The sequence below is a fragment of the Podarcis erhardii genome, assembly GCF_964252035.2.
Source record: "Podarcis erhardii genome assembly, chromosome: 3".
Classification (NCBI taxonomy): Eukaryota; Metazoa; Chordata; class Lepidosauria; order Squamata; family Lacertidae; genus Podarcis; species Podarcis erhardii.
Genome location: NC_138507.1, coordinates 76,640,764 through 76,757,870, shown reverse-complemented (window position 1 = coordinate 76,757,870; position 117,107 = coordinate 76,640,764). Strand labels below are relative to the sequence as shown.

General features: G+C 41.0%; 1 protein-coding gene across 6 annotated transcripts; it reads left to right on the top strand.

The window, feature by feature from the left end:
- The first annotated feature begins 11,283 nt into the window (after positions 1–11,283).
- On the top strand, positions 11,284–87,055 carry SIPA1L2 (signal induced proliferation associated 1 like 2). 6 transcript variants are annotated; one of them, XM_081855796.1, is made up of 23 exons: positions 11,284–11,508; positions 27,204–28,895; positions 34,816–34,949; positions 38,558–38,746; positions 40,883–41,057; positions 41,884–41,987; positions 45,817–45,894; positions 49,929–50,086; positions 51,223–51,799; positions 53,657–53,931; positions 57,621–57,878; positions 58,895–58,978; positions 59,898–60,001; positions 61,242–61,345; positions 63,374–63,759; positions 65,799–66,023; positions 66,633–66,783; positions 68,264–68,483; positions 70,465–70,596; positions 74,804–74,857; positions 75,759–75,876; positions 83,596–83,677; positions 86,503–87,055. In XM_081855796.1, exons 2-23 carry the CDS (start codon positions 27,437–27,439, stop codon positions 86,647–86,649), a joined length of 5,214 nt encoding a protein of 1,737 aa, XP_081711922.1. In that variant the 5' UTR covers positions 11,284–11,508; positions 27,204–27,436; the 3' UTR covers positions 86,650–87,055. The 6 variants fall into 6 exon arrangements, with proteins under 6 accessions (XP_081711922.1, XP_081711921.1, XP_081711925.1 ...); XM_081855795.1 differs by having other exon boundaries at positions 11,284–11,521; XM_081855797.1 differs by lacking the exon at positions 11,284–11,508 and adding an exon at positions 11,589–11,678.
- Positions 87,056–117,107: the final 30,052 nt, after the last annotated feature.

Genomic DNA, 117,107 nt, shown 5'->3' with positions numbered 1-117,107 from the left:
GAGGGTGAAAAATTACATAAAGTCTGTGTCATTGTACTTGTTAGAACAGTGGGGAAACAGTATGAAACAAAAGATAAAGCCAGGTCTCCTTTCTGTTGTCTCATGTGATGGATGAGTCAGGAGCCTTGGTCAGCATGACATGCAAAAGGAGAAACAGTGGGATGGATCAAAACACAGAGGAGGTGGTGATAACATGACATGCACAAACGGTACTTGATGGGGAGGGGGCCTGGCAGAGGCAACATACAGCTCTCCTGTGAGCCACGCAATTAAGTGAAACCTTTTTTTAAAAAAGAAACATCTGAAAATTGAGTTGCCTGAGATATCACTTCTAAGGTTTACCTAACCTTTTCTTTAAAAAATTCCCCCCAGCTCAACATTTGTGTACACTCACCAAAATCAGCAGAACAAACTAAAGTTAAGGACGTCTGTTTTGTGTGCAGCATTTTCTGATTGTGTGTGTTTTTCCCTCTGGCTGAGCATGCTTTGGATTATGGTCTAATCCTATAACTGCCTGACTGCCTCAATTTTTCGGACCTTCAAATGAATAGCTGATTGCTTTCCTGGCATATGGTTCTGTCACATGCGGCCGAACGAAGGAGGCAAACAGGAACTTTGAATTCCATCACAGTCACACAGAGGCGTACCCAGACTCCCTCGTGCCCTTGGCAAGAAGATGTTGGCCAGAAGGAGCAGAAGAGCAGTGACCCAAGGAGCACGGAGACAGGCAGATGGCCTCCTAGCAAGTCAAAGCCAGAGTGGAGAGACACGGTTTTTACACACACACCCTGGGCCTGTGTCCTTGGTGGTGGTCAGTCTGGCCAACCGCTAGGTGCACCCCTGCATACACAGAAATGAGACCTTGTTCTGTTGCACCTTGTGTCACGGTCCAGTCTACAGTGGGTCAAAGTCCCGGCTGACGATGTAAGGACTGGGAGCAAGATGGCGGGGTGAGAGCAGGAACGAGAGTCCAGAAGCCGGGGGTCCGAGTGTCAGGAAGCAAGGAGTCATGAAGTCAACGGTCCGAGGATCAAGAAGCAGGGAGTCAGGAAGCAAGAAGCCAAACGCAGCAAGGCAGGAAATCTGTTGCTGTGGCAAAGAGCCGAAGGGAAATGCTGACCTTATATCCCTTCCCAGCTCTTGCCACCAGGTGCAGTGAGTTACCAAGCGGTCTCACCTGTGTGGCTGCGCCTTGCCTCTCCAGAACAAGTTTAGGAAGGCCCCAGTCCTGCAAAGCCCTACTGGTCACAGGGCCTGGCTCCTGCACGCACTCCTGACACCTTGCTTCCTAGGATTTCAAATGGCTAGAAATCAGTGTGGGTGGTTTGTCTCCAGTATCCAAGTATGTCTGTGCGAGACACTGTTTGTAACAGGCCTGCATGACGGATGACTCCCCAAGCCCAAGATGCCATGCCCAGTAGCTTCTGAAGTTCTTGACACCCTTTCTTTTTTGCACTTCTAGGCGGCGGGGGGGGGGGAGGATTGTTGTACCCTTTGTTTGCCACTGTCCAGGGGTGTGCGTTGCGCTTAACTTGGTGGGCTACAAATTCTACAGGCTTAGTGAGCCACAAGTTGTGCACTGCATGAACAGATTGTGATTCTTGCAGCTGAGATCTTCCAAGGATACCAGGACATTGCAAGCTACTTGTATATATATATACTTGTATATAGTGTGTGTGTGTGTGTGTGTGTGTGTGTGTGTGTGTACACATACACCCCCCAAAGAAGTTTAGGAGAAAATTAAGCCTCCTTAAAGAGTTAAGCTTCATTCTCAGCAAAGCAAACAGTGGATTAGCAGTATTATATTTCACATTTGCTGAAATGCAGCCAGTCTAGCATGCTTTAACACAATGTGAATCCTATTGAAAGTGCAGAGGAATTTTAGGCAGCTTTCTAATATGCTTTGCTTGTGTGAGAACTGGCCAGGAAACAAGCCTGAAAGTTTTCATTGTTATAGGAAGAGGCATGATGGATGCAAGGATTGTGAGTTTTAAATTACTACCTTAAAGCTACAATCCTGTACATACTTGAGAGTAAGTGCCATTGAACTCAATAGGGGTAACATCTGAGTGCACTTCAGTTTGCATTTAAAGGCAAATTTACCCAATGCACAATTTCCAAAATAAGATGAAACCGAAACACAGCCATCTTTTGAAATGCACACTTGTCCGAATTTTGGAATGCAATAATGTGTACAAAGATGCATATACTAGTGTAAAGTGTGTATATAAATGTATATATATATGAAGGAAGGAAATACAAAAGGAAAACTTCTTCGCAAAAATGTGTATTTTATGAGAAATTTGCAGGAACATACTGGTGTATTTGCATGACTTCTTTATATATACAGTATATAAAACTAATGTGGAAATGTGGAGAACTGAAGATAAGATTGGGAAAATGAGCAACTGAGAGAAACCAACACTGGCAGATTCACCCATCCAGGCTTCTGAGTAACTAAGGCCACACTACAAAGTCTGATTCTCTCTGGTGTGATGCAGCATTATCAATGACTATAGAAAATAGCCACTGCCATGTGGAGAATTTTGATTTGATAGGTCATGGGTGCTCCAAGGGCATTCACTTGCAAATAAAAACATGCCAGGAATGTTCCCCAACAAAGAGCTGAAAGGCAGAGGAGGACAGCTTTTGTGTGATTAAGTAATATTTCGGGAACTGTGTAAACCCAGCACTTGATGGTGGAGCATGGGAAGCTCCCCTGCCCTGCTGGGGTTTGGTGTTTGATGGAGAAGGGACAGCACTTATCAGAGCCTGGCTCACCATGGTCCCCGCTGTCTGAGCTTAGGAAGACGTTGTCTCAGCAACACACCAGCTTTGTCTGCTGACAAGGCCTTTCTTTCCAGTGGCTCCACCCTTCTGGGACAGGTATCTGCAAACTGTAAGGGGCCCATAACTGATTCTGCCGTCACATGTCCCTGAGTGGCTATGGAGGAGGGCACTTTAAGAAGGAGCCAAGGAGACTGGTGAAACTTCTCTAATAGGAGCAGTATATGGAGAATGGGGCACTATTGCCATCCTGTACCTCCTGGTTGTCGTGGTGACCAGGCCCCTTAGCCCATGGAATTTCCCCACTCCTTCATACTCTCAAACACACAGCTGCTTGATTTATCTTGTAGGCCACATTATTTCCTTTGACCTAACTAGGGCAGGCATCTTTACTTCATGGTGTTCTTCTTAAGTTGTCACGACTCCCTTGTGCTTTCTAAATAAACTTTCTCAAAGAGAAAGAGGCAGCCTCAGAGCCAGGGCACATGTGAAGAGTGAACAACCCCAAAGTCAGAAAATGATGGCAGAGCCACGTCCTCAGGCTGGGATGGTACTGAAGGGGGTGTTAAGGGCACTCGCCTGAGTGGGGGGAACACTGGGACTTGACAGGAACATACCCGCTCATCCTTCCTAGAATATACTTCCCATGTTTATAATGTAATTTCAGATTTGTTTTATTTTCCAAAGTCTCATTTCTGTGTGCTTAGTAAAGTGGTATGGAAAACGAGTCTTGCATTTCTGTTTCCATTAGGTGTGTGCAGGAGAGAATATGCAGTCCCGGCCCCCACAAAAGGTGGGGTGCAGCAGCTGCCTCAGGCAGCAGAGGTTCCCAAGGTGGAGCCCCTGTGAGTGCCCACCCCACCCCAGAGAAGCGGCACCTGCTCTGGCGCGCAAAGTCTTGTGAGATTTTGGTGAGAACTGTTGTGGTGAGCGGCACAGCGGTGGCAGAGCAGGGCAGCACTTCTCGTTTGGCCTCAAGTAGTGAAATGGGATGCATTCCCCCTGAATATATGAGTGGATTGTGTCCCTTAAGTCCTATCACTCTGTCACCCATTCTGCTGCCCCTAGTGGCATTCACAACAAGTCACAAGCCATCGCCAGCAAATCGACTGCCTCAGCTCTGCCAAGCTCTGATACTCCAACAGTGGCTTGCAGTGCCTCTGCTTGCTCACGCTCTTGTTGAAAAGGCCGTTTCTGCTGGGCCCCTTTCTCAAAGGTGGTGGGGAAATTACAATCGGGGTTCATCCAGCTCATTAGCTGCCGGCTGTATTATGGGTGGCGGTGCGCAATTATTTATGTTACAGTGTTCGGAGATCTCAGATACCACATCTGGATCAGGAGGGGGTGACAGCTGAACTTTAAAATGATTTCCTTCCCCAGCATAATTAAGTTAGTGTGGCTGCGCAGCTCATTTTAGCAAATCTGAAAGGCTGGGAAATGTCAGCATGGCAAGTGTACAGATTACCATTGTATGTTCTCTAATCTTATATTGATAAGTCCCCTCTAGTGGTTTCCTGCTGGTAAACCACAGACAAGGGAGGCAGGGGTTAGTCAACTGGGGAAAATTAGAGGAAACTTTGCTTCTGCAATTAATATAAAGGCACACTTATTTGAAGGATATTGCTAATTAAAACAAGCAGAGCTTTCCCCAATTCATGGGCTCTGGAAATGGATTTCACGGAATGCACAGTAAAGTCTACTTCATGGGAGTTAGTGGTGATTGAGGTATGCCACTGCAGCAGACTCCATCACAAGGCATCTGTTTTATGTGTTCAGGTGAAGACTTCTTCACCTTTATTACATACAGATAAAATTGAGGATTTTTTAAAATGCAATTTAATTTAATTTAAAATTTAATTTTAAATGCATGTGGTTTTCTGTGGATTTTTAAAGCAGCCGTCTTCCTTCCCTGTATACTATCTCACCACTATGTGTCTGCAGATTAAAGTTATCACACACACACACCCGCAATGCTCCCAAGGTACTCAGAATTGCTGTCCTGACCCCACCCCATTCATCCAGCAGTTCCTGGACTGTGGTTGCAGCAGGTCTGATGGTGGTGGTGGCAGAGATGAAGAATGAACCTTCTTTTCCTCACTTTCTCTCTGGCACCAGGAATAGGTGCTAAGGAGGGTGGGGGAAGGAAGAGGAGAAGGAAGGGGAGAAAAGAAGATGGACAGAGGATTCCCAGCTATTGTTGACACTGTAACAGATAGCACAAGCAACAGCTAGGTCAGCAGGTGGGAGCAGGGTGGAAGAACAGCCCTTCCCTCCTTCCTCTGCTCCTGCGTAGTTATGAACTGGGAAGAAAATGGCATTTGGTTTGGTTGAAGGATCACCCACGGAGATTAGCACACTCGCCAACATCAGAATCTAAATATTAACAGGAAAGGAACTAGGTGAAGGGCATGTTAGGAGGTAACAAAGGTCCACTGGAATTATATGAAAGCCTGGAAGTGCAAGTGTGTGCATATAGGATTATTGTCGAGGGCTGAAGCCCTGTGCTCACTTACCTGGGAGTAAGCCCCTTTTAATTTAAGGGGATTCACATCAAGTAGACAAATGTAGCATTGCACTGTTAGCTATACAAGTGAAAGCCAAGCCTACAGAGAAAGGAAATTTTAGGGGGATGTGCTAGCATGTCTATAAGGGATGCAATATGCACTATTTCAAATTAATATAGCTGGCATTTCCATGGTCTTAGGCAGTGTTTTTTTCTGGGGGGACCCCTAAACATTTTGTGAATCTTTGTACTTTTGTCCATTTACTGTACTTATTTTCCCTTGAGTCAAAATGAGAGTACCCCCAAACATACTTTTTTTTAAGGAAAAAATAGCACTGGTCTTAGGGAATAGTATTTCCAGGCAAGGTTGCTGAAGTATAAATCTGCAGCAAACAGACCCTGGATCTGAAACACTCCTGATCTCTTAATAATACAGGTTGGTTTCAGTCCAAGAATTGCTTGCAAAAGGTCAAGAATTCCACACAGCATTTAGCACAGCAGGGGGGTCCCATCCAAATGAGCTCACATGTAATAGTAGCCAATAATGCAATAAATATTTCAGCATTACTGAAATGTGATAGGTAAGAGAGAAAAATCAATGGTTAGGAAGGGCGACCTGTAAATGTTCATATTTTTTAAAAGGACCAGAGATTTCATGTACAGAAATAACCACAGCGGCAAGTATTAACAGAGGACACCTAGTGGTGGAGAACCATAACAGGTTATTTCTTAAGACAATGTACATTATGTAAACTGCACAATGAAATTGCCTGTAATGCAAATTCTTGTATAATGATTTTACAGAGATTGGGGCCTCGATAGTTCTGGAGAAAATATGCTAATGAAAGAATCAGAAAGTTTTAAATACATGTGAAGTAAAATCATTTGTGTCCTCAATTTTGTTTCAAACTACTGTAAGCAGAGGGATTATCCGGGGAATAGCATTTTTTGCTCGTTCCCTTAATACACTTGTCAGTTATTTCTAGGAACAACAGTGACAAGCAATGAAGAAAAGGCTTCAAACACAGCCAGAATGCTTTGTAGGCGTAATGCGGGACTCTGGGTACCGGAGATAGCACGACAAGAAGAAATATAGGTGTACCTTCAATTGTTCAGCATGAACAGTCTTTAAAAGGCGGAAGTAATATAAATTCCACCTACCTGCCTTTAAGGAGAATTTACATCCATCTACCAAGCAAAAGGTAGTTTATATAGTACACCGGTAACGATTTAATTCTTCAGTTGCTAATTCTTACATAGCCAAAAACCATCTATGCACAAGAGGTAGGTGCCAACGGATTTGGGGGAGCCTCAAGGTTTGCAGAAGCAGAAAAGTACATTAGAAAGGCCCTATGGAGGAAGAAGACCCCCTCCCAGTCTAATGAGAGTAGAGTGTGCTGAGTGGGCATTGAATACTGAGTGTCTATTGAAGGGATGCTGGTAAAAAATGGGTATTTGTTTGTTTGCATAATTTATATCATGCTCTTCCTCCCAAAGAAGCCCAGGATGGCAGGGTGAGTAACAGGATGTCTCGAAGAGGCCACGACTCACTGGCTGGCTGGAGCACTCAATGGGAGCATCCCACACTGCAACAAGTGCAGGTCCCACTTAGAAACATAGTATTGTAGAGTTTGAAGGGACCCTGAGGTCCAGCCCCTTGCAATGCAGGAATCTCAACTAAGGCATGCATGGCAGCTTAAAACCTTCAATGGAGAGTCCACTACCTTCCAAGGGAGTCCTGATGTTTAATTGTAATCTCCTTTCTTGTAACTTGAATCCATTGCTTCAGGTCCTGCCCTCTGGAGCAGGAGAAAACAAGCTTGTGATGGCCCTTGTGATGTTTGAAGATGACTATCAAATCTTGTTTCCTTTTGTTTTAAAAGCAGGTGTTTCACCTTTATACTGCAGTTGTGCTTTCAATGCAGCTCTCAAAATATTTACTAAAACAATTCAGATACACTAAAACTATGTGTGGCCCACACAATGCAAAAACGAGCGTGAGCTGATCAATGTTGATAATGTGCTAGTCAACACCACACTATTACTTGCCTGGTTTTTTGTGTTTTGTTTTTTAAAAAACTATTCATATACTGTTTAATACTGTAGTCTCTATGTGGCATTACTAAAACCAGCCATTCAGTGCCATAGCAAATTAACATTGTGCATATATGTGCAGTGTATATATTTTGACAATATATGCACCATGTACAAATTCTCCACAAACCTTTGTATCATAGATGGATATATGAGTCTACCCTGAGTTTATAAAAGAGTGCACTTTCAGATAGCACTCGCTGGGGAGTAGCTACCTAATGACTCAACAGAATGCCACCTTCATTTAATCAATTAAAATACTCATTTATAATTACATTTGTAAAAATCAATAAATAAACACAGGATTCTTTTTTATATATGGAGAGAGAGAGAGAGAGAGGCAACTATCTACACTGGGTAATGTTGTATACAATTTGAAACAAAGATTGCCTAGGAAAAAATTAATGGATTTGATTAAACAGTTGAGGAATGCAGTCAGGTTGTGTGTGATGTTTTACTTATTTAAAACATTTCTAGGCCACCCTTCATCAAAGCAGATGCCAGGATTGTCTTCAGTAATATAGGCAACAAATTAATTAAAACCTAATGCAACACAAAAACATGAACATTAGCAGCTGGGGTAAAAACAACAACAGCAACCCAACAGCAGATATATTAAGGTTAAAATGTAAACTTGATTGGTTGAGTATTTTAGAGCAACCTTGAGCATGTGGCATTTTCATTGTGTCTGCCTGCTCTGTTTCAATAAGGTTAGCAGTAAAACTGAAATTTACAAGACAAGGGAATTCTTGTAAATGTCAGTCTGTTGCTTGTTTCCAAGCCATGTGAAAACTAGGGTTACTGAATGGTTAATCTCCATACCTTCCTAGTGAGCAATTGAAACTTTGAGGGGCAGACTATGCACTACACGAAAATGTATGTAATGAAGGCCTGATGAGTTTTGTAATGAAAACAGCCTCAGGAGATTGTGTTTTTGAGCAGAGGAGCACTTTGCCTATGTGTAACCTTTTCCCTGCCAAGTATTTTTTCCCCTCCCAGCTTCTCTCCCTCTGCTTCCATATGTGTATTTGTGAAAAAGGGTATTTGTGTGTGTGATTTTAAACTAAAAATCATCATGGGGAGGGGTTAAGCACCCATTCTCTCTACCATTCTTTTGCTCAAAAAGACATCATAGATCACTCTACTATCTCAAAGATCTCAAAGTGGCTTACATATACAATAAGTACAAAAAACCCACTTCAGATGATTTCCACAACAAAATACATGAACAATATCCATAAACTTAAAATAAAATTAATAAAATCAGAGAACACTACAAGGCAGGATATCTTGGGGCTGCTTTTCTATTGCAAAAACTCTGGGCATTGTAGTACCTACTTTATCCCTGAGTTCATTACTGTCATGTCACAGTTATGATTAAAAGAGTTGGCGGCAGTAGCACTTTTATTAAATTGAATGATATCTTGCCTACTATACTGCCTGGACTCTTGCAACTGCCCATCTCTAGACATAATTTCACCTAGTGGATGAATTCTGAGTCAACTTTAGGAAGATCAAGACCATGTATTCCTGTGAGGCGGGCCTCTCACTGAGAGCCAGTGTGATGTGGTGGTTAAGAGCAGTAGACTCATAATCTGAGGAACCGGGTTCGCGTCTCCGCTCCTCCACATGCAGCTCTGGGTGAACTTGGGCTAGTCAGACTTCTCTGAAGTCTCTCAGCCTCACTCACCTCACTGTTTTTGGTGGGGGAGGAAAGGAAAGGAGAATGTTAGCCACTTTAAGACTCCTTAGGGTAGTGATAAAGTGGGATATCAAATCCAAACTCTTCTTCTCTTCTCAAATTCTTTTTATCCAAGGGGGCTGAAGAAATGAAGCCAAGAAAATAACACCTTCTAATGGGAAACACCCCAAAAGAATCAATTAAATATCTTTTCAGAGCATACTGAAGTCATAACGTCTTTCCCCTGGAGTACACCTGTTTGAATTTATGGGGCTAATATTTTTCATATATATAAAAAGATGAAAGTGCACTTCTTCTGGAAACTGCATTAAGTCTTAAAATTATTGTTTCCAAAACTTTAATGCACTATTCTAAATTTTAGAGGGAATAATAGGGCTATAGTACAACTGCACTTTACTGAAAACCCTGTGCCTGTCCTCAAGGCAAAGTGCAACAAGGGAACTGTGCTTTGGGCTGCAATCCTGCACACACTTACTTGGGAGTAAGCCCCATGAAACTCAGACTTATTTCTGAGTACCAACTGTACTGTCAGAATCAATGTTGACGACTTCTTTCTTCCCAGGATGACCTTCCTGTATCTGGGTACCTGGTACATAATTCCTTCAGAATGAGCTGCACAACTTTCCTTGTCTCTGCATTCCATGCATTCTTATCAAGTATCAGTACCCAGACCTGGTCAAATCAGATTTTTCTTATGGTGGATGTTTTAGGAGAAATAATGTAAGAAGTCAGCAAAATGCTTCTCATTAGAGAGATGGGCAGGTTGCTTTACATACCCAACAACAGCAAATTTGTAAGCATAAAGATTTCAGAACAGAAGTTACTGTAAGAGTAGCTTTTATCATCATATGTTTGAGAGATATGTAATTTATTTTTGTCTTCTCAAATAAAAACTCATGGTGCAGTTTTACTTCCTGCTTCTAAAGAGCTGTCCCTACATGCTGTCTGTCTCTCGTTTTTTCATTTCCACTGTTTTACAGTGGCTACCACAGATGTGTACATTACGTTTTTAAATAGACTTTGAGGAAGTTTGTGCGTTTTGGCACTCAGCTGGGATAGCTCAGTGAACTGAACACGAGACTCTTAATCTCAGGGTTGGGCAAAAGATTCCTGTACCATAGGAGCCAACTCCTGAAGGGGATTGCTGAAGGGGATTGCCCCCCCAATAAAATATTTGAGGAGGCTGCCCCTCCAAATTGAAGGGCATTGCCATATAAATGTGCACAGGGTCATGTGATCGATTATTCGGGGCGGGGCTTACCTCCCTTCCCCCTATTTTATTCAAGTTGGCACACCTGACCCTCACGGTCCCTTACAATTCTGTGATTCTGATTTCGCTGCGAAGACACCACCTGCCCCAGAAAGAGAGCACGAAATGGCAACGCCTTACAACGATGGAGTTGTCCAGGGTCTTGAAACCGAGATGCCATTGAATGCTTCGAGGATGCTCCTCCCCTCTCTGCAAAGGGCTGCCCTATGCGCCCTGTAGGGGCTACGGAGTCCCCACCGGAGTTTTAGAGGCAGGCACGTTTATTAAAGTTTACCGATGGCCGCTTTTCTTTTCACCCCCCCCCCCCCGCTTAAACAGCGACTCGGGTCAAGGTCCGATCGCCGTCCACGCAAGAGAGGAGTTTGCGGTGCAAATCGGCGTCATGGCCAACGTAGGTTTCATATTCGCATTTAAAAAACCCCTTTGGCCGCCCAGAGCCGCGCTATGAGGAATCCCACCGGGATCCGAGACGCAGCGCGCAAGGCTGGTTACAGTCTCTCTCTCTGGCGGTGAGCTGCTTCGCTCCGGGCTTCCCGCCGGCCTCCTCCCCCAGCTTAGAGACTTTCCCCAGCGGAGCTGTCCTAAGAGGCAGAACTTTAGGAACCCGCCCCGCGCGCCGCCTGGGAAACGGGGGGCGGGGGGAGAGAAAGAGCGGCGGCCGCGGATCTCAGCTGGCTCTATAAGGCAAGGAAGACAATTACCGAGAGAGAGAAGGAGAGGGGAACAGCAGAAGGTGGGATCGCCTGCTAATACGTAGGCGGGGCCTCCTCCCCCCCCCCACTAGAGGCACCTTCCCTGTCCAATGGGGCGTCAGGGCGCCCTCCGAGGGGCGGCCTCAGCCAATGAGGAGCCAGGGAGGCGTAGCCGCGCCTTGCAGCGAAGCTGAGCTCCTTTCCTCCCCAGCCTATCCGGCGGCTGAGACGGACCGAGCCGGAGCTTGCCTCGCGCGGGCAGCTGCGCCGGCTAAAGCGGACGGGCGTCGCGCGCGGCGCTCGCTCGGGTCGCCCCCCCCTCCTTCCCCTCCCCGCCGCCCTTTGAGGGAGAGACGCTCCCTCAGTCAGTCAGTCAGTCCGCCAGTTGGTTTCGAGGGGGGAGAGGAAGGTAACCGGACGGAGCTCCTTCGCCTGGGAGCAGCCTGGCTTCGCTGCTGGGGTGTGGAAAGGAGGTAAGGGAGCCGCCGCCGCCGGGTCTCTCTCGCGTCGGTTCTCCTGAGAAAGTGGAGTCTGGAAGAGGAGCCGAGCCGGGCTGGGTTCGAGACTGAGGGGCAGAAGCGGCTCCTCCAGTCCGGCTGAGGGGAAAGCGGGTCTTCCGAGGAGGGGCAGGTCGGTGCCACCCCCTCCCCTCCCCCCCCCCTTTGGTGGAAGAGAAAGAGAGAGGGAGGAATTAATGGAGGGCTTTGGGGGATTAATTCTCCACAGCACCAGGAACTCCCTCCCTCCCTCCCTCTCTCTCTCTCTCTCTCTCTCTCTCTCTCTGTGTGTGTGTAGTTTCTGGTGGGGGGGGGGGGTTGGGGAAGCGACACTTTCTTCATGCACTTGCTGTAGATGGTGCCAAGCTTGCTCACGTTACTTTCTTCCTCTCCCCTCCGAGAGACAGACAGGCAGTCAAGATGGAAAGTTGGAGGAGGTTATTCTGGCCTGGGAATAGGTGAGGAGGCGAAGGCAGGAGGGAGTTGCCTTTTCCTCCCTCCCTCAGGGATCTCTGCTTAGCCACCCCCACTCCCGTGGGTGGAAAAATAGCTAGGGGTCGGAATTCGCCTCTCCCCCCCCCCCCCGCCCAGCACAGAGTTCGCCTCTCTCGCGCACAGCTTTTGTGCCTGCTGCAGCATTGCCAGGCATCGCTTGATTTCATCTACTGTTGTTATTTATAAGTTTTGCAAAACAAATGATTCTGCTTGGACTAGGGCATAGGTTGGCACAACGGTGGTATCTGTTGGACTGCCGACGTCATTTCGCTGGACAGTTGTCTAAAACCGGCACCTCAAGTTTAGTCTAACTTTTTAAGGAATGCTGTGTGCTAATTGCTGGGATGTTTTTATAAGGTTCCCCCTTCCCCAAATGGGCTTATCGGAAGGGAGGAAATGGGGCAATCTTCTCTTCCCTTTGGTTTTGAAAAACAAATGTATGTACATCAATCGTAGGTGCTAGAATACGGTTATTTTCTGGTCCAGCTAAATGATTTTTCAGCAGTTTGATTTTTATGTATAGCAAATGGCAAACGATGTCCTGTGTGTTTTCTCCCCCCCTTCTCTGCTACCCCCTTGTTTTTCTTCGAGTCTGAAGCATGACCACCAATTCATTTTTTTAAATGAAAGCTTTCTCCTTGTTAATGTTTTGTCTTATGCTGCATTTAATGGAATGCAAGTGCCTTTGTAGTTTTGTGGAAAACTTTTACCATTATTTTATGGATTTTGGTTTAACAACATGTGCAGGGCTTTCCACTGTTATTGGGTAGCTAGCTCAGTGCTTTATTTTGACAATAGACTGTTCTGAAGCTGATAATTATCTAATGCACCTATTAACATATAAAGTGAGTTTGTAAGCTACATTTTTAATGTATGTTAGAGGACACCTTTGAATACTTGCAGCATGGTTATCCTATTTTTATCGGGTTGGTTGTTAGCAAAACATTGTTTGAAAACAGGTATCTATATTTTTGTAGTAAAGATTCTTGCTAACAAAAAGACTGCTGTGAATTCTTTTACCTTATTTTTGTGTTCAATTTTCATTCCTAAATGTTAACACTAGATGGCTTTCTTGCATCGTCCAGAAAGTACAGTACAGTTCAGAGCTGGCTTCTGACTTTGCTAGGTTATATCCTAGCATTTGCTGCTTATAAAATGCTAGTGCCCTGATCGTTTTGTGTTTTTGTTGTTAATTTTGGACAAAATGATGCTACTCCAAGTCATGTTTCATTAGCTTCTGTGTAGCTAATACACTTGTATTTTGTTTGTACAAAAAGTGGCCATCGAACAGTTCTTTATTAGTGCATGATATTTTTCTTCCTATGAACTAGGTGACTGTGCAAGTAGTGTAGATATGCTTCTCTCCATTCATAGGATCACAGTATGAAATAGAGACTGCGCTGTTGTTGTGGCCTGTCTTCTGCTTGGGTCAGGCTCTGAAGAGTAAAAATGTTTCCTCCCCCCCACCCGAATATCAGCACCCTTAGACTGCATATCAATACAGAGGATTGAAATGTAGAGGTGCTGCATTTGGATTTAGGAAGGATATTGGGCTCATTACGGTTATCATTTATCTGTGCTGTTTTCTGAGCTATTGTTGATGGAAAACATGAAATGTAGGACTCCAATGAAAAATCTGCTTGCTACCTAAGAAATAATTACAGATGAAATTATTCCATTAGTGCAACTTTAAGGACATTAAAAACACAGTTTGGCTTCAGAATTGTTGGCTTACTCTGAATGTTCATATAAATTACTGCTTTGAACTTGAAAAGGAAGAATGAGATAATATTTCTGCACTTTTGAAAAAAATTGTATAGATGGTCTAAGCAGCAGTGTAGCTAGCCAATTGGGTGCCTGGTGCGGCGCACGCGCCCGGCAGCTGGGGGCGAAGCGAACTGCCCATGGGGGGGGGGGGGCAAGCCAAGGCAGGGTACGCTGCGTGGAACCTCTCCGCAACCTCCCCCTCAGCTATAAGTTGGCTGAGGTGGTGGGCAGACGCAAGCCCTGCGCTGCTCAAAAAAGCAGTGCTGAGCTTGCAGGCAGTCCACCCGCCGCTTCACCCTCAGGAGAGACGCATGGCTCAGGTACACTGCAGGCCCCGCGGTGTGGCGCCCAGTGTCCCCTGCCTCACCTAGCTGGCAGAAAACGAGCCCAGCAGGATCCCACAGTTTCATTAGCTAGTGGAGAGAGAGAAACACACAGAGCTGCATTGGTGACCGCCACACCTGAACTTACCTGTCCTAACTGGGTGGAGCTGCTCCACTGTGTCCACTGGGCTTGTGGTCCATCGAGGATGCTCCGGGAGGTTTTGGGTGGCCTCAGCAGCCACTGCCCAGCCACACCCGGTGCTGAGACCATCCCAGCCTGCCCCTTCGTCGGTGGTGAAGGAAAAGCGCTGCCTGTCGCCAGACGGTTTTCCACTCGCTAGGCGCCACATGGGTGCATTGGCTGCCCACAGTGGTGTAGGAAGGGGGTGTGGTGGGTGAGGGAGTTATTTTTTCAAAAAATGTGTCATGAGCCCAACTTTTATTTATTTAAAAAACACATTTTTGCCATTTTGTCACCCCCCTCAGTGATGACACCCAGGGCAGCCCGCACCCACCACATGCCGCTTCCTACGCTACTGGGTCTAAGCCAAGATGACATTTTTCTTGGGCCAATGTCAAACACTTCATCATTCATTACTTCCAATATTAAGATTCTGAATATTCACTTGGAAGATAGTCTTGTCAATTTCAATAGAATTTCCTAATAAGCATTCTTGGGATTTCCTCTGTAGGCCTAGTGAAGAATCTCAAATCCCATTATTTGATACTGGAAGGGGTTAGAAAAAGCTTTGCCACTGTGGAGGCCCCCATGGTACGCTCTGACCAAGCGCGATGTTCCTGCCCCTAGCAGCCATAATAAAGCCCCCAAATGAGGTATTAAAGTTGTGCAGTGTCCAATTCAGTATATTCAAAACTGCCCCATTTCCTGACAAGGGGCCTAATATGGGCTCCTCTGCTGTGTCAGCTCAGAGTTGCCACAGCTAAAAACAGAGGATTATTGCCTCATGTCCTCTACTATGGCTGTCAGGGAGCTATAGGGCTGCAGTTGTAGTGGTCAATTGACTGGTCAGTGCCATCCCAGCTCCAGTTTTAATTGCTCTTCCCTAACCCTAGGCATGCTTCCTGGGGAGAAAGCCCAACTGCCCTTAGTGGGAGTTACTTCTGGGTAATCATCCACAGGTTTGAGTTGCATAAGTTTCAAGACTGGAGTAAATATTTATTTATTTGGTTTGTTTATGCAGGCTGTGACTAATGTTGTCTGTTACCCAGCAGTAGGCTTTTCTTGTAGGTTGATGCTACAAGGAGTAGATTGAGATAGTTGGCCACTTCTGCTTCTGCTTGTTGTTTCTCACATTGGTAAATTCCATCATTGAATGTTACAACTGAAATTGTCTTGATGGATGTTACTTTATATGTATGACCTCATTTTATGGCCTCATTTTAAAATCTACTTCAGTGTCACGTCTATCCCTAGACCTGACAGAGGGTTAGAGCATAATCTACTCACTTGGTATGCTTTATAACATGACCACAATAAGTCAAATTGTTTACATTCTGTTTGTAAAAGCTACTTACATTTTCTGTGCTCTTATCCATGCACTTTAGTTAGGTTTGTGAATCCATTTCCATGTTTCTGGATTTGTCAAGGTTGATTGGCAGGTGTCTTGTAAGTAATCAGCTCATTTGGCTTTTATAGAAGACACTTGGAATATTTGACATCATCTGTTAATTTGCAACGGAATAAATTTCTGGAATAAAAGTTGACTACCTGTACTTTTGTAATTCATTAACATAATTTCAATCTTGCAAACTCCTATCTTTTCAGTTTTCTTTGAATAGTTAGAATATTTTGTCAAGCTATTTTGATGTGTGAGAAACACTTGTTTAATCAGAGTTTTGAAATGTCTGCCTCATGTACATTGATGGCACTAAATTAAATAAATGCAGCATTTACAAAAAGTTGTGGAAGAATTGATTTTAAAACTGATGAAGTAAAAAGTTCCCCCAACTAATTGAGTAGATGTTTATTTGCTCCTGTGTAAATACTTCTAATAACAGTAGAGGAAGAAGTGTTTCCAAGGTTGTGCTGGCCAGGGTTGGAGGGGGACAGGTTTTTCTGTCTGTCCTTGGTGGATCTCCTTTTAATAAAATGCCCCCCTCCAAAAAATAAAAAATAACCAATGCAGGATAATTAATTATGCCAGTTCCAAACTGGCATTGTTGATGATTATGATCCTGAAGCTTCTTCAAGGAATGAAGGGTTTCAGATTGAAGACTGCCTCTACCCCACGCCTGGAATGAACGGGGCCTAACATTGTCTACTACCAGCAGTAGAACTATGCTCATAGAAGTATCTGCCAGTGTGCAGCAGGGGCCTGTGCAGCAGATGTGCCTATCTACCAGTGCAGCTCTTCACCAGCGCCTCCTCCAGCCAGTGAATTGGGGGGGGGGGCTAGGATTGTTCTTCCAAACTCATGTAGTTATTTGACTTTCTTTAATTGGGTGAGAATTATAATCATAGAGGTGGAAGGGACCCAAGGGTCATCTTGTCCAACCCCCTGCAAAGCAGGAATCTCAGCTAAAGCATCCATGACAGATGGCCATCCAACCTCAGCTTAAAAACTTCCAATGAAGGAGAGTCCACCACCTCTTGTGGGGTTCCACTGTTGAAAAGCTGTTACTGTCAGAAAGTTTTTCCAAATGTTTAGTCAGAATCTTCTTTCATATAACTTCAAGCCATTGGTTCGAGTCCTACCGTCCAGAACAGGAGAAAACAAGCATGTTCCCTCTTACATGTGACAGCCCTTAAGATATTTGAAGATGGCTATCATATCTCCTCTTAGTCTCCTCTTTTCCAGGCTAAACATATCCAGTTCCTTCAAGCACTCCTTGTAAGGCTTCATTTCCAGACCCTTGATCATCTTGGTTGCCCTCCTCTACACACGTTCCAGCTTCTCAACATCCTTCTTAAATTGTGGTGCCCAGAATTGGACACAGTATTCCAAGTGTGGCCTGACCAAGGCATAATAGAGTGGTACTATTGCTTCCTTTGATCTGGACACTGTACTTCTGTTGATGCAGTCTAGCAAAGTGTTAGTTTTTTTGCTGCTGCATCACACTGTTGACTCAAGTTAAGCTTGTGCATCTGGTTCTTCCTGCCTAAGTGTAGGACCTTACATTTGTCCCTATTGAAATTTATTTTGTTAGCTTGCGTCCAGTTCTCCAATCTGTTATGGTCATTTTGAATTCTGATTCTGTCTTCTGCAGCATTAGCTACCCCTCGCAGTTTGGTGTCATCTGCAAATTTGATGAGCATCCCCTCAATTCCTTCATCCAAGTCATTTATAAAGACGTTAAACAATAATGGGCCCAGGACAGAACAGTGTGGCACCCCACTTGTCACTTTTTTCCCAGTTGACAAGGGACCATTAATGAGTACTCTTTGGGTTGAGCCAGCCAACCAGCTATAAATCCACCTTGTTCAATGCACATTTTACCAGTTTCCTCGCAAGAATATTATAACATGTACTTCACTGTCTACACAGTGTGAACCACTCTGGATAGTCACACACTCCTGTGTAAATATTCTGTAGTAAGAACTGTAGTAAGAAGAAAAAGAACCCCTACAACTGACAGCTGTTCAACATGAATAAAACATGTATAATAAATAAATAGTCATGTTAGGTGACTTTGAATATTTATTAACATGAGAAGTGTTCTATAGTATCTCCAGCTGGTCATTGTAGCAGCAAAGTTGGGAGCAGTTTACAGAGAGAAATGTTGGTCTGGCAATGTGGGCATACCTTCTGCATAGGATCATAGTATTTAGTGTTTCTTTTGTGCCTTTTTAGCTTTTCAAATCCCAGTGTGGCAAAGCATCCAGAAAATGGAGAGCTGGAGAATGAAATTATGGTATAGGGAACAAAAATACAGATACAATAAGAATGTTCTGATTAGAATTGAATACCCACATACTTAATTGTATTTAAATATCAGTGACCCATAAGCAGTATGTCTTCCTTTATTTATTAGAGATACAGAATAGAGTACTGGGCTCAATTTGTGTTGAAATTAGAACAAACTTCATGGAAATAGCTTGTATGTTTAGGATTTATCCCTTTATATTTGTTGCAAAACAGCATGGCATGTGGAAAGTCCTAGCAAGATGACTGAATAGAGCAGATATCTGTGGAGTATTACAGAAGGTTCTAGGAACATTTTAAGATGTAGAGACCAAATGAACAAAGCATAGGGAGGTCAATCTATTCCATTTAGAGAGGCTGAAGCAGGGTTGCAGTCAAGCAGTGAGCTGCCTGGAAGGTAGGTGGGCAAGAAATTTGGAAGACTCAGAGGGGAAAAAGCAGGGAAGTGAGAATGTATTTGCAGCTGACAAGCAGAGGCAGCTAGAGGAAGACTACAGCCAAATGGAAATAAGACCAAGATCTGGCTGTTGATCAGGCCTGATCTGGAAGTATTTAAGACAAGTCAGAGAAACAATGGATTGTCTGGGTAGTGAAGCATTCAAAGAGAATGCTCTTGTCAGCCTTAGCACAAGGGGCACAAGTGATCTAATCAGAAAGCTTCCAGCTTGAGACTTGCAGTACTGAAAATACGGCACCTCTCCAGATATATGTGGCTTGATAAAGAGCACTGGGTTTAGGTTGTTGTAATAGTGTCAGCATCTACATGGTTGGAATGTGTAAAGGACAGGGGTCTACCATTTTTGGTTGGCGTTCCTCACCAAGCCAAAAAGTCTAGCTAGTAGACACCCACCTCCCAATCAAGCCTCCAGCCCTCTTCTCTCTGGGCAATAATCTAACAGGCATTTCTCAAAGAAAAGACCAGTAGGAAGTGTACCAGGTTTGGTACTGCTGGTTTGAAAACACTCTGAGTGCCTTCAGAAAATAGCATTCCATTCCTGTTCCAAAGTAGGAAGATCCAGTATGGGGGTTGTTGGTTTGGCCCTGTGTGGCCAAGGCTCATCAGACATTTTGGCAATGCAGCTGCTAATTTCCATCATTCCTTACAATTTTGGAGGTGGCAGACATAACCACATACTTGTCTGGATGGCCTCCACTCACCTCTAAAGCTTCAAAGTTGGGAAGAAAGCTTTGTTGGGAAGTTGAGGAGTGAAAATAAAAGGATAGGAGAGAAACCTAGAGGTAGAATTTAATTTCATTGATAAGTAAGATGAAAATTAAACCAAGTTCCTAGACAGAGTTAAAATAAGCTGTTGAGTCATCACTTGCTCCTTCAACTTCCTAATGAGGCTGATTTTATCACCAGATGATGGACCCTGCCATTGATGTATTGCATCTTGGTTTAGACAATTTATTCAAACATCTTTCACTAACATGGAAATAAACTCTGTCCTACTGAAATCTCAATTGTGGCTTACATGCAAATACAGTACATAGTTTCATTTTTCTACTGTAACCTCCAAGCAACATTCCAGCAAGATTATTCTTGCTGAGCCATTTGAGGTAAGCTAACACATTTGCTGTTTGACCAGCAGTACAATTGTCCTCCATGGGCTTCGTATACCAGCTGTACCACTACAAATGATTGTGTTGAGTGGTACTTTGTTTAAAAGAGGGAAAACAAATGTGATGTTAATGTACAATTTCCAGAGTTGACCACATATGGGGGTTGGAGAGGTGGGTGGGAATAAACTGGAATCAGGGGTTTTCATAGATGGAATAGCATGCAAAACAAAGTATTTACAGATTTTGTTTAAAATATTTTTCAGAATATGTATTGTAAAAACTCAACGTAGATAGGAGTGAAGTTGTGAAAACCCTAAAGAATAGTATTTGTTAAAAGTGTAATAAATAATCCCCTTTAAAAGGTCTTATAACACATAGTAACCTATAGTAAGGTCTACCATTTGTTAACACATTATTTCTTATTGCTACTGAGGACACCGTTCAGTGGAAATGTCTCTGGCACAAATGCCATTGAAACTATATGAATGGTTGCATGCTACATCCAGGGTTGCTTGCATAAATGTTCCCAGTGAATTGCTCATATATATATAAGCCCAGTGTGGTCAGAATTGTAACCTGTATTGTGGAACCTTGAAATTAGTTTATTAATGTATAAGAAATTTATAAGCTTCGTTAAAATGATCATGATAGATATTTGCCTTAAATAGATTTATTTTGTATGGCCTTCCAAAAAACTTGAGTGAGAAGATGATGTGTTCTATATATGTTTCACATGGTGTGATTTAATCACTTGCTTCCATTTTAAAAGCAACAATTATAGTTGTAAATAGCCTTTTCTAAAGCATAGCATAAATACTATAGGAGTTAATGACATTTCAAAATAACAGCTGCTTTTAAAAATAACATTAAGTACTGGTGTGTGTGCATTTTTAGCATTCACTTGATTTTGGTAGGTAGTGTAGCTGAACAGCTGCAGATTGTGTATTTTCATCACAAGCTGTGGCAGTTGGAAAGTTACTCTACTTCTGCCTATCCAACAAAGGTAGTTTGATGCTTGAGGAGCTAGATCAAGGTCACTTAGTTTCAACTACACACAGTACAGATTCCCCCCCCCCCTTGCAGTGTATAACAGTATAGTAAGTCACTGAAAGGAAAGGCACCTACAGGATTATTTTGTATGTTCTCACAAACTTTCAATTTATTTTTTATGTAATTGTGCTTAGTAATAATTCTCTACATAGACACTCACATATTCAGACTATGATTAATACAAATGAGCCGTCAATGGTGCAATGCTTGTTTGTAATATACAAGAGATCTGAAGCAAAATGTTGTAGCTTTGCGAGTTCTGTTCACTGTTACTATCACTCATCCATGCTCTAATGCATGATAACACAACTCAGTTCATTTCTTCTCTGGTTTTCTACCCTTCCCTCCAAATATCAGTCAGTATTTGTTGGCCATTGAGTAAGCATAGCTCTCATTGGGTTATTTTGTGTTCCCCTCTTGGTTTTTATCTCCTAAGCATTTTTGTACTTCTGAGCAACTTGGGCTCTCCCAAGCTCACTAATATATTAGTGCTCACAGCCTGGACTTCAAAAACATAGGGAATGGTAGAATGATTATTTACTGAGATGTGCTTACTGTGTTGAATCTTAGTAGCCTGCTTGAGATCTTGACCAGCTTCTTTCTAGAAGCTTTACCATAAATCCTTAACTAATGGCTTTCACAATGCTACTTGATTCAATAATGACCATCTATGTTCTAGAAGATTTCGAGGCAAGATTTTGGCCCAAATCTTGCAGTTACCACCACTAAATATTCAACTGTTGTAACTCTTTTTCAGGTCAATTTCAAGAATCAGTGTACTTGATTCATATATTTACCATTCCTTATATTTCTGATTAAAGTTGTCTTGTGATTGTGGCACTGCCCAAGCATGTTGGGGGACGGGGGGGGGGGGCTCAGCTGATGAAGCATTTCAGCCTCAGTGATGACAAGTCAAGACAAGTGAGATAGGCAACTATGTAAGGACAGATGACACCCACCCAAGAGTTCTTAAAGAACTCAAATATGAACTTGTTTATGATCCATACTTTTGTTAGAAGATATCCAACTGTGTTGCTCAGCTGATAGCAAAACATCTATCAGAAGAATGGGGAGAAAAACAATTTTCAGTGAACCCCACTACTCCCTGCAGCTCCCAAGTTCCTCCAAAATTGCTCTGGAGGGGTCAGCTTGAGCAAATTTAAGGGGAATGTGGAGGGGAATTGTGAAAAAAACAATTCTCTCCATTCTTCTGAGAGAAGCCTTGCTGTCAGCTGATCAACACTATCGGATATAACCCAGTGTAATTTGTCTGTAAGATCAGCCTCTATACTTGAGGACTGGAAAGAGGCCAATGCCACTTGAAAAGAGGAAGGCAGGATCCAGGAGTGATCTGAGAAATGACAATCTGGTTAGCTTAACATCTATTCCTGGAAATTACTGAGCAAGTCTTGAGGAACAAGTTTTGCTGATGAAGAATCAGTGTGATTTGTATAAGAATTAGTCTTGTGGTTAAAATAAAAAGGGATTTTGAGGAATCCAAAATGAAATCTCCAAACTGAGTAAATGGCCATTAGATGTGATTAAATGTAAGAAAATGTAAAGTGATGCACACTGGAACAAAAAGCCTAACTTCACAGATATGTGACTTTGCAGTGGTTTGAGCAGTAAAGTGATCTTGGAGTTGTAGTGGATAACTCAATGAAGATGTCAACTTAACTATAGAAATGTGAATTTCATGTTAGTGATAATTAGGAAAAGGATTGAAAAGAAAACAATTAGTATCATAATGCCATTATACAAATCTGTCATGAAATCATACTTGGAATACTGTGTTCAGTTCTGGTCTTCATACCTCAAAAAAAGACGTAGAGTTGGAGAATGTTCAGATTAAGGCAGCCAAAATTATCAAGGGATTGAAACAATTCTCCTATGAGGAAAGATTACAACATTTGGACATGACGGAGTTGTAGGAAAAAGTGGATGGACAGAAGTCCCCATTCCCTCACAATGCTAGAGTGGGCCCATCCAATGAAGCTGCATGTTGGAAGATTTATGACAGATGAAAAGAAGTATGGTACTTAATTCAGTTAAACTGGAAACTGTTCCCACAAGATGTAGTGATTTCCACTAAACTACTCACCTTTAAAAGAAAAGTTCATGGAGAATAAGGCTATTAGTTGCCTCCTCCAGTATTGGAGGCAATATGGCCCTGAATGTCAGTTGCTGGAAAGCACAAGTGGGGGGAGTGTGATGCTGTGTTCATGTCCTACCTAGGGGAGAATAGTGAATCAAGCCATCACAATCAGAGAACAGATGGGCCACAAGCAGAAGAAAGAAGTTCATGTAGAACAAATAAGAGCGGTACACTACAGGTCAGGTTATACATATTGTGAAATTAAGGAACTGAAATACATTGTAGAAAGAACTAGATAAGAGAGGTGAGAGAGGACAAGCCAAGTATTTGAGTGAATCCATGTTAAAGAATTCTTAAACATGAGCCACTATGGCAGAACTCCTCGTGTGTACGCTTTACAGTGTTCCCATCACTGTTAAATGCATCTTGCCACACTGTCCATGGTTCTCAAGTGTGCAGCAGACCTTTCTGCATACCCAGTTCCTGCTCTGAACTCAGCCTTGGTACACATCTATTGACTTTTTTCAGTTCCTGAGCTGTTGGCTTGCTGATCATTTAAAGATGCTTTGGATTATAAGGGACATGACAAAGTTAAGAATCCTTGTAAATCCTTACAGTTGTTTCTCCTCACTATGATAAGAATAGTTTGAGGGCTAGTGGGAAGCAAGGAAATGCTCATTTTAGATGTGTTATCAGCACTAGATGTGATTTGGGCTGCCACATTAAATTGGAGTGAGAGCATGAAAGGCTGATTTTTATATTAAAAATGAGTGCAACTAGAGAAGGGTACCTTGTCTTTCCTCCCACCCTCCCCCACCATACTTTGTTTCTTCAGGCATTTGTCGGCCTGGCCTAGAAGGTCTTGTTGAAGCAATGGAAGTGGAGAGGTAAAATGAGGGAGGCTTAGGCTCCCTCATCTGCATAATCCTGCAGTATATTTTGTATTATTTTGTCCCTCATGTGAATGAAATAAGTGAAGTTTTTGATCAATGGGTTAAATACCCCCCCGCCCCAGTGCAGCATTGCCATTAATCAGCATGCTTCTTCTGAAAAAGACATCAAACGTAGCAGTACCTGCTACTGTAATACCTGCTTCATGTACACATCAGTATGATAGGAAATGAACCACTTTCTGCTCTTGCTGCCAGTTGTGTTTCCTGTATGTAAACAAAAGCAATCAGTTAGCAGAATGGGAAATTGTTTATTTGCAGGATGCTTGCTGTATGAACGGAAGGAAATGTTCTTTTACAGAGATCAGCTCATTGTGTTGAGGCTACATTGCTGGCAAAATTGATTTTAGAATAGTTTGGGGAAATTAGCTGCAAAATAGGTGCATCTATTTTGAGTCCTAAGAACTTATTAACTCTTTACATTAGTGGTTGAAATTTAAGCTCATAGATCTCATAACCATCCCTATTCATAGTTTATGAACAGGGGGTTTACACAGTTAAATGAATGTAATTTTAAACAGGAAGTTTGCTGTTTGTGCACTGCCTTTTTTAAATTTTGAAGCAAAGATGTACAGCAATTTTGAATGCAATCTGAACAAATTAGCTAGGAAATATGTAGCCTGATAGTCTATGGTTTAAAATTTTGTAGGATGCGTGATAACAGGACTCCAGTAAATCTCTGCACATCACCCTGCCTTGAAGTGAAATAAAGGTTGTTTCCCGACTAGAACACTTTACTGCAACTGAGACCTTGCTTTTCATTGGCTGGAGGCTTCACACAGGACTTAATAGCCCACCATTACCTTTCCATGTAGCTGTTTGCTTAGAATTAAGTCTATTCAAAGCAGTGTACTACAATATAACATAAAATTGCAATAATGTAACATGATGTTTCAAACATTAAATTGCAGAAACAAACAAGCAGGAATACATTAAAATATAATTCAGGCAGTACAGAATAGTTTCCAAAGCCACAGCAATAAAAAGTACATACAATAAAATAACGTGTTAAAAACCACATGAAACAGGTGTTTGTCTTTTTGAACACAGCACATCCCTTGAGAGGGAGATCCATAAAGTGGAGACCACTGTACTTTGAAGTCTCTGTCTGTGAATCCCACCAATTTGACAGATCTTAAAAGTGAACCAGTGAGCAGTCCCTATATTCAGCAAAGGTCTCTCAACACTAAGGATCCTTCCTTTCAAGTTTTGCCCCTTTATTGTTTTGTCATGAGCATGATAGTTCTTTTTAGAAAGCTGCTTCTTAACAGATATATGGCCCCACCTGCACTATACATTTAAAACAGTATCGTGCCACTTTAAACAGTTATGGCATCCCCCAAAGAATCCTGGGAAAAGTCATTTGTTAAGGGTGCTGATATTTGGTAGGAGACCTCTGTTTCCATAAGCAACTGCAATTCTTTGAATCACTCTTCCCAAGGAACTCTAGGAATTGCTAGGTGTTATAATGGCTCATAATTTTATATGTTTACAGATCTAGATTTGTCTTGTCAGGTTGGCAGGAAAGGATTTCTCTTATTTTGTGCATTCTTAGAAATGGCTTCTCATTCATGGATTTAATTTTAAAATGTATTCTCCCTTGCTGTTCCTTTATGAGCAGACATTTATTTATTTAGAATTTCTGAAGTTCTAGTGGGCTAGTTTAGATGTGTTTCCAAACATTTGATTCTGTGAAGCAGATAAGTTGATGTCATGGTCTACTACTCTACCCCTTCATCTTTTGTGTTCTAATTATTAGATTGTACTCCAGTAGTCTTGTCTGGGGAGGATGTTGTAGTACAGATTATTCAGCACCTGTGTGCTTCCCAGTTAAGTCTTAGGTGCAATCATTTTACTTTACTTTATATTTAGCTGGATATTCTTGGGTCTGTAGTATGTACTGATATAATTTTATATGTAGTGAATGTATGTTACACAGTATCAATTCATTATGGAATATTCATTGTACTTTTATTCTCTGTCTGTAAAATAATTTTAATCACTAAGATAATTTAATGTAATAGTGTTTCCAAAAGAAGAAGAAACCTTTTTGTTACATAGTATAAATGGAAACCCATTAAGTTGAAGACTATAATTTTAATTTGCTTCTACCTGTATACTCCCAAATCTTTCTATTCCAGATAGCCATTAAAAGAGCTATGTAACTAAAAAAAATAGTGAGCATGCCACACATAATGCTAAGCCAAAACATGATTTAGTGCAAACAACTAAATGTGCATATTTCCAGGCTAAAGGTTGCAGCTGTATTGCTCCTTCCTTAGTTCTGCTGCCACCATGTCACCCAGATCTAAGCCATGGTTTGCCTTAGCATTGTGTCTGAAGGTCATTTGGTATTCCTTCAAGCTGAGCAATATAGTAGCTTCCTCTGCTAATGATGCAAGAAGACTATGTACATTACAAAACTTCTTAGCTGCAGGTAGTTTTATATGTATACTTTTGTAGTACATAATGCTTCTGAAATGTTGGAGAAGACTAGCAAAAAGTCTTTTTTAGACATTTTCATAAGAAATGGACTGGGATTTAAAAATCAAAAGTTTGTATTCTCCTTCCCTGAATCATATATGGTGCAACTGTCCCATTTTAAGCGAGACATCCTGGATTGACAGAAGCCGCCCTGGCTTCTGATCCCAATCCTGGATGTCCCATTCTGGCTTCCGTGCTCTGGCCCTGCCAGAACATGGGACCAAAAGATGGATGTTTTTTCATCTTCCTGTGGTGCGAGTCAGTTGGCTCACACCAGAGCGTAGGACCAAAAAACAGAAGCAAAGTCTTCCTTGCCCCTGTGCGTCACCACTCTTTTTCTCCTTCCGTTGTGGGACTTCTGGAAACTGGCTTTGGGAAGCACATCTGCGGAGGAGCTGGAGGCCACAGTGACTTCTCCCAAGGCATACTTTCATTCATAAATAACATTAGCTACAGAATGAGAAGCAAAGGATGTAGCTACAAATAACTGTAGTTAACTGAAGTCTCTGCAGTGTCAGCCTTCTTTACAGGATTTGGAAAATCATGGTTAAGCTCTCTTTGTCACTAGCCACATACTGCAGCTTGAGCAGTCGTGTTAAGCCAAGGTTTGGTTTATTGTGATGTGCAAACCTGGTTTGTCTGAAATATAAGTGATTGGATATTTCTTTAAAGTTTGTTCTGTTGTATCCCACCCTTATGCTACTACTAAAAGATTATTGTAGTGCTCTCTAAAATGTGCATTTTGAACTACAAATAGCTGAATATACAAAGTTGCCTCAGGGCTACTAAACTCATGATATGGCAGCTTGTCACAGCTAGAAGGGCCAATATTGCGGTACCCTCATATGGAAGATAATTGTCTATACCTTTTTATAATTTTGAATGTGTCATATTGGGACATAAATCAGTCCAAATGGATTTCTTCTTTGTTAAATTGATTTCTTATGTATAGGAGATGGTTCTGATGCTGGTGGTGTTTTAGAGTAAGGCTCTATATTTTGAATAGACTATGTGTTAATTGATTTCTTCTTCCCTTTTGGTTGACAGGTATGTGGAGTAAAAGTGAACTGCTATCAACTTGATCTTGATCCGAAGTTATAAAATGCAGACCCAGAAATGAGTCCTACTGAACTACCTTCTGGAATGGCAACCTGAAAGATCTTTTGATACGCACAGACACTGTAACTCTTTCTTACCTCACTTCATAAATAATGGAAATGTCAGGCCAACAGCACTGCTCATGAAGATAAGGCTTTGCATTCCCTTCCCATTGCTTGGATATGAGTGATCACACACCACAGGAAGAAAAACACAAATCCAGCAGAACTTCCTTAAAGTTTAAGGAATCAGCAAGAATTATGCAGTCTGATGACTATTTTGCAAGAAAATTTAAGGCTCTAAATGGTAATATGGGCCCCCCTTCTTCTTTAAGCGCAACCAACAAAGGTGAAAGCAGCAACCCAGCCAATGGTACCCCAGCTGTGCCTAAGATGGGTGTCCGAGCCAGAGTATCTGAATGGCCTCCTAAGAAAGATTGTACCAAGGAATTAAGCAAAGCTACATGGGAAAGTAGACCTCAAGTTAGTTATGACGGTGCTGGGTCAGCAAATGGTGACCAGAATGAGGGGCAGCAAAAAGAACCCCTTGATATAGAATTTGCAGAGGCAAAGTATGCATTAGGAGACATTTTTCTCCATTCACCACACAGAGGGCTTCACCCTATAAGACAAAGAAGCAACAGTGATGTTACAATCAGTGACATTGACACAGAGGATGTACTAGACCAGAATGCTGTTAATCCAAATACAGGAGCATCTCTCCATAGGGAATATGGAAGCACTTCATCAATTGACAGACAAGGTTTATCTGGTGAGAATTTTTTTGCAATGCTTCGAGGCTACAGGGTGGAAAACTTTGAGCATAAAACACACATGCCATTTGGATTTCCTGAATTTTTTCACTGCGATCCGACAATTTCTCCAAGTCTCCATGCTGCAGCACAGATTTCCAGAGGAGAATTTGTAAGAATTTCTGGACTTGACTACATGGATAGTGCCCTGCTAATTGGCAGAGACCGGGACAAATCTTTCAAATGGAGATTGAAGTCAGAATCTGTAGAAACGTCACTCTTTAGAAAATTGCGGACTGCTAAAAGTGAACATGAAACTCTTAAATTCTCATCTGAACTAGAAGAAAGTAGACTTGATAAAAATGTTCATCCTTGGAATTGTCAGAAGTGTTTTGCACATTATGATGTCCAGAGCATTCTGTTTAACATTAATGAAGCAATGGTTACCAGAATTAACGTGGGGAAAAGAAAAAATATAACCACTGGGGCATCTGCTGCATCACAAACTTCAACAGTAGCCGGACAGCTTGGAAGCTGTGAATCTCCTATGGGGAGTAAAGAGGATCTCAATTCAAAAGAGAACTTAGATGCTGATGAAGGTGATGGGAAAAGTAATGACCTAGTACTGAACTGTCCGTATTTCAGGAATGAAACTGGTGGGGAAGGTGATAGGCGGATTGCACTCTCTAGGGCAAGCTCAGCCTCTTTTTGTGCAGGAGATAGTTGTTCTTTTGAGTCTTCGCTAAGTTCACATTGCACGAATGCCGGTGTTTCGGTGCTGGAAGTACCCAGGGAGAATCAACCAATCCACAGGGAGAAAGTGAAACGTTATATCATCGAGCACATTGATCTTGGTGCATATTATTATAGAAAGTTTTTCTATGGAAAAGGTAAGCAATTTTTTCTGGAATCTCTTGCTCCCAAAGGTTTCATAACATTTGCTGAACTTGTGGGTAGTGTTGTGAGATGTGAAAATATCTAAATGTAGCTCTGCTTTTTTAATGTGTGTCTTGGAGGGCATCATTATGGCCATCCTTAAAGTATTGAAAGCCCCAACCTACTTATTTAATATTAATGATTGGGGTTGTGTTTCTTTGAATTTGGTGTCATATTCTTACATATGCTTTGACATCTTTAATGAAAACCATAATCTGGTCTCCTATTCTAAACTACAAGATTAAAGGAGGACTGTGAGAAATATTCTCTAGGAGAGTATCGCACTGTCAGAGGTTGCAGCATCATTGTTTACAAGTACAAAAAACTGTCTTCCACCAAAATGCCATAAGTGATATGCTCTTATTCTCTAACTAGTATTTTATACAAATAAACTAGCTAATTTCATAAGCGCCTAATACATGTGAGGGTGATGTGATGAGTTTTAAATTCTATACTTAGTGCAAACAAGGGTTTAATATTGCTACAGATACATTTAAAAATATTCAAAATGCTGCATTTTAACTTTATAAAGTGCATAAAGTGTGATTAACCCATGGTCTGGATCTGGCCCACCAAGGCACAGGAAAGTAGTGCCAGCACCTCCAACTTTATCTCTCAATCTGATCAGGAGATAGAGCTCTATCTACTCTTTAAAGAACGAACTCTTCTCTAAAGATCTTTTCTAAAGGGGAGGGAGAGAGATTTTATCTTCAGTCTTGGTGCTAAGCAGCAGAACACTCAAGATCAGAGAAAGAGTCTGGTACCTGCTCTTTAAGAATAAATGGCAGCATTTCCACCTACCCCAGCATTTGAGTGGAGAGGGTTAAAATGTGTACACGTGCATATCTGTCCCTGTGTATTTTGTGAGAGCATGTTTGTGGGCTGTGTGCCCACATATCTAAGGAATGTGTTATGGGGGCAGGGAGGATCTGAGTGTGCTGTATGTACAGTGTTTTTCTGGGAACGTGTGTTCACATTGACATGCATTGGCCATGTCAGCCACTGGCATGTGGCCCTTCGAGGAATTGCTTTGGGTAAAAAAAAAAGCATTAAACCATATTTGATATAAAGCGTTCAATGCATTTGACCATCTTCCACCTAGTTTTGGTACAATGAGTGTACCGTATTCCCCTGAGTGTATTCTTGTTGTTAAGAGTCATTCAGTAGTATGTTGTGCATGTGCATACACATGCTGTTTCTTTGTTTCTGAGCATATTTATAAAAATATTCAAACTATTTTCTCAAAGTTTAGGTGCCATTCTTACTAGTTTCATATTTACAAAAGCTACAATGCAGAATTGTAATTGTCTAAAATATGTATTAGGGGGCTGCTGCTTTGAGGATTGGACAAAATCTGGGTTTTAAAACAAAGTGTGGTAAAATTTAGCTATATAATAAATACCTGCCTCTACCTAGCTTTAAGTGGAAGCAGATATTTTTATTTATTATTAAATGTTTGTATGCTATGTAAAAAGGTAAAGGGACCCCTGACCATTAGGTCCAGTCATGGCTGACTCTGGGGTTGCGGCGCTCATCTCGCTTTATTGACTGAGGGAGCCGGCGTATAGCTTCTGGGTCATGTAGCCAGCATGACTAAGTCGCTTCTGGCGAACCAGAGCAGCGCACGGAAATGCCGTTTACCTTCCCGCTGGAGCGGTACCTATTTATCTACTTGCACTTTGACGTGCTTTCGAAATGCTAGGTTGGCAGGAGCTGGGACTGAGCAATGGGAGCTCACCCCATCACGGGGATTTGAACCGCCGACCTTCTGATCGGCAAGTCCTAGGCTCTGTGGTTTAACCCACAGCGCCACCCGCGTTCCTGTCTGTATGGTATATATGGACTATGAAGTAACTTTTAATGTTGATTCTTATTCATGGTATGTGGTGTTAGGTGAAATACATTAAGAACATGATCCTTCTTCCTCTGTGATGGACAACAGAATGTAGACAGAAACCCCATGGGAGATTGAAAGCTTCTAGGGTCCCTCTGGACCAGACAAGATACAATGCTATAAGCCTCTCACAGGAAACTGAAGCTATTTTGAACCTTGAAGGCGCGAGCCTGCCCACTGGAGACAGCCTCAGCATGGATGTTGAAGTCTTCCAACATTGCTGTAAAAGGGCTCTCCAACACCACAGCCAAGATTACCTCCATCAGCTCAGAAAGGGAGGTAGTAGTTCAGCCAGGTAGACAGTACACTAAAAGCACAGGAAGGTTTGGAAATAGCTGAAGGAATAACAGCAGGATTATTTAATGTTTTCTAGAAGTAAGTCCTATTGAGTTCAATGACATTTACTCACAGCCTAAGAGAATTTGAGCTGTGTGAACTCTGAAGGACAAAAGGAATGCACCAGAAAATGATGTATCAGTTAGGACTCATCAAAGGAGGACAGGTTTGAGAAAGGTACTCAAGCAAGACTGTAAAGTAACTAGTAAATACTTTTTATTAGTTTTAGCCATATTTGCCCCGTGCTTCAAGTAGGTTTCCATGACAGCTACCAAAATTTCAAAATAAAATCTTTAATTAAAATGTGCAATCATAGGCTAAAAGCAACAATTCAAAATGGAAAATATAAAACAGTAAGTAGAGGAAAAACATTTAAAATTCAAAAAATGGAAAAGTAAGGTTCTGTGAGTACTCTTGAGGTATCGGTAAGTTCAAAGAAGAAATGGGGATGAAATTTCCCAGTCCTACTGCCAGTGAAGGCAAAGCTAGAAGGACAATATATTCAGATTATTTGTTATTAAACAAATAATTGCTTGATTTGGTGACTTGCGTGTGTATAAATAGATTTGGCAAAAAGAAAATTCTGTCTGTCCACCTTCCAAAAATGTGGGAATTCTTTATTTTAGACCCATTGCGACTATTTATTTATTTTTTTAAAATTGTTTTGGAATATAATTTGTGTAAACTAAAACCTACTATCTTAATAGAAACTATGTATACAGACTTGTCAGTTATGAAATGTCAGTTAAAGCACATTTGACTAGTCTATGAAAATAGTCACAATGACATTTACTGCACTATCAGTTTAACTATCCTCTTAAGAACTGTGCTCATCCATGTATGTCATCTCTTACTTCCATATAAGTGAATAGCAGCTATTCACTTTGTGTAAGAAAAAAATAAAGTGGGCAAAACCTGCAGACAGTGGGTATCCCAACTTCTACCATGAGGAATCTAATAGGTGAAGCAATATTCAACCCCCTTCCTCTGAACAGCTTCTTCTCCCCTTCTCTTTAGTCCTATCCCAGGAATATATTTTAGGAGGCTCTAGGCAATGTAGAGCTCCCATTCTGTCTGCACGTCTCCTTAACATGTAGGGTTTGAGGGAGTGGGAGGATTTGCATCCCTTGTTCTGTCTCACCCAAAAGTCTCAGTGTCCTCCCTCAGTCATTCAATCAGAGTAGGAAAAATAGGTTGCAGGAAGGATTAGAACTTAACATCTCCTACCCTTCTCATCAAACTTAAAAGGTTGTTAGCTAGTTTTGAATACACATAGGTTTTGACCATATTTTGAGGGGGCTTGGAAGATGCAAATAAGAATTCTGTTTAGCCAGAAGGCTAGATGCTAATCAGGCTCACCTTATTAATGGCATTACTATGATGATAAATATGAGTTGTAAGGAGCCCTCTGTGTAGAGAACTAAGCCTTGGTTTCAAAGAGCTATGAAGGTTGATGCAAGGGGCTTGCCATAGTCCAGTGGAATGTTTCACTTCTTTATCCTTTGAATGCCATATCAGTACAGTGGTACCTCAGATTACATACGCTTCAGATTACATAGGCTTCAGGTTACAGACTCCGCTAATCCAGAAATAGTACCTCGGGTTAAGAACTTTGCTTCAGGATGAGAACAGAAATCGTGCTCCGGCAGCAGCGGGAGGCCCCATTAGCTAAAGTGGTGCTTCAGGTTAAGAACAGTTTCAGGTTAAGAACGGACCTCCGGAACGAATTAAGTACTTAACCTGAGGTACCACTGTACAGTTCTTGGCACTGTCTCTGTTTTAAAGGCAAGGTGCATGTATGACTTATTTGACTACTATTCAAGAAAAACAGACAGTCCTCTTCATCAAATTTGTGATGTGTTTTGCTGAGTTGTATATATACCTGCAGCTCAGGGAAACACTTCATGCATCTGATGAAGAAGACTATAGTCCACAAAAGCTTATGCCATAATACATTTTTTTAGTCTTTCTAGTGCCGTAGGGTGCTGAATAAGAACTTAGTTACTAAAACACTTGCGTCTAAAAATATCAATATCAAAGGAACATTGGATAGCAATAAAATGTCTTTTGACACAGAATATTTTTAAGAATCTGGTAGAGCAATCAAACCCCCACTTTGCATCAGATGGGGGTGGGTGAATAGGACTGGGCAGAAGTGTTCCTTCACCAGCTTTGTCATCTTCCCAATGGCCAGTGCCTGGAGAGAGACACCAGAATCATTCTACTGTTGTGGTGCTCCCCCTTTTTGTCCTCTAAATGTCGGAGTGGGGCATTGGCTCTACACTCTTCCCCAGCTCCAGGTTGCCCCACTGCACCAAACGTCTGCTGCTGGGGAGGAAGGGAAGTTTGGATTCCTTTCTAAATAAATATTGCAAGCACAATCCAGCCAGAGTTAAGGACATTGAAATACCACTGACTTCAATGAGGATATTAATGATGTGCTTGATTTTCTTCCTTACTCTGCGTCCACGGCCATAGGCAGTATGCTTCTGAATACCAGTTGCTGGAAACCACAGTGGGCAGGGCAGAGTTCTCTTGTACTCAGCTCTTGTTTTCGGGCTATCAATGGGTACCTCGTTGGCCACTGTGAGAACAAGCTGCTGAACTAGATGGGCCACGGGCATGATCCATCAGGGCAACTCACCTGCCAGTCACATGTCAGTATTATGACATCAGAAGACTGATGGGTGGATTGTCCCACCTACCTGTCCGAATCCCTTGCTTGGTGTTCCCAAGCTTGGGAACTACAGTGCAAGCAGTGTTGCCAGCTCTCTGCTTTGCAAGCCTCTCTTTGCTGCATCTTTCCACCCCTGATGTGTGAGGTGGAAAGGAACAACATGGGGCAGCTTCAAAGAGCAGTGCTGGTAGCGAGAGTTGGCTTTCATTGGATGGAAACTGCTTTTTCCTCTTTGAGCAAGGCACACTCCTGCTTACCATCACATGCTACATGATTGGGAGCATGCCTTGCTCCAGCAAAGAAACTGTCAGGAGCTAGTGGGCCAGATGGGGAAATTTTATTTATTAATCTTAATTATAATTAATTATTAATCTTAATTATAGTTTGGCACACAGTTTGGAAGCTCCCTACCCCCCACCTTAAATCAATAGGGTTTAAATATGCTTAACTTAGGTTGGATAGTACTTTGTGTGTGCATTTAGAAATGTGAATTTTCCTGCAAAAGAGAGTTAATTTACTTCTAATATAGTTGAAATTACAGTTGCCTCATTTGGAAGGTGGGGAAATCTTGTTTTAAGAGAACCTGATCTGTGGATTGCCATAATTTCATGTGTGCCAAAATATATAAGACAAATTTCTAACAAAGTATTGCTCTGGCATCCCATATGCTGCAGAGTGGGTCATAAACTAGTGTGTATGAAAAAATATTTTAGTTATTTGCATTTTTTAAAATGGCTAACAGTTTTCAGCTACAATACAGATCTATGCTGAACAGATGTCCTAACTTGCAATACACTTATTATGCTTTTAGGTTCGTTGTCCTGCCTGCACATAAGACATAATAAAAGTGTAAACAAATAGGTCTAAGGGACTTTCCAATCTCAACCAGTAACATTTATCTGACAAACGAACAGGAATTTGTCAGTCTAATATTTCATTATTGTCTTCTCCTCTTTATGTACAACAGAGCATCAAAACTACTTTGGAACAGATGAAAATTTAGGACCAGTAGCAGTCAGCATCAGAAGGGAGAAGTTTGAAGATGCAAAAGAGAAAGAAGGTTCACAGTTCAACTACCGTGTAGTGTTCAGAACAAGTGAGGTAGGGTTTCTGCCAGGTGTGTTGATAGGTAGTTAAAGGACTTGGGACACAGTCCTATGGCACAAATTTGAATAAAATTAACATATGCCTATTTATATGCATAGAAGCAAATTTAAATAGACTTTCAGAGGGGGGGGAATAAATGCTGGGGTTGCTGACAGGGCTTATTCTGAGTTATGGGGGTGCCATGAGGATTTTCTGGGCAATGTATACTGTATTATGCCCTCTGGCCTATCTGTAATCTATTGGTAAGAGCAGGTGTTTGCTTATATTTTTTCTCCTGTTCTGCCTTCCTTCAGTAATAGAGCCCAAGGTACATAAATGTGGTTTCCAAGCAATTTTCCACTGAGGCACTAACTAGCTTAGTTTCAGCAAATTAATGACCAGACCATACCTTGGGACTTAAATGCGCAAACAACAACTTATCTCTGTTTCACACATACACATATGCTTACATGTTGTTTTAAAAACTCAGTGCCATCCACACATAATACCTGGCAACCCCAGATTAAAAGAATACCAGATGTGCAGGAAAATACTGGATGTACAAAGCAGATAACCTAGGAAAATTAGTCTATTTTAAAGATGGGAATATGATGCTAAAGCCTGGGACATAGCAGGTGTCCAGGAGTTTTTACTAGTGCTGCAGCCTGCCCTGCTGCCCTGTGAACAAAGTTTGCTTTAAAAATAATAATTAAAATAAGGGGAAAGGGTCAGAAGTCTGGGAACTAGTGCAAAGTCTGGGAACTAGTGCACAGAGCTTTCATACCATATATAAGAATAGATATCATGTGAGCTGACTTCTGCTCTGCTCACACAACTGAATTTCCCCTTCTCCCCCTCATACCTCACGAAATCTGCTCCAGAGGGTCCCCTATCCTCCAGAGCAGATTTGAGGGGTGCATGAGAGAAGAAGAGAAAGTGAAGTTCTGTTGAGAAGGCAGAATCCCATTTCTGCATGTGGACATGTAGGCACTTGCAAGGAGAAACAGGCAATTACTGGCAGCAATTCCCATAAGCTGCAGTGGCTGGAGAAAGTGCCACTGCGGTTAAAACAAAACCACAGAATCATAAATAATTATCTGTTTCCTTCCTGTTTAACAGTTTGGTGTAAATTAGATGTATACTACATCTTGGTTCAGCACACTAGATGGATGGGAGCTATGGGTGATTCCCCCTGTTTATTACTAAGAGTGAGTGATACATGCTTTTTGCTGCCTGACAGTCTGGTGATGTTACTCTGTTCTGATAGAGAGTAAACTTATTTTGCCCAGTCTAGATTGTAAGAAATATAATATCCCATGTAAGAAATATAGTCTTTAATTACTGTTATTAATTGATATACTGCTTAAGGTCCTGATGACTTCTAAGTTGTTTGTAAGTTGTTTATAAAACTTAAAACCAATTGTACAACATTGATAAAGTACAGAATAATTAAAGATATGTCATAATTAAAATATGCAATAAAACAATCACATTAAAACAGCACAGCAATTAAAACAAGAGAATCAGGTCAAGAAATCAAGATAATGCTTGTGTAATCAGGTGTATCTTCAAAAGCTGGTGACATGCCAATATAGATTTCAGCAGGAAGTGCATTCCAGAATTCTGGTGCCACCAATGAAAAAGCTTGTCCATGCATCACAAGCTGATCAACATTAGGCCATGTTCTTCTGTGCCCAGGTTTCAGAGTGATCTATGGAATTGGCAGGAGAAAGGGGACTGCTGTGTCCCTGCTCCAGGGTTTGAGAGTAATTACATCTGAATATAGCCAGCAAAGAGTGAGATTAATTTGGGCAAATATACCCTAGTCTTTTATACAGCACCTGTCTCTTACAGAATTCTGGAGAAAGTTAACGTTCAGAATGACACAGATGAAACACAAACATTTTTCTAGGGAAAGAAGTAACATAACACACATACATATGTGTGTGTGAGAGATATCTTGCCAGTATAATCCAACAACTCTGCCCACCCACAATCTCTGTTTTTTCTCCGTATTTTATGTACTGTAACCCTGATTTCCATTATTATCTTGGTTCTGTTCATGGGGCTAACAGTGGGAAGTCCTTTGTGAAGTGCCACCTGTGAGGAAAGTCTATTCATGTTTCCAAATCTGTGTTCCACTGGGTTTGACCTCAGATTATTGTGCCTTTCTGTACTCTTACCATTTGTGTTCAAATGCCTTTTCAATTTTGTAATTGCTATTGGTTTTATGTCATTCTGTATTTCATTTTCAAGTTGTCTGATACCTCTAAAAACATCGGTAAATGCCGTTATAAAGTCCCACTAAATCAAAGGGATTTAGTCCCGTGTGTGTGTGTGTGTGTGTGTATAGGATTGCAGTAGTTTTACATTATTTTGTGGATGTGCTTATAGATAGATAGAATATGATGGCTCTTGTAGAATCAAAACATATTGGAGCCTAGCAGTTCTTATGCCAGAAATTCATTTTCCCTATTGAGGAATGAAGGAAATGGGTACACTTTTCAAAAATAAACAGATGGTGAGCCTGAGAGTGTAGAAGATAAGTATGGCTGCAGATGCTTGACAGAAGAGGATTATAAAAGTATAAGCAGGCTTGGGAAGAGAGTGGAAAGGAATAATGTTTTGAGAGGGGGAAGGGAGAAAGGGGATGTGACATAGAATTCCTCTTTAACAAAATACTTTAAATGTCTATTTTATTTTGTGTTGTTGGATGTTCTAGCTATTTCTTTTTTCAGTGTAAAGCACAGTAGGGTAATTTGTTGTAAAATAATGGCATGTTCAAGATTTAAAAAACAATAGCATCTGAAGTCGTAGGAGGGATGCTAATTAAGCCTCAGGCACTTTCTTAGGCAGCTTTAACAAAACACATACCAAAATCTGGTTGTCCACCGTTAATTTCAGTTATAGGTAGTTTTTCGGTTCAGTTTTCCTTCTCTTGTTAATTAATCATGGGAATGGCTGTGTATGACATTTGTGATAAAAGTTTCTCAGATCTTACATTGGCTAGCATACACAGAATTAAAGGATGTATTTTGCCATATAGTTTGCTGGTGCAGTTTATGAAGTTTATATAAAACCTTCTTGGGGGCTGGAAACTGAGCCCAAAGTGATGGTTTCATGCTAACCTCCAAGTGCTATTGCTGAAAATATACTGCTTGTGAACATGTTTCAATAGACACCTGATTCTGACTGTTAACCCTTCTGCTTATTTTATTCTTTTCAATGTGTGTCTTTAGTTGAATTTTGAAGTTTTGCTAATTGCTGTTGGCCAGCACCACAGTCAATGAAGCATAAGTGTAGCCTATTCAAGCATTATTGCTCAAGCTAGTGTAGGTTCCCCAACCTAACCTAGCACCATGTGCCGGATGAATGCATTTAGAATACTCTCCACAATCCTTGATAGTGCAGTTCTATATAAGTTCAGTCAAATGCACTTAATCCCCTGTCAAACCTTCCCATTCAGCGTAGCAAGGTTGGGGGTAAGGCTAGCATGCATGTTCCTACTTCTCCCTACGCAGGTTCAGGCAGTAACAGCTTAATAGAGTTTGTATTTTCCTTTTCCTTGTTGAAGATTGTGTTACAATGATAAACATTTATTAAGACCTATACTCTTGCTGTAGCTTACCACGTTGAGGGGAGCCATTTTAGAAGATGCTATTCCATCTACTGCTAGACATGGCACAGCACGCGGTTTACCTCTTAAAGAAGTATTGGAATATGTAATACCAGAACTGAGCATTCAGTGCCTACGGCAAGCTTCCAACTCACCCAAAGTTTCTGAACAGCTGCTTAAACTTGACGAACAAGGGGTAGGTATTGCATGCCTTGCCTGAACTTGCGTGCCTGTGAGTTGTCTTATTGCAGTGTTTTGTTGTCATAAATACAACTGAATTTGATCTGACCTGTCTGTGGAAATGCAGTTAACTTACGATAAGTGAAGGAGATTTTTAAGGAACTTTAACAAAAGGGGACTTTCTGTGTATTTATATTACAGTAAGATAGTTTTGTAGGGTTTTTGGTTGTTTACATGTTAGCTTATTTATATACTGCTTCAAATAAAAGTGGTTCACATAAAACAATAAATATACAAAATGCACATTTACACATACTAATCTCAAGCACAAATGGCTGTGCTTTCCTTGGAGGTAAAATACAGTTTAGTAAGCCATTTTTGGTAAACACCCAATATTAGAAAGCTGCACATTGTATTAAAGAGAAAATCATTGGTTTGCCAATCTTTCACCTTTTCAGATTTTCCTTTACTAATTATAATTAGCACACCTTATTCACAGTGGCAGTCTTCTTACTTGATGTGGAATATATGATGGATCAAACAGCTGAAATTCTAATTGGGACTATTTAACAAGTTAACACTGCATGAGCAATGAAATGAACATATACTTTAAATTCAGAGTGAATAATGGTGAGATTAATTGGTTTGATAAGGCAGACACTGTTCTGCAAGATTATAAAAGGCATAATTGATCATTTTATATAGAAATGCATATATAGAGCATCATTTTAGTCAGCCTTATACAAATATGATGAATAAGGTAAATATCCGGCTTCTTCCAAGGAGCTCAGGACACCATATATGAGGATGTCTCATGTGATTCTCACGTCTTGACTCCAAGGTGACCTTGGACCAGTCAACCACCATTTTTAAAAAACAAATTAATAAATAATAAACCACTCTGGGTTTTTTGAGCTGGGATTTGCCCCCTGGATTCCTCATTCCATAGAGCAATATTCTTTATACAGCACACCTCATTGATTCAATGACATACATTTTTTATTCTGTAGCCAGAGGATGTATTTTGACCAAATAAGTATTTTTCAGTGTATGTGATTATGAGCCTTGAGCATGGCTGGATATCTGAAAGCAGTACAGGAAGACTGCTGCTTTCTATCACTTGGTTAATTTTTAACAGGAAGGGGAAATGCGAATAGAATGGATGTAGGAACACTGGATTCATCCTATTTTGATACTACTAGAAGTTTTTGATAAAGTTGAATATAGAAGAGATCAAATCAATTGCTATGGTGAAAATAATCACTATTTGTTACAATCAATTGGCAATACATACTTACATTATAGATGCTTTAGTTCACCTGCAATTATTGTCAGAAATAAGCAGGCTGATTGTGTCAACAGTAGTTACAATCTAAAAGGGAACTTGTATAAACTTCACCCCCACCTCCACCAAAATCCTTCACATAATTGGGAAAATAGAGAAAATGGCTGGTATTGCAGAGGAGGGAGAATCCATTGAACTTCAGGTATCTGAAATTTAAGTTAGAAAAAAACAGTATTTTTTTTTCCTGATGCAAGAGTAACTAATTTATGTGGTCTTTTTTGGTTGAATATGCCAGAGCTTTTAGTACTCACATCTTCCATATCTGGTGCTTTCTGCTTACACTTCATATTCTTTACAGACAACCACTTACAAAAGACAAATGGGGAATTCATTCACCCAGAGCAGCAGAAGCTGATGTTCCTGCTTATGCAGGCAATATCTTAAATTAGCCCAAATGCATTTGCACTGGGATCAACATAAGGTGTCCCATTTTGCTAGATGATGTAGACAGTACAAAGCAATCCTAAAATCACATTTCACTTCAGAGATTATCTCAATAGGTATAACATGTATTTTGGCCTCTGAAAAGAAAAGAAAACCTTAGAGAGAATGAGGATACTCAGCTGCAAATGATCCAATGATTAATACTGCACAGGGGCTTTGGGAAGGCTTGATTTATCCATCACAAGTAGAAGTAAAGAAGTAAAGTTCAGCTAGTGTGCCAGAATTGGCATTAGCTGCTGTTCTGGGGAAGTTCAAATATGTCGATCCTAAACTGAAAAATGCTTACTAGGGTTACAAAATATATCTGTCAGACCCTGTTTTAGATACTTTTTCTGCTCTGACTAGTTTTTTTCCTAATTACAGCTGAGTTTTCAGCACAAGATTGGGATCCTGTATTGCAAAGCAGGCCAAAGCACTGAGGAGGAGATGTATAACAATGAGACCGCAGGACCGGCTTTTGACGAATTCCTTGATCTCCTAGGTCAGAGAGTATGGCTGAAAGGTTTCAATAAATACCGAGCTCAGCTAGACAATAAAAGTAAGTTTTAATAATAAATTGTAATAAACACTAAAAGTATAAAAATAAGAGAATCTGTTATGCCAAAGTGCTTTCCTTCTGTAAATGCAGATTACACAGAGATCACAGAGACAGCATCTACACTGCATTTCTTTCTTCCCTTCCAGTCTGAGCACAGTCACCCTACAGTGGGGCCAGATGGTGTTCCAGGCCTGCATGCTGATGCTTAGGGCCAGAGTCATAGCAACAGATGAGTTTTATCTTTGTGCAGTTGACTACATTCCAACCATGCAGAGCTGTCCAGACACACCCACACTGACACCCATCTCCATCCTCCATCCAGGCAAGCAGAAGGCATCATTACAATTGAAGGACATACTACAGACAGGCAAAGATGAGGGCATGGAGTAGGAGCAGTGAGGGATGTAGCCTGAAGTGGTAGAGAGGTATTCCGAAGAGGCATGAGGACTGGACGGAGGGGCCTGGAGGGGCCAAATTTGGGCCTGAGGTTCCTCATCCTTGCTCTAGGGAGACCAGACCCAGCAGCTGGTTTCCTTGGTGAGGAAAACAAGGGGTTACGTAAGTGGCTGTGTTTTGCATACTCTGTCTTAGTGGTTGTGCTGCACCCATTGAATGGCATGCAACTTTCACTTGCCACAGGAAATAGTTGACTGCCAAATTACAATAGGGACATATGGCTTCTGAAACTATTTGGAATTTATATGGAACTGTCATATTTGCTGGATGGTGTTTTTTTTGCGGCCCAGTGGTGGGGAGGAGAGATGTTTATATTATACTTGAATTTCTGCATTGTCTTCATTGACCCACTTGTGGACTTTAATTTCAGCCGATTCAACTGGAACACATTCCCTTTATACTACCTACAAAGATTACGAAATAATGTTTCATGTGTCAACTATGCTTCCATATATGCCCAGTAACAGGCAACAGGTATGTCTCAAGTCAGCTTTAGGGAATCATGCATGATTTCTTGTCTGAGAAGTTGTTTGTAGAATGTATTTTTTTTGTTGAAATGTTTGGTATGAATACTCAGTAAAAATTATTGTTGTTATTATTTTAACTTGAGGATTGCATATTGCTTACGGATTAAAATGCTTAGGTTTATTACTTCTGCTTTGACCCAAAAGTTTATTCTGTTAACTATTATTTTTTCTATCTGGTCTTTCCATTTTTAAAAAACAGAGAATAAATTATTTCACTGAATTGCCAGTATTCAGTGATACAGATACTTCTGGGAACTTAAATACTTCCTCTCCTACTAAAACAAACTGAATCCAGCCTAATTTTTAATAATGTGCATTTAAAAGATGCAAGTACAGTGGTGCCTCGCAAGACGAAAAGAATCCGTTCTGCGATTCTCTTCGTCTAGCGGTTTTTTCGTCTTGCGAAGCAAGCCCATTGACAGCTTAGCGGATTAGCGCTATTAGCGGTCTAGCGGCTTTTAGCGATCAGCTGAGAAGCGGCTTATCAGCGGATCAGCTGTTAAGCGACTTAGCGCTTAGGAAAAGGGCGAAAAAAGCGAAAAAAACCCCGCGGGAACTCGCAAGATTTTTCGTCTTGCGAAGCAACCTCATAGAGAAATTCGTTTAGCGAAGCACCTCCAAAACGGAAAACCCTTTCGTCTAGCGGGTTTTCCGTCTTGCGAGGCGTTCATCTTGCAGGGCACCACTGTATATGTAATTTGATTTTTCATGGTGTAAGTTTTGGTATTCTAATAACTTAACATACTGCTTGTCTGTTATGCACATAGATAATAGAGCATTATATAGCAAATACAGTTAATGTTTGAACATGTACCATTCTGTTCTAGTTTAGAATATCTTGCAGCATTAAGGATGGCTAAAAATGACATTGCATCAGAGGTTTTGTAGAATCCTAATGGTTGCAGTCTTGAATGATTTGAAGTTAATGGGCTTTTGCCATTGGCTTGAATTGAATTATGATTTTCTTTTCTTTTTTGTTTTTGTAAGGTTAACCCTGTCTTTGCCTGTACTAATTGATATAAATAATACCTTTGGTATAAGTTCGCTTTATAAATGGGGTTTAAAAGTAATAGATATTTTAAAATGTATAATATATTCCCACTTCTATGAATTTAATGTGTGAATAAAGTAGCCATTCACAAATGAGATTACTGCTCAGAGTGTAACATTCCACAAGCCAGTGTGTGTAGATAAAAGAAGCAACAACAGTTCCTTGTGTATCTGCACAAAGAATAAGGATGTCTGCAAACATATTTTCAGACTTATTGGCAGATATATAAAAGTTATTTCCTTATCTGTGGTGAATTTGTTTTGGGAGAGTAGCTAAAATTGTAGTAGTTAGGTTGTATGATATTAGATTTATGCTTAAAGTGGGCAAGTTGAGAATGTGGCAGAACTTGCAATTCTGGAGTTCTAAAAGAATAGCTTCGTAGATGTATAAAAATAGTTTTATAATAATTGGCAAATCACTTTCCTAGAAGTGGGTAGGGGTAACCGGCTGTCTTGTTTACCAAATTCACCAAACTAGGATCTCTTTGTTATTTCAACCACTATCAGAACTTTATAGCTTGTTTTGTACTATTTTAACTCAGGTGTACTTTCTATTGTTTTCAGTGGGAAACTATTCCCAAAGCAAGTGCCTCTTAGTTGGATAAAGAGAAAGTCTTAATAGTAGACCTGCACAGTTCTAGCTAATGAGAAAATATTGCAGCAACACCTTTTAAAAGCTAGAAATTATACGTGAAAGGCATATAGGAAACGGCTTTAGAATACATCTACCTCAGTACTGTCGACACTAACTAGCAACAGAAACTAGGGTTTCTGATAAGGGGACATTTCCAGCCCTACAACTAGAAATGCCAGGAACTGAACTTGGGACCTTTTGCACACAAAGCAAATGCTCTACCAGTGAGCTATGTCCCTTCCGCTATACAACTTCCATATTTGGTCTACCTATGGTTTTTGGAACCATTTTGACCATTTATGATGATACAGAAAAAATTCCATCTATCATATGAAGTTAATTAAATTTCCATGTAATTTAGAAACACTTAAATTTCTTTGTGATCCAGTGCACATTCCCAAGGTGATAGGTTAACATATCAAAGTTGTGAACAAGGAGCTTACTGCATCTATTTGCAAATATTTTATTCCCTCCAATATGACACAAAAGACAGTATACACTGGAATAACAAAATGTTTGAGAAACTGTAATCTATCTGTGGATGGGTTTAAATTGCAAAGTTTAACTATTGTAGAAAATACTTCTACAAAAGATATACTCAATGTTGATTTCAAATATTTTTGTTCCTAATTGCAGGCAATGACAATACATTAAACCCTTACTTGATGTTGAATGTTAGTCTTTGTCTCGGTTTTACCTAAACTGTGAGCATAGGAAATAACCTTTTACCTTGATCCACTTCTTCCAGAATTGTATGGCGTTTGTCACCCTCACTATTGTGTTTGCTTGAGCCACTCATTTCACTCTTCAGTTTTCTTACCTTTGCTTATATCTTTACCTAAATATTCCCTAATGTGTCTTCCTCTCTAGACAAACTAAAGCCTCTTCTTGGTTTATCCTCAAAATTTTCCAGCCTAATTCCATTATTTCCCCAGTAACAATCACACCCTTCCACAATGTTTTAGTAAACACTCATCAGTCTTTGTACCTTGGACAGTCTTGGTATATTTAGCAGTAATATCATAGTATGTTCTATGGATTTCTTTGGATAAAATAATGTGGAAGTTTTCCATATTTAGGTAATATTGGCCTCATTTGCATGTATCACTAAGCCGAACTATGGCTTAATTTGAACAAAACAGTGTGCTGGTGCACATAGTGAAAATTGTGGCTGCTTAGCTCCTTCCCTGCTGTTTCACTACCAAGAGATAAACCATGGTTTGACTTAGCAAACTTGGGCTTACGGTTTGTCTCCCCCAAATCAAGCCGAGAACAGTAAGCCGAGAACAAACTTTGGCTACACATTGTGGTTTGTTTGGAGTGAGATGAACCATGAGCTCTAGTTCATAAGGCTAAGCAAAGACATGGCTTAGCTATTGATAGTGTTGCTGCAGGAGCAAAGTACACTTCTTTGTTCACACTAAACCATAATTTGATTTAGCGTTATGCGCAAACCAGGCAACTGAGATCTGAAGGCCCCCCACATTATTTTTTATGATACTGGATGCCAGTGGTATTTGCACAGCATGGACACTTTTCAATAAAATGTGATAAGCACACTCTAGTAATCAACATTTAGCCAGCCTTAATGTGTAGAAGAAATAGCTAATGAATGTTTATTTTCTCTTTCTGTTGGTACCTCATTGCCAAACTATATAATGTAGAATGTACCCATGGAAGTATTCTCGACAAGCTAGGAACAATTCACATAAAATAACAAACCTTTCCCTCTGAGACACACAGGAAGCTAAGATTCAGCATCACAGATAAAGTTGCTGCTGTCCTCAAGGAACAGTCTTACCAGCCCTGTGGTATAGAAATTTTACTTTGTGTACAGGGCTTATCTTGTTTCACCCACTTATCCGAGTCATTTGGGAACTTCCCATCTTAGATTTGAATGGGATCTAGAGGTTTAGCCTCCCACTGAAATTATGGTGTGAATAGGTTTATACATCCATTATACCTCGTATGGTCACTGGCCAAGGTATGTAGCCAGCTACTGTGAGCACTATCTCCAATGAACATTTCATAAAATCCAATTACCTGTGAGCCAGAAATAGGCCACACCAGAACTGTCTGTTGCTTTTTCTAGGAAATAACTACGCCCTGCTTGGTCACTGATCAGGACATCCCTCTAGTTTTAGAGCGAGCAGGAGATCCAAACACACAGGTAATTTTTCACTTTGGCTGCAATATAGGGTGGGGAGTCTTCACTCTGTGTTCTGATCAGAACAGAGGGAGCTACCCACTCTGGTGTGGCCAGTACCACCTCCTTGTATTGGCTTTCCTTACACATCACAGTTAAAGGCTTCTCCTGTTGAACTTTTACCCTTGTAGACACCCTTTCCAGATCATTTCCTTGCAATATTTCCTCACACTTCTGCCATTTGCTTTTGTTATCTTTGGTCAGATCTGATTAATCCAAATCTGTTGTCAAGTTATCTCCTTGTCTGATATAATAATAATAATAAAAAATTGAAAACGAGTTACTGTCTTGGTATGTAAGATTAAATGCTTCTTCAGTGTTTGGAATTTTCCTAGTTTTAATCAGGTCTGATTGAAATATGTGATCTTTGTATATGTAAATATTAACATATTATAATTCAAACTTATTATGAAACCACTTATTTTATTACTAAATTAAAATAAGCTTGAAGGTTTCTTGTGATGTCTTTTCATTCCCCCCCATTAAATTGAATGAAGAAAGATGCTTTATGTAATATGACAGGATAGCTTTGTTGCTTTAGCTTGAGCAAGCAATTAAGGCTTACAGAAATAGATTGCTGTGGCTTTAGCTGTCCGATAATGGTCAATTTAGCTTGGGAAGCTTAGATTTGAATAAAAATATGCTAAAGGGACAGATTAGGTGGTGCATCGCATTTCAGATTATCTGGAAAACTTAAAATCACATTTGATTAGCACGTTAGGAAAAACAGAGTCGGTAAAGTAAATTGAAGGTCTATAATTAAGGTCAGATCAGAACTAATACATTATTTTTAAAAGTGGTAGATATTTCTTTTCTAACATTCTCTTAATTTGATACTATTTCATATTAAAATTAAGTTCATTAATGCTGATATTTTACTGGATTCATATTTAGATTTACCACACCAATTAAGGTTGTGATTACATTTCTTTAAAAAAAAATACTATTATCAGTGGACCTTACTTCCAAGGTAATATTGTTTTAGAACTAAGGTGAAAACTGTTATTAGGGTCTTATTGTCAATATTGTATTACTTCCTGAAAATAATCCCACTTGACCTATGTACTATATTTAAAATCCCAATTGAATTGTATCATTGTTAAGAGTGTGTTGGAAGGGCAGTTGAACAAATAAGGAGAGATAGGGGGAAAGAACTTAGAGATATGAAAACAAGCTCTGTATAATAGTTACATACCATTTTCTTCAGTTTTCAGAACAGTGTCTCTCTTTTTTTCATACCTTTTTCTCCATTCAATTTGCATTCCATTTATACAGTCCTACCGAGATCAATGTATTACATATAAATATCATCTATTTAACTCTCCTTGCCTGTTCCTTGCATTTCAATTCCCCATTTATAATTATATGGTTCTATTACTGTTTTTTTTATGATGTTGTACAGGCCTTTATGGTACTGATTATAATGGTTGTCTGCTATGTTAACTGAAATATTAGTTGTACCTCAGAAATCTCACCCTATTTGCTAACATTTTAAAGAATGAACGAGTTCCAATTAGTTTTATATGGTTAGGTTAATCCAATTACGTTTAATAAATATGTTTATGCATGTTGGTGACAAGACTCAAATTCCTTTCAGGAACTATTGACGCCCTTTAAAATAGTTTAGAAAGGTTTATATTGCAAATGTCTGTTATTTATTATTCAACCCAATTAGCACCTAATATCTAAGCCAAGCCATGACTTGAGGCAAATATGTGGGATCCCAAAAAGGAAATTGTCCATTTTGCTCCTCCCTAGTTTGTTTTGCTGCTACACTGTGCCGAGCTAAGTTATGTTTTGGCTTAGCATGTCATCCAAACTCAGGAACCTTTGCAGCCCATAAGTGGGCCTTCTAGAGATCCTCTGGAAAAAATCTGTCCTCCACTCAACTAGCTTTTACATGCCTTTCCTCACACAGACTGGAGTAGGCAAAATGTTCATTCTGTTTGTACACTTTCCTGCAGGCATAGCCAATGTGGTGCAACTTCTTTCAGTCTTAGCCAGCATGGCTAATGATCAAGGCTGATGGGAGTTGTAATCCAAATCATCTGGAGGTCACCATGTTGGCTACCCCTGAAATATTTACTTCTTACTTCTGTTTCCTGATTTTTAATCTGTTACTGTTAACGGATGAATCTGAAATCAAAGGTATTATTGTCACTTTCTGCAACTTTAGAATAATTTGAATATATGGGAAACAACCTCTGATCAGTACATGAACTTTTATTTTGGTGATGTGCTAGCAGTGATAAAACTCACTTCCATAGAGCCTTTGGGGGGAATTCAGCATTGTCCCAAGGAGATCATTCCATCGGCACAGTTACTTTTGCTTGCCAGGCAAAATGAACTCCTCCCTCTGCACCCTGTTATGGGCGCTCTCCTGACCCTCCCAACCAGATATGGGGAGGGCAGTGGTGTGAAGGTGAGGGGGGCAAGTCCTGTTAATCTCTTAGGACTTGCTGCACTGGCTTCTGCTAGTGCAACAGATTAGTTTAATCCAGTCCAATTACTTTAGTCCACCTGTAGACCCAAGTAAAGCCCCAATAAAAACACGCCGAAATTGGTGTCTGTAGCTGTAAAATGGACTGCAGCTACTGGCTTATAATGGTATGGCAAAACTTTCATTGATTTTAATAGAGTTGGGTTGTACCCTATACCATACCTTAGTGTGCACCAGATGCATACCCACAGTTGTGATTTTCATTCACATATGTCTGTCATCTACATCATTTCAAAAGCCAGTAATAGGTAATGTTTTAAATAAAATTCAATTTAAACAGCTCAGAATACAGCAGAGGTCATATCTTCAATTTTCTACCAGCTTAATCCTGGACATCCCAAATTAATACAGTATACAAAAAGGTATTGCAGCATTTCCAAAAGCTCTGAGATCGAAACTTTCTGGTAGATGGACTTAACAGACACTTTGTGTTGCTTCAGTATTTCCTTTCACTGACAGCTCTGCTTTTAAGCTAACAAAGAGAAGCTGAAGTAGCTTCTGGTACTGAAGTAAAAATTCACCAGAAAACTACATGTGAACATCGGTATATGTCTGTGGAGCTCCTGGATTGTAACATTTCCAACACCTTTTCAGCTTTCCAAATAATTACAGAAAAGGTTGATGTTTTAATTACATACTTGTTACATGGTTACAAGTTATTTAAATTGATACTAGGTCATGTTACTTAAGATATGTTACTTCAAAATATAATCTTTAGCTGTAATATGAATGTCTGCATGTACATGTTTGGGGCAATATCCAAAGGACCACATGAGAGATTCTAAATGTGTGCCAGGATATCTGAGGTCCCCTTTCTTTCACAGACTCTGCTGCAGACACACTACCCAAAAAGCTGTTTCCAAAAGTTTGGGAGGTTACTGTAATAGTGTGGAAATAGCTGGAAATAAAAGGCAAAAGCTGTGTTGAACCGCTTCAACGTACATTTAGGAATCCTTGGATCTTGGCCTGCCTTTGTCCACTGATGCATTTCCAAACTTAATTGAAATAAAATTGTCCTGTGAAGATATTTGATGACTGTTGTGCTTTTTATGGTGGGGAAAGATTGGTTTAAAATGTTGAGAATTTCTAGCAGATATAGAAACCACTACAGTGAGGAAAAACATCTTAAGGAAACAAGAAATGTTTATTTCATGTATGAAAAGTTATTTTGCATCTTGTAAATGATTAAAGGGCTATTTAGTGTGGGTCTGCGCTTCATATACTTGAACAAGACTGGTTTAAGATTTTACCTATTCTCAACCCACCACTTTCCCCTTTTTATATAGCTGTGTATTTCAAACGGTATAGACAAGACCTGTAAAACATACCGTACTTAGGTTGCTGCCTGTGCCAAGACAAGAACATTGTGACTAATCAAAGTGTAGGGTTTTTTTAAATACATAATTGCCATTTTTAATAGTTATCTTTTTTTCTAGTGGATGTGAAGGAAATTGTAGTCACGAATTTTAATGTTTTTGTTTGTTTGTTTTGCATCTAGCTTTTAAGGAAAAGGCACATAGGAAATGACATTGTTACTATTGTCTTCCAAGAGCCTGGAGCGCTTCCTTTTACTCCAAAAAATATCCGTTCTCATTTTCAACATGTGTTTGTCATTGTTAAAGTCCACAACCCTTGCACTGAAAATGTGTGCTATAGGTGAGTACAGGTTTGTCAATTGCCTTAGTTTCTTAAGTTTTCATTGGAAATTGCTGGGGCCATTGTTTATTTGCTTTATCAGCCTTTTCTTCATTTTCCATGTACCAGTGCTCCCAGCTCACCCAGCCAACCATCATGGTACTCAATGAATGAGCTTAGTGGGAAGACCCACTGGCCATATCCTTGCCTGTGGGGGCTGGCAACAAGCCCCCAAAAGGGGTGCCTCAGGGAGGGGCTAAACCACACTGGGATCCACTGGAATCACTGCCATCGGATGATGGAATTTGTTCCAGTTGTCCTGTACCTCCTCATCTATTCACAGTGAGCAACCAGAGTGCAGATGGGTGGTGGATGTACTGCTCCAAAAAGTCCAAATTATGGCTCGAGAGGGTTTGGATTGCACCCTTAAACAAAAAATGACAATACTTTGAAGAAATATTAGTAAAGTTCAGGAGACTTGCTAGCTTCAATAAAAATAAGTTGTATGGTACCAATAGAATGTAGTCTATATTTAAATCTCTGAATTAGTCAAGGAAAAGAAACAATCTTATGAAAGCTGAGCCCTATTGTTTCTATATGCGTGGGGACTCTAGACTGGAGAAGTGGGATAACTGACTCAGTTCTAAGGTAGCCCATAATGGATCATGGCATGCTTATATGTTCATACCATTAATCAATACTGTATTCTAGGCATATGGCATAAAAATTGTGCATTTGTTTATACACTAGTACCCTGATCTATATTTTTAGTGTTCATGTACATGCATTTGTAACACACCATTTTATGATGGGTTGGTACAACAACATTTGTGTTCTGTGAATATTTAATTTTTTGATGCAGCACATTTTCAATTTGATAAAAAATATATTCAGTTAGGAAGAGTTCTGTAGAGGGTTGGACTGGATGATCCTAGTGGTCCCATCCAACTCTACAATTCTATTATTTTATTTTTCTCATTTTGCTGCAAATGTAATTCCTGAGAATTTCTGGTTTTGAAGAGTTTTGAGGTAGTTTATTATATAAATTTTTATTGTCCTTGGTAGGTGCATGAATATCTTATGTATAAACAAATAATGTTTTAGTTAAAATAACTTACAAAACATTGATCCTATAATAAGTTTTCTTCACTTTCTAGTGTTGGAGTTTCAAGGTCAAAAGATGTACCACCTTTCGGGCCACCAATACCTAAAGGAGTGACTTTCCCTAAATCAGCAGTTTTCCGGGACTTCCTTTTGGCCAAAGTTATTAATGCAGAAAATGCAGCACACAAGTCAGAAAAATTTCGAGCCATGGCCACTAGAACACGGCAAGAGTACTTGAAAGATCTTGCAGAAAACTTTGTTACTACCGCTACAGTAGAGACGTCAGTCAAGTTTAGTTTTATTACACTGGGAGCAAAGAAAAAGGAGAGAGTGAAACCAAGGAAGGATGCCCACTTATTCAGCATTGGAGCAGTGATATGGAATGTGATAGCACGAGACTTTGGTCAGTCCCTTGACATTGAATGTCTTCTTGGTATCTCAAATGAGTTCATCGTGCTGATTGAAAAGGAATCAAAGAATGTTGTTTTCAACTGTTCCTGCAGAGATGTTATTGGGTGGACATCTGGATTAATGAGTGTTAAAGTTTTTTATGAAAGAGGAGAATGTGTTCTTCTCTCAGCACTTGATAACTGTGCTGATGACATCAGAGAAATGGTTCAAAGACTGGAAGTAAGTATGCTTTCTTTTAAGTGCTTGGCAATTTCAAATGCTATCGTCAGTAATTTTTCAAGATAATGGAGATGGATAAATATGATACCTGACTATAGAATTTTAAAAATGAAAAGTTTACTGGACCACTTCAGGGATATTTCTGTATTTCAGGCTTAAACTGGAAATGTGGCAGCTGTAGTCTGAAACAGAATTCTCCCTTTTTAGTACAGTTAGGGTTGCCTTATTTCAAGAAGTAAAAATCCAGACAATTCTACTAAGCATAATAGAGAATTTTCACTTAATTCAGATTCTCTTTAAGTGTGTTATATTGTTCAGATATATAATCTGACCCAGTCAAATGAGTCAGGTTACAATAATTTAGCATTGTTCTAATAAAAAAAAGTGATCTGTACCTGTAAAGACTTCAGTAAATTACTGTTTTGCTTCCTTGTTTAATATAAGGCTGCTGCTAAGTCTTCTACAAACAAAACAATCCCTGAATTGTTATAATAATCAGTAAGAGAAATGTACTGTCTTAGAAACTGGACACAGCACAGATGGTTGCTCCAGGGGCATCAAATGTTAGAGCTTGGAGAACAACATCTTTATTCAGAAATCTCTAGTCAGCCATGAATGACAAAAACAATATTAGCTACCCGAGGGGTATAATATATTAGTACATGTGACTTTGCATTGTTTGAAAGCAGTTCCTTACATGTTTCAGAAGGCATGTGTCCATTGATGGAGATGTGAAGACTTGGTAAAAAAAAAAAAAAAGGAAAGTGGTGGAAAAGAAATGGGTGTATATGAAAAGTGGATGTGGGTGTGCATGCAAGACTAGAAACAGATTACTGAACAATTGGTAGTTGGGAGGGGGGGATCTCTTAGGAAATGCACATTTCAGAATGTGTAATACTAATGTGGATAAAAGAATCCGACAGTTAATTTACCCTGCTGAAAAAGTTTAGTCTTAAGATTCCAAAGCAGTAATAAGACTGATGACAGAACTGATACTGTGTCTGACAGGATTACTGAAGAAGTAATTATTTTCTATCTTGATGTTGGAAACTTACTTCAGAAGTTGCAGAGTACATCTTTGAGTGTTTGGTCCAGAAGTACATTATGAGAGTATTCCAGTCATTTTGATTCTGAAACCTGGTGGACTTTGTACAGGCTGGCTTTTGACTCCTCTTTTAAGAATTTGTTTAAAATATTTATGCATGGCCCTTAATAAAAAAAAAAATTACAGGGTGTCTCACAATAACACAACTACTATACACTGTAATACAGCAAACAATTTTTATTTTCATCTTGTTTTTAGGTAACTTAGGTTAGGATTCACCTAACCAGCCCTGTCAGTGGAAGCCTTGTGCAAGGACTTTCACTTGTGCTATAAGGCTTCCCCCATCTCTCTCCCCCCCCCACCCCCCATGCCTTCCAGAATTGGCTTAGAGGGTTGGGAGAACCTCCAGAACAATGTGCAGGGGGAAGCGTATTGTTCCATTTAGCAAGCTGGAATGCTAGCACAAATAGAATAATTGGAAGACCTTAAGTCTGCAATCCTAAACACTTAGCTGGGAGTAAGTCCCAGTTAACAGTGTGGCTCCTTATGTATTGGTTCCATCATGACACTGATTTATAATTGTTCTAATAAAACAAAGTTGTTATTACTTTTGGATTTCAGAAACATATCAAACAATAAATTTTTATCTTATAGGTTTAATAAATATTACACTTCATGTTCTTAATGGCAGGGGGATAAAATCACATTTTAAAAACCATTTCAATATCACCCTACCCACAGCTCACCATTTCTGGAATTTTTACATCACTATTCTTTTATACTGTGGTCTCACTAATTTCTTATTCCTTTAGATAGTAACTAGAGGATGTGAAACAACAGAAATGACCTTAAGGAGAAATGGCTTGGGACAGCTTGGATTCCATGTTAACTTTGAAGGGATTGTAGCAGATGTGGAACCATTTGGTTTTGCCTGGAAAGCTGGCCTACGTCAAGGCAGTCGCCTTGTGGAGATCTGTAAAGTAGCTGTAGCAACCCTGACTCATGAACAAATGATTGACCTGCTGCGCACTTCTGTGACTGTAAAGGTGGTGATTATCCAGCCACATGAAGATGGATCACCTAGACGGTAAGAAGTCACAGTAGCTAGTAGGTTATTTGTGTCTTCACTGCTGACATTCTTTTGCCCTTTTCACAGATGGCTTTCTTGTTAAATGGGTAGTGCTCATTTGGTTCTAATGAGACTTGCAGCTAACACAGTCTGTGAGAGAAGTGCTATTTTGTAATAGATGGAATGGATCTTATAAGTTATTTTAATAAAGGATGGATTGTATACTGGGGGGACTGGTTGCTTTTAGTTAAGTGAGCAGTGCTTTCTGAATAAAGTGAACTGTTTACTATAGAATGGGGAAAGCATCAATATGGGAATAAGGGGGGAAGTGGTGGCAATTAATCAATGTTTTTGAAAAGAGTGAAAATTAATAAGGGATTTGAAATAGGGAAATAGAGTAGAAATGTGGCTTATGGAATGGAAATTAATGAAGAATAAGGGGGGAAAGGATAGAAAGTAATAAGGAATATTGAGGAAAGGGGTGGGGATACTCAGTATATTTAATGAGGCAAATAGTTAAGAAGGTTTGGCTTTGACTACACTCACATTGACATGCAGCCCCTGAGGGATTGGCCATGGGTCGATGCAGTCCTCAGCACCAAAAATGTTAGCTACTACTTGTCCGCATGCTCTGTCCTCATAGGTAAGGTATTCCAAACCCAAATCATTTTGCTTGCACTTTTCTGCACCCTTTTCAGGTCTAAATATTCTTTTTGAGATTGGGCAACCAATGTTTTCTTCCATTTCTCACTTTCAACTAAAAGTATCCAGAACAGATGAAGCAAGGAAGAAACTGAGAAAGTAGAAAGGGAAGCTTAGGTTAAAAGAGGCAGCCGTGTGCTAGATGTGCCTTTGTAGCTAGGCAGATGGATATTATGAGGACAGAATACATGTCCGTTATACCCACTTTAATAAATGATTTTTTTATCTCAGCTAATTCAAGCGTTCAGTTAGCTTTCTTTAATAGGGAGAGTGCTTGCTGTGTATGACTGCCACATTAACATATTTAACTATAGCATTGTAGAATTGGTGATATATATGTTGCATTTTATTTATGGATGTTCTCCAAAAATTAATTTCCTAGAGTGAAATGGGGGAAATTATCCCTTTATTACTGCCACTCATATTGCCACACATGTGCTGCCTTTGGAAGACATAGAAATATGTCTGTATATCATTGTTTTTTTCAAGTTGCATATACTTGGCAGCTGAAAGATTTTCTCAGCTTCATTTGGAGATTTTTGCCATCTGCTTCCAAGTATGAAATAACACTTTTTGGTACTTATTCTCCTGATCATCACTGGTGCCATTCCAAAACAGTTGGATCCATAGCTTAGGATAGGCTGCAGACTGCAAAAAGTCTAGAAAAGTCAGAGCCCTTCTACAGGCTCCTAAGTCATCATCTACCCCAACAGAAGGAGAAGGGATTTTCTGCAGTATAAACTTCCTGTGATATGAGAATCTTCAACTGCCTCTTTAAAAGAAGGTCTGCTCTTCCTGGATTATCCGACTCTTTGAAGCCTTCTTAGCAGGCTGGACTGCGTATAGTTTTCCCCAGAGTCCACTGTTTTTTACTACTTCCAACCAAGGTGAATAAAAATGGATAAAAGTGTAATCTTACATTTTTAAAAAGTTCAGTCTGTAATCTGTTTCTCTTCTAAAAATAATGTGGTTGAAACCATGAAGGTTATTGCAAAACATCAAAGGCTCAAGGTGCCGTAAGACTCTTTTTTGCAAGAACAGGCTAACTCAACTATTCATTTGGGAATTGGTTTAAAACTAAAACTGACCTTAATATAAACATATAATCTCTTAAATATGAACATAGAACCCTCTTGTAGAAGACTCCTTTCCTTTCCTTTGTAAAGACAGGTCTGTGCTGCGAAATATTTGTTCATGGGGGAATATACAACATACTAGATCACATCTTAAACCCTGATTCAAGGGACCAGAGACAAGGAAGTCACCACAGGTTCTAAAATTCATATGATGTCATGACTTGCCTTATAATTGATCCCATATATATCATGTTGTCCTGTTTGATGCCCAGCTATCTGAATTGTACAATGTTTATGACTCTACCACCCAAACAACAAGGAATTCACTTTATATCTCATGGCGAAAACACTGTTTTGCTCTTCAACTACCTTTCCTTCAGAGACCAGAAAATATGACAGCAGGGGACTTGGAGACAATACTAGTGGACATCGCTTATGATGGAAATCCTAAGATGAAGACATGATCATGAAACTTACGAGGTTTTCCAAGTTATCTGCCCCTGGAAAAAGAGTACTCTCCACATCCAAAAATTTCCTCACATGATTTTCTTTCCAATACTTTTCTATAAAGGTTAAAACTCCAGTCCACAATCAGCAACTGGGACAAATTATAATAGATTATGTGTGTCTGGTTTCCCACCTTCTGTGCTTGACAAAATGTTAAAGACACCACTGCCCTAAGTTTTGTTACCCCATATCCAGTTCAAGCTTCTGTCAGTGCATTTCACAACCACAGGCATATGTCCAGTGAGCAGGAGGGATAGCTAATTTGCTAGCTTAATCTATTCCCAGGCTTTATCCCTGTTCTACTGACATGTTCAGTATATTTTCCTTCCCAATGTGGACAGATGCGCTAGACCCTGTGCTTCCCATGGCTAAAGATTTTCAGCCTCATGAGTCTACAGACCATTGAAATCAAACTCTGGAAAATCCATTGAAATCAAAGGTCCATGTTATATTATCTCAAAACTCAGGTTTGATCAGATCATTGATTTTTAAAAAAATCTAGCCATACTTAATGTAGGTGATGCTGTCCTAGCATAGATTATTATCGGCTTCAGTTTTTGCTGTGTTAGTGACCACTATAGGTAGAAAACTCCACTTATTCAAGTTTTGGGCTTTGTAGGGCTCAGCTGGTAAATTTGCCCTTTTCCTGCCGAGAAGCCATTCAAATAACCTCTAGATGAGTTTTAAGGCTCCGTATATTTGCCCTTAAGTGCCAGGTATTGTGGTGCTGTTATTATTATTATTTAAAAAAGATTGCCCATCCCTCTACTGGCAATCTAGATTGGGACCTTAGAATGGTGGGGCATGAAGGTTTTAACCCTTTGCAGTCAACTTGGCCCCTCAAGCTTGCAATTAGCACAGTGTGTTTTTTAAAGCTTGCTTTCCCCATGCAAGAAGCCAGCATGGCAAGCCTGGTCTGAATTGGTACCATAAGGAGGCTAAAGGGTTAAAGCCCCCTTACTCCATAATAGGGTCTTAATACTGCTTGGCCACCTGGGCAGGAAGTATGTGTTTTTAAAAAATAGTCCTCTGCACTTAAACAACACAGATATGGAGCTAATGTATCCTCTAGTTGGGCCATCAGTGAACTTGTGGGTAATATAATAACCCCTCAACCCCACTGAAGTCTTCCTTGTTTACTCTTAGATATCTTGGACACCAGGGATACTAGCGGCATGTTCAGCAGGCAGGTTTTCCTTGGAATGGAAAAGCTGCTTTGCATTCAGTTTTATCTCTGACAACTTAAATTTTACATAATCTAGTATAAGAGTACTGATGATGGATCATATTTCATAATATGATATAATTGATATAATATAATCATATCATTTTATGACATGCACATGCTATGCTTCTTTTTTAAAAAATGATGGGCTGTATCTCTACAGGACTCAAAGATTATTATGTTTATGTATACCGCAGGGGTTGCTCAGAACTGTGTCGAATTCCCATGGTGGAGTACAAACTTGACAGTGAAGGCACCCCATGTGAGTATAAAACCCCTTTCAGGAGGAATACTACTTGGCATCGGGTGCCAGCTCCTGCAGGGCAGCCTCTTTCTCGTGCCTCTCCAATCCTAGGAACAGCTGATAGATTGCAGTGCCAGCAGCTTCTCCAGCAGGCGCAAACAGCCATTCCTCGCAGTACTTCATTTGACAGAAAGCTGCCAGATGGTGCAAGGTAATATGTTCTCTCTGTTATTAATTCCTGTATTTTCTTAGTGCTTTATTAGTAAACCTTTCTGGTCTTTGGTATGAAGTGATTTTTTAAAAGCTGTTTTCTTTTTAAACCTCATTCACATACTACTGTACAAGGTTTTAACAGATTTGAGCTGCAGTGAGCTTAGTGTTTGCCTCCACTAATCCTTGTTGAAACAATGGTCAGTGCTAATGATACTTTAAAAGGTAGACGACATTAAAACTCACACCCTCCTCTCTATTTATAATGGAATATAAAAGCTAGGTACCAGGCAATTTTGGCCACTGTGCTAGTCGACCAATAAAATAAGAACTTCTGAATAAGAGCAACAAGCATTTAAAAAAATGAAATTAATTGCTTGCAGGCTAATACTTTCATCTCATTCCAAAAGAGTTTTATTATATTTGTAATGTCAGTAGAACATGGCTATTAAGGTCCAAGAGCAAATTGATATTTGTGGAATGATGTCTTTGTTTAAAAACTGAAATAACTTAAAAGTTAAATGAAAACCCAATTGACGTTTGTTCCAATTCAGTAGTAGGCAGCGGGTTTTTCCAGGGAAAGTGGCTGGACAAAAAAAAATCCCCTCTCAGGCCTGTACCTAGAAATCACAGGACAAATGGAAGTGCGGATGAGCCCAAAGACACTATTGCTTGCAAGGATCTATCTATATGTACTTTAAAAAGTGCTGAATTGTGGTCATTATGCGAAAATGTGCAGACTGTAGGAAACGTCCAGTATCACACGAGCAGACTTCACTATTCTCTTGCTCCCTCATTGCAGGCCCCTCCAGAGCAGATTGTAGGGGATGAAGGGAGGCTGCATATCATTAGATGTCCCTGCATCTAAAAATGGTTTCAATTTCACAAAAACTATTCCAATGTCTTCATATTGTTGTCTGTATTTCTAATTTCATTAGGAATTTATATCAAAAAATGATTGTTGTTGAAGCACCACAGATCTGTGTACATGGTTAATTACTTGAGTCACTATTTCAGAAGTTCACCGAGCAACCAATCATCCTCCAGTGACCCAGGACCAAGTGGGAGCAGTCAGTGGAGACACCAAGTGGGATATGATGGGTATTTGTTTCTTTACATCTGAATCCCTTTTTATGAACAGTAACTGTAGAAGCTAATTTACGTGTGGACTATCCAACTGGCTGTTGTAGAATGTTTCATAGGTGGCTTTGTAAAGATAATAATTTAATTACCGTATTTACTTGATTCTATTGCTCACCTTTTTTGGCCAAATTACATTGTGAAAATTAAGGTGCGCATTAGATTTGATGGCACATTTACATTCACCAGCAAATACTTTTTTTGGTTTCAAGGTTCCGAAAATTGAGGTGTGCATTAGATTCGATGGCACATTAGATTCAAGGAAATATGGTATGTGCTGCTGTAGTCAATCTGAAGGCTTGGTGGCAATCCATACATAGCTGTATGGTGGTGGTATCTAGTGGTGTCTATTTGCTAGTGGAAGTGCATCAACTAGCACAAGAAGAGGGAGCTCTTTTTCACCAGTCCCCTGTAGCAATTGCAGCCCCCTGTGTCATATCTCATACTGTTCAAGAGGGTTTCCCAACCCTCAGGGGAAGCTTTTGGAGCAGCATTTGGCTGTGGGTGGGTGGAACGGGCTAGGCTGGGTAGACCTGATTAGTGAAAAACTGGTACCCTGCTTTGCTCAAGTGAAAGTGGTTCAGCTTGTAACAAAACCACCCATTTAAAAAAGAAATCAACATAAGATCTAATGTGTTGAGCAGGGGTATCAGCAGCTATATTTGGGCAACTTTGTGTATAAATCTTAGATAAATAATAACTTAAGCAGAATATATTTAAATTGCTCTAACTACTGTGGAATGTTTTACTCTTCTTTGCTTACCAGTTGTCAATACTGAAAATATATAGTTGTGCCATTTTACAGCAGGGATTTTATAAACTGGATGAGAAGCTTTCCTAGTGAGCAGGGGAAAGCAACAATTTCTTTCTTTGTTAACAGGTGCCAGTCCCCTTTACTTCACGATCACCAGGGTTCAGGGCCACTGGAGAGTGAAGGAGGCAGAGAACATGAAGAATCATTGGAAGCGACCAGGCATCCCAATGGTAATTATTACTCTGTTTCAGTTTAATTACAGCTTTGCTGGTTTGTTTTCCACTTGTATAATGTTTTGCATTATTAAACTATCACTGGCATACTGATGGCAACAAATGCAAAACCTTTGGAAATCTTTCCTAGCCATTTTATGTAAATGTTAAACAACATGGTTGAGAATATCAGCCCTATGACACAATTATATCCCAAAGATTATTCCCATTGGCACATTCTGAAATCTGGCCAAGAAGGACATTTTCTCCAAGTCTCATCCCAGCTCAGTGATCTAGAAGGATGCCATGGTTGATAGTGAGAGGTCAAGAACAAGTACTCTCCTTGCCCAGCTTCTGGTATAAATCCTCCACCAGGCCAATCAAGGCTATCTCTGTTTCAAAACCTGATTCCACCCATATGAGATTTGCATATTTGTGTGTAAAACTACAGAGGATTTTTCTTCACGTGAGAGTGTGATTGCTGAAAATACAGATTCACTCATGCTAAATCTCAAGATTTATAGTTATCAGGTACCATTTTTGTCCTTGTGTGGAACTTACAAGAATTAGTGCTGTGGCATGATCGGGAGCTTTTGCTGCAGCTAAATGTGTATATGGTCCCACAAGGCTGTTTTTTTCTAATACAGTTCTGCTACTTCCTTTCTCTCTTTTTATATTCCTATTTCCCTGTTTCTGTCTTCCTCGTATAATTGCAAACATCCTTGCACACACCATTTTCTACCATATTTTCACAGTCTTGTGCACCTGCGCATAGTACTCTCTTGAATAAAGACTAGAATCAGCTGCATATGTATCTCATCACATTTGTTGTTTGCAGAGAGTTTTAAGATATTTTTTAATCCACATACAAGCTAAATTACTTTTCCTCAAAGCTACTGGGATGACTCCTTTTAAAATGATACTGTTTATCTCCCTCTGTTTTTTGATCATCAGAACATTAAGAGGATGTGTGTGTTGATTTTGCATTGTGCTTGCATTTCCATGTTTGTAGAAATGACACAGCAAAAGGACATGTACAAACAGGCCCTTCTTATTCAGAACTCTCATTTAGTAAGCTGTATAGACATAAGTTTAATTATCTTTTAAGATGATGGGCAAGAGTAAACTCTGCTCTAGGAAATTTCAAAGAACATCACTGTTTCAACCTGATGCATATAGCATTAAGTTGTGAGCTTCTTTTCATTGTACAATATGTTTTGTGCGTTTAGAAATTAAAACACATAATTATTTATGGCAGAAACCAAGTGGCATGCACCATCAACCAAAGTCTTGAGTTCCTATAAAGACCGCGCTTTACAGAAAGAGAACAGTGGCAAGGATTCACCAAACAAATTTTCTCATGTAAGTCTTTTTTCTTAGGGTTTCCCAAATTTAGGAATCTTTCCAAATATGTGGGCACAGTCTCTGTTGCAAAAGTTGGGAGAGCTGTGCAAATAGCTGGTTGCGTTTGAGCCAGCAACTTGATTTAAAGTGTATGTTTTGTCCCTGCTTTCCCGTATAGAAATGGGAAGTACGAATTATAGATGGTAAACTATCCTGCAAGATGAATGAGCTATTGGGGTTAATAAATTTATTTCTGTATCTTGCTATGTCCTACAGTTCTGTTTGGCATTGTTTTGCGACCTATCATTTTAATAGAATAACTGAAAAACTGTAAAATTGAGTGGAAAAGAGGCCATCCAGTTGTATCTGCCAGTGTTATAATCTCAGATGTGGAATAAATTGCAAGAGTCTTGAATTTTTTTCTAAAGTGTGTGCACAACTAATAAGCATCACTGATGCAGAAGTAGTTTCAAGTATTCTTTCTGGCAGTGACCTCAAACAATCTCATTATAAAGGGCATGTGCAGGTTTCTAGGGCACTGCATGGATTAAAGCTTCATGTAAGCATCACTCTGGTGTCTGATTAGAACGTAATTTACATTGACTTGCATAGTCCTGAATACATTTCCTATTGTATTCAAGTGACATTCATACATTGCCATTTCTTGTCATATTGTGAGGGATAAGCATCTGTTTTAATTACCAGCAATTGCACTTCTTTTATTTAGGCAAAATTTCACATTTAAAGAATGCATCTAATAAGAATATATTGTTATGCTTGTTCCTGTTAATTTGTGTGGTGGTGGTGATGACCTGATGTTAAGAAACAATTATTTCCAGCTGAATTAAATAATGTGAGAACTGAAGTGTGAGATTTGGAAAATAGAGCCTGTTTGTGCACAAATATCACTTTTGTGGTAAATTAAATGACAAGGGAACTATGCCAAGCCAAATTCTTCGCTTTCCTCTAGTTCATATGCATAAGCAGTCCCTCCCCCGTGTTGCAGCTAGCAAATGTTCATCGCCTTTTTGTCAGTGAAACAAAAGAGCAATCATCAAAGCTACTATTTCAGCATATTTGATTCCCACACTCTGTCCGGACAAAACCAGTGCTGGTCACAGCACATCTTCATGACTGAAGGATGATTGTAGGATCGAAACAGCACTGGTTATATAAGCCACCTGAGGGAGCAACATTGGCACAAGGTTATCCTGTGTCTTATCCTATGTTTCTGCAAACATACACATTTAGGTGGATATGTGCTGGCTATTTTTTAATATGACACAGGCATTTTAAATCCCTTTTCCTTTCCTCACTTACACCCTTTTAAACATTGACTTTCCTCAATACAAGAGGAACTGATACTGTTGACTTTATCTGTATTTCTTGATTTTGAATCCTGCATATTTTGCTTGTTATGGCAAAGTGGGGAAGAGAAGGTGAGAACAGTTTGGGTTTCGCTGTCCCTTGCTTGCCCAGCTTCAGGAGGGGCAAATGCAGAGGCTGATGCCAGTCTTTTTCTTAAAATAGTTCATCTTGTGTTCAATTACTTGCAAACATGTTGAGGTTCTCTTATAACAAAATGGACATTATTATAACATTTATTCTGTACTGAACACAATTCACTCTGCACAGTGAAATCTATACAATGGGCAAATTATTTCTCATCCTGTTTTTACTTTACTTTATTAAATTTGTTCTTTGCTTCCCATAGCCAGAGTCCTGAAGCAGCTTACAAATTATAAAAAAAATTAAAATACAAATGATAATGCCATATCCATTAAATCATGCAATAAGCAAAACATGTTAATTCAAAAAGTCACTCAAAAAAATCCACCACCACCAAGATGCATTTGAGCATGTGTTAATCAAAATACTAATTATTTTATCCATATTACAAGTTTATGCTGTTAGCATTATTCATTATATCTGCTTCATTTTTATTTGGCACTTCCAACAAGTAGTGAGGCAGCTGCTTGCTTCTTTGATTGATGAAACTGTGAATAAGAGGAAGTAAAACTGTATTGTAAAATGTTTCTCTTTAAGATTGGAGACAAAAACTGTTCCAGCCATTCCAGCAGTAATACCCTGTCAAGTAACACATCCAGCAACAGTGATGATAAGCACTTTGGCTCCGAAGACCTAATGGACACTGACTTGCTTGGATTAACATACATTAAAGGGGCTTCTACTGACAGTGGGATTGATACAGCTCCTTGTATGCCTGCTCCAATTTTGGCTCCTTTGCACCTGGCTGGAAGCCGGTCAGGGATACATAGCCGGACTGATCAGTGGGCTGAATCATCTGAAACTCCGGGACCAGATGATGAGACTAAAATGTATGCTGTTCACAGCTATGCTTCCGCCATTTCTAGCAGTCATACAGGTGATGGTAGCATGGGAGACCTCAGTGAAATATCTTCACATTCCAGGTAAGCAATCCCCCCCCCCCCAAGATTCCAGCTCCACAGTTCTGTGATGGATAGTTCTAAGTAAAGCGTGGATTTACATATATATTTTTTGCTATTAACATTACATTTTACATGAGTGATTTTATAAAACCTCATTTTAGCAATGTTACATTTCAGAACAGAGGAGGAAAGACTAAAATGCCACTTTCCTTACGAACTGCCTTCATGTGCTTGAGAGTAAAACTATAAAAGGAGAAGAATATGCAATATTGTGTAGAGCTGTATATTCCATACAATTGCATAATTGCATGTGACCTGTTTTCTTTGCTGTATGCCAAGTCTCTGCTTGTTCAACAACATAATTTAGATAACATGATTTTATATGTGGACACTGTTGAGTGGATAGTCTTCCCATGTGGCAGAAGATTGAACTAGATATCTCCCTACCTCTATGTTTCAATTATGAAATCTGTAAATTACATTACACTTTTTAAATCTACAAAACCCTTTGGATTATCCCAGCATATATAGACTATTGCAATCTTGGGGGGGGGGATGCACATGAGCCCCTCTATGCATTGAAAGAGAGCTTGGGTGAGTGCATGGCTGTGTGGTCTAGCTCCACCCACTGCCGCCACAGATGTACGTAAGTAGACCTTCTGACATCATTTGAATGTGCTGGCATCAGGGGAGTGTGACAGTGTTGGACAAGGCTAGCCTGCATGAAAGTGATAGTAAGTTGGACCAAGCCCTGTAGCCCTACCACTCTTTCAGTACATGGAGTGCTTCATGACTTTTGTGTAAAATGTTGACACTGAAAAGAATGTGACACGCAAATGTGTGTACATATTTTACCTTTGTTTTGTGAACAAGTGGGGCTGGTTTAGGATGGTAGTGATTTGCAGGGCAATCCCTAGCAATACTGAGTAAAAGCATATGTCCTTTGAGTGGAACAGAACAAGACTTTCTAAAAAGTGTGTTGGGATTTCCACATTTAGAGTTTTTAAGGCTTTAAGAACTTAACCAGTGGAAATTGTTCCTATTTTTTACTTCTCTGAAATACAAAATATTTGCAAACCAACCAACTCGGCACTTGAAATCCTGTCACTTCAAGTTCTGTACTAAGTTTCAGTTTCAACTTAACTAAGCTGTAGAAGATGGCAGTGAAGTAAGAACATAAAAACTTTCAGCTAAATAGATTAAAACCCACAGAAATTTAGGAATTCCATGTGTGTGTTCGTCTCTCTTGCTGAAATGTCAGTTTAAACTATGATGTTTGAAAGGCCTCTTACAGCAGTGTTTGGGTATATTTTTGAATAGTTTATCTGATACTGGTGTGTTTTAAGCATTGAGTTAAATTGAAGAAAGGTGGGACATATGTAGTAATGCTTTATAATCTATAACAAAAGGTACTTTTAAATTGATTGGGCACAATCTAGCCAAAGAATAACACTGTCAAACACTGTGGTCATTATCTGAGGCCATTCTCTGGATTCCCCACCTCATGAAAGAAATCATATAGCTGATCCAGGAAGTGTGGTGGGGGCTTCTGGTTGTAGCAACCTATGTTATATCCTCCCCAGGGAAGGTCATCTGGTGCCATCCTTGATATCCTTTTGGTAGTAGGAGAATTATTTTTTATTTGCCTAGGTATTCCAGCATGTACTGGTCTTAATAGTGGCTTCATCCATTTTGCTGGATTTTATTGTTGCTGTGTTTTTCTCTACATTTTTCTTGTTTTAAGTTATATTTCTAATTCATTTATTTTTAATGGATACTGCCTTGAGAATTGTACAGCATACATTTTCAAAATAAATTTCCTATCAGCTGTAATGGGAAAATTATGAATTTCTATAAATACATCCAGTGAAGCCTGGATGACTTTAAAGTATTTAATTGATATTGGACAAAGAAAGCAAATAACATTAAATATGACTGACTTCTGTCCTTTTGAGAAGACTTTATTTAAAAAAAAATATGTATGTGATATTTTTTCTTGTCACATATATACTCATGTAGTTCACTGTGTATTTTGTTTTGTGTGTTTTCCTCTCTTCTAGTGGGTCACATCATTCAGGAAGTCCTTCAACACATGGCCCTAAAAGCAGTGGATCATTAGATACATCCAAAGTGTACATAGTGTCACAAAATTGCAGTCAACAGATCTCTGGCTCCATAGCAAAATGCTACCCTCGACAAGGAGCTATAAGCAAATATGTCATTGGCTGGAAAAAGTCAGAAGGTAGCCCTACACCTGAGGAGTCTGAAGCTTCGGAATGCCAAGAGTAAGGGAGAGTTTGTTTTCTTGGGGAAGAAAAGTCTGTGTGGAGAGGAGGAGGAGAGCCTAAATCATGAAAGGAAATGCAGGGTAGATGGTGTATAATCACGGACTATGAAGAAGCAGGGAAAGGCCAGACAGAGTTAGCTGCTTTCTATCAATATGGCATGAAATCAAAATTCTAAATCACTATGTAGAAGGAAAGTGTACAGTTGAATATTTCAGTTTGTTTTATACATTTTTATGTGCTGTTGATTTCTTATCCAAAACAGCTTTGCAAAATTTCTGGTAATAAGAAAACATGCTCAAATAATATAACTACATAAATGTATAAGGAATGTCATGCTTTATTACTAGTAACCTAATCTGTACTCAACATGAATGTGTGCTTTGTTATTTTTTATTTAATAATAATCCAGGAACAAAAAGGAATTGGGTTGTGTGTTTTCTCCTCCATGTTGGAACCCAACTTTAAAAAACAAAAAGCAAAAAACTTTCTTGGAACTTTTAATGAATGATGTTACTGTGGTTTTACTGTCAGTTTTGATCATCATTTTAGAGAGTTAACAACTTTGCTACATTCCCTCTAAGTGTAAAGAACAAATTGTTTCTACAGAATGTATAGTGATGTTGAGGGCCTATCGTCAAGTCAGCTTCAGGCCTCTATAAGGAATACAGTTTCTGAAAGTCAGCGAGTCTTATCAAAAGAAGAGTTTCTGAAGTTGATGATGCCAGACAACATCTCTGTGGAGGAAGGCAGAAGAAAGGTTAGCTGCTGTTACTTTTTTGTTTGTCTCTGTGTAACCGTTAGAGGCAGTTATGGTGGTGGGAACACTGCTTGATATAGAGATAAGTTCTAAAAAGAGCTGTAAATGAGAGAGAGTGTAGAGCTTGTAATACTACTAATAATCATGAAACCTAGTATGGTTATAGTCAGGAGGTTTGGTATATTTAACCTGAAAGCTCTTCACTTTAAGGCAGGGGTGGCTTCCCTGAGACTCCAAATTTTGTTGGTCTCCAACTCCCATCAGCTCCAGCAACATTTCAAGGTCCATAGGTTATCCACCCCTGCTTTTTAAGTTGCTACGTATAGATTCTCATTTGGGATGGAATTTTCTGAAAATACTAGTGTTGAATTTCCACATTTGGACTATGGTTAAATCTGATGGATAAGCTAGGTTGCTGTAACTTGAACATTTTTAACACATTCTTTGAAATGTATTTTAAGTATAGAGGATTGGACTGGCATTTCTGGAGAGGTTTGAGAGTTATCCAGAAAATAAGCTTAGAGGCTATCATGAAATAACTGTCTGTTTGGTTGGTTGTAAGCTGCTTTGGGTTGCCCTGGGAAAGGTTAAGTAATACCTGAAATGGGTTTAAGAGAACTTGGTTGATGTCCTAAAGCAGAGGTGTGGAACTTCCAGCCTGTGAAGCCATTTTACCCAAAACATACCTTTCCACCTATTAGCTTTCGTCACTCGTGACATCGTCTGCTGAACAGGAGGGTGGGGTTGAATCTTGCTCAGTTTGGCTGTATGCTTCCATTTCCAGAATTTCCAGAAATTCCCAGGGATTTCACCTGCCATGATTCTGCTCTCAGGTGTTTGGTTCCACTCACCTGTCAAACAAAGGCAGCAAGGGGTGGACAGAACATAACAATCTGGCCCTCGGGGCTAGAAAGCTTCCCCAATCCTGGCATAAAGGAAAGGGGAATCGGTGAAAATTGCCACCTCCTTCCATCAGAGGGACCCTGGAGTGGATCAAGGGACTTTCTGCAAATGAGAAGTAGAAGATAATTAGTTTAATCCAAGTTATATTTTGGAGTCTATATATAGCTAATGACATGGATTAGATATTAGAACAGTCTTCAAATCAAGACTACGCATTAACAGTTTTAGAAGGATTTCAAAGAATTCTTGCAAGTATTACCTTCAGAGAGCTAGAGGTTTCATTTATTACTCTGGAGTTAATACAACATTTCAGTAAGTAATAATTCATTATGATGAATGCTTGTATGTCAGAAGAAAATCTAATAATCCAGTAACTTTGCTAAAATGCCAGATAACCCAAAATGATTGATGTTAGTGTACTATAGTGGGTAAGACTTATCTACAGAATGAACTATTAGAGCAATCATTAGACGCCACCTCACCAATTAAACAGTATATAAATGAATAAATTAATAATAGTGATGATGATAATGATGATGGAACATATTTTCTAATTTATATTTTTGAAAAAACATAGTTTTCATTTTACGGGAACCTATCTCCAAGGAAGACGCTATACCGCACTCTTTCTGATGAGAGCATATGTAGCAATCGGAGAGGATCTTCATATGCTAGCTCGCGGAGCTCAATGCTAGACCAAGCTTTGCCAAATGATATTTTGTTCAGTACTACACCACCATATCACAGCACCTTACCTCCTAGAACAAGCTTAACCACTGGTACTGGACACCTACGACGTAAGTGTGTGTTAAACACTGTCTCATTTGATACTGTGCAATTGAAGGTAGATCTTCTAAACAGAATGTAGGAACCAAATTGAACCATTAGTTCCTCTAGTTCAGTACTGACCAGGAGCAGTTCAGAGTTGTTCACCTGGGATCAGCTCTCCGGTTTTCTTTCCCAGCCCTACCTGAAGATGGTAGAGCTTGAACTTGGGGCATTGTGTATGAACACCAGTCCAATGCCAGTTGACAAAATCCCTCTGGGAAGGGGCCTCAGTTACAAAAGATGGCAAGAGTGGTCAGGTGGTTTCACTCAGGCTGTTTTCACATTTTTGCTTGGATACTTCTTTCTGCTCCTCTATTCAGTCTGTCATCTTTATTCTTAATTCTGTTATCTGCGAGGTACAGTGGCGTAGCGTGGGGGGTGTAGGGGGGCCCGGCCGCACCGGCCGCAACATCTGGGGGTTAGGGTTAGGGGGCGCAAATCCACGGGTTAGGGGGCACAAATTACTTGCCTTGCTGTAATTTGGGTGCTGACAACCCACGCTATGCCACTGGCGAGGTAATTACAATGTATTGTGCTTTTTGCTAATCAAATAATCTAATAGGGGAGCGTGGAATACGGCTTGAAAAAGATACTATGAATCTTAATCATGTCTAATAGTAACTGAGATTCCTATCATAAACAGGATTAAAATCCCAGGTTTGAATCTAGTTTGCAACCAAAGTTTAAGACGCTAATTAGCCTTAAGAAATAAATTATTCTGGTTCAGACATAACCCATAACCGTGGTTAGTTCAATCAAGGGTAGGGGAAGGAGCACACGGGATGAGATCACTGCCATCAGCACCAGGGAAGTTTATCTCCACAGGGAGGACAGCAGTAAAACAATAATCTACATCTCCCAACACCAGAAGGGCAAGTCTTCCATTCAGAAGACCTTGCAGCACCCAGAGTGGGGCAACAAACTTTGGCTCTCTCACATCTCCTGGAAGTGGTGCAGGTTCTCACACAAAAACCAAGGAACTTGAGCAGCAAGTAATGCCCACCCAAATAATGCCCACCCAATCTTTTACCATTGTTAGAGACCAGGACCAGTAAGCAGACGAGTTTGTGAAAAAATACAGCTTGGGTCAGAGGTGCCAACTTAAATAAAATATTGAGGGGGGGAGCAAGTAGGCCCTGCCCCACATAATTGATCACAAGACATACATGCTGTTTTAATGGCAATGTCCATCAACTTTGGGGGCCCTTGGCCCCCTCAAATACTTTATTGGAGCTGAGGAGACCTCGGCCCCTAGGAGTTGGCTCCTATGGTTAGGGTCGGTTCTTCAAAGCTGGGATTGCTATTTGGAGGGATGGAAGCTAGAAGTAAGGTTTTCCAAACAAGATTTCGAAACTATCAGCATAAACTAAAATATTGTCTCATTCATATCCAATTGATCACTAGGAAGCTTGTTCAGTCTTAGGTAAGGATCAGGCTGCTGCCACTTAGCTGTTCAAACTCCTTCCCATTACATCTCAAACAAGTTCCATCTATGTTGTAGTTTTGGTGCCTATTGAAAGCCTTCGTTTTTTCAAGAAGCAATTTTTGTCCCAGTCGGTATCTGTGTTGGATTTGAAATTGTTTTTGTATGTTTTAATTGATCACTTTAAAATATACAATGAGAAGTGATTCATAAATGAAAAACATTTATTTTAGAGTGGTAACCATTAGCTAAATACACTTTGTAGCATATCGATGGCCTGATACTGTGTGTACATATTTTCTGGTTTTGGACCAGTCATAGCCCTGCTTTCAGGTCAGACACTCCCAAAGTAGTTCACATTGTATTAAAAGCATAACATTTATGATCACCTAATTAAAAACTATAAAATACTATGGCATATACACAGTCCATAAAAAATAAAACATTTTAAATATTGTAATTATTCATTTTCTGACCTGTTGAAACATTGTCCTGAAGATAGCTTCTGCTTCTGCTTCTTAATTTAGATGAGTTTTGGTTCTCAGACGGGTCTTTATCTGACAAATCAAGATTCAATGATCCTGGGTTGATGCCCCTTCCAGATACAGCAACAGGATTAGACTGGTCTCACCTTGTAGATGCTGCACAAGCATTTGAAGGTACCGTAAGAATTTCTGCAACCGCTGCACGTGTAGTTAGTAGAAATTAAAGTCCAATGCTTGTTGTAACATGATTCATTACCCCTAGTTATTGGCAGTCCTGCACATGCACCCTTGACTTACCTGTTTTTTGCCATTCAGTGATCAGTCACTTCCAGTTGATAGGTGAGCCCCAAGAACTTAGTTGGTGGACCATCAGGTCATTTTGCACAATAAGTTAAGACCAAAGGTGGCATAAGGAGAGCCAGAAAGAGAATAGCATAGGCTGACATTCTGAATTACTAAGTTTTCTTAGGGCAGTTTTTTTCTACACATAGCCACTAGTTCATATTATAAATATCTTAAGAATCAGACAAAGTCCTGGCTAAAGAGGAAGATTTTCGCCTGGCGCCTAAGTGTGTAAAATGAAGGCACATGCCAAACCTCCCTGGGGAGAGCATTCCACAAGCAGGGAGCCACTGCAAAAAGGCTAATAATAATAATAATAATATAATTTATTATTTACACACCGCCCATCTAGCTGGGTTTCCCCAGCCACTCTGGGCGGCCTCCAACCGAATTTTAAAAACAATACGGCGTCAGACATTAAAAACTTCCCTAAACAGGGCCGCCTTCAGTTGTCTTTTAAAAGTAAAATAGTTGTTTATCTCATCTCATGTTGCTACCCTCCAAACCTCTTGTGGAGAAAGCACACAAGAAGGGCCTCAGAGGATGGTTTCAGGGTGTGAGTAGGTTCATATGGAGAGAGGTGGGCCTTGAGATATTTTGGTCCTGAGCCATTTAAGACTTTATAAGTCAAAACCAGCACTTTGAATTGGGCCCAGCAACTAATTGGTATCAAGTGCAGTCAGAGCAGGATTGGTGTAATATACTCAAACAGTCTTGCCCCAGTGAGCAACCTGGCCCCTGAATTCTGCTCTAGCTGAATTTATCAACCTGCCTACAGAGGCAGGCCTACATAATGCAATAATCTAACCTAGAGGTTACCAAAGCTGAGATGACATAAGTTATGCTGTCCCTATCAGTGCTTTTTTCCTAGAAAAATAGGTGCCAGTACTCAACATGAAGCTGTTACAGTAAGTGCCACACTTTATAACAACAACAAAAGAGGTTCCTGTGCTGTTCCCTTGAGTACCCCTGAAAAAAGCACTGCTCCCTGTCCAAATAAGGGTGCAGCTGGGCCACCACCCAAAGGTGATGGAAGGCACTCTTTGGCACTGAGGCCACCTGAATTTGACGTTACAGCAAGGGATCCAGGAGCTATGTATCCACTCATTCAGAGGGAGTGTAGGCCCATCAAGGTTATTTACACAAATACTTTTTTGCCCCAGTGTTGCTTCCTTCAACCCCTGCCACCTCCCGAATCTTCTCAGAAGTTTGGTAGACCCTCCCAAATGTTGTAGACTGTAGTATGGGAAGCTGCAATTGGGTGTTGGGGAATTGCCAAACTTGGTGGAGGTTATTTGAACAAGTGGAGCTCAGCTCATGCAAGAGGACTTCCTTTTCTCTCCCCCCCCCCGCCCCAATCTTCCATTTTATCCTCATAACAACTATGCTAAATAGATTAGAGTGAAAGACAGTGATTGGCCCAAAGGTACTCCCTCACCCTGAGTGAGGTTCAAAGCTGAGTAGAGATTTGAGTCTGGATTTCTCCAGCCTTATTTTATTCATATTCAAAATGTTGGCTATAAAAGGCTTTTCTGATTCCTTCAGACAACTGTAGTAGTTATTGCCGCTGCTGTTTTTCATGGATGCAATACCATAAATAAACCTGTGCAATTTAGCCCATAATGGAAATTTAAAAAAACTCTACTGTGTTTCATAGTGTGTGTGTTTGGAAATCCGCTTGAGCTTCAACGTAGCTAAGACTGCAATCTTATGCATAGTTACAAGTGAGTAAATACCACTGAACAGTCAGTAAACATGCAAAGGATTGCTCTGATAGTATGTTTAGAATTGTAGTGTAAACATTGGAAACAATTATGAATGAATAGCTTTAGTAAAAAGAACCTGAGGAGAGAAAATAGATGTATCTTTTTTAAAGAATAAGAATAATAAGGTTGATTGTTAAAGGATGTATACTATTGAAAGCCAGCTTCTAAGTCATCATGCATATGGAACAGATGCTTTTTCTTTGTTTGAACTTTTTAACACTTCCTTCTTCAAAGGACCTCAGGGCAGTATACAAAGGTTTTCTCCCAATTTTCTCTCTATAAGGAACCCGGGGCGGGGGGGGGGGGGAGAGTTAGGCTTTCAGAGACTGTGGCTAGCCCAATGTTCCTCAATAAGTGTTGTGACTGATCAGGGATTGGAACCCATATTTTCAAAGGTTCACACTATTCACTACATCACAATAGCTCTGGTTTATGGTTGCCACCTCAACATCAGAAGACCTGTTATCCTGGCAAAGCATTAAAACTGTGCCAGAATACATGTTTAATGTAACAATGTTACATTGTTAGAGCACTGCATTAATAAAAACATAAAATCAAAGTTAGGACTAAACTTTACAGAGCATGTTAACTGAAACAGTTTGACAAAGACATTGGATCTACTATAGGTGTACTTCAGTTAACTTGAAGCTAACCTCTGTTATAATGATTGACATAAATGTGATCTGACAGCTGGTTTCTGAACTTTTATTTTGTAGACCTTCAAATGTCTTCGCATAAATTTTCATTCTTTGCTTCTTCCAGTTTGTAACAGTGATCAGCACATCTCTGCTTGAATAGCTGACTACTGTTTTCAGCAGTTATATTTCTTTGCAGAATCAGTATTCCTGTTCTAGGTATAACAAAGGTATCTGTTAATACTATACTTTTTTAAAAAAATGGTTGGCATAATTCAGATCTGTATTTATATGCTGAAGGACAGAATAGAGGCCTCTGCGCACAAACAGGATCCAAGGGCCTGGTGTACATGTTGTTAATCAGAAGGATCATTGTTCATGTCTAATGTTGTTCATTCAGTTCCCTTCTGGATTTCAGATTCCTGATATGTTATGCGTTCCCATGATATCATTCTCTTTCAGAGAGACAGAATGAACATCTTAGATGTGTATTGCCTTTGTCAGAGATGGAATCCATCTGCAATAGCTCTTTCTTCTTGGATAAGCTATTACATTTAAAAAGCCATAACATCAGTAATTGTATTCTGTCTTCAACAGCAGCCAGTATTCAGTTCTTCAGAGGAAATTTGCAAGATTGCAAGTCAAAAATTATTATGTTCCTTGTTCTTCTCTGTGCCTGACATTTTTAGGCCTTGAGACACTCTGAGAAAGATGTTTGTATTTTGGCCATATTAACAACATAAGAAGAGCCCCGTTGACTGCCCTGTCTAACATTTTTTAATCAATCTTTCCAAAATTTAATATCTCCAGAATTTAATATCACCCTTTGCTCATTTCTTCTCTAATATTTACTTTTGCTACTTCTGGTTGTGCCAGTGACAGTCTGCAGATGTATCATCTATTTGTATTTTTATACTTTTCCCCTTTGTAGATCAAACAAAAGTGTTAAAGGTTGGCTGCTAGCACTTTCAACAGTCCTAGACACTGGACATCTACTATTCAAAAGTCTCTAGAGGAAAAAGAAAGCATATACTAGGAATATACAGTATTTTACATGCAGCCTGGTAAAATTACATTTACAGTCAGGCATATCTGAAGGTTGCCATGCATCATGCTATCTTGCCAAGAAAGCGAAAGAAAAAGACTGTGTAGCATTCAAATTTTACATATGTTTATGAACTGCTGTGTCTCCTCTATCATTTCCCATCATCTGCTAGGGAACATTTTTAGGAAAAGATTCAAATATTTACTTTTATTTCATAATTAAAAGATTGACATGAAAAGGGAAAGTAATAACTAGGCCTCAAGCTGCAATTTTATTTTTGTCCCATAATGCTTACAGGGCATAATAACGAATATGGATAGTTTGTCTTTTGGAAAGAGGAAATCCTGATAGCTATTATGCTGCCATTATTACTGAAAAGTAAAATCGCTTTTTTTTACTTAGCACATGTAGCAGTGGGGTGAGTTGATGAGGGAAACTACTGTTTTGAGAAAATCAGCAAAGATCCCACAGTAAGAGTTGATGTTAAGTAATATTCCATAACTGTTGTGTCTCATAAGGATTGCAACTATATTATTCCAAAGTTAGCTCGGTGGACTTTGTTGTTCATAGGAGCATTCTAAATCTTATTTCAGATTTTGACTCTGACGAAGAACTTGGGCCAGTCTGTCATCACACTCCGTTTCTAGGTGATGGTCTGGGGTTGGCTGCTGAATCTTATAAAAAAAACAAAAACCTATCTTTATGCTTTTATATGTTTGCACGGTTGCATGATTATATGCAAGCATTGGGCCCTTGTGAGATGTGAGGGGAAGGCATGTTATGGTCAGGGCCAGCAGAAGTCTGTGGACCAGAGAAATCTGAGTACAGTATATATATAAATGAATGATCTCTGTTGTTGCAGCATAAACAGTTTGCATGGGGGGAAAACCTCAAAGCGTGATTTACTCACGTTCTATACCAGTTTGTGTGTGGCATACTCATTTTCTTTTAGAACTGGGTATATTTTTGTATGCCACACTGCATGTCCTTCAGTAAAGAAACTCGATTCCCAAAAGAAGGCAAGCATGTATTCTGCAAGTCCTAGGGTAAAGATTTTATTCCAGAATCCTAAAAGGAAGCAGCTAACATTATATGTGGAAGATTGGTAAATGTATGGCGATGGTCATAATGGTAGCATTTGGATATTATTCTGTTCAGGTAGAATAACTGTGCCTTGCTATACTGCATTCCATAACTTTTTATGGAATTATGTATCTTCCTCTGTCCTATTAAGTGCCTGCATTTGCTATTAGTTTGCTTGAAATTGGTCTTGGTCTCAGATTTTTTGTACATTTCTGTCAAAATAATTTAGTGAAAACAAATCTGTCTTGTTTTGTTGATAAATGCAAAGCTGAGGCTATAGTGGTCTTGCTATCAGATGCTTTATGTTGGAAATTCAGGGGGTATGCGGGCGGGAATTCCCTGTAATATATATACTTGTTTCTTGGCTGTAGCTGAATTGGATAAAAGAACACCGGTTGTTTAATCTGAGAGTATTTTTATACAATCATTTCATTTTAGATGTTTATTTATTTATTTCCCTTCCAGATCAAAGGGTTGCATCTTTTTGCACCTTGAATGACATGCAGCATGTGCAAAGCTTGGAGAGTAATCAAGCCTTGGGCGCAAGTCCAACAAATGGAAAGGACTTCATTGACACTACTGGGTATGTAAACCTTGCCTCTTTTCTTTGAGGGGAAACATGATTGAACAAATTCCTGAAAACATTCCTCCTGGAATGAATAGAGAGGCAGAGTGATAGATAGGGTTATAAACAGGGGGTGGGGGTATTTGGCTTGGAACATCTTCAAGGACTTGGATAGGGGATTGTCTTACCTCAGTACTTGAGATAGATATTGTGCTTCAGCTCAGAGGTTGAGTCTCACCTCACTTCAGATTCTGAAGTCATAGGCTCCCCATCGGCTAAAATGGAAAAACCAAAAGAAGTGGGGAAAACACGGTACTTGAGGAAGGCTGAGGAGGAGTTGCTAGCCTAGAAAGCAGAAAGGAGAGAGAAAGAAACATGTAGCTAAAAGGCCTGTTCTCTGCCTGGCAGGCAAAAGTGAGAAGTCTTTAACCTCAGCGCACATCTCACAGGGAAAGGGGAGGGGGGAGAATCCATTTTGCAGGTTGAGCCTTCCCTAAGATGTTCTTTCCCCACTCCTCCTGGGAGGTGCGACTTCACGTAGCAATGCAATAAAAAAAAAACAGGTCTTCTTGCTTTTGTGGCACACAACTTTTCATAAGGAACAGGCACCTGCAAGCAGACCTGTTTTCCCTCCCCTGCTGCTTTCTTTAGCTGTGTGTGCCTATTCCCAAGAGAGAAACTGAGCAGGCTTTAACTTCTGCCTGTCAGCTGTTAAGCAGAGGTAGAATTCTGCTGCTTTGGCTGCAGTCACCTGTTTCCTGCTGGGGACAAGCACCTGCAACATTGCAGAATTGAGTCCTAGCCATCAGTTGATGTCATAAATGACATCAACTGCTTAAATGGCACCAGCTGCTTGACAGGTCGGCATGGTTTGGGAGAAATTGCTTTGTGGGCTGGAGGTTCCCCATCCTTGCACTAACATCTCCTGGTAAGGAGCACAGGACTGAGAGAACAGACATGTGTGTGTGTGTGTGTGTGTGTGTGTGTGTGTGTGTGTAGATATATTGTATGACTTCCCCAGCCCTTGTGTTTCTTGAGTCCTTACCAGTTGGACTGGGAGCTGTGGTTGTTGGCAGGATAGTTGGGAAGTGGTTGGCTGGATAGTTGTTTTCTGCTACTGTGTTTATTGCTACTAAGAGTTGTGTGGGAGGGCCTGGCTAGTCTAAGGATTTTATAAAATAGCTGTTGCTGTCACTTTGGGGTTGGTGAAAAGGAGCCACCCTATTTGATTTTTGGTGCGTGTGTTTCAGTCTCTGCAAAAATTAATGGTATGGTGGTGCTGAGTTATTATTATTTGTATTGCCTTTTTGCCTATACTTGTATGTTAGTGATCCCAGGACTGGCCAGGGTGTGAGACTCACCCAGTCCTGTGTGTTTGGTACCCATGAGTGAGAGGCGGGGGGAATTTGATTGTTTCCCAGGTAAGAACAGTGTGGTTGCTTAAGCAAATTAATTAGCATCTGTCTAATTATTATTGCTGGTGTTAAGATTCTTGTGATAGCCTAGGGTGGTTGTGTATTGTGGCAGGAGGTGCTTGAAGATGTGTGTGGGAAGGAAATAGGATGAAGAGGGTTGGGGGAGATTGGGAGGAGTAGAAGGCATGGCTCGAGAGGAGTCGGTTCAAGGGGGTTCACATATGATTGCTTAATGTCTTCCACTTGGCTCCACTCCAATAGCCTAGTGTTGTTGTTATTAAACTCCATGTATATATAAATTTAATTTAATAATAATAATAATAATAATACAACTTTTGCTGTCTCTATAAAAAAAACCCAGTTGTGTAGTTTGGAGGTGCTCCTGGATCTAACTTTGTCACTTGAGGTTCAGGTACCTTTAGTGGATAGGAGTTCCTTTTACCACATTTGGCTAGTGCACCAGCTGCAGCCATTTTGGACAGAGATAGCCTGGATACAAAGATTCATTCACTGGTAACCTCAAGTGTTTCAATGGTTGCAATGCACCCTGCACCAGGCTGCCCTTGTGTCTGGTTCAGAAGCTCCAGCTAATTCAAATTTCTGTGGCTAAACTGTTGGTAGGTACAGACTACTACCAGCACATAACTTCAGTTCTGAAAAGTTTGCACTGGCTGCCCACATATTACCAGTCCAGGTTCAAGTTTCTTATATTAATTTACAAGGCCCTTAACAACCTGGGTCTAGAATATATTAAGGACCGTCTGATCTCCTATATCCCAGTCCAATTGGTGATCTTTGGGGGAGTCCCTGTTGGCAGTCACCCATGGCTCAGATGCATGGCTCATAACTACTAGAAGCCATGTGTTCAGTGTAGTGGGCCCAAACCTCTGGAAATCTCTTCCACCTAAGATTAGACAGGGACCTTCATTTGCTGAACTTCAGGTGCATGCCTAAGACTTCCTTGTTCCAGCATGCATTTTGAGGTAGTGCTCAGTTTTATGATACATTTTTATTATCCCATTTTTTGTAGATTGCTTTTATGTACACCTCATAAGAAATGCTTTAATAAATAAAATTAAAACAGGCATTAAAAACCCCTCATAAAAATATAGACACAACCCTCCAATTCCAGTGCACTTGAGGAGGAGACGATTGTAATTTTTGGCCTGTTACCTGCTTCTATAATACTGTAGAATGTATTTTGTATGAATAATTTGTACAGATCCATGTAGGGACAGAGGCAAGATGTATCTTGTGGGTTGTAATGGGAGAGTCTAAAACTGGCAGGGATCATCGGGTAGGGCAGGGATGGAGAACATGACTTTAGATTCTGTCAGTGCCAGTGAGCATGGCTAATGGTTAGGGATGATGGGAGTTCCAACCCAAAAGTTTTGAAGGACCACACATTACCCCATCTCTGGGGCAGGGCTCATGGATTTTATTAAGCCCCCCTCTAATTATCTTCCCCCATCATTTGAGCACTGCCTTAAATTACATTTCAGCTTTGTAGTTCAATTGTACAACATTTCACTACTAAAAGCTCTAAGCATTTAGTGGAATAGAGCATAAAATAATCACTTGACACAAAGATTAAGGTTTGTGAGGGACTTCTTTACATTTCTGAAGTTTCAGATTTCTGGTAGGGGGAAGAAGGAAGCTAATGGGAGCAATGGTGGAGAGGTTCACTGCCCAGTTGTATTCAACCTTAGTGCAGCTTAGGCATTTTAATAGTAAACGACAAGACAAACAATGTAACCCCACAATCCAGTCGCCCTAGAGGGATAAAAATCCAAAGGGAGTTTGCATGCAATGGTAATTTGGCTCATTATATCACTGTTCAGTGATCCTCCCTGCCTCATGAATTGCCACAACAACTGTATTTTTCTGACTGCTGCAGTGAGATTATAAGAAAGATTGCCAAAGAATTGCTGCAATAGAATTCATAGAATCCATATTTTAAATTTATCATATTGTTCATTTGAAGTCTGTTAAAATTTTAATCAGCTCTCATACCTTTCCCAATATCTGTCAGCTTTTTTAAAAGACCAGGAGCTGCTTCCGATATTGCTGGAGTGTTCTGGCTGCCACCAAAAAAACAACACTCACACCCCACTGCAGGAGAAGCTATTTATATGAAGCAGCTATTTTATTTTAATAGTTGTTTAGCTGTCATTTAAAATACAATACTGTATCCCCATGGTGGCGTCATAATTTTTTTGAAAAGATTCAAATCTTATCAGATATAAACAGCACAGCCCTAGTTCTAATAATAGCACTAAAAACATTTCAGATCAATATATCTCAGCATCCATAGCAATATAAAACTCTCTCCAGAATGCAGCAGTGACTTGGCCAGAGGGAGGTCAGGTAAGAGGTGCAGCCCTACTTTGCTATCCACTCCTAAGATAAGAATTGTATTTACTAAAGTTTTGAAGTGTCTATTTAGATTTTCAGCTTCAAAATGTGGAAAGAGGCACTGAAACAAAGTCTTTATCTTAAATAAGATGTCACTTTTCTTGATATCTTTTCTTTATTTTATTTTTTTAGTTAGCAGTGTTGTAATACAACTTGACATATTTGCATAATAATTCAATGAAAACCAGTGTGCTAGAATCTCATTTTCCTTCCTTTAGAAGCAAGAAAATTCATGATGACAGTTGTTTTCTGAACCGTTTTAAGAGATTTTTTTCAACCTGTAGCATTACCTGCTTTAGTTGATTTTGTCAAGAACAATGAACAGTTTCGTTTTGCCTCCTATTTTACTCGCAGATATAGTCTTGTATTTCATCTGACTGCGCTTTTTCTGTTAATGTGTCGGGCTTCCGTGGGCAGGGATACAAAAACAGCCACAGTCACTGGGTTGTTCACATCATGACTTTCATTAGGGATTAAGTATTACAGTACACTCTAATAGTTAACTCTAATAGTGTTAGAGATGCAGCTCCCTGGTCATTTAGTCAGCCTCCCTGGAATAGGGTTTTAGACATTCCCCCAATATTTGTGGATCCACTCAAAAGCACTTTGGTATTTACCTTGGTGTTTACCTCTACGGATGTTGGTGATTTGACATTAACTAAAAGCGAAACAAAAGAAGTGCCATGGTCAGATCACTTCCTGGTGCAACTGGACTTCTCCACGACCCTTCCCCTCTGCAGGGAGGTGGGACCGATTCGGATGGTCCGCCCCGCCACTTAATGGATCCAATTGGCTTCCAGAGAGTGGTAGGGGATGTTTTATCCCAAGTTGATGGCCTTTCAGCTGATTCCCTGGTGGCCCGCTGGAATGCGGAGTTAAACAGGGCTATTGACTATCTGGCTCCGAAGCGCCCTCTCCGATTGCATGGAGCCCGGACAGCCCCGTGGTTTTCCCCGAAGCTGAGGGTTATGAAACAATCGTTGAGACGGCTAGAGCACCGGTGGCGGAAAACTCATTCTGAATCAGACCGGACACGGGCTAGTGCTCAACGTCGAGCCTACCAAGTGGCAAAGGCGACGGTGAAGAGGGCCTTCTTCACCGCCTCCATTGCATCTGCAGAAAACAGCAGCAGGAGACTTTTTCAGGTGGTTCGCAATCTATCAGAACCACCTGCACCACCGGGGCCTGGTAGGGACCCCAAGATATCCTGCAATGCTTTTGCAAAGTTTTTTGCAGATAAAGTCGCTCAGATTCAGAAGGAGGTAGACTCCACCGTGGGAGCAGGGCCAGGGTGGGAGAGTGCTAGAGTTCTGTCTAGTCCTGTTACATGGGATCAATTCCAATCTGTTACCTCCGAGGATGTGGACAGGCTGCTTGGGCAAGTGAAACCGACCACCTGTCTCCTTGATCCTTGCCCATCCTGGCTGATAAAAGCGAGCCGGGAAGGGCTGGGTGATGGTCTCTGCGGGGTGGTGAATGCTTCCCTCTGTGAGGGAGCCTTCCCAGACCCACTGAAAGAGGCGGTCATTAAACCGCTTCTTAAAAAAACATCTTTAGACCCAGCCAATTTGGCCAACTATCGCCCAGCCTCAAATTTACCATTCTTGGGCAAGGTGATTGAGCGGGTGGTTGCCAAACAACTCCAAGCACGCCTGGAGGATGCGGACCATTTGGATCCCTTCCAGTTCAGGCCTCACCATGGGACTGAAACTGCCTTGGTCGCGCTGGTTGATGATCTCCGGCGGGCTAGGGACAAGGGTGAGAGCTGTTTCCTAGTTCTTTCTGGACCATCTAGAGGGGCTGGGAGCTGGGGGCATTGTTATACGGTGGTTCCGCTCCTTTCTCCTGGGCCGTGTCCAGAAAGTGTGTGGGGGGGATGAGTGTTCAGACCCCTGGGCTCTCACTTGTGGGGTGCCTCAGGGTTCCGTCCTCTCCCCCATGCTTTTTAATATCTATATGAAGCCGCTGGGAGAGATCATCAGGGGGGGTTGGGCTGGGAGTTCATCAGTATGCAGATGACACCCAGCTCTACCTCTCCTTTAAATCAGAACCAGTGAAGGCGGTGAAGGTCCTGTGTGAGTGCCTGGAGGCTGTTGGAGGATGGATGGCGGCTAACAGATTGAGGTTGAATCCTGACAAGACAGAAGTACTGTTTTTGGGGGACAGGGGGCGGGCGGGTGTGGGGGATTCCCTGGTCCTGAATGGGGTAACTGTTCCCCTGAAGGACCAGGTGCGCAGCCTGAGAGTCATTTTGGACTCACAGCTGTCCATGGAGGCACAGGTTAATTCTGTGTCCAGGGCAGCTATCTACCAGCTCCACCTGGTACGCAGGCTAAGACCCTACGTCTTGCCAGAGTGGTGCATGCTCTAGTTATCTCCCGCTTGGACTACTGCAATGCGCTCTATGTGGGGCTACCTTTGAAGGTGACCTGGAAACTGCAATTAATCCAGAATGCGGCAGCTAGACTGGTGACTGGGAGTGGCTGCCGGGACCACATAACACCGGTTCTGAGAGATCTGCATTGGCTCCCAGTACGTTTCCAAGCACAATTCAAAGTGTTGGTGCTGACCTTTAAAGCCCTAAACGGCCTCGGTCCTGTATACCCGAAGGAGCGTCTCCACCCCCATCGTTCAGCCCAGACACTGAGATCCAGCACCGAGGGCCTTCTGGCGGTTCCCTCATTCCGAGAAGTAAGGTTACAGGGAACCAGGCAGAGGGCCTTCTTGGTAGTAGCGCCTGCCCTGTGGAACGCCCTCCCAGCAGATGTCAAAGCAATAAACAACTATTTTACTTTTAAAAGACAACTGAAGGCAGCCCTCTTTAGGGAAGTTTTTAATGTTTGATGCTGTACTGTTTTTAATATTCAGTTGGAAGCCGCCCAGAGTGGTTGGGGAAACCCAGCCAGATGGGCGGGGTATAAATAATAAATTATTATTATATTATTATTGGTATTGGTATCTAGTGAATACCACACAGTTCCTTGTGTGGCAGCTTAACCTCTCTCTTTCCTGCATGCAAAAAAAGGGGGGCCCTATTAATCTTTTCTTCCAGGACTGACCCACCTCCCTGGGGGCTGAGGCAAAGGAGTCCATTGAGTGAGGGTCTGTGTCAGTGCTCAAGCATTTCAGGGACTCGGCAGGGCAGTTCACTAGGCCCCCAAGTTCCTCCACCCTCCTTCCACTCACCTAACCAGCCATGGGTATAGTAAAGCATAGCCTGCATCCTTATGCCTCTCCCCATTTGTCAGCTAATCACTCCAGCCTCCAAGCATTTTTCTCCTGGCTTGCCTGTTGCTCAGCCAAGACTCCTCCTACCAGCCTCCTCCCTTTCACCTGAGCTATAAGGAGTTCTGAAGCCCCAAGGCCAACAGATATGTCTTCTCCCAACAGGAGGAGAAGCTTGTCTGTCTTGCCTGCTGGCAAGCCTTGTTGACTGGGGCCCTAATTCTGCCTCTGAGCAGGTGGGAAACACAGGGTGCAGTTGGGTGGTACCTCATGATCCTTCACATAATGCATACAGATTGAATATTACTTAATTATTATGGTAGTGGATTCATGAGGACTTAATGACTATGCTTTTCTAATGGTAGATCATAATTACGACCAGGTTAGAGCAATAGCCTGTATTGTTGTTAGTGTTCCTTGTGACAAGCACTTTGCACTCATCACAATGCCTAGCAGTAAGATTTACTTTCTCCTTGAGAATGATACCATAATCATATCTGTTGGTGTTTGATCTCAGTTTGTGTCAATCTTGAGTGGGCTTGAACCTGAACAAGCTTTTGTATGTGCTTTATGCACTGATTGCAACCGTTATTCATTGTCATCTGCACGGGGAACTATTTTACTTGGGAGTGGGTAGGACATCTTGAAATAATTCAAAACTAAGTGCAATTTAATTTTGTAGGGAGAATAGCCCTACTACATTGACTGGAAAAGTAAACCAGCTGGAAGTGATCCTCCGACAGTTGCAAACTGATCTTCGTAAGGTAAAAACGTTTAACAGAATAAAATGTCATTGGGTTTATCTAACACTGTGTAATCAGCTCACACAGTTGGACTTCTCCTTTCTTTCCTTCCCCTGTGCACCCCCAAAATCTGCTCTGTGTGTCCCCTAACCCTCTGGACAAATTTTGAGAAAAGGCCTTAAAAAATGTTTTTGAGCAATCTAGCCCCAAACCCAAATCAAGAATCCCAGCAGCTGCATTTAATAATAAGAATAAGAATAAGAATTTTATTATTTATACCCTGCCCATCTGACTGGGTTTCCCCAGCTACTCTAGGCTGCTTACAGCATATCTTAAAACATAATGAAAACACCAAGCATTAAAAACCTCCCTATATTTAGCTTTTAAAAATGTAGAAAGTCCAATTAGTCTCCTGGCTAATCTAGTTGCTTCCTCAGGGCTAGATTTAGTATTTCTGGCATAATAAGCTTGGGTAGCACTTCCTGTTCTCTAGTTCAGATTCCTTATAACCTGGATGATAAATTATACTAAGTGATAGATAAGCTAATATCTGGCCTATGTTTAACACGGTATAGTAAGTAATACAGGCTGCATTTTCAGATCTACAAATTTGTGGGCCCTCCCCCCCCTTTTTTTTAGTTCACAGCTATGTTCTGTAATAAAAATAGTTGTGTCAAGTTTGTTTAAATCATAGGTTTTAATAATGAATATAATTCTACTTTTTTCCAACTGTATACTCAGAAATAGGAATTTTCCTTTGCGTATCCTTTGATTATATCACCATTTTTCTTCATGAATACTTCTATTATGATAGCAGAATTAAGGGGGAAATGCTCCAACATGCGTAAGGTCTGAAGGCACTGATGTACTTGTTTACCACACAAATGACAAATTAGATTGCTTTCAAATATTACAGGAGGTCCAATGCTACTTTGACTTCTTTGCAGTTGCCTTCTTACGTAAGACTTGCTTTCTAAAATATTTTTTTGCAAACATCTGCAAGGAATTATTTCATAACCTCTAAAGAAATAGCATATGGCTGCTTTTGCAGAAGTTCTCTGAAAGGAAGCACTTATTGTTATGTTTAGAGAACTTTTTAAATTGAGCAGCCTATCCTCAAATCTAAGGTTCACATTACATGTGGCAGCAGTATAGCCCCTTGATTAAAGCTGGATCTCACCCCCTCTTACATGAGGGAGTAAAAGAGAATCTGGGTGTCTGGGCTTGGGGGTTTCCTGGAAAAGAAGTGGTCCATGCATGGGAGTGCTACCTCACCACTTACATCTGGTAGCCATCCTCCTGAAAAGCATGCAAGTAGACACTATGGGGCATTAAGCTAGAAAAGGGTTTAGTCTTGTGTGCTCTTTTTAGTCTAAAAATCATACCCACACAAACATTTCATTCAAGCCCAGGTCTGAAGCAGCTGGGTACAAAACTGTGAACTGGTCGATTTCATCTAGCTTCAGCCCAAGAGCAATTTTTGTGTCAGGGTTTCCAAACAGCTACTTCTTCTTGACTATGGTTGTTAGGTCATATCAACATCATACATTTCAAATGCATGACTTTCCCAAAAAAATCCTGTGAACTGTAGTTTAAGGGAATGGAATCATATAGCTTTGTGAGGAGTGAATTACAGTTCCCACAATTATTGGGGGGGGTTGATATGTTTTAAATGTACAAATGATTCTATGATCATAGAATCATAGAATTGTAGAGTAGGAAGGGACCCTGGGGGTCATCCAGTCCAACCCCCTGAAATGCAGGAATCTCAACTAAAGCAACCATGACAGATGGCCTTCCAACCTCTGCTTAAAACCCTCCAATGACTCTCAAAGGCAATAAAATATTAATGCCCTCAAATCTTTTATAATAGGTACTAAGGTTGGCAGCTGTAGTACTGAGTGTTCTACAGCAAGGTAGAACTGCGTATAATGACCCAGTATCCCATTATAGTGTAATTGCTCCGCTCTCATCCAGAGCAGTGAAACTTGTAGTATGAATTAAGCAGTGCAGTGGTGGTTTGCACATACTGTACTGTGATTCCCTGTAGCTTTCTCTTACCCATTTGCCAACACTTGACAGCATATGGCTCCCCCCCCCCTCTGATTTTGCTTATAGATCGCACAGCCTTTAAACATTGGCGTTGTAACAGACCCTGTGTCTCTTGCTGATAAAAAATAATGTTGATGCATTTGCATTGTACTTGGAAGCTGTTCCCAACTTCATGTGTCCAACATGTATTCTTTCCCCACTGTTCATTTTGGGTGGCAGTGTTTAATACTCAGCGGGTGGAAACCATGCAGCTGGACATCTTGTCAGTGGCGTAGCATGGGGGGTGCAGGGGGGGCCGGCCGCACCGGGCGCAACATCTGGGGGTTAGGGTTAGGGGGCGCAAATCCACGGGTTAGGGGGCGCAAATTACTTGCCTTGCCCCGGGTGCTGACAACCCACGCTACGCCACTGCATCTTGTTGCCTTCTATTTTGTTTAAAAGTACCTTTAAGTCTGTGTAGCTTTTTCTTAATCTGATGTACAGCTCTAAAAATATTCCTTATCTTTTTGTGTAGTGATCTCTCTGAATATGATGAAGTGTGCTGAAATGTAGCCTAGTCCTACAGCTCTGCTGCAGAAACTTGGTTATACAATCTCATTTATCTTGTTTAGCCTGCAAGGCTATCTGATTTAGAACAACCGAGCAAGCAAATTTGGGAATTCAGCTTAGAGTTCCAGTGCTGTCATTGCAAAGAGGGAGCTAAAGAAAACAAAAGTCTGTTTACTCGCTCAGAAACACGAGCAACAAAAACACTGGCTATAAGTGTCATTCAACTCCTTTTTTCTGTTATCTAGGAAAAACAAGACAAAGCTGTTCTCCAAGCTGAAGTCCAACATTTGAGACAAGATAACATGAGACTTCAGGAAGAATCTCAAACAGCAGCTGCTCAGCTAAGAAAATTTACAGAATGGTTTTTCAATACAATAGACAAGAAATCCTAATATCAAAGTCCCTGTAAAAGCACAGTTGAAGCCACATAACACCAGTAACTTTTGAAGTACGTAGCCTAATATAATTTCACTGTGTCCACAATCCATTTTACATTTTCTGCTGTAATCTCTGCCCAGCCCCAGGCTACTGACAGTAAGAAATTATCTTCATATTCATCTGAAGAAAACAGAGAATGAATAGCAGACATTTGTTTTTGTGAAGATGAATGTACAATTCCTGGTGTCATTTTAGACATTTTAGAGTATACTTCTGACTTGGGATTGCCTGAAGAAGAATAAATTGGGGTTTATCTTCGGTACTTCAGCTGCTCCAGTGAAGATGCTAAAGCAATTTATGGTAGCTTGGGTTTCAGTATTGTAAGATAAATAATAATAATAAACTAGACATATACTTTCATGTTTAAAGGTGCTCTATTTTTTTGTATGTACAGTAGATATTTCCACAGTCACATTGTCATAGCAATAAGAATGGAAGTAGAATTGAATAGTCACAAAACTGTGTTTATAAAAATTAGCACTGAGGTGTTTAACACTAGTTTGGATGCAGATATATTAGGGGTTATTTATTTGCAGAAAAAATGGTGCCTGAATTTAAGCAGTGTTCTGATTTTTCTAAAAAAAAGAAATACACATGCCTTGTAAATGGCTCACTTGAATCAGTTCACTCCAATGTCAGTTCCTTTTGTATAGTTCATGTTCAGCTAAGATTGTTCTAGAGAAACTAACTATTGAAACCATATGTGGTGCAAGCCAGCCAATCATTTGTATAATGCCAGATTTGTTTATCTTTGTACAGAAGCTTTGAGCGAGTGACTTATATTTAACACCTTTATTTAAGCTTATTTAACCTGTTAATTTTATAAAGCTTTTGTTTTATCTGCACTATGGTGAGGACAGTGGATTGCAAGCTACAATGTGTGTTTAGCTTGCCAAAATGGCACTGCAGAGTTCTAGAAAATTCTAACTATTGGATGCTGCTAGTACACAATTTGTGTAAGTATACTTTAACATTTTTAACTGTTTCATTTGAAATGAACATACATTTTGCTTTTTTAATAAATGTTAAAAATGTGAACCACAAATAAGAACTCTCTGTTTATTAACAAAAGCTTCCGGGTTTGATAGATTCAATAAAGAAAGAGCACAGTTAAAACATTTTGCTTGCACCCTGGTTCCAAATTCAAGAACTTGAGTAGCTACTGCTTCAATTCATTTTTACACTCCCCTTTTTAATTCATAGTGTTCAATTTAATAACAACTCTGGATCATATCTGTAAAATAGTCTGCAATCCCATACACACTTACACATTGAACATCGCAAGACTTATGGTGCAATCCTATACACATTTACACAGAAATATTTGTTTCAAAATGTCTAGCTGTGTATGTTGGTAAAAAATGTGTGCAGTATCTTAAAAGGAGGTGGTCTCAATTACTTTAACATCTTAATTGCCATATTATAAAAATTAGGGATCACATTAGATACCACATTTTAAAAAACTGCTGGACTCCAATTCCCATTATCCCAGACCACTGTCTATGCTAGTTGGAAGTCCAGCAACATCTGGAGGCCCACAATCTTGGAAGTGTGCAATAAAAAAAATCTTTATTGGCCCAACTTGCTTTGAAATACACTACAATGTGAACAATTAAACCAATTTCATAAACGTGAAGCAAATCTTAAAAACATTGAGCTTTTTCATTGGTGTTTTAATGACATAAGTAAAGGTAAAGGGACCCCTGACCATTAGGTCCAGTCGTGACCGACTCTGGGGTTGCGGCGCTCATCTCGCTTTATTGGCCGAGGGAGCCAGCGTACAGCTTCCGGGTCATGAGGCCAGAATGACTAAGCCGCTTCTGGCGAACCAGAGCAGCGCACGGAAACGCCGTTTACCTTCCCGCCGGAGTGGTACCTATTTATCTACTTGCACTTCGTGCTTTTGAACTGCTAGGTTGGCAGGAGCAGGGACCGAGCAATGGGAGCTCACCCCGCTGCAGGGATTTGAACCGCCGACCTTCTGGTTGGCAAGTCCTAGGCTCTGTGGTTTAACTCACAGCACCACCCACGTCCCCTTTAATGATATATCTCACTTGTTATACTTGTATACTTGTTTTTATAATATTACAGTATACAACTTGTTCATTGTTCTTCTATATAGTGTTCCTTTGAATGTCTTTGAGCAATGAACCCTTTTCACGTATTGTTAAGGTTTCATCCTCCCTCACCTAACACATTTATTTTTTCTTGTTGGTGCTTTCCTTCATGGTTTCTCAGAAATGTCCAGTGACCAAACTATCACGTAATTAAGTGGCTGCATGAAAACAGGTCTCGGTGAAATTATGTGAAGTGTAACAAAAATATTTTCTTTTAGTTGGTCAGCCATGGTTAAAAACCATTAAGAGGTGAACAGGCTATAATGGAGCAGATGGAAGATTAATGCTGTGGCCAAGTGCCCAACACCACAGTTTGTTGTTGTGGAAGGAACCGTATTGCAAAACTCTGCACTTTACAAGCACTGGCCTTGGTTTCTATAACTCTGAGCAATTGTTTGAAAAAGTCCCATTAATTTCAAGTAATTAAATGTGGCACTTGCATGTTCCACTAGAGCTTGATTTCAAATAAAAGGCATTGGGTTAAACCCATCTGTCTAAAAGCCTTGCCAAATGTCAAGCTCTGCAGTTTAAAGAAACATCAAAACATGGTGCTAATCATCCTTAGAATTATGAGCAAATTTAAGTAGTTTCGAAAAGCAGACTTTCCTTGAACAAATAAATGATCATTTATATAAATAGTTTCCATATCTTTTTAGAGAATGATTTAACTGAGGTGCAGTAACAGACACTGACTTATGTTTGCAGCTCTTGTGATAGGAACGATAATTTAGCTGCTTACTGGGATTTAGCAAGTAAGAGTCTATCATTCCCCTTTATTATCTGGTTGTTTCTTTTTAGCCAGAATTGAAATTTATGTTTCCCACTCCACATTTGCTATGTTTGTCATTCCTGTGGTGGCCCACTGTGGTTACTTATACACATGTTTTTACACATGAGTAGCAGTAGATTTGAGATTAGGCTTTCTTTCTTTTTTTTTTTAAATAATATTTATTAAATTTTGTTTGACAATAAGTATATATAAAAACATATCAATTTCAGATATCATCATTTCATAAACATCCTTGGACTTCCTCACGCCTCTTGTTCCTACTCTCTAGACTCATAAGTTTTACCAGCAAATTATTAACTTAATTTAGTTTATCTAATTAAAATTTCCCAATATTCAAATCTCAGAGATTAGGCTTTCTTCCTTGTATCTCTTAAGAATTGTGGAATGGAATCAATGAACATGCCTATTTTATGGCACATTTGCTAACTGCAGCATAAAGCAAAAACCCGAAGTTGAGAATCATAACACTTCTGAAATTTAAATCTACATAAAAGAAAGTTACTGAAAATAGTGCTAACACCAGTGGGGGGAGGCACCTGTAGCTGTAGAAGTAAGACACAGGAATAGAGGTTTACTGAATAATGAGTGGTGTGAAGAAAATTAATATTAATTATTACCTTTTTGTGTAATAGCAAAGCACCAGGTCACACAACAAAGTTGATTGCCAGACCAGATCCATGCAGCACATATGCACATATTCTGCCAGACCAGAATACCATGCAACAAATGGTATTCACTCACGCAAAGTGTGGTGATAACCACTTGCTTAGGTGGCTTTTAAAGAGGATTAGGCGAAACTTGTAAAGGACAGGTCCATTAGTCATGCTATTAGTCATGCTAATGAATGAAGCTCCATGTTGAGAATCAGTATACAGTACCTCTGAGTAGCAGATGCTGCAACAAACAGGGAAAGGCTGTTGATTTCATTCCATTCTGTGAACTTACTGAGAGCGATCAGGTTGGCAGCTTTTGGAATGCTGGCCTAAATGGTCTAATCAATGATAGTTCATATGTCATCTATCCACTATCAATACTCTGGGTGGTCCACTGCTGGTTTTAATGAAGTATAATATGTACATTAGTAGACCTTTGTATTGTATAGCGGCCCTGTATCTTCAGTGACATCTTCAGTAAATCAATGATCAGCTGAGCAATAGTGAAAATAGAGAAGAGAATCAATCATAGATGAAATGGTGAATTATAACCAGATGCTCTCTTAGAAGTGAGGTCAAACAACTTGACAAAGAATGAGAAAGATAAAATTGAAGTCTGTCCTTATTAACCATGACCTTGGCAATCCGTAGTCCGCTGGTTGATTGATTTTTGAAGTGAATGTGGTTTAAACCTTTTACTAAGCTCCAAATAATAGTCTTCCCCCACAAAACCCCCAATGCATTATGTGTGTCAATCTGTTTAAAACTGGAGAGCCCCATATGCAGCAAGTTGTCAAACTGGATAGTTGAATTGTAGGCAGAAATTTGTGATACTTTGCCAACATTTTAATTCTTTTTATTAAGAAATGTATACCCTTTCAAATTATTAGTGTGCAGGCGACAACATGACCAGCATCTCCTACTGCTGCCCTGCAGCGATTCTGAATACCTTGATTACCCCTTTGTAAGCCACAGTTCTTCTCTTGAAGAAAAGTGCTGAAAGATCAGGATGTCAGGAGCACAACAAACCTAGCTATTTCCACTGTCTCTCTTAAGAGTAGCAACAGAACAGTGCTTCAGGGCCTGCGAGTTCACTGATTTACTATCTGTTTGTGGAAAGGCAGGGTGGAAAGGCAGCTCAACATCTTGTAGAAAGGCACGGTTGGCAGTCAGCCCAAGGAACAACATCTTAATCACAACATGTGAATAACTAGAAGATACTAGACAGGTCTTCTGGAAAGGAATCCGAGGTGTTTGTGCTCCATTTCTGAAACCAAATGTTCTGTTTATATAAATGCTATCTTTTGTCTTGATCAGTTTGCTTCAAATGCCGTCACTGGAACCCAAATAAATTATGACTAATTGTGCAGGTGGCATCTTGCATATGTATTTAGTACATCCCTCTTCAGAAAAACAAACAGGATGTATGTCCTTTTGTGATGATTCCTGACACATCTGAAGATGTTTAATTGCCTAGGGCTTGCCGATTGGAAGGTTGGCGGTTCAAATCCCCACAACGGAGTGAGCTCCCATTGTTCATTCCCACCTCCTGCCCACCTAGCAGTTCGAAAGCACATCAAAGGGCAAGTAGATAAATAGGTATCGCTCCAGCTGGAAGGTAAACGGCATTTCCGTGTGTTGCTCTGGTTTGCCAGAAGCAGCTTAGTCATGCTGGCCACATGACCCGGAAGCTGTCTGCGGACAAACGCCGGCTCCCTTGGCCTATAGAGTGAGATGAGCACACAACCCAAGAGTCGTCCATGACTGGACCTGACGGTCAGGGGTACCTTTACCTTTACCTTTAACAGTGGTCAAGGTCTTGTCACTGGGAGGTAAACATCAGGTGGTGTCTCCAACACAGGAGAGAATGGGTTATGTTTCAAGCCGGGAAGCTACCTTATAGACAGTGCTTTTCTCCTAGAAAAAATGGTGCTGGTACTCACCATGAAGTTGTGATAGTGAGTGCCACACCTGACCAGTGCTTTTCTTCTAGGAGAAAGAAGTGGTAGTACTGCGTATCCTTGAGTACCTCCAGGCGAAAAAAAACACTGCTTATAGATATGACCTCTATAATATAGAGGCAAGGCATCTACAGTAATTGATGCCCAGCCTTTCCCTGGAGGCAAGCTACATGCATAAGGAAGGTGTGAAGCAAGAAGTGGGAAGTGAGAGTGCTTGGCTGGGGAAGAAGGAAAAGGCATGTAGAGTCAAGAAAATGTAGTGAGAATAGGCGAATGTTGGGTGGGTAGCAGTCTGCCTGCTACCAAAGCACATCCACTTGTTAACCCAAACTGTGCTCACAAGAAAAAGAAATGGGAGCCAAACGCACCAGGAGCCAAACTTCTTGGACATCTGATTCTCCAGGGAGGGTTACAGTGGCTTAAAGCAGAAGGCTCCATGCTGACTCCCAGGAAGCCTGCAATTTGAACCTACAGTAGTTGTGGCTCACTATCCAGACACTACTGTTCTTCTGGAAGGGAGCATCAGAGCTTATCAGAATTTCCAGTTTTGACCCTGCCATTATCATCATCGTTGTTGTTGTTGTTGTTGTTGTTGTTGTTGTTATGACATTTCATAGTCACACACAAAATTATCAGAGCTTATTAGGAAGGCAAGGTCAATTCTTGCTCCTGCATTCTACTCTGTTAGGTGCAAAGGCCTCCATTAATAAAATAGGCAAAGTATTCTTTTCTCAGAGCCCTTAAGACCTCAGGTTTTAATCTCTTAACCTGTCCTCCACAGTCAGTTCTTTAGCTAGTAGGAGGCACAAAGACAGAATCTTAGGGGGTAGCTGGACCTTGCTGCTCCACTACCACCCCTCACAGATCAAGAGACTAGCTGGCTTCTTTCCTACCGTCCTTCAGCAATTCCACTGCATTGTCAGTGGAATGCAGAAGGGGGGGGGGCGTCCAGCCAAAGCTAAGGCCGCCACTGCCTCACAAAGAGGCTTTATATCCCACCCTGCTTCAGACATGGAAAGCTTCAAGGTGCCCAAACAGTGATCCAGTTGCACTACTTCCATCAAAATCTGTGGGAAGGCTAACCCTAGTCTAGGGTCTATGAGTTGCTGGGCAGTATATGGCAGAAGTCATCTTCTCAAAATGGGAGGACTCTCATCTTCAGAGGGGACGTCAAGCCTTTGACCAGAGAATGGGTTAATCCCTTTCCACCTGTGTATCAGAATGGAAATTCATGGTGAGTTCAACTTTCATATCAAAACAAACCCATGAAGGTTTAAGTGTCCTAAGGGTGGGCTGTTGAAATAGTGTAATATTTGGCCCTCCAGATGTTGCTAAACTGCAACTGTTGCTGGGGGTTGTAGTTCAACAACAAATAGAGGACAAAATGATCCTCACAACTGGTGTAGCCTGCCTTTCCTCCCAACCTCTGATTTTTAAAAAGATGTCTGCACTGTAATAATGCTGTGAACTTGTTCTACGTAGTACACCCGCCCCCTGTCTCTCAATCCTTCACTTTTAGTTCTAACTTGAAACAGTCCCTGTGTACTGAAGTCATGTGATCAGGCTGGTTGTCCTCACTTGCCAAAGGTAAGTATCTCCTTACATGAGGTTCTGCTATCACAGTGGGATCTTGCCAGCTTAGATGCAACTTGATTCCCTCCCTCATGGGCAAGTCATTGGAAGGTGGGAAAGATTTGACAAATCAAACACGAGAGGAACACCTGCAACAAGAATTATGCAATGTTGCTAATTATCAGAGTTGTTGTGTGGATATAAATGGAAAGCAAAGAGCCACATAGACACCACCTTGAATTCCTTGGAGAAAACATGGGATATAAATGCCATAAATAAACATTAAACAAGAGAGACTCAAATATGTTGCCCTTCTTATCTGAAGAATCATCTGGGCAGACAAGAGGAACATTTCTGCTCGTCATCTCACTCCCTCAGTTTACTATGAACCTAAAGCTACTCTTTCCCCTCTGATGTACATGGAATTATTTCCCTTGGTGGCTCGCAAGTGGGGGGAAAAAAAGAGTAGCCTATCAACACAGTGCTATTTGCTGTCAAGTACTTTCTCTAAATGCGTCAGCCAACAGGCGAGGAACAGAACTCCACCATATGTTCAACAACTTCTCTTGTAGCAAGAGACTTCCCCAGTCTACATAGAGCACATTTGTTCCAATTCCAACATACCTGATTATCATCGCCTAACACGTACATATGAAAATGTGTGCTGTTATCAGTATGCTGTACTTTAAACAAATGCATGATTACCTGAGCTGGAGATCTGGGCCTGTAGTTTGTGGGAAACCAAAATCAATAAGACATAAATGCCTAAATACACCGATGCTCTTGATTGGTACCTTAGCTTGACTTTGAGCTTCTGAAAATGCCTGCCTGCCATAGGCGCCAGGTTCCAGGGGTCCTGGGTGCTGTGGCTCCACAACATTTTAAGTGAGGGGGCAGGGCACCCACAAAGTTTGGTGCATCCGAGCATGCTTTCCCCCCAGCGTGCCTGCGCTACATCACTGTGCCCCTCTACATGTGCGAGTGACACCAGCACACCAGGGAGGTGTGATGCCATAGTGCACACACACGGGGGGGGGGGTGTAATGATGTCATGCACACACCTCACACTCTGCGCTGGTGATGGCACACTGGTGATGGCACGAGGCCCCAGGCATCTGCAGTTGTGGGGGCAAGACGGTGCTGCTGCTGCTGCTTGCATAAAGTCGTCAGGTGTCTTTTTTTCTATTCATTTGGCTAGAACTCACCAGGCAACTGAGATGGAAAGGGAAATGTAAACATCATAGCCATGAAAGAAGGTGACTGACAAGAGAAAGGAATTCCGTTCACTTCTGAGAAGGATTCCCCATTAGGTGTGTGCAAAGTAACTGTTCTACTAAAAATGTCCAACTAGAATGTTTTCCTGAGAACACAGCCTGTAAGGAGACACCTAAAGTCAGAAATCAAGGAGAATGTGCTCTTCTCAGTTGAATGCTCTTTGCTTTAACAAAATGCTTTGAAGATCACACTGCCTGTTGTCGGAGTTGTATAAGAAACATGACTTGGGAGGAGTCACAAAATTTCAATTGATTTCAATTTCCCAGTCACTTAGAAAAGCACCAACTGATGCTTTCAAAGCCTCAGATTCTCAATTTTCATGATTAATATGCCTCTGTGTCATTTCCAAGACAATATCAATAAAATAGCATCTTGACATTCTGGCAGAAAAGATAACAAACATTCTCATGTATCTCCAAATGGAATGGCACAACTGTTGTTAAAAAATCATTGTTTCCCAAATAGCTAGGGCCTTTTCTTTCTTTGCTTTTATTTCCCTTCATTTCCTTTTGGCAGATGTGAGGGCTTGATAAAATCCACCCAGAAAATAACATGTTTCATTTAAAAAAAAAAAAAAACCCACAGAATTTTCATTGGAAGAGGCTCTGCCAAAAAGATGATAAAGGGCTTAGGAAGCATCTTCAATAAAAAGGGGTAGGGAGGCCTCGGGGGGGGGGGGGAGGTTGATATAGGACCATCTTCAAATGTTTGAAAGGTTAGCTCACAAAGACAACAGGGGGGATGGCAATAAGGAAGAGATCATGTGATTAAATCAAACACAAGTGGTTTAACCATGGATTTACACATTATCAGTGTTCCTCCCTCCCTCCCTGTACTGTGTACTTTCCTCAAATCCATTTGGGAATCACTAGCCCATTCCATAGGTCCTATGATGTAGAGCAGGGATGGACTAGCTCTCAGTGTAATGATAACAGTACACAATATACATTGAACTTCACACATTATCCAGGTTCAAATGCAGAATGCCTTCAGTACCAGTTGCTTGGAAGAAGACACTTGCCCTCACATCTCCAGTGATTGGCTGCTGTAGTAAGCAGGATGCTTAACTAAGTGGATTCTTGGTCTGATCCAGCTGGGAGACTTTTATGTTAAAGGAATTTGGGGAGGAGAAAAACACACCCCAGGACTGTGTTTGGTAGCAGGCCCATGTTTCTGACATGGTTGCAACTTGCACCATGTGGACAAAGCATTAGAAAACACTCTACTGCAAACACAATGATATGAAAGACAAAATGCACTTCTTAGATTGCAAGCTCATTTTTTAAAGATCTATAAGCTATTTAGGAGCCTATTTTGGCTGAAGAGTGCAATATACATTGTTTATGGAACACATGGAACACAAAGGTCCGTATAGTAAAAGCTATGGTTTTCCCAGTAGTGATGTATGGAAGTGAGAGCTGGACCATAAAGAAGGCTGATAGCCGAAGAATTGATGCTTTTGAATTATGGTGCTGGAGGAGACTCTTGAGAGTCTCATGGACTGCAAGAAGATCAAACCTCTCCATTCTTAAAGAAATCAGTCCTGAGTGCTCACTGGAAGGACAGATTGAGAAGCTGAGGCTCCAATACTTTGGCCACCTCATGAGAAGAGAAGACTCCCTGGAAAAGACCCTGATGTTGGGAAAGATGGAGGGCACAAGGAGAAGGGGACGACAGAGGACAAGATGGTTAGACGGTGTTCTTGAAGCTACAAACATGAATCTGACCAAACTGTGGGAGGCAGTGGAAGGCAGGAGTGCCTGGCGTGCTCTGGTCCATGGGGTTACGAAGAGTCGGACACTACTAAACGACTAAACAACAAACAAGATTTAATTATTTCCCAAACCCAAGAAAGGCTGCAGTTCATATATAAATATGCCTTAGTGCTTGCATATTATGAGTTTAGAAGTGCACTCTTCCTTTCTCTCTCATTATATACACTCTATGGCCTCCTGCACATTTCCCCTCTGGTGAAATTCCCATGTCTGGCATCCCATTCAGAACTCAGTTGCAGTGACCTGGCTTTTCATTCTGGATTTTTAAACCTACTTTCCCTCTCTCTGTAGATCCCCTAGAGCTGAACGCATCAACTTGGCACCAAGTCACATCTGCTTATATCATTCATTCTGATGTGTGCAGTAGTTAAGTCAAGGAAGCTGATGCAGAGCAGTAGCCAAGCTATGCAGCCGCAACACCACAAGTTAAATACAATGTAATTTTTGTGGGATGGGGAGGAGAATGATGGGTTTCCCATTTAAACCTCAGTAATAGGTTCCGGCAGGAATGGCAGCACTTTTCCTTCACACCTTGGACTTGCTCCTCAGCAATGCATGGTGTTGGCGAGAGAAGGCCCCAAGGTCTCCAGGCAACCTTGCTGGCTTCCTAACCATTTCTGGCTGTTGAAAAGGGCTTTGGGGGATTATTAGCATCTGAGGTAATACAGCTTGACTTCTAGGCCTCTAGAATTTATGGCAGAAAATGTGGGATAAATCAGCCTCATATAACCAGCATGCTCAACTCTAGTTGGTGCATGAAGGGGTTAAGACCTCAGAGTAAGCCTTTTTCCTAGACTTAGCTAGGTCACACACCCACACCTTGGAAGGAGGGAAGTCAAGTTTCTTTGCTTCTAACATCAGGATTTTAAAATTCCTTTAAAAAGCTAAAATCACTACAAGGGGCTCTCCAAGCAAAGAATACTTGCCCAAACCTGGATCTAGGCATCCTTTTATTCTTCTAAGCCAAACAGAAAATGGCCTCCTATCTTGATATTCTAAGGTTTTTATATTGTATTGTATCTGTGTTTTTATATTGTGATTTTATCCTGTGAACCGCCCTGAGACCTGTGGGTATAGGGCTGTATATAAATTTAATAATAATAATAATAATAATAATAATAATAATAATAATTGTCAGAGCTGCCCAAGATCCCAGCTCACAGAGGACCAACGCCAGGTCGTCGTTATATACAAAAGTCTTTATTGAAGTTCAGTTTCCATTTCAAAGCCGTGGCGCGCAGCTCTACGTCTTAAACCTTAGACCGCCGAAGTTCCGTCTGAATCTCCTCCCCCCTGACACCAGTTTAAGACTCTAGCCCTGCTCCACCTCTTCCTCTGCTCTCTCCTCCTCTGGGTCCTCCTGTCCGCTGGGGCATTCCCCTTTCTGGACTCTTCTGACGCTGAGTCGCCTGACTCCTCCCCCTGCCTCCGGCGGGCTTTAGGATCTGGTTCCCAATCCTGGTTCTCTGCTGTCCCGCGCGCCTGTACATTTGAACTTGGCTCTCACGCCAACCCAGTGACCTTCCTCCTGACCGTTACACTGCTTCTGTCACTGCTTCCCTCTTCCGGGATGCTAGCTGGACCTGACCTCCCCTCCATTGCCTGACTGTCCGATGGAGGCGTGGTCAGCCCTGACTTACCTGGGACTCTTCCCCCCCCACTATGCTCTGGTGGGGAAGCTGGTCCTGATCTCCAACTGCTGCTCTGAGAGTCCCCGCTGGCCCCTTGCTTCTGGAGTGTCCCCCTTGGGACCCCCCTTGCCCTGGCCACCAGCGCCCCCTTCTGTGAATCTTCCGATTCGCTGGAGAGGCTCATGGAATCTCTCGGGCCACTGTCATCTCCTACGCTGCCCTCAGATTCTTCCCCTTCACTCTCCATTTCCTCTCTTCCCTGTGCTTCTGCTCCTGAGCCCCTGACAGTAATAATAATAATAATAATAATAATAATAATAATAATAATAATAATATAAAAATAAAAAATGATGATGTTGCTCCCAGAATCCAGAATGATGCTTTTTTTTGGAGAGGGTGATGTCTAAGACCTGTGTGTGTGTGTGTGTGTGTGTGTGTGTGTGTGTGTGTATACTTCATTAAGGGCTTTACAATCTCCTCCACAAAGAATAGGCGCATGTATATCCTCCACTTGGTGTGTTTCCTCAGGATACCCTACCCTTATATGGATGCAGATGTCTTGTCCCTTACCAGAATCAGCAACTGTCTGGACTGGAGTTTCACTGTGGGCATTGTAGTCTCCTTTGCTATATAAATGGGACCCCCCCCCTTCCTCCACTGAGCAGGTTTCCTGCAGACACCCAGTTCTGTAATGGATGATGGGATTTTGCCTGAAGATTTCCCAATAGGCAATGCAGATGTCTTGCTCCTTAGAAGTATCAATCATCATCATCCTGACTGTGGTTCCACTGGGCTCTTTGCAACCTTCTTCTGCTTCATCTCCTAGCTGGATTTCCTGCCAACATGTTGCCATCCTCTCTTTGCCTGACCTACAAAAGTTCTCTAACACACATCCTGTGTGTTTTCCTTTCAGTTATGGACTCTTGGGTGCAGCTCCCCAAGGACTCTGCCTTAAACAAGCATGCTCATTTATATGTTTGCTTCCTTGCTTGTAAAATTCATATGCCTTCATCTCTAAATAACCCCAGAATGGGTCACAACAATGGAAATACAACACCATCGCATAAAGTCACTAACCCCCACCCCCCCAGGAACCAGCAGGACTATATAAAATTTAACTTTGGGTGATTTTTGTGAAAGAACATTTTCTGTATATTTATTTCATTTTAATGGGTTTTTATGACATATATATGTATGCTGTAGGGATGCAGGTGGTGCTGTGGGTTAAACCACAAAGCCTAGGACTTGCCGACTGGAAGGTCGGCGGTTCGAATCCCCATGATGGGGTGAGTTCCCATTACTCGGTCCCAGCTCCTGCCAAACTAGCAGTTCGAAAGCACATCAAAGTGCAAGTAGATAAATAGGTACCGCTCCTGCGGGAAGGTAAACGTCATTTTCGTGGACTGCTCTGGTTTTGCCAGAAGCGGCTTAGTCATGGTGGCCACATGACCTGGAAAAACTGTCTGCAGACAAACGTCGGCTCCCTCGGCCAGTAAAGCGAGATGAGCACCGCAACCCCATAGTCATTCATGACTGGACTTAACTGTTAGGGGTCCTTTACCTTTTTATATGTATGCTGTAGCCCTTGTAAATCACTTCAGGGCTCCTTCATCATGAAGCGTTTGAATCCATCTGTTCATTTATGTAAATATTCTAATTGTCTTCCAAATTCCAGGTGTATTTGATCAAATGAGGCTTCCCAGATGTGAACAAATTTCTCAAAGATCTAAGCAAGGAAAATTCTTCTCGTGTCTTAATTATCTTTTAAAAAAATCCTGGTGACCTTTGGTCTGTGTTGCTTCATAATGTCTATGATCACGCTGCCTACATTTGTTGAGGTTTCCCCGCTTTCATTCATTACATGGAATATCATCAGTTGCATAATATTTACTATCCTTTAATTGCATTGTTTCCACCGCCATCCTCTTTTGATATCAACCCGTTGCTTCCTATCTCTGATTCACATTACAAGAAAGGTTCAGTTGTTCATTTTATCATTCTGTCTTCCTGCTTCCAATTCAGCCTCTCTGTACCTTTGACATCTCTACATTCCCATATTAAGTTATTCTAACCTCCTTTTTCTCCATCTTTTTGCTGCATTTCCTAATTCTGTCTCATTTTATTGTGTCGTAAATCTTCATTAACTGTGTGCATGTGTGCTCTGTAGTACACTGATATAATATTGGCTAGGATGATTTCTTCACTGCATTCTTTCATCTTCTCTTCCTAGCTATCTTATATTTCTGCTTTTGACATGAAATGCAATTTATAATTCCCCGGAGCAACATTTTTTAATACTGACCACCATGTTTTTTTGTTCATCCTGCTAGGCTCTGAGATCTGCCTCCACGATCCTGCTAATAGCGGCTACAATAAATGACAAGTTGCTCCAATGTAAAATCTTAACGTAATGGCTTGAAAACATAATAATCACACCAAAGGGTAGAGCTAAGTAGCACATTGTAGCTGCTGCTGAAAAAGGTGTGGGCATTTGTTTCAGTTTCTGTCTTTCAAGCCTATTACGAGAATGGCTTACAGATTTATAAGATAAAAGCATAATTCATAGGTATTATGCTACAAACTAAGAGCTTGGCGAAGTCAGCATACTATGCCTTTCACAACATCTAGAAATGCTACAATGTGTGAGTTCAATTATATCACACACACACACACACACACACACACACACACACACACACACCCACCCTGCTTTCCATGCCCTTTTCTGTAACATACACATTTTGTATGCATTATAAGTCAAACCTTGGTTGCTGGACGTAATCTGTTCCGGAAGCCCGTTCAGCTTCCGAAATGTTTGACAACAGAGGCGCAGCTTCTGATTGGTTGCAGGAGCTTCCTGCACTCAGCAGAAGCCGTGTCGGACGTTTGGCTTTCAAAAAACGTTCGAAAACTGGAGCATTTACTTTTTGGCGTTCGGGAGCCAAAATGTTCTGAAATGGAGGCATTCGGGATCTGAGGTTTGACTGTACCAGAATTAACCCTTCAGTTACAAACTGAATGATCCCTGCCATTGTACTTCTGGTATCTTTCACTCTCTCATCCTCATAGCAGCAAAAGCTTAATATTCCTTTTCAGAGCCCCAGATAACTCCTTTCCCTCCACACCTCACCGTTCATCCAGTGCCAAGTTCCAACCAGGCTGCTACTCTTCGGTGTGCTCACCCAACCCACACAATCTGCCTCAAGCCTCCTGCTGTGTGTGTGTGTTACAAAAATAGACATACAGTATACAGTAAGCGTTTGTTTCACTTTAAGCTCCATGTAAGAATCTGCCAAATAACACTCTCAAAGTATACCACTCATGTTATAATAAAGTTTCCTCAGCAGGACTATTGTCTTCCCTAGACATTTTTCACAATATTTTCAACCTGATCCTTTGACTGAACCAGGGACTTTCAGTATGCCAAGCATGTCCTGACTACCACTGGGCTGTGGTCTCTCTCCTAAATGCCTCCTTTTCTGTAGTACAAAATCTGTTGCTTGATTCAAATCAGTTTAATACTTGCTCCATCTGCTTTTCCCCTACCCATTACTTTTCTTGGAGGAAAATAGGTAAAGGTAAAGGTACCCCTGCCCGTACGGGCCAGTCTTGCCAGACTCTAGGGTTGTGCGTCCATCTCACTTAAGAGGCCGGGGGCCAGCACTGTCCGGAGACACTTCCGGGTCACGTGGCCAGTGAGACGAAGCTACTCTGGCGAGCCAGCGCAGCACATGGAACGCCATTTACCTTCCCGCCAGTAAGCGGTCCCTATTTATCTACTTGCACCCGGGGGTGCTTTTGAACTGCTAGGTTGGCAGGCGCTGGGACTGAAAGACGGGAGCGCACCCCGCCGCGGGGATTCGAACCGCCAACCTTTCGATCGGCAAGCCCTAGGCACTGAGACTTTTACCCACAGCGCCACCCGTGTCCCATGGAGCGCCACCCGTGGAGGCTTTTACCCACAGCGCCACCCGTGGAGGAAAATACAGGGAGATTATTTCAACACCACACTAATTCTGATCATTCTGTCGGTGCAAACGTTTTGGCTTGCCAAATTCTCTCGCCTCCTCCCTCCACACACTGTTCCTGAACCCCACCACAAGCAAATTTTGGAGAAGACTGGGGGGGGGGAGGCCCCATTGTGCAAGTAGAACACCTTTTGCAGGACGTCCAGTGATAGGACTCATTAAGTTAGATCCTGTCCTGGGACTACACAGAGTTTTCCTGCATAGAAACGATAGTCCTCAGGGTTAAGAATTTGTGGCCCTTCAGATTGCCAACATGGACAATTGTCAGGGGTGATGAGAGCTGTGGTCCAATGAGAGCTGTGGTCTGAAGGGCCACAAAGGAAAACTTTGCTGTTGGGAAGCAGCCTTGTTCTCTGTGGTCTTGGCAGATGTATAACTTCTCTTATTTGAGCAGCAACTGAACATCTCACAGCAAAATCTGCAATCCAGCTGGGAATCGATGTAATGCTTAGGTCTCTTTTTTGCGTTTGGCAGGCTTGTTCCATTTTGCCTCCACAGCTGGAGGCCTTAATGCTTCTGAATACCAGCTGCAGGAAGCCACTAGAGTGTTCATGTGCTCAGATCCTGCTTGTGTGCTTCTACCAGCCTCTGGTTGGCCACTATGAGAACAGGATGCTGGAGAAGATGGACCATTGGTCGGATCCAGCATGTTCTTCTTACAATCTCATGGCTATATCCTCCCACAGAAGAGGAATGACCTTCTGCCAAATGCCATGCCCCCCACATGTCAATTTCACTAAGGCAAAGGCATGGAAATTTTGTGGCAGTGGAACAATGGAGTGGATCTAAAAAATTAATTAGCAAGTGCTTATATCTTCAAAGACACCCCTTTTCAAACTAAAGAGCACCTGGTTCAAGCTGTGATGGGAGAATTCGCGCTCTCTCAGTGACATTTCTGCTGTGATCCTCCCCATGCTCCAGATCTGCTACAGCCTAGAGCAGATGGCGCTGCATCAAATGTTTTCCTGAGGTGTCATTTGCTATTAATTAATTACAGCATTGTTGATGTTTGTCCTGATTTTCTTAGAGGTTTGCCAGTTTCAGTGGAGGATGTACTGGTTCAGAGTCATCTGAAGGAAACAGAAGCCCATCTAACTCTCTTCTATGATTCTAAGTTGGATCTCTCTATCTTCTCAAAGCATGAGGCTCTTCAGCCACCAGGATTAGCAGCAAAAAGGACAGTATTTAACATTTCTCTCCTCCCACTCCACCTCGACCAGAAACTTGGAACAGTGAAATTAAAGCAACATACACACGTGTGTTATCTTTCACATATAAAACAACAATAATGCTCTTAAAGAAGGGGAAGGTTTTTCAGCTGGATAAAATGTTAATTAAATCCAACTCTCGCCACCCCCAATAAAAGCACATAAATGCAACAATGAAATGGTAGGTTTAGCTGTTACTCAGAAAAGACATAGGAAAAGGAATGAAGAGGCAATGTGTTTCCAAGGCATAGTGGCTGGAACCTGGTGGAACTGTGTTCAAGTCCCACTTCTGTCATGCTTCTTTCTCAACCTCAGATCTCCGGCCTGTAAAATTTGAATAGTGATCCGCCTGCCTGCCTGCCTGTCTCTGTCTCTCTCTGGCTAATTGTGATGGCAAGTACAGTAAGGTATATAAAGTACTTCACAAATTCAAAGTCTTCTTCATGATGTTGTTTCTAAAGCATTTTTTTAACTGCTTAATATTTCCAAAGTCTCTAAATGGCTCACAGTGCGTAGAATATAAAAAACAATGTCCATAAAACAAAAATGCAACCTGTATAAGCAACAGTATAAGAACATATAAAAGCAACAAAAACAGAGGTTCAGGGGATTCAGCATTGATGTTTCAGGGATCAATCCCTCTGCATCTGCCTAAACATTATAAGCAGCAGAATATTTCATAGGAAGGCCAGCCCTGTGCACACACACAAACACAGGGCACTAGGTTTGCCGGCTTCCTCATTGTCCCCTGCTCCCATCGTGCCCATCCACACCGGGCCATCTCCTCTCTCTCATCCTTCTGTTCCTCCATCCTACACAAATCCACTGTTGGTGGCCAGGCAGGTAGGCAGGACCTCCTTGCACAGAGCAGGGGCAGAGGGAGAAAGAGGAGGAGGAGGTGACAATATGAGGGAAAGAAGCAGAAGCAGTGCCATGGGCAGGAAAAGAGAAAAGGTCGCCTACAAGGGTCCTTTGGCAGCTGCTCAATTGTGTCATGCGCTGCCGCTTGGCTTGACGGTGCATGAATCCACCTGAGGTGAATAGAGAATCCCTTGAAGGCTGGACAGCTCCATGGCTGCAGTGAAGTTCCAGCAGTCACAGTGAACAGCTGCAGTGGGGTGGGGTGAGGTGAGGTGAGGGAAAAGCCTTTTATATTTTAACACAATAAATCCCCCCCCTCTCTCTCTCTCTCTCTCTCTCTCTCTCACACACACACACACACACAAAACGCCCCTCTGTCACTTAATTGTGAAATACCTGCTAGATTTTAAAGATCCTGATGCATCCTCTCAGAAGATTACGTCAAAATACTTCCTGAGTTAGGAAACTGGGTTGTTTAGCAGGCGGTGGTCTTGGAAAGGATTAACGCACCATAGCCAGACATCACAGCCCATGTTGACCAGCCAGGTGTCTCTTATATCCTCCGTTAGCCATATGCCTCTCTGTCATTTTTTCTTTAATAGCTTCCTTTCAGAGGCTGATCTATTTGCTTTTCAGTGACAGAAACCAATATTAGTCTAAGGAGATGATACTTAAGCAGATTGTGGATTAATTTGCAGCTTGCAATAGGATACTTTGCAGAATGGACACTTTCTTTTTCTTTGCAGGAGAGATTTTAATATACTTTTCTGGGTTTTCAGTGTAGATTTGTGTCAAGATTCCTTTGAAAGAGTTATGCTTGTCACAAGCCTGTGGCACAAAAGACAGGTGTGAAACACTTGTACAACTTACTTGCTGTCATTCACTTATGGCCAGACTAGAAAACTTGGAAGCTCTGTATCTTTCAGTGCAGCTGTGTGGGTTTTTAAAACACATTTTGCCAGCGAAGGAGGCCCTGATCCAGACTGGGACCTTAGCAATGGAACAGGGATGCAAGGAGGGGTGATTTAATAGTTTGCCTCCTGCTATGGTTCCCAGTTTGGCTCAGAGGCTCCATTATGGAAATTTGCATATGGAAAACAAAATCTTCTATTGGGATTATGGGACTTATCCCCTATGCAAATTGTGGGAGGAGGGGCCAATCTGAATTGGGATCATAGGTGAAACCTCTCCTGCCTCTCCACTAAGGATCAGGTCCCTTACACAGGCAATTTGTGTTTAAATATGTATATATACATATCTTCACAGATGGCAATCTAAGGTACAGTCTAGTTTGGATTTTACACTTTCCTTTCCTTACTTCTCTATCATTTTGCCAAAGTCCTACTTGGAGACTTCTGAAAAGGCATCACTGTGGAAAACAAGCTGATCAGATGCAGCAGGAATCCTCTTATATTAAAGACACATTCAGTTGTATATACACTCTCCCTCTTTGGGCAGCTGTAGTTACGGGAAGTTAAGATCGCTGCATGTTTAGAAAACCGCAACCCTATTGGTACATGTAGTGCTCCCAGTCCAAACCAGGTTTCCTAGCATGTGTATACAACTCTCTGAAGATATAATGTTTTATATGTTTGATGTGGGAAATACCAGCGAATCCATAGCTTTGAAGTGGTATTAGGGCACTCACCGCAATGTGAGCTGTATTTCATGAATACAGAAATAATGTACTCTTTCCCATGGCTATTCTTGACCTCAATCTTTCAACACAAACCAGTCACCCTTGAAATATCTTTCTATCTTCCAATTTTTGCTCATTTCCCGGCCCAAGCCTGGCGTCCCTTTCCCTATGGTTGTATAAATGTGAAAATATTTTACACAGGTGTATTAGGCGTGAAAATGGAAACCACAATCCTCTGAGCTGAATCTGTACTTACATTTTTCTTAAAAAGGAGAAAACTACTTTTGGCTCAAATAATGTTGTTTAAGCATGTTAGGTGTATGCAGGATGTTGTTTCCCCCCCAGAACTGGCTAAACTATGGAGGGTTCAACTCAATCTATCTTTGTGACATCCCAAAAATGATACACTGAAGGGCAACGAGGGCTCATTTGCAGCTTATTTTGCCAGAAATGGTCCTTTAATGATGCAGAGATACATACGCATACACAAATAATAGGTAAACTGAAAGGCATTCTGTAGAAAGAGGGGGTTATCAGATTGCAGCGATATAGAAATGGAACATTTCGTTTCCACTTCACTGCTTGCTTTATCTATTAACTGCCTGTCTCTCATTGGAGGGGGGGGGATGATAGCACACTGGAATATATTTATTTTCTCAGCAATCTTAGGGCTGAATTTCTACTTCTCCTTTGGATTAAGGATGATATCCAGAACTGGGCCAGGCCAAGATTTTGTTGTGGCTCTGGGTAAATTAAACAATTGTGCCCTACGTGATCAGTAATTAACTGGGATGCTACCTGCATACACACCATATGTTTAAATCACATTTGAATCACATGGCTTCCACCAAAGAATCCTTGGTGCTGGTCTTCACCCCTCACGGAGCTACAATTCCCAGAAAACTGAGCCCACAGATTCTGGAGTGGCCCATCCTATTTCACGACCTGAGGCAAAACAGGAAGATCTCCCACCCAGCTTCTCTTACTAGGGTTATGCTGACATTGTGCGACCCCAGCAGGAGGTCTGGTGGGGTGCTCACAGGATTCTGCCTGCTTCATGGATGGGCCAGTCCAGTATGGACTAGTAGCAAGAAATACTAGTGCAGTTGAGTTGACACTTGTTGGTTGCACTGCTCACTGCAGCTGTGTACTCCCCACCCACCAAATATTTCTTTCTGGGTGAGGGTAGGAGCACATTTAGTAGAAGGAAGGTTGCCTGCATATTTTGCCACATCACAATCAGAGCCTCTGAATGCACCCCAAATGTGGGTTGTCTGTTAGGGCCACAGTATGTTAATAGACATGGTGCAGTCTGCAGTCTGGTGCTTTTGCATTTGACTTTGGGTGGAGCATGTTTCCACTCTCACTCTCCACCTATTTTCCCTTCCCACCCAAAGTGTATTCGTGTATCTCAAAACTGGGACCACCGTAGTTTTTGATTCTGGACATTTTGATGGTTCACCCAGTTTTCTGTGCATCTTCTGTAGTTTGGTTTACATCTGGTTCTGATGCCGTCGCTCTCTTGTAGTTGGTCTCCATTTGGGGCCAATTCAGCATTTGTTTCCTGATGCATGTTTGTAAAATGCAGGAAACCCATTTACCTCTGTGGTGCTGAGATGCAGCTCCACAATAATAAGCTTCAACAGTATTGGCAGGCTATTCTTGGGAGTTATTTGAAGCAATCTTCAGCTGGCTTAGTCCATATTAGGCTTCCTAATGGATGGACAAATGCTTTATGAAACTACTGCTGTTCATTCATTACAATTTCATGGGGGGAACTCCTGTCACAACTGGGCTTGTGAGAAAAGCTTATATTTCACATTAAGGGTTTTAACATAACAGAAACTATTTCTATTATACATAATGCATGGTGAATATTTTATATTTTAATACAGGCTTTCCATTACGTATCCTTCATACTGGAGCATAACTCATCTCATGTCCTCATAATAAACCCTGGCTTTCCTCCTGAATTTAATTACCAGGAATGGCAGTTTCCTTTTTTCCTTCAAATGGCTTTACTCATTCCTGCTATGCTAAGCCCATACAGGGATGACTAACTTTTCCAAATTGATTTCAACGGGACCTAAGAGTAACTAACTTATAGTGCAATCCTAAGCATGTCTACTCAGAAGTAATGCCAAATTAATTCAAGGAGACTCACTTCCTGGTAATTGTGTAAAGAATTGCAGCCTTAGATAACTTACAAGAAACCCGTCATTAATATCCTGATGAAGAGTTGGTTCTCAGAAAATGCATCAGGATTCTGCATATAGTATTTTCATCATGACACTTGCCTTTGAGCCTCTGCCTGCTTCTGGCCTGTTCAGGCCTCTCTTTGCTGTCTTGGAACTTGACCTTCTGCCCGGATCTCTTGACTCCCTTCTTGCCTCTGATCCTTTACTGCGAGTATGCCTGATCCACTGCACGACCTCCAGCCCTTCTGCTGCTCATCTCCCATACTTGAAAGAGGACCTTGCTATGGAGGCCTGACAAGTCATCACATTCCAATAGTTCTGAGGTGACTGCAACTTTCTTCATGACTATGTCCCTAAGGCTAAATCAGTGTAATTATTTTAGCACATATCAATACATTTTGTTTTCGGAAGCAGAGAATCCCAGGGTTTTAGCCATACCTGCTTGGATCATTGCGCAGTAGCAATGCATTCTGAACTTTATCAGAGATAATGGTCATGATACTTTGTTAACCTGCCTTGAAATAAGGCAAGAGTCTTAGTTTTCATTGCCTTCCAGTTCACGTTAACTCCTTGACTGTGTGACCTGATCACGCTGCATAAATGGGATATAATCTCAGAACTGATTCCAAGGAAGCCCACCAACATTTTATCCTGAATACAACACTCTAATGGATCTTAAAGATGGATTGATATCTCTCCAGTAACTAGATCTGAGAGGAACAATTGCAGAAAGATTGTGTCCCAGTATGCCATAGGAAAACTGCTTCCACTAAAACTAATGTACTTGATGTATTGGCAGGTGTGAGGACTTGGCTGTGGGCAGTAATTTGGAGTGAATTGAGAATGGGATCAGAGGGAGAATCAGGACCAAAGAAGAGACAGACCAGATAGTCACTGTTGTTCAAGTTAAATTCTACTGTCAAAAGAAGCCCTCTAATACAATTTCCAGCCCAGGAAGAGTCTAGGTGGAGTCAGTCTAGAAGTTTCTTTACTAGGAAGCTGTAGTGATCTAAGCCACATGAGGCAGAGGTCAGCTGTTCCTGACACCAGGAAATTAGACCTCAGTACCCAGTGCACCTGGTATACAGACATCCTTGAAGAGTGAAGAATGAAGCAGTCTGCATGCTCACAAGAAAACAGTTAAAATGACCAGGAACTTCAATATGTGCATACCTTGAGAAAATAAAATTGGCAGAAATGCAAGATCTCAACTCGGTGTTTGAGACAGCATGACAAACAACAAACAGAGAAACCCCTACTTACATTTTTTTTTAAAAAAACTAAACATTTTGACAACCTATTATTAAGCTGTGAGAAAGACAGAGTGAGAGACATTCTTCTGTATTCACAGCCAAACTTCTCCTAAAGGAATAAGGCTACAGAAGGTGTAAAATGATACGAATCATCTAATGTTCTTCAATAGCCAGTTTTCCTACTTGACAACAAAATGATAAAGGTGTTGTACTATATATATACCACTCAAGTGAAACAATAAAAGTGTATACTACATTATACCACCGTCATGAGCTTGGATTCATTCACATCATTATTCAAACCTTGGGTCAGCACCCAGGTCCAGGTCCAATGTCTAGGTGAAATTCTTTGTATATTAAGTTCTGGCTTAAATTCTTGTGCCACCCAAGAAACATGGGACTCCAATGTGGATACCTGAGTAGCAGCCTTCCCACAATACACCTTTATTCCTTTTTGCCATCATTCAAAGGCTAAAGAATTTAGCAAAAGCTACTGGTTCAGAGGTGATAAATACTCATATAAGGGAAGATTGGTAGGGGTAGGGAGATTTACACAGGAACTTGCTCCAACTGTAATTTGTGGAATAAATCAGCCTCATATAACCAACATGCTTAAGTCTAACGCGTGAAGGAATTAAAACTAGAGTAAGCTGTCCTGCTTAGCTCACCTTGGGAGGGGCTAGGTAATCAAGCCTTTTCTCCTTCTTCACTCTACCAGAGAAGCTCAACAAGTGAGGAAGTCTGAGCTGCAGCAACCAGCTCAGACCACATGGCTCTAACAAGCCTCTCTTGAGTTTGTATACCAATACTTTAGAAACTTTCACCACTATAAGTAAGCCAAGTTTTACTGCCTAAGGTACTTTTTCTGACTGCTGTATGAAAAGGCACATGAATCTGACCTTTGGAGAGTTTGTAAGTAATCCATTTTAACTTACCAAACACGTGGTCTTTTTCTATACTGGGGAGGAGTGGAATTTTGGAAGGAACTTAGAAGGGCATATTTTAAAGATCTGACAGCCGGAATTTCCATGTTTTACTTTTGTGATTTTAAATCTCTGCTGGGGTTCTCTCACCAAAGAGTACTTGCCCCTAACCTATCTTGGCATCCTTCATTTATTCATTCATTATTTTTTCCTTGAACCAACACTTTCCCCCATATATTCTGTTCAGTGATGTAGCTAATAATTGTTTTCTTTCAAAATGAAAGTTGAGGTCTTCACATGTGACCCGAGTCACAGAAGAGCATAAGAAGAGTCGTGCTGGACGCCATCATCCTCTTTCCATAGTGGTCAACTAGAAGTCTCCATAAAGCCCTCAAAACAGGATATGAAGAAAGTGGCCCCCTCATGCTGTTGCTCCCAGCAGCTGATATTCCATAGCATACCTGAATACAGTACCTTGTCTCCTCTGAATCTTGGGATATATCACCTATACTTCCAGAAGTGCAGAGTATCCGATTCGTAACAAAAGCAAATTTTATAATTCAAAGAGACAGCTACTCTAAAAGTGAATGAAGAATACATGCTGTTGTCATTGAGCCTGACTGCACCCTGATGATCGCTCTCTAGAACTGGTGCTAATCACAGTGGGCGACGGAAGGGGAAGCCTGACACAGTACATTACTCCACAGGAATATGCACTGAAGCTGAACCTTTTAATTAAAACACGCTTTTCTTCCTAATTCGCCCCTCCCAAACTTCTTGAATAAAACACAGACATTTCCTTATCTAAAAAATGCAGCGATGGAGCTGAGCTGAATTTTTGATCAGCATTGGATTGTCAGACAGATCTCAAAGAGATTTTCTGAATGTTTCTCACTTCTTCTTAGTACCCTACGGTCCGTTCCACAAAGACTTGTCTTATTCAAGACAATTGAAATGAATGGGACTAGCATGGACAGTAGTTCAGGGGTGGAGAAGCTGTGGTCCTTGTGGTCCAAGATGTACTTGCACTGCAACTCCCATCAGCCTCAGCCAGCATGGTCAACAGTCAGAGATTATGGGGGTTGTAGTCCAGCAACATTTAGAGGGCCACAAATTACTGATTTAGTTCATTTTTGCTGGGTACTTTGTAAAATATTCATAGTAAATGTATCAGATTGAAGTCTGCAGATTGAAGGTAAGAGGAGCACATCTCACTCTCTCACATTAGTCCATTTTGAACTAGTGAGTAAATATTCCTATATAAACTCAAGCATAATGCATTATAAAATGGCCTCCAGTCATTTATGGGACAATTGTTTCATTTAATTTATTTATTATGAAACACTTTCATGTACAAGTAAGTGTACTGCCGGTACACTAAAGGAAGAGTCTTACATAATATGTATGAACTCATTAAAACTCTTTGGTTTCAATCTGTGTCCAGTGGTTCCACTTTTAAAAGCCCCTTTTCAGTTATCCAGACATTTATTTGGGAAGATCTGTAATTAATGGTTAGAGAGACCATTTTTTTATTTGAGCGGAAGTTCTAGGCAGTTTCCAGTTGTGTGGCAAGAAAGCATGGGGAGGATCTCTGCAAAGGTCCAGTACTTTAAAACCTTCATCCTAAATTAATTCATGTATTTGTTTTAAATTCCAGTGTGACCTCTTCCAAGTACATCTCAATGACTGCTTCCAAGCAGCTCAGTGATATAGCATCTGTTTTGCATGCAAAAGGTCCAAATTCAATCCCTGGCACCTCCTGGTAGGGCTGCAAGAGACCCCTGCTATAATTCTAGAGAGGCCCTCCCAGACAGTGTGGACGAGATTGAACTAGATGGACCAGTGTTCTGATTTGGTAGAAGACAACTTCCTACGTTCCTATGATGCGTATTCTTCAGGGTGACTAAATATTTGCACTTGCTGTATGCTCATGCTTCAGTGTGTATGTGTGTCAGTGTACATGGGCACACTGTGATCTAAACCACTGAGCCTCTTGGGCTTGCCAATCAGAAAGTTGGTGGTTCGAATCCCCACGATGGAGTGAGCTCCCATTGCTCTGTCCCAGCTCCTGCCAACCTAGCAGTTCGAAAGCACACCAGTGCAAATAGATAAATAGGTACTGCTGTGCTGGGAAGGTAAACAGCATTTCTGTTTGCTCTGGTTTCCGTCATGGTGTTCCATTGCACCAGAAGCGGTTCAGTCATGCTGGCCACATGACCTAGAAAGCTGTCTGTGGACAAACGCCGGCTCCCTCGGCCTGAAAGCGAGATGCTCCCCATAGTTGCCTGTTCAAGGGTCCTTTACCTTTACTTTTTAAAAATGAGCACAATGGAGCCTAGGTGCACTTTTGTCTCTAGACATATGAAATAGTCTAGCTTTAAAAGCAACAGAGATTTTCTATTGCTCATATTGACTATTGCATAATACATCACTTCATTCAAATTCAGTGACCATCCCTTGCATTCAGGGAGGGTTTTGCCTGCCTCCACCCCCACCCCCTCCGTATGAACTGAGGACAGCGCCAGTTGGTTGGTTTAACATAAGCTGCTTCTCTTTGTGCTCGTAGTTGGTCCATCACAGGAATTAACTCTGAAGCTCTGCTGATGCAAAGCACTTTCAACTGATATTGGAGTGACTGTATCGAAGCAGAGGCAGGATGTTTTGTATGAAATCCAATAACTAGGCTAGAATTTTAATGTGTTAATTATTCATACTCAGCTGGTGTTCTTAGAATGTCTTCCTGTTCTGCACATGTATTATGAATGGCTCCTTCTATATACATGGAAGGGCCTGGGAGGCCACCACTTCAAGTACCTGTCATAAATTAGCTGCCTGCTGCCTCTGAGAGAGATTACCTACATTGGCACATGTGAAGGAAACATATGGGCAATGTGGATCAACAGCCTTCTGAAACAGAAGCCTATTTAAACACTGGGCTTAGATGAGGAATTAAAATGGTTAGTGTGTAACGGCTCTGTACAAACTGGGAAAGCTTTAGTGTATCACATTTTGCATGCATCTTATTACGAGAAGCCTAAAAGATCTGCTTACGTTCCTCAAAGCAGAGTAAAGACAGGGAAATGTTCTTTGGCTGCTCGGTGGGTTCATTTGGCGAGCCTTTCTGGCAACTTTGAGCCGTGGGGGTCAGGAGTGGGGCATTAGTGATCAGCCCATGCAAACGATGGGAGGAGGCTGGTCTCCTTGGCAATTTCATTGCATGACACTGAACTGGAACCTAAGCTTCACCATTGTTTTGGTCTGCTCAAGCACCTTACTGGAGAGAGGGAGCTATGCAACCTGCCCACTCAGCAATGGTTAAAGAACAGGAAGCAGAGGATATGAATCCATGGGAAATTCTCACAATGAAGGAACGAAGTACAGTGGTACCTTGGCTTAAGAACTTAATTCGTTCTGGAGGTCCATTCTTAACCTGAAACTGTTCTTAACCTGAGGTACCACTTTAGCTAATGGGGCCTCCTGCTGCCACCGCTGCCACCGCGCAATTTCTGTTCTCATCCTGAAGCAAAGTTCTTAACCCGAGGTACTATTTCTGGGTTAGGAGAGTCTGTAACCTGAAGCGTCTGTAACCTGAAGCATCTGTAACCCGAGGTACCACTGTATTAGGACTCTAGCAACTTTATTTTCAGTCCCTTTGCTGATGGTTCTAGCAGGGCATAGGTGCCAACTCCTAGTGGCCAAGATTGCTTCACCCTCCCCCAGTTAAATATTTGAGGGGACTGGGCCCCTCCAAAGTCAATAGGCATTGCCTTTAAATTGGTATATGTGTGCTGCATCTTGTGATTGATTATGTGGGGTGGGACTTACCCCAGAGTTTATTCAAGTGGCACCTCTGTAGCAGGGAGTCTGTCTGTCTGCTTGCAGCTGCCACTTACAGGATCAACATTTTTGTTCACCTGTCCACCATGACCCTTAACAGCCACTACCAGCCCAGACTCCATCAGTGAAGTAAGGAGATATATATATATATTTGCTCTTATGTGCCTTACATTGCATTTACTTCCTTTAAATCAGATTTGCATTGCCCATTGACTCAGTTTGTAGAGATGCTTCTGGAGCTTTATGCTATACCTTTTTGTCTTTAACTCCCTGAATAATGTGGTGTCAGACACAAGGCTGGCCACTTAGTGATAAAGTGGGATATCAAATCCAAACTCTTCTTCTTCTTCTTATCTCTTCAATCCTAACTCCAGATCATTAATGAACACGTTTTAAAACAATGGTTCCCAATTCAGATCTTTATTCTTCTTTCCATTGTGACAATTGTTTCTTTATTCCTACTCCCTGCTTCCGGTTCTTTAACCAGGTCAAACTGATGTGAGTTTTATGAGAGCAGGTTCACCTTTCCAGAAGCCATGCTGATTCCTCTTCAGCAAGACTTGTTCTTCTGTATGCTTGATCATGTTAACTTTAAAAATGCTTTGCACCAATATATCCAGAAAAGATGTTAAACTAGCTAGCCTGAAATTTCTCATGTTCCTCCTGAATCCCCTTTTATAAATTAGGGTTACATTGGCTTCTTTCCAGTGCTCTGGTGTAGACGAAGATACTTAAGAATGTGACATATTCCTGTTAGATGTTTTAAAAATCACACTTGGGTGGGTACTATCTGGACCAGGTGATTTGTTAATTTTTAATTTGCTGGCCCAGGCGCAGTGAGGCTGTGAGTGGTGGGGAGCCAGAGATGGGAAGATGCAATGATCACAGGACAATCATTTTGTGACGAAACAGGCTACAACTTTATTGATTACAGATGCAAGTTGCTTATGGTGTTGGCACGGGGTGTGTATCCTGAATCATGCAACCCAACTGCTGGTTGATTATCGGGCAGGATTTATCCTGGGTTAAGGGTCACCCTATGACGTACATCAAACCATGGTGATCCTTCTAAGATCACCTTTTGACAAGAGGGAAGATGTTTTCTCTCCAGTCTACTCCAAAACCAAGCCCCCCAGCTCACCCACAATTTGACAGAACTGTGGGTGAGCCCCGGAGGCCCATGTGGCCAGTGGAGGAGGAAATGACAGCATCCCCAGCCGCACAGGAACCAGCAGACTGCTCTCAGCACTGCAGTGGCCTACCCCAGGCTGCAGTCGCTGCTCACCACCTAAAGGTAAACAGTCCTTGTCAGTAAGCCCCAGAACTTTAGCTCTTGTCACAACTATTAGCCTCAGTTTTTCAGACTCCTTCCAGAAAAGGTTGATTCTGGCACGAGTATCTGCTCTAAATCTTCTGCAGTAGAGTAATTCATTCAGCTTGACTGCAGTCTCCCTGTCCCCCTTTAACACACCTTTGTCTAATGGTCCAACTCTCTCTCTCCAGCTGGTTTCCTGCTTCTGCTGTGTTTAAATCAATTGTTATGGTCTTAATGCTTTTATTGATATGCTCCTTGATTCATTCATTCATTCATTCATTTTGCATCCCTGATTGTCTGTTTGCATTTCTTTTGCCAGAGTTTGCATTCCTCTTTCTTCTCCATTGGGCTGTTTTCCAGAGGAAGTCTTCTTGCCTTTTTTCTTTTCTTTTTTAGCTTCCTTGACTCTGCTCATTAATCACCCTGGCATTCTCTCAGGGCTCTTCCAGATGACCTAATTTTCATGATTTGTTCTATATTTGTGTAAAGCACTTAACAGTTTTTGTACTGTCAAGGGGTAAATACACATAGTTAAATAAAAATAAATAATCAATAATAATAATCAAATAATAGGTTTGAGACTCAAGTATATTTCTGCATTAGCTGTTACTTTAGACCTGCAGTTTTTTGCAACATCCTTCAAAACTGCATTTTGTATCTTCCCCAAAAGTAAAATTAGACATATTCATAGTACAGTGGTACCTCGGGTTAAGTACTTAATTCATTCTGGAGGTCCATTCTTAACCTGAAACTGTTCTTAACCTGAAGCACCACTTTAGCTAATGGGGCCTCCTGCTGCTGCCGCGCCACCAGAGCCCGATTTCTGTTCTTATCCTGAAGCAAAGTTCTTAACCTGAAGCACTATTTCTGGGTTAGCGGAGTGTGTAACCTGAAGCATATGTAACCTGAAGCGTATGTAACCCGAGGTACCACTGAAATGTGTTACAGTAGAGATCTTTCAGGACTAGAACCCATGCTAGAACCCACATCCTCAGGTGACCCAGAGGGGAGTTTGGGTTTTTTTAGTGGACTGTGCTGTAATACATGGATATACAAAGCCCGCCTTTTCTGCCTAAGTCATCCTGACAGTTTGACCTGCCATAATAAATTAGAAAGTGGAGGGTGCGTAGAGAGAACAAGCTTGGCAGGGATTTGTTCTGGAAGATAGTGTCATTATAAATGAAGCAAACTGCGTCCCCCGCCATTACCTCCCTATCAGTCTCATTTGCAGGATGTTCTCTGTGGTTCCTGCCACTGGTGCTAAGAATCTAATTCATCAGCTTTGCTGCAGATGGTGTCGTCCGCTGGGATTTTGGTCGGTTCCATCATTAGCACCACCATCTTCACTCGAAGGGGTGTTGAGGGGAGGGGAAGAG

Bases quoted from the DNA above. Each gene is read 5' to 3' on its own strand.
- SIPA1L2 (XM_081855796.1), top strand. From the start codon at position 27,437: ATGAGTGATCACACACCACAGGAAGAAAAACACAAATCCAGCAGAACT. The intron at 51,800-53,656 runs GTAAGTATGCTT...TTATTCCTTTAG, and splicing joins AAATGGTTCAAAGACTGGAA to ATAGTAACTAGAGGATGTGA. The intron at 74,858-75,758 runs GTGATGGTCTGG...TTTCCCTTCCAG, and splicing joins TCATCACACTCCGTTTCTAG to ATCAAAGGGTTGCATCTTTT.